Raw genomic sequence first — 144,179 nt, forward strand, 5'->3', positions numbered from 1 at the left:
AAACCATTGTGGGCACCCGTCCAAGTTGTATATTTGGACACCATTGCTTCATATCTTGAATGTATGATCTTTTGGTGTGTTTACCTTGACTCCTTGATGTAAGATAATGACAGTAACTCTTGTTAACCCTAGAAATGGGTTAAATATATATAGTAAGATGTATGACATAGGTATATAGATGTATAAAATATACGTAGATGTGATATGTAAATAAACACATGTAATTACAAAAAAACATGAAAATTAAAAATCATATATACAAAAGAAAGACATGAATATTTAAAAGAAGGGTCCTCCTCTAACAATGAAGAGTGTAACTTAAAAATAATATTTTTTTGATATGTCTATATATGTATGTATGTATGTACACATATACATACAGACATACATCCACTCTTATAGATACATACATACATATATGCATGTATAGGTATACACATACATACATAAATCTTATAGATACATATAAAAAATACTCATATAGAATACCTAGAAATTAAAAGTTAGACCATATAAATATATATGTATATGTTTGTGTGTGTATGGATGTTTATGCTAATGAATGTGTATCTTTGTATGTATTTGTGTGAGCATGCATGTGTGTGTATATATGTATGTACACATGTGATCCCATGATGGCATTTGACCCCGTATACTTTAGTTCACATTCTCTCCATATCTCTCTCTCTCTCTCTCTCTCTCTCTCTCTCTCTCTCTCATACACACACACACACTCACTCAAAGTGAAATCAATCTCTCTCTCTCTCTCTCTCTCTCTCTCACGCACACACAAACTCTCACAAACTAATATACTCTCTTTAAACTCTTTTGGGTGTGTGTGTGTGTGTGTGTGTGTGCATCACATACTTTACAATACACTCTCTTCAAACTCTTGTGGAATCGCTATGCAATATTCAAAGGCAACAAACATGCAAGGGCGCACACACACACATGTATCTACATGTGTGTGTATATGTATGTGTGCGTCACCATATTCAAGGGCACACACACATATGTGTGTGTATATGTATGTTGCTCATCTTGAAAATAGTCTCATCTCAAACTTTTGTAATATGTGTGTGCATCCATGTGTGATCTATGTGTTACATGTATGTACATGGGTGTGTGTGTCGGTGCATGTGTGTGCATCACATACTTTACAATAAACTCTCTTCAAACTCTTGTGGAATTTCTACGCAATATTCAAAGGCAAGAAACATGCAAGGGCACACACAAACACATGTATCTACATGTATGTGTGTGTGTGTGTGTGTGTGTGTGTGTGCATCACCATATTCAAGGGCACACACACATATGTATGTACTCTCTCTCTCTCTCTCTCTCTCTCTCTCTCTCTCTCTCTCTCTCTCTCTCTCTCTCTCTTCTATGTCATTGTGCATGTGCATCCATGTGTGATCTATGTGTTACATGTGTGTGTGTGTGTGTGTGTGCGCGCACGCGTGCATCACCATATTTTGCCAAAATACAAAAAAAAAACTTTTAACACATACTTTACAATATACTCTCTTCTAACTCTTGCAGAATCGGTACACAATATTCAAAGGTAACAAACATGCGGCTTATTTAAACCAAATCACTTGCGAGGCTATTCACACGAAATCATTTGCCATCACCTTTTTAATTCACACGAAATCATTTGCCATAGAATTTTCAATTCAAAGGTTGAGCCACAAAGTAGGTGGTATAGTGCAAAGCAAATACCATATATACTAAGCTTAAAAAAAATTAAAACTGTGTATATGTGAAGCCAACTCTCTCTCTTGCTTGCGCTATCTCTGTGTGTACACAACTTTGTCACCCCTCACGTTCTTTGTCCCTCATGTTTTGTCACCCCTCGCGTTCTTTCTCCATACCCTCTTCGCTCTCCCTTCCCCCCTCTCTCCGATCACCCTTTGCATCCTACTCTCTCTAGTCACCCTTTGCATCCCACTCTTTCCCTATTGTCCTTTGCCTCCCCCCCCCCCCCTCTCTCTCTCTCTCTCTCTCTCTCTCTCTCTCTCTCTCTCTCTCTCTCTCTCTCTCTCTCTCTCTCTCTCTCTCTCTCTCTCTCTCTCTCTCTCTCTCTCTCTCTCTCAGGTGGGGATCAACAGTAGGGGCGATCTACCCCAACGATTTCTACCCAGCAATGTCATCGAATGATGGGGATGAAAGTGATGACAAGCGCTAGGCCCTCATGTCCAAGACCGTCCACTCGAAATGCTCAAATATGTTTCTAAGAGGGGAGGGGAGGGAGGGGCTCGTGAACCTCATGCTGCATGAGGCTCATAGCTTGTGAGGTTGCTCCAATCTCACACACATGCTGAAAATTGGCATGCATGCCTAAGAGAGAGGGAGGGCCACCACTTATTATTGGGTGGCTACAATGAAGAGTGAGGGTGTGTTGCATGCTGCCTGAACTGAGCACCAACTTGCAAAGAGAGTGAGAGACGAAGAGGCAAAACTTGAGTTGAAGGCAGAGGAGGCACCAGCAAAACAAAAAGGCACATCAAGGCACCAAAGGGAGGCATAAGAAGGCGCCAAAGTGCACACACCACAGAAAAAGGAGGCAATTCCATTAACCATTCGCAACTAGGCTATGAACCAAAGAAGACATTGAATCAATCCTATAGAGGTGGGGTTGTGTTTGTCGAAGAGAAGAAATAGCTAGCTGGACATGGCATCTTCTCCAACTGGCTGCTGCTAGAGACGCCGCACTTACGAAGTGAGGGAGCAGCACGCAGCAGCAAGCGCTGGAGAGAGCGTAAACTCTCAACAGCAGCAGTCAACAAAAAAAACGTGTGACCTCATCAACAGGTAAAAATGACAACACTACCAGCAATCTTCAATGACACCATCAAGAAGACTGCATCACACATAGCAAACTGCAGTTAGCGCACCCTCAAGCACACGACACAGTTGGAGACTACATGCTCGTGAGCACAACATAGAGCAGAGAGCAGGCGATTGTAGACGTAAGAAATAGAGCAACGATAATGCTATTACAGAGCTTCACATGAGAAAAGGACATGAGATTAGGCTTATTGCTGTAGAGATAGAAGAGCAGCTTATCTTGAAGCAAGCCATTTGCCATCAGCCACACCCAAAGGATAAGGTTAAAAAACCTCCTTTTTATCATTTAAAAAAACATTAGTGTGAAGAGACTTGGATTAAGGTGTGTTCATATGGGTGTTGAAAGGATTGATTATATAAGCACATTAAATTGTGCTTCTTCAACATACATGATCTGTGCAAGAGTGCTTTCATCATCAAAATCTTCATCAACAAAAACCATCACCAAAAATGTTAAGCAACCTCCACCAAAAACCTTTATAAAAAACCACAACCACATGAGTATGCGAGCAATCTCTAAACTCACCGAAATTTATGACCAAGGAGGAGTACAACTACCAAGTGTGTGGATGTCCTTCCCTAGACAGAGTTCCAAAAGGATGTGTAAGCAGCCAAATGAGCATGCAAAATTCCCTCACTACCCAAGCCAACATTGTAAAGGCCACCAAATGAGTAGGCCAAAAATCATTTGAAATGATTTAACACTCGACCACCTGAGAGAGTAGCTAAAGGTGCACCTAGGGGAAGTGAAAAACAAACCACCTCCAAGTAACCTCTGAGCTAAAGGAGAGTGTCTAATCCAAACAAGAGCCTCTGAGTCACCCAGCCAAGTTAGAATTAAGGGGGGGGATGTGAAATTTGTAAATCTCACATCCAACCACCTTGAGTAGCCCAAAGCTTTGGCACCAAGGGGGGGTGTTGAGATATGTGGTGCCAAAGAGCACAAGGAAGAGGTAGAGGGAGTGTTACATGAACAAGAGAAGAAGCATGCACATTAGATATAGGAATAGACTAAGGGTCTAATATCAAAGGTTAACTTATATGGTCACTTGAAAAAAGTGAAGTCAATGGTGAAAAGGTGACACATGGAAAGCACAAGGTTGCACATGTAGTGAGAGCATTAATGAACACATGGTTGGCACTAGGGTGTACAAAAAGCATGGATTAGAGTCTTTTCCAAGACTATAAATATGGGTGTATGGAACTTGACTGTTGCAATGAGATTATGGAGTTTGTGCCTTAATCATTGTGTCATTGATTAATATTTATCTTAATCTAGTATTAGCATTTTCTTAGTTTTTCATTATGGATTTAACCACTTGCTATGAGCCACCCTAGCTTCATGTATTCTAACAATACTCTGGGTTTGGGGAAGAGGAGAAACCACCAACCAGATCTAGCACTAACATTGATATAGCCCGGGGATTTTTTGGTCTCTCCAAACCAACAATGATGAAGAAGCGCAATCTACGGGCATACGTCCGTCAACCAGCATTGGACTTGGTCCAAGGCAAGATGTGCCTATCCAAACTTCAAATTCAAGGCTATCAAACACTGGCACCCCCCGAATGAGAAGAGACATGGAAAGTGCGGCCATGATGACGGGTCAAGTATTCTTCTCGACCTCAAAGGAAGTAGAGCTAGATCTGAAAAGGATCGAGGTAGAATGGCAACTACGAGAGTTGAGCTTAAGTAAATAAGAGCTCGTTACTCAAAGGGCTAGAGCCGAACAAAAAGAGATGGGAAATGTAAACTTCCCCAATCACGGGGTAAAGAGCCAAAAATAGTCATGGAAAGAAGTGAGGGAGAAATCCCAAACTTAGAACCCATTAATGAAGAGCCTAGAGTGGAGGAAGGGTTTGTAACCCTAGAAGAAGAGGATAATCTACCAAGAGCGGCAGGCGAAGTGGAAGACTATATGTACACCAAAAAGGACATCGAGTAGATGATCAATCATCCTACGTTCCTCTACAAGACATGGAACTCTTAATTTTACAAAGGCATATAGAGGCAGCTAATGATGAGCCATTCCAAAGTGAAGTGGCAGGACCATCCCATAGACCGGAGATGCCTAGAAGAGCCAACACAGGAAGAGGATGAGGTCTAGGTAGGGGGGAGAAATTCCTCAAAGACCAAGGGTAGATCCAACCATCTATCTTAATGCAGCCACAAGGACGGATCTATTAAATATGGCCGCATAAATGGGCCAAGGAAGGGTCAGGGAACTAGGCACTACTCTAGAATCCTGACCCTCCCAAATGAAGCCACACATCATTTCCAAGCTCGTTCAAAAATTCTCTCAGGATGGGGATCCTATTCAACATGTAGATATTTTTGAATCCACATGCGAAACCTGCGGACCAGTCAATGATGTAATAATGATTCATGATTTCTCACTAACCCTAGAAGGGAAAGCGCATCAATGGTTCCGAAACTTCACACGAGTCAAGAATGTGTTTGTGCCCAGCTTTTCTAGAAGTGGCGACAGATGGAGTCCTGTGGCACAGTTACACATATCAAATAAAAGAAAATGGAGTCGATAAGAGACTTTGTATCTCGACTTAAGCACTTAAATTCAAGGTGCAAACTACGGGAAAGGCTAACTGACAATCAATTATTGCCTTGCTTCCGGAGAGGAGTTAGAGACCACAAGATGCATGATTATCTAGTATTAGCCCAACGGGCTACTCTAGATGCATGTTGCAAACTGGCAATTGAATATGAAGATAATATGTTGGAATTTCCACAACCTAAAGATGTCAAAATATCTTCGACAACAACGACTTCGCGTGTTTCGAGTCACCAAGAGATTGGAACTCGGAGCAAGCAAGTCGGAAACATGACTATGGAAGAGTTCAGTAATGCAATACTAGAGAAATTGAAGGTAAAGGAGGGAAGAGAAACATCTGGGCATGGGCATACCCATCTTTACCCCCATAGGGAATTGGTGTGGTGCTCTATGTGCAGATTGAATCACACTCCAACCGTATGTCCACAGTTAAGAGCAAGGCCACTACTTTATTGTGCACACTGTGTCAAATTAGGGAATCATGACACTTCCATGTGCATATATCCAAGGTTCCAAACAGTTGCACAACTGTTGGCACCTAGAGCTCCATTGGCCTTACTAGCACTACCTATGCAAATCACTGCAGCTGTAGGACAACCCAACTCTTCCTATTTACTAGGGAGATGTTTCGGGTGTAGGACACTTCACCTCTACCATCTCTTGTTCTACCACCACAGGCTAAAATCAACCAAGTATTGATTGAAGAGCCATCAAAAGATATTGATATGGTGCGTGAAGTAGAACTTAGTGGAGAGTACTATAAGGAAGTTGCGGAGATCATACCAAAATTCTATGTCCTATATAATAACACAGCTGTAGGACAACCCAACTCTTCCTATTTACTAGGGAGATGTTTCGGGTGTAGGACACTTCACCTCTACCACCACTTGTTCTACCACCACAGGCTAAAATCAACCAAGTATTGATTGAAGAGCCATCAAAAGATATTGATATGGTGCGTGAAGTAGAACTTAGTGGAGAGTACTATAAGGAAGTTGCGGAGATCACACCAAAATTCTATATCCTATATAATAACACACCAGTACTTGTGTTTTAAACCATGGTACACTGGAAGGGTAAGGACATAAACTCAAACATGAGAAGAGGACCGCTACAATGTTTTGGCTATGGTGGGCTGCATCAAATCGTTGAGTGTCCAAACAAGAATGTGGTTCATACACACCAACCCCAACAATTGACTGCTCCACCCAATGACATGCTAGTACTTACTTATACTAAATGTGGCATTGATCATTTGATCAAGGATTTTCCATACCGCGCAAGTGGTTCGACTTCCATTTCTAACCAAGCCACCGTTCGAACCATTAGTGTGCAGCCTGGAAATATCACGCCACTCAATGTCTTGACATGAGCCCAGGCCCAATTGGGAGACAAGGGGAAGAATCAAGCAAATGCAACCCCTTCCAGAACTAGAAATATCACGCCACTCAATGTCTTGACATGAGCCCAGACCCAATTGGGGGACAAGGGGAAGAATCAAGCAAATGCAACCCCTTCCAGAACTGGCCGGTGAAGAAGAATGAAAAAAGTGGGTAAGAGTGACACCAAGGTCACTATCCAAGATGGATCCAAAGAAGATACGATCAACACACCGAATCCACCCAATCGAGAGAAGAAGGGGATCAAGCAATCAACCAAAAAGAGCCTGACCTAGAGGTGTAAGGGGAAAGACCATCAACCCCTAAAGGAGTCGGGGAATACCCAAATGCTGAAGAGGAGATAAGGAAGCTTGAAGATGCCAAGGCCTTAGTAGAAGAATTTCAACGGCTTCATGAAGCCAAGTTAAGGGCTATACAATGTATCCAAGAAACGAGCCAACAAGGGAAAGAGAATTGGACGTACCTACTCCAATTCCACAAGAGACGGAAGAGGGATCTCAAGCAAACACAATGTCAAGAATGTTTGAGGAAGATGCCTAGGGTGAGTCCATCCATTCATTCCCTAGGGATGGATACAAGACACACACATGAAAAGAACTCTCAATTGCCAAAGAACTCAGAGACATAGGCAGCCTTGCGGCGGCTGTACTGTCCACTTCTATGCAAATGCCATTGGGACAACTGCTACGCACTTCACCAACATTATGGGAAGACATAAAGGAATGGGTAGAAGGTGGACTAAGGCCAACCGACACTACAGAGGATGTTCTATCACCTCTAGTAGAAGGCCGACACTACAGAGGATGTTCTGTCACCTCTAACAGAAAGAACCTTAAAACACACAAGGGAAAGAACAACCAAAGTCGTCAAGATACCAATTAGTCAATTGGGGTGTTATTACGAAAGTGAAAACACTAATTCTACAATCCCAATTCATCTCATAACATGTACCAGGCACTGGCTATCCTAGATGGTGGGGCAGGGGTTAGCATCATCACAAAACGGTGTTGGGAAAACCCAATCTAAAAAGAGCAAATCTAATCGTTAAAATGGCAGACGGAACATCTTTTAGGCCCATTGGGCTTTTGGAGAATGCGAAACTTAAACTCTTTACGTTTTTCTACCATCATACATTTGTAGTAATGGACTTTCTACACCAACCAGACTCATATGACATAATATTGGGGAGACCCTTCATGAGGGAATCTAAATTGGTGCACAATTGGGCATTAGATCATGTGTATGTGCTTAAAGATAGATCTGAGAACGTAGAGAGCACACCCCATGTAAGGGTAAGTGTTTGGTAATGATTCGGTCACAACTGAGCGGACCACATCCGTACAAATATGCCAGACCACGGTGGAAAATTCCAAAGAGGAAGAGGAAATAGAAATGTATGCATCACTTCCTCCTCCACATTTCAGTGAAAACTGGATGCATATGCTAGCTACCATAGATGTGATGCAACCCAAAGGGACCCAGTATGTGGAATCTGGAATTATTCCCACTACCTCTGTCTATATGGTCAATTGGCAAACCATTGATGAAGAATTAGAAGAGGAGGCCTCTAGCATAGAAGGGACTGGATCACAAGGTCGTACCACCGCCCAACACCTCAGAAGATGGCGAAAGTAGAAATGATATATTGCTCGATGAAATACCCTATACGAAGAAACCCCACGGATGCCCTGTGGGTGGTGGCTGAGATACCTCGAAGCCACTAAGGTACACGATGAGGTTTCTAAGGATTGGAGTGAGGAATTGAGTAAGATATCACTTGAGGGGAAACATAAGAAGAAAGTCATCCTTCAAGAACCAAAAACACCTAAGCTTACGAAAGGTGGGTGTTGAAAACAAAACAAAGCTTTGGCAGAAGCCAAGCGAGAGGCCAGGAAAGTCATGCCTAAAGTAAAAAGTGAGAATGAGGATAAACCAGCAGACTTGCTTTCAGTACCATACCACTTTAAAACCTACACTGTTGAGACGAACGAAAAGTGGTCCTCAACTAAGGGCAAAAAGGGTTAAGGAAGATGGGATGTCCTGGCCCTGCTGACGTCAAGGAAGTTGATAGTGCGGGACCAGGGGAGGAAGCCAAACTTGTTTATATTGCTAAGGACTTGACTTTGGTGGAAGAAAATAAGCTCCTTACTCTCGTCAAGGAGTTTAAGGATTTTTTTGCCTAGAACTATAGGGAGATGAAGGGTGTACCACCCGAGGTGGTGCAACATACGATCCCAATCATGGAAGGATCAAGGCCAACCAGGCAAAAACCATACCAAATGAATCCTAAATATGTGGCAATTGTAAAGGAGGAAATCGATAAACTCATTACTGCTGCGGATTTCATCTATGAGATAGAACATACGTAATAGTGCTAAAAAAGAATGGGAAAAGTGGCTGGTGAAGAAGCTAACAGCTTCTTGGATGGATTTTTAAGCTACAATCAGGTGTCTATAGCACCAAAAGGCCAGCATAAGATAGTTTTCAATACAATGTAGGGGACGTTTGCATACAAAGTCACGCCTTTCAGTCTCACTAATGCCCCATAAACATTCCAATGATTGATGTGCACAGTCTTCAAAGACTACTTGCAGAATTGGTTGGAGATATTCATTGATGATCTGTGTGCACACTCTCGATGGGCAGACCATCTGGCTTGCTTAAGGAAGGTGTTTGAGCAATGTCAATTATATCATATATCCCTAAACCCTTTAAAGTGCCAATTCTGGGTCAAACACAATGTGATATTGGGACACATTGTCTCAAAGAATGGTATATCCACGGATGACAGCAAGGTCAAGTTGATCTTAGAACTACCACCACCCACTAATTATAGAGGTGTGCAAAGATTTATGGGCCACGTTGGGTATTACTGATGCTTCATAATCTTCTATGTTGAAATCGCTAGGCCATTGTACAAGCTACTCATTGTCTTTGAATGGATTGAGGAATGCCAGGAAGCATATGATCAATTGAAGCACGCATTGGCTAGCGTGCCAATTCTAAGACCACCCAATTGAGATCTCATATTTCATGTGCATATCGATGCATCGAACTTTGCTATTGATAGCTTGGTGAGTTCAAATTGGACTATCCAGTCTGCTTCGCTAATCGTCAATTGAATGATGCCACTACCACAGAGCAAGAAGGGTTGGCCATGGTTTATGCAGTCAAGAAGTGACATTACCTATTGGCCAACAAACTTGTATTCTTCATGGACCATCAGACCTTGTTATATTTGGTGAACAAGCCTTGCACCATGGGAAGAATCACACGCTGGTTGCTATTACTATTGGAATTCGACTTTACAGTTACGGTAAGGAAGGGGACACAGCATGTGTTGGCCGATCATATGTCAAGAATTCCAAATGGGGAACCCGTAAACTGGTGTTGATGAGATGACCTCCCTGATGCTTGTTTGTTCAAACTAGACATGGTGCCCGAATGGAGCAAGGAGATATCATATTATCTAGCTTATGGTTTTTCGCAAGAAACACCCTTGAACAAAGATAAAATGCGGTGACTTATCAAGCTTTCTACACCTTATCAATTAATTTCAGGAGAAGTATATAAGCTAGGTAAGAATAATGTCCTAAGAAGATGCGTGAGAGAAGATGAGCTCGTTTTACGATGTTGGATGAAGCTCATTCAAGGATAGCAAGAGGACATTTTTCTAGAGAGATTACGGCTCACAAGGTACTTCAAGTAGGACTATGGTGGCCTACGTTGTTCGGGGACACCATAGAGTTTGTCAAAAGGTACGAGGAATGTCATCAATTTGCTATCCCACAAAAAAGGGAGATGATGCCACTCACCCCTGTTATTATAAGACAACCTTTCAAGAAATGGGGGATTCATTTTGTTGGACCCATTAGTCCAGCAGCACATCCATCATAAGCTTGATATATAATCGTGGCCACGAACTATTTCACCAAATGGACAGAAGCCAGAGCCTCGAAGCGAGCTGATGCACGAACAACAGCAAAATTCTTATATGAGCAAATTATCTCAAGATTCGACTGCCCATTAGAATTAGTTAGTGATTGCGGTTCACATTTCATTAATGAGGTGATTGATCATTTACTTGTCGGATTCTTAGTAGTCCACCGAAAATTATCACCTTATTATCCACAAACTAATGGTCAAGTAGAGAATACAAACAAAATTTTGTGTACTATCTTGACGAAAACCTTGGAAGCAAGTCTAACGGACTGGGAGCATAAGTTGATAGCAACTTTATGGGCATTCCGAACATCATATAAGGTAGCGACGGGATACACTCCCTTCTGTCTAGCTTATGGTGTTGAGGTAGTCATGCCTATGGAATACCTAGTTCTGAGCTTAAGGATTATAGTGCAAGAACATCTAACGGAGAATGCATTAGCTGAAAGGCTAATTGATTTAGAGAAGCTTGATTACACTAGACTAATTGCATTGCATGGACTCATGGTCAAAAAACTACGAAGAAAACATTGGTTTGACAAAAACTTAAAACAAAAAGAACTGGAAATGGGAGATCTTGTCCTCATGTATGGTGTAGGAAGCACCAAAAAAAAGAAACTCAAGTACAGAGGCCTAGGACCCTTGCGAGTGTCCAAGATCACACCTCAAGGGTCGTTTAGAATTGAGACAATTAAGGGCATGCAGATGGAGGGTTACGTCAATGGGAGGAAACTCAAAAAATATTTTGGACCACTGACCCAAGAGATGCTCTTCCAAGAACATCTCTTAAAACAACAAAAGTAGCTCGCAAAGCAAAAAATCTAGCAAGCTCAAGAAGAGGCTAAGGCAAGGGAAGCTAAAGCCAAACAGATACTCCAGAAGAGAATGTTGCACATGAACATGGCGTCACTAACTCTTCTAGATGAAGAGGAATTGAACATTGAGCCAGCACGACTTAGGGTGGGACTCTCTAGGCTAAATGTCATGCAACGAGCATTGCATTGATAGATACAGGATCAAGTCATAACCTGATCTCATATGAGACATGGGTAGCCTTAGATAAACTGCACCTTGAAACCACCAACGCACAAGTAGACAATGTGCTCTTGACAACTATGAAGTTGAGGGTGTTTTAAGTGTTAACATTTCCATCAAAAATAATTCCTTGGTTAGGAAGGTGTTTGTCAATACCTGCAGGTTCCATGGAACAGGAAATGATCCTAGGATGATCTTGGATTTGCACCAACAAATGTAATATCCAATGGGAGAAGAGGACAACACTGCTGAATGAGGGCGACAATGTCATATCCGTACCCTTATGGAGCCCGATAAACATAGGGAAGTAGGCCATGATTGAAGAGATAGAAACACCAAGCGCGGTGACATCAACTCATGAAGCCAAAAAGGTAGCAATTCTGCAATCTCTACGCAAAAAGCATCCCAAGTCACAAGGTACATAGCATTGGGTGCCTAAGGTTCAACTTAGAAACCATTTCCATAAGGAGGAGAAGGAGGTTAATAAGGAAACAACAAGAAGGGTTCAAAAGGGAGTCAAGGAACAGAAATGGTCTTCACAAGTAAGTTGGCAATACTCCAAACAAATCAACACTCCACAAGACATTCATAAGAAATGGGTCCGGAAGGATTTGCTAAAGGTACAAGGTTACTACTAAGGTAATACGACAATATGGGTGCCCAAACCTCACCTAGTGGTGGCCACCATTTGCAAACGCCTTCGAATACAAAGGAAATGGTAGTAAAGGCATGTGGAACCAACTCTCAACTAAAACCAATGCTCAAAATGCACAAACACTGGTGTGGAGGAAGAAGCCACCCCAACAAGATGGGTTAAATATAGCTAAAACAATACCAGTAACCCCCTCAATCAAGGAGCTGGACAAGGACCTTTAAGGGAGAAAAAAGAAGGTTTAACAAATGGACACTGATACAAGCCCTAATCCACAGGACTCAGTATAAAAACTATTCAGTTGGGTGGAGGGAAGAATCAAACACTCCCACACGGAGTTAAAACGCCTGCAACAACACCTACCCAATAGTGCCAAAGTGCCACCGTGGTTCCCATGGCAATAAAAAGATGAAGGTATCCATTAGTCACAAAATGGATACAAGGTAAAACTGGGTATCATTCACTCTTTTAAATGCATGTTTGAATGATTGAGCATGAAGAGAAATAGAAGGTATCAATCTTATACACACATGATCCGAAAAAGTTCACTCCGTGAACTGGTACAAAAAGGTTCATGCCATGAACCAATCTTAAAAGGTTCATGCCGTGAGCTGATCTAAAACAGTTCATGCCATGCACTGATCAAAAACAGTTCATGCCATGAACTGATCCAAAACAGTTCACACCATGAACTGATCCAAAACAGTTCACGTTGTGAACTAGTCCAAAGTGCTTCACGCCATGAAACGATTACTTTCTCTAGACCAATCATAGGACAACACATGGCTTTCTTCATTAAGTAAGGTAGCCGCCCAGTCCGACAGTTGTGCCATAAATCCAAAATTCTTTCCTTTTTTCATCATTTTACAATCGTCTTTCATATCGTGTGCTCAAACGTAATCGCGCCTTCTTTGCATTGTATCCCTCCTCGCTTCTTCAAACTCAAATCGACACTTATGTATTGAGGTGGAAGCTTGGGCCCTTCTTTGTTTTTTCTTTTCTTTTCATCGTTTCAAACTTTGATCATAATCAATTAAATGTCTCAGGCACACAAAATCTTTGCATACCGAACAAACATCTTGCATTTTCAACAAAGGATTTTTTTTTTCATTGTTGCTATGTCATCGATCATCCGTACACTAAACTCTGCTAGGCAATCTGATCCAATCATGGGTTAATCAAATATACCCAAAAAAACAAAACAAAACAAAATAAAACATAAATACTTCATGGCCAAACTTGTAGTCTCACGGAAATGGCAAAAACCTGCAGTCTCACGGAAATGGCCAAAAACTTGCACTCTCACGAAACTAAATCTCACGGAGTTTCATCTCACGGAAATCCATCTCACACAATTAACTCTCATGGATTTCCATCTCACGGATTTCCTTCTCACAGAAATCCATCTCACGGGTTTTCCCTTGTTCACGGGATTACCCCTCGCGACCTACACTTTCACGGTTTTAGCACCTGCACTTTCACGTTACATAATTTGACCAATTCAATATAGCAACTAACACACCTCATTTATTGCTCACACCACTAACACCCTTCTCATCACAATTAACCTTCTTACCATAAATTTTTTTTAAGGGAATAAAAGAAAAAAACAACAAGGGGTGATACATATCCCACCAAGAATGGCATATACCATGGCAGGATGGCACAGGTTCTCCCCGACAATATAGACACGAAGATTTGTGCCGAATACATAAAGACGTATGACAAAGCCACCAAGCGGGGTATAGTAAACCAAAGCCGATGGCACCACAGAACAAGTCCTGATCACAGAAGATCTAATTTGTAAAGCTCTCCAGCTCCCACCACTAGTCAAGATACACGCACATGCCTTTGACAAGATGCCTCTGGATGCTATGTTGAAGAAGAGCTCCTACAATCTAATGGAGTGGAATATGAGAACATCAGGGATGAAGCCACAGAGAAGGCCTACAGAGGGCGATGCCCTTAATCATGCAAGTGAAGCCAGTGGACCGATACAACAGGGTACCACTGAACAGAATCGCAAAGGTCCATGAAGAAAAGGAAGAGGATTAGGCATATTATACACACAGGGAGATGGAAAACTACCTCAAAGCCCATCAGTCAAAGATATGCAACCTGTACCTAATGACACATGTACTGAACCATGTGGCTCAGAGGACTCTTCAAGAACCAGAACCAGCAGAGCAAATGCAATTGGCACTCCTCCTAGAGTGTTAGGATCTTGTCACACAAAAGAAAATCAAAGTACCAAAATTGCACACAATAATCCAAGAATAAATATTCAACTCCAAACAAATAAGAGATTCAAACGTATTAAACATAGACATGGAATTAAACATGGAAGATAAACCATAGACATGGAATTAAACATGGAAGATAAACCATAGACTTGAAAACTATGCGCAAGTAAACATCACCATCAAAGAAGGATTGGGTTAAATCTCCCCCTCAAGCGTGCTGGCTCCTTGCACGACATGAGTATTTTTATCATGTATTATCAAAATAGCCCTTGAGCCAATCGTGAAGCTTTTGCCAAAAATAGGGCTCTTTTTACAAAAATAATCAATCCTTTTAAAGGATGTTCACACAGTGAAGCTCTAGCTCACACGCAATACACCCATGCACATCAAGGTGCATAAATATTCGAGTACAAATAAATGGCATGCGGCCAAACAAAAATAACGAAGTATAACTCATAAATGTCGAGGCCATGTAAACGCCCATGCACATGACAAAACCCGCGCGACATCTCGTTCGGTGACCCTTGTGCATGCAACACCTCGTTCGGTGACCCTTGCACACTCATGCTTGTGTGCGGCACCTCATTCGATGACCCTCGCACAAGTACGACGCCTCATTCGGCATCCTCGTACTCATCATCTATACTCAATAAGTCAACATGTTAGGTGAGGCAATCAAACACCAATATTAACAACACTAGCATGTGTACACATGGCATGAAAGATGAGTCATCGGAGTCGGAATGGTCTTTCCATACGCTATCTCAAACGATGCTTTCTTAGTGGCAGAGTGAGGAGTGTTATTGTAGGTAAATTGGAGAATATGTAAATATTTATCCCATTGCCTAGGCTGTGATGAAACATAGATTCTAAGAAGGTCTAGGATAGTGCTATTGGTCACTTCACTCTGGCCATTGGATTCGGGATGAAAAGTAGTAGAGAAATCTAATTTTGTGCCTAAATTATCAAACAGTGTTCTCCAAAAATAGCTACAAAATTTAGAATCTCTATCAGACACAATGACTTTAGGCAAATCATCTTATTCTGATTAGCAATACGCGAAAAACCAGTTATAAAGTCCATTGAAATCTGCTCCCATGGTTCATTGGGAATTGGGAGTGGCATATGTAATCCTTGAGTTTTCCCCTTATAGCTTTTAATCTTCTGGCAAGTAATGCATTTAGCCACAAACTTGGCTATATCTTTCTTCATAGATGGCCAATGAAAGTCTCGGGCATGGTCTGTAAAGTAGAGGATACTCCTCTATGCCCAGCATATGGGGGTTGGTGCAACTCCTCCATAACAGACTGTCTAAAAGGTCTCGTGATGCATAATCTCCTCTGAAAGAAGAGATACCCATCATGATAAGAGTAATCTGAGTGGGGAGTCCACCCATTATCTCTCATTTTGGTTTAAGTGTCTAAAAAGTTGAGGTCTTGGTCATAAGAGTCTTTCATAGCATCGAAAGTCGAGCTATCTACAATCGTTATGTGATGAACACTAGGCCGTCGACTAAGGGCATCAGTGACTACACTCTCTTTTCCACGCTGGTAGAGAATAGTAGGATTGAAACTTTGAATTCTTTGTCATAAGTGCTGTACTTGCACTCGAGGGGTCTGAGTTTCCTATTCTCAAATGCTATGGAGTGACCATCTTGCATTAATACTTCCCCTATGCCTGTACCAGTAGCATCAGTCACACAACAATAAAGAAAGGTCTAGAAAAGTCTGGTAATTGCAGAACTGGTGCTTTAGTGAGTGCTTCTTTTAAAGCATTAAAAGATTTTTCTTGTTTATCTGTCCACACATACTTGTTTGCTTTCTTTAAAAGAAAAGTCAGATAATGAGAAATGTAAGCAAAATTCTTCACAAAACGTCTAACTACACAAACCAAGAAATGATCGGAGTTCATGAATATCTTTGGATCTCGGCCAAGTCACTATAGTCTCTATCTTTTTGGGGTCCACACGAATACCATCAGCAGAAACAATGTAACCAAGGTATTCAATCTCTGTCTGAAAGAAAGAGCTCTTCTAAGGATTGAGATACAACTCATTCTCTTTTAAGAGATTAAACACTATCTCCAGATGTTTCTCATGCTCAGCAACACTCACTACATACAGGAATATCATCGAATAAAACTACCACAAAGTTTCGATATTTGAGGAAGATGCGGTTCATCATGCGGTTAAAAGTAGCCAGAGCATTAGTGAGTCCAAAGGGCATTATTAAGAACTCATAATAACCCGTTTGTGTCCTAAAAGCAGTCTTGTATATATCTTTCTCTACCATCCTCACTTGGTGGTATTCGGATTTCAGGTCTATTTTATTGAATACCTTTGCTCCTCGCAATATATCAAGAAGATCATCCACTCGAGGAATAGGATATCTATTTTTTACTGTGATTTTATTCAGGGCTCTATAGTCAATGCATAGATGGTAGGTTCCATTCTTCTTTTTGATTAGAAGAACTGGAGCTCCGTAGGGTGAACTACTAGGCCTGATCAATTTCCTCTCTAAAAGGTCTTCTATCTATCTCTGAATTTCTTTCTGCTGCTCGATCTGATTTACTCTATAAGGTGCCTTGCAGGGAGGTATACTAAAGTTACCCATAACCACGAGCTAGCAGCCATCCATGCCCAACAGGTACAAGAGCTCCAACATACATCCCTAGCCAAAGAAGAGGAGCTACAAAGCCAAATCTAGATGCTATCCTTAAGTCTGAAGGAAGTAGAAAGCAAGGATACCCACTTGCAACAAGAAAGAGAACAAACAAACAAGGCACATGCAGAGAAGGTGAGAGCCCTTAATGATACCATTAGCACCAATCAATTTGAGATGCAGAGAATGGTGGTTGCACACTAAGAGGCAATGGCGCAAGTTACCCAACAGTTAAAGATTGGCTGCCGAAAGACTTCAAAGAATCACATAAGCTCAGGGAAGGGAGGTTACTGCCAGACGTGCGCAAGAGGAAGCAACAAGGCGCTTTGAGGAGTTGGATGCTGCATGGATGGTCCGAGAAACAACCATATCAAACCTCCTCAACACTAATGACTCCCATATACAAGAATTGGAATGACAATTGGCCATATAGGACCGAAGTCAAAGACAAGAGCCTACAGATGAAATGTGCCTACTCCTTGAGCGAGCCTTGGAGATAGGACAATTTGCTAGTAACTCCTTGGGCCCCTCCTCAAACTCTTACTCTTTTTTTGTCTACACTAACCCTCTCATTGCTTCAATATGATATAAATCTGTTTGAGGACCTAAGCCTAGGTGAACTAACCCTCATTAAGCAAAATACTAAGCGTGATGCCGATCGCACTATAATTATGGAAATTTTACAGGGGATATAGTATTAACTAATCCACATGATATTTACTTTTACCCATTGCACCCTATTGTGCTAAACCTTCGTAGTTGGTGTTGGGTGCTCCAAAAACTCTGAAATCCTGAACAAAAGTGTCGAAAAATGAAAAATAAGACCTATTTTTTCCATATAATATTCCCGAAATACCGGCCAACTACGAGGTGGTAGCACAAAGTTATCAATGGATTATAAGCCATGGGTGCCTAGAAGTCTACAATACTCACCAGCACTTAAACTTGTGTGAATCTTCCTTATATCACCCTTTTGGTATTCTAAAACTATAATATAATATCTACAAACATTTAGAATCCATGTTAACCAATGTCCTCACACTTTTGATAAAACACATATCGAATATCCTAACATAAGTTATGAGGACATCACTGAGCTCCAAGATTTTATAAAACTCCACAAGCCTAACCATCGACTCCCCAACTTAGGCCATGGTCAGGAAGAGACGCCAACTTCATCATCTAACCCTACTTACCCCGTGTATTCTAGTGTAGCTTAGTAAACTATTTAATTCGTATCCTACGAACAAGTCTCAAGCCGATTGCATTTTTTCTACTTTCCCTTCTCAACATATAGAATTTCCCACTAACACTCTCGCCCCCGAGGGAGGTACCGGCACCAGACCCGTCTCCCCCATGGCAAACTCAGGAGGTACGCCATACTCTCCCCCAAGACAACATTGAAGCTTTTATTGATGATACTATTATGGAGTCTTTGTCTCGTCTGGTGCTTACAGAGTATGAAGGGTTCTTCATACGAGCTGGCAATCCACTACTAAAGCCAAAACTGATGTTCAAGGTGTGTTAATACAAATAACACCATTTGAGCCAACTCGAAGGATTCTACCAGAGGCCTACTCCAATGTCACACCAACAAAGCAATATTATGTACCATACCCTCTCCAAGCACCTCGCCCAGATTTAGAAGAACTGCTACCTTTGGTTAGGGAGGGCACCTTGTGGTCTAACGTGGCATGACATATCAAATTAGCCAATCCACAATTGGCTGACCTGCTAGAAATCAAAGTGGTAACATTTATGATCAGTTATTGCTTCCAAGAGGTGGAGGAAAGCTCACCCAGTCCACACAAGAGGGGGCTATGCAACAATTATCACAGATGATGCACACCCCAAGTTGAAAGATTTTGGAATATAACCAGATTGGAGAAAGGAATTCCTAATAATTCCAAAATACAACCATGTATATAAGTGTGCGCCACCAACTCAACGAGTTGATCCCTTGTACATGCCACTAAAGAGAAAATGGACACCTCTGGAATTTCAAGAGGCCAAGCAGCGAGATTCGCATGTCTATTATAACTTCCCAATCTTCATGCCACCTACATTTACAAACATAAGGGAACAAAGAAAACAGATGCTGACTTGGATACAAGCATGGCGCCATATCCCGGACCCAGCAATAGTGGCCAGTGTTAGATTCTTAAAATTGCTCGTGATTCTTATCGATCAACCCAAGGAACGATATGATGGGTATGAGGTCGAACAAGTGCAATTTGACATGAATCAAGGTCCATTTAACAGAGGCATGATGTTGTACTATCATTGCCTAAGGTGTCTACCTACCTACATGTGTCACATTCGAGGACATGGTCGACACCGGGTTCTGGAGATCGCACTTAACATTCAGAAGAACCCTCAAAAAGCTTCAATCTTGCCGAAACTTCTACCGTCATGAGTTCGGTGACATGTCTTTCGACCTCAGTAACATGTTTTGAGGACAAAACTTGCATCAGGTAGGGGGGATGTTAATCCCATATTGGATTAACAAGTATGCTCCTCCAATTGAGGACATTAATAATTGTCATATAAAGGCACTATAAAAGTTATACATTATGAGATATTGGCCATCCAAGGCCTTAGTTAAGTAAGTTTTGGGCGCCCAAGTGTGAATAAGAGCCAAATGTATATAAGGCATTTTCTTATAATGAATAGACACAATCCCCCTTTGTGCTATTGAGAGCTCTTCTTTGTGTGTCTTGAGAGAGAGCATTCTAGCACTTGTGCCTCCTCTATGCTTGTATGTTGCATGCTTGTGTTGGAGAGCGAGAGAGAGTGATCGCCTTATGCGATGGTGCGAGCAACTCTACGCTGACAGCATGGAGGTGGAGCTTAACAAGTGAGCTTGGAGGCCTCGAGGGACTCAAGTTCGAAGCATTGGTAATAAGTGCCCTATGATAGTTGTGTTCTATTGCTCTTCCCTTAGGTGAATGCATTGAGTTCCCTCTTGGAGGTGTGGTAGCCCATAAGAGAGAGAGAGAGAGAGAGAGCTCACCAGCCGTCTTAGCGTGGGGAGCGCGTCACCCATGGAGGAAATGCCTTCATAAACACATCAAGCATGTCCACTATGATGAAGAGAGAGAGAGAGAGAGAGAGAGAGAGAGAGAGAGAGAGAGAGAGAGAGAGAGAGAGGCATCTCTGATCCTCAAACTCCATGACCTTGCATAATGGCCCAAAACCCTCTCGGAAGAGGCAGTGATATCTCCCTCGGATCTCATAATAGACTGTACATCGTCAAATGTAGTGTTCCTCTGTCTCTACCTCTTGGTAGCATAGCTGACAAATGTCATCATCCACGATTTGATGCACATATCGCCCTGTCTCAATCTGCAGCCAGCTGGTGTGATGAAGTCCGGATGTGTCCAATGGCACAACATATCCTATGTGATAGTAGGTGCACATCCATGTACGCTGGGCAGGTGATTAAATCATCCGATGAGAGGTGTAGAAAATGGCTCTTGTAATGAGCCATTTTCGTGCCCAAGGGCTCAAGGGGACTAGTCCATGTCCTCTCTGTGTCCACTCTGATGATATCCATCCTGATCACGCAGTTTTGCTCTGAGTGGGTGAGATCCAAAAATGGACAATCCATAGACTGTACTGAAAGGGTGGTAGTGCCTGTATCCGCAAACCATGTAGGTCAAACCATGATCTCATCTGAGCATACCAACAATGAGTATCTCCATCCTTTGCCAACTGTATGGATGAGGTCAATGCCAATCGGGAGTACCTCTGCTGAGGGAGCTCCCAGAGCTGCTGTAAAAAGGTAACTGCCTAGAATAGGGCCTCGGTTACTACTGGTGGGGCACCCAGCTTAACCCGAACAATCTCATGTGGTACTGATGATTTGCTCTGAATCATGCAGGCAATCATCATAATCAGTGGTCTCTCCATTTGCCTCCATCCCTCATCTGTCCCTCTCTGAGATCTGTGATGTATACTGGGTCCCCAAATTGGAGCTCCGGATAGGAGGGTCGGTGTGACAAGCATATCAAATAGCCACAATTTGGTGCGTGGCTCCTGAAATTGTATGTATGCACACTGCCTCTCAAGTGCCCCCAAGGCTGCATGCCCTCGAGCGAATCTAGCTACTGCTGCCTCCTTCAGGGAGAAACGCAGTCCTGTGAAAGTAACTCCCAAGTAGACATATGACCTGACGTACTTTACTGGCTCCCCTCGAAAAGTGAACTAAGGCTCTGATCTCATCACCCATGCCTGTGTAGTGTTAAACACCATAACCTTGGTTTTCCCAAGGTTCACTATCAGATCTCTATCCACACAGAAAGCCTGTAATGCATCCACGTGTCTCTGTAATCCCTCCGGAGAGTCTGAGATTAGAACAATATCATCAACATATAACAAGATGGGTATCAACACCCTTGCCAGGCATGCCCCTCGGCCTCCCAATCTGTCTACATAATCAGAGACTGCATCAATGCACAGTCCAAAGAGGGTGGGCGATAGCGGGCATCCCTGCTTCACCCCTATCATGCTAGTCACCCTATCAGATAGTCCGCCTGGAGCTTCCGCCTGGAGCTCGGACTCTGCCTGTCACACAGACTCATACAAAGCATATATTCCCCACTGCATATCCTCGGGTACCTCAATGTCATGTAATCTGTGCATAAGCCTGGCACGTGGTATGGTATCGAAGGCTTTGTTGGAGTCCACAAAGCAGCAGTATATCCTTCTCTTCTGTGCCCTGCCCTCTTCACAATAAGTGCCCGAAGTGTCAGTATGTGATCCAAGGTAGTAAATCCTCTCCTGAAGCCAGCCTGTCCATGTGCTCGATGACCATGCCTCTCTGCCCATCGGCTCAGCTCCGACTCCAATATAGAGCCATATAATTTGGCCAAGTAAAGACCAATCATGATCATCCTATAGTTGCCTGGTACCATGGGGTCCCCACTCTTAAAGAGTGGTACAATGATATGCTCTTCCAGATTGTCGGGAAACCCTCACAAATGGCACTATTAAACACATGTACGATGAGCGGAGCCAAAGTGTCTCGTGCATATGAGAAGTGCTCTCCAACTAGCCCATCATGATCCTGTGCCTTTCCATTCTGTAACCTGTCTATCGCATCTAGCACCATCCATATAGTAAAAAAGGTGCTGCTAGCCGGTCTAGCTCCCAGTGGAGGGGGGTGGGGGGCCGTCCTGGTACATCATATAGCTCTCTAGCATAAGTATGCCATGTCTGAGGTGCAGTAATCGGAGTACCAGGCTGTCTCTCCTGAAACATCTTCCATGCCCTCTTGCTGTCCTTCCCCAGGAAGAGTTGGTAGATCTCCTCCTCTAGCTTAGCCAAATAGACTCGTTTCTTCCTCTGCACAAGGCGCCGAAAGATCATCCTGGCCTGTCTATGCGTGTGAGACCTAATGGCAATCTCACGCTGTAGCTGTGCTCGTGTCTCACGACACTCATCATCATACCAACTGTTCTGTGGGGCAGTGCTGCGGGGGTGGGTGGAAGGGATCATAGTGCAGGGAAATGCATATGAGGCGGATGCATGTAGAACTTCTATGTAGGAGATAGTTTGTGTGGGAGGAGATAGTGTGTGTTTTCATTAGTGTATGTGTACATGTGTGTGTGTGTGTGTGTGTGTGTGTGTGTGAGAGAGAGAGAGAGAGAGAGAGAGAGAGAGAGAGAGAGAGAGAGAGAGAGAGAGAGAGAGACGACAGATAATTTCTACGCAGGAGATAGTTTGTGTGGGAGGAGAGAGTGTGCGTTTAGATTAGTGTATGTGCGGTGTGTACATGTGTGTGTGTGTGTGTGTGTGTGTGTGAGAGAGAGAGAGAGAGAGAGAGAGAGAGAGAGAGAGAGAGAGAGAGAGAGTGTATATGCATGCATGTGCGTACATCTGCATCTATGTGTAGAATGTGCGAGAGAGAGAAAGAGTGAGATGGGGCAGACCTGGAGAGAGAGAGAGAGAGAGAGAGAGAGAGATGTAATGAGGGAGGGTGAAAAGAGAGAGAAAGAGAGTGAGAGATAGAGAATAAAAAGTATCTTTATGTATAAATAGTGTGCATGTGCATGTGTGTGTGTGTGTGAGAGAGAGAGAGAGAGAGAGAGAGAGAGAGAGAGAGAGAGAGATTACATGTAAGATGCATTTATTTGAGAGTGAGCACACCTCACCACTCATCCCTACCATTAAAATTTAATCTAAAATTTAATTAATTAAAATTATATATATGTGTGTAAATCTATTTAAGTGTGTGTGTGTGTGTGTGTGAGAGAGAGAGAGAGAGAGAGAGAGAGAGAGAGAGAGTTTCTATGTGAGAGAGAGTGCGTGAAGAGAGAGAGAGAGTGTGTGTGTGTGTGTGCATGAGAGAGAGAGAGAGAGAGAGAGAGAGAGAGAGTGAGAATTTCTATGTAGGAGATAGTTTGTGTGGGAGGAGATAGTGTGTGTTTTCATTAGTGTATGTGCGGTGTGTACATGTGTGTGTGTGTGTGTGTGAGAGAGAGAGAGAGAGAGAGAGACGACAGATAATTTCTACGTAGGAGATAGTTTGTGTGGGAGGAGAGAGTGTGCGTTTAGATTAGTGTATGTGCGGTGTATACATGTGTGTGTTTAGATTAGTGTATGTGCGGTGTATACATGTGTGTGTGTGTGTGTGTGTGTGTGTGAGAGAGAGAGAGAGAGAGAGAGAGAGAGAGAGTATATGCATGCATGTGCGTACATCTGCATCTATGTGTAGAGAATGTGCGAGAGAGAGAGCGAGTGAGATGGGGCAGACTTGGAGAGAGAGAGAGAGAGAGAGAGAGAGAGAGAGAGAGAGATGTAATGAGGGAGGGTGAAAAGAGAGAGAAAGAGAGTGAGAGATAGAGAATAAAAGTATCTTTTAGTGTATGTGCGGTGTTACATGTGTGTGTGTGTGTGTGAGAGAGAGAGAGAGATGTAATGAGGGAGGGTGAAAAGAGAGAGAGAGAGAGAGAGAGAGAGAGAGAGAGAGAGAGAGTGTAAGTGAGTGAGAGAGAGAGATTGAAAGAGAGAGAGAGAGAGAGAGAGAGAGCGCTTCTATGTGTGGGAGAGTGTAAGAAGAGAGAGGGAGTGTGTGTGTGTGTGAGAGAGAGAGATAGAGAGAGAGAGAGAGCAGGTGTGTATATGTGTGTGCATGTGTGAGAGAGAGAGAGAGAGAGAGAGAGAGAGAGAGAGTTTCAACATTTGAGAGTGTGCGTACGTGACAGAGAGAGGGAGAGGGCGTGTGTGTGTGTGAGAGAGAGCGAGAGAGAGAGAGGGATGGTTGTAGAGAAGGAATAGTTCTTTTCTGGAACCTTAGTCGGCTGCAGCAACGTGCGGGTGCAATACTAGTATTTTTTTAAACTAAACTTCGGGCATCTAACCACGATGAAATTGAGTGAAATGAGCACTCAAGATTGAAATATATTTAATGGAAATGCAAAAAAGACATTTTGGTGCCATAAATAAGATATATATACATATGCTAAGGATTCTTCGAGCAATTGAAGCATCCAACTACTCCTTACAGTTTCTCTCCAACGGCAACACGCTCTAATTCCTGCACCTTGTCGATTGGTGGGTGGGATGCAGACACCCAGCAAGCTTTGGGAAGTCACACAGGTTTTAGGAGACTCTGAGCCCACCAACTCCATTGGTAACCACTCGCTTGAACTTCCTTGTTTTGAAAAGCAGCCAAACTTCCTTGATTTGAAAAGCAGCCAAATAGTTGCCATTCTCATCATGCTTCTGGTTCTTGAAGTGGAGGTTTACGCGGCCACAATCCAGCCGAAGATCGCAAGCACACTCATAAGGTACCTACTCAGGTGCCTTGTGTAGCTCATTTCTCTGTTTGAAGACATGCATGATGTTTTTAAGAGGAAGTTGTTTCATGTGCATGCTTTTGTGTAATGCAATCATTATTTTCTTATTTCTGCTGCTAGTGCTGGATCATGGGATTTTATCTCCACCTACTTCGGGGTGTTGATTTCACATGCAAGTGGACATACTGGGATCATATTAAGGAAACAGATACAAAAATGGAAATAACGTCTGCAGAGTAGCTTCTGGAGAAGGGGATCATATTGATGGATCTGCAGGACCATAGGCCTCTTTAATCTGGTTCGCTTCACCATCATAGTAACATAAAAATGTGTTTTGTCCTGATGAAACACCACACGGCATGAAAAGTTGTGAAACGCCACGAAACCCCTTAGTCGAAACGGCGTTTTGCCCAATCCTCAATGTTAAGATTTTTTTTCACGGAAAACGGTCGCAAGGCAAAAACGAGGTCTATAGTCAACATGCTTCACCCACAGCCATGCCCTTAACACTTGGGATTGTTGGGTGGCTGTTTTAGCCCCCTTGAAGCTCATCTATGTCTGAGACAGCCTCAAATCAGAGATCTGAGTCATTGGCTGATTTGACTTCTGACACTCCCCAAACTGGTTATGGGCTTTTCTTTACTAACATTCTTTGTAGCCTTCTCTTGAATGCATAATGCAGTTCCATTGGAGGCCAGTAGGTGTCCCGTACCATGTCATGCTTGCCCTTCTGGTTTCCGGCTTGTCTATTCTCACAGGCCATGTGTCTCCAGGCTGCTGATACAGGGTGAGGGCTAGAAGAGGTTCAAGACATAAACCAGAACCCTGGATGTACTGCTCTATCTAGATCTGATTTATTGTTAACAAAATTTTCTTCGCTTTTTGGGTCTGCTAGGACCTGACAGTTTGCTCACCATGACAACATAGCTATGCAAAGAACTCCAACTTAGCTTTCAAGTTTGATTTTGTGATGTTGAAGTTATATTGTGTATGACATTGACTGCAGGAAGTTGAACTCATGTGCACCTTTGCTTTGCCTTGGTCATGTGAAACGAGTTCGGAAGAAAATTTCTGAAGGTGAGGAATCATTCTGTTGTCATATGCTCCATATTGCTGTTTAAACTCTTGATTGACGGTTGGTTTTGCCCTATATGACGTCTGTCTGCATCATTGTTGTTGCTGTGACCTGTCTAGTTCTATGAATAGGAATCATTCTGTTGTCATATGCTCCATATTGCCGTTTAAACTCTTGATTGACCGTCAGTTATGCCCTATATGAAGTCTGTCTGTGTCATTGTTGTTGGTGTGACCTGCCTGTCTGAATCTGCGTAGTTCTCTGAATTAAGAGCTTTACAAGTAGTTAGAATGCTGAATTCGACCATGCTGCTATAAAGATGCAAGTGTAGGAGGGCAAAAAATAAGACACATACGGAATGTTAAAAGTGTAGATGGGTTGCGAATGTATTTCCTTCATGTACCCAAAACTTTAGAAAATTTGGGCAAATCTTTGAGCTTTTGCATCTTATCTTGTAGTATGTAGTGTATTTTTGGCAAATTTATCTCTAAAACCCATAGTAAATGGAAATTTTAGGGTGATTTTCCTGTGAAAAGTTTCTCATAACCTAAAAATTTTAAAGACCCCTCTAAAATAGCCATTGGGCTATAAATAGCGCCTATTTGTTTCCCTGAAGTGTAGCTTTTGGTTAGCTTTCAGAACTAAGGTAGCCTTTTGGCCTAGAAAAGACGGCCAAGTTGGCTGCAATCCACAATCTAACTCCTACCTATGCACGGCGCACGCTTCACATGTCAGTGAGTGTCAAACTTAGGGCTGCAAATTTGACAGTCTTGACACCTTAACCACTTGGGCAATTGCCTGACCAGTCTAGACTTTGTAGCCTTTTGGCCATTACAATAGGTAGAAGAAGCACATCAGAGGGAGGGGCTTAAGTGGACAGAAAATGCTAGTATTCAGGGCAGTCCAGTGGACAGCTGATTGCAGCCTTCATTACACATCAGTTCAGGGTTTGAGAAGGGGGTTGCAAAGTGCAGCCCATAAAAACAGACCACTGGCGTTTCACAGGCGGCCTGCAGTACCATTAATGCAGTCTTCATGGTGGCCATACGTGCGTACATAGGAGGGAGAGCATATCAGTTTCATATATTTGGGTATAAGCAGCTTCCCTACCCGAGCCAATTCGCTACACCTACCCTTCTCCCATCCCGCAAGGATGAAACCTTCACCAGGTCCTTGGACAAAAGGGTGTGTTTGTTTTTCATTCCCACAAGTACACGTGCTTGTCCAGATCCATCTATAGGTATAGGTGTTTTTCTAGCCAAGGGCAAGTTTAGGTATTTGCGAACAAAGTCAAGATCAAGTCATGGAGTCTTATTGGGTAGAGCTCCAACGGGAAGCCGAGGAGCATGTAGAGTTTCATAGAAAAGCATTTGAAGACATAGGTAGACGAAGGAAACAACTCCAAAAAGAGCACCGAATCAGGTGTCTAAAAGCGATAGAGGAGTTACTAGTCGTGATGGCCGCGTTCATGAGATCAAGTACAAAAGTGGAAGCAGTTGTGCTGAAGCCAAAGGCAGTGGACAAGAGTGCCACAGTTGAAGACCAAGGGCAGCTTTTTGAGGTCGACCATGGAGCATACAGGTCGAGTTGTGCAAAGCTACTGTCAATGCCTGAATTGGTCTCTCTGATGTCATCACATTCGAGGAGGAGGTGGCAACACCTGAGGTTTGTGCGGAAGCCTTTGTGGCCAGATCATCACTCAATGGAAAACACAGCACTCCCACTGGATGCTTGATGCACAAACAACTGGATAAAAAACGCAAGAGAGAAAGCAGTGACCTAACCTACTCAAAATCTTATTCATATACTTGTCTGTTACAATGCCATGTTGGAAGCTTAGCTTCCCTTGAAAAAGGTCACTTGTACTCCTACCTATGACCCAAGTCCCAAGTGGGAAGTTGAATGAATGACATAAAGACCTTGGCCCTCTTTATATAGCCCCTTGCAAATCTGGCCGACTGGACCCAAACTGGCCGACCAGCACATTCTTGGCGTATTCCTCATGTCGGGTTGCTGCGTGGTCCACGCCTTCTCTTGGTCCCATTATGTCCTACTGCCTGTCCAAATCAGTGCGGAAGCATGTCCACGTGGCATGCATGTGACATCCCCCCTTGCTAAACTTGATGACGGGGATCCAACCTACCTCTTTGGATGACTGTCATCATCCCTTATTCCCTGCCGTGTCTCCTCACAGTCATCCTTGGACATCTGGCAACTTGACTTGACTTGGAAACATTGCTATCCTCCGCGATTGCTCCACTTGAAGAACCTGCATCCTGATCCACTGAGTCCCGTTGCCTTCATTCCTTGTCCCTTGAACACGGGGTCTTGGTGTCCTTCCCTGAGGCTGATCACTGGCATCTTCGCTCCCCCCTTCGATGACTACCATCCCTTGGAACTAGTATTCCTATGGGTTCACTGGTATGCCATTTGGCACCCACCCATGGACCGCCTTTTCTCTATGGCTTTGCTGAACACCGACCATCTTCCTTTGGAGATCTACCCTTAGCTGTGTTCCTTGCCTCGGACTGTGCACCTTCTCTTGGGACTGCTCTTGGAGCACTGGAAATCCTGCTGAGTGCTAGCGCTCTGATACCAATGTCACATGCGGAAGCCTCTGTGGCCAGATCATCACTCAATGGAAAACGTAGCACTCCCACTGGATGCTTGATGCACAAACAACTGGATAAAAAACGCAAGAGAGAAAGCAGTGACCTAACCTACTCAAAATCTTATTCATATACTTGTCTGTTACAATGCTATGTTGGAAGCTTAGCTTCCCTTGAAAAAGGTCACTTGTACTTCTACCTATGACGCAAGTCCCAAGTGGGAACTTGAATGAATGACATAAAGACCTTGGCCCTCTTTATATAGCCCCTTGCAAATCTGGCCTACTGGACCCAAACTGGCCGACCAGCATTTAATGCTGTCGACCAGGACATTCTTGGCGTATTCCTCCTGTCGGGTTGCTGCCTGGTCCATGCCTTCTCTTGGTCCCACTCAGCCCTAGAAGGTGTCTGATTATGTCTTACTGCCTGTCCAAATCAGTGCGGAAGCATGTCCACGTGGCATGCACGTGATAGTTCGGGCACTTCTCTTCGAATTCATTGAGGAGGAGGTTGAGATGAGTGTTTCAGCTGTTCCCAAGGTTTCCGTGGAGTCTACCATGCGAGCAAGGCATCCAGAGGCAAAGGGACCAGATCTAGTGCCTGCAATTTCCGAGGAGTCCGTAGCGGAGCAAAGCATCGAGAGGCAAAGGGACCAGATCTAGTGCCTGCAATTTCCGAGGAGTCAGTAGCGGAGACATCATGTTGGAGGTTGAGCCCACACTTGGATCGACAGTGTGGAGCAAAGGCGCATCATGTGCGCTCAACCAAGCAACATGAAACACATTATGCATGGTCCAACTCGAAGGTAACTTCAACTTCATGGACACCTCGTTGATCTTCTTTAGAGTGGGAAAAGGTTTGAAACTTTGAAATGGTAACTTTGGGGACGGCTTGCCCACCTATGTCAACCTTTGTTTCATAATCCTGAGATAAACCCAATCCCCTTCCGAGAATTTCACATCCCTTTTGTCCTTGTTGGTCTGCCGAGAATGGGCCTCGTGCGCTTTGGCCAACTTGTCTTTCGCAGACTCCACAATCTCTTGGTAAGTCTCCATTATGTGGTTAGCGTTGGGCACTGAACAAAAAGAGTAGCTTGAACCAATGGCAAAAATCGTTCCCACTTACGCTGCTGAGCATGGACATAGCACTTCAGCACGTCGAACGCCAATTGATTGCTGATCTCTGTTTGGCCATTTGTATGTGGGTGCAATGCATTGAAAACATTCAACTACGTACCAAAATTATTAAACAATGTCCTCCAAAAATCACTGGTAAACTTTGTTAAACACTGCATGTTACACTTGTCTGCAGTGAGATTTGTCACAAAAGCCATAGAGATATCTTGGAAAGGGCCATTGGGAATTGGCAATGGTTGTAACAAACCTGCTTTCTTCCCATGCGACACTTTCACCTTTTGACAAATAGGACAGTGTTGCACATACGTGAACATGTCCCGACTCGTTCTGGACCAGTGAAATTGCCTCTTGATTTCCTTCAATGTTAAGTTCATGCCCCCTATGGCCACCAATGATGGCGTCATGGGCGTCATGGAGAATCGTTGCTCTAAATTGATTCAAGACAGAAGAGTTGTCTTTTGTAGAAGAGCCAACCATCCCGTATCAAGAAACGACATGGTCTTGTGGCCAACGCATGTTCTCATTGAGCACCAAATTCTTACTTGTACTTCACTTCGTCTAGTCTTGCACTAGTGAGCTCCATCCGTGTGGATTGGATGAGGGACATTGGGTTGGCCTTGGGTGGAAGATAACCAATCATGCCACCGAATTGTTGGAAAATCTCCCTCAAGTGGTGTTACCGATCACTCCTTTGCGCCCTTGGCATCGTTTGAAGTCTGGCAAAGTCTGATGATCCTTGCGGACCTCAAAATCGTGTCCATATAGAAAATGTTTCCAATGCTTTAGGACATGAATCATGGCTAGGAGTTCTCGATCATAGACTGAGTAATTCCTCTTTGCAAGAATCAGCTTACAAGACATGTAAGCTATTGGATTACCATTTTGCTGTAACACAGCTCCAATGGTAATGTTACTCACATCGGTGATTACTTTGAATGGATCATCCCATGAGGCAAGTGCTAAACAAGGGGCTTCCGATAAAGCAACCTTAAGGTCCTTTGAAAGCTTGCAGTCTGCAGGGGGTTATTCCGATGTGCTGCCTACGGGTCTCTACACCCTTGAGAAGATCTATGAGAGCTGATGAGAGGTTGGTAAGCTTGTCGATGTGGGCGAAATATGCCTAGCAAATCCCCACAAACGAGCGTACATCGTACACCGTTTGTGGAATCTTCCAATTTAGGATTTTTGCCACTTTGGCGGGATCTAATCGAATGCCTTCGACATTAATGATGTATCTAAGGTAATGAACCTCGAACAAATAAAACTCAGATATCTTTTCATTGACATAAAGCTCGTTGCTTTCCAACAACTTCATCACTTTTTCGATGTCACTGTCGCATTGCTCGATTGTAGCTGAAAAAACTAGTATGTCATTGAAACCGGCCTTTAGTAGAAACCAAAGTGCGGTAGTCTAACAGCCGCCCAAACACAGCTGTAAATCAGCAAAGTGAAAAGATAAAAGGGAGCTAGAGTGCTTCTACATAAAAACCACAACACCTGTTGGCCCCAAAGCTTGGCGCCCCTTTCGGTATTTCTTTATTCACATTCAAGGAAGAAATAAAACTGTGTACAACATGGCCAAACATGGCTTTTACACATGCATGTCCAAACTGCCAGTCCCCTGGCCCTCTCAGCATAGAGGCTTCACACAGCCCTGTGCTCAAAACACCACACTGTACTTCACCTCTAATCTGCCAAGAAGGTACATCCACGAGGCCCTGAAAACGCAGCCAATTGGCCCATGCACATTGCCATAAAATAGCCCACGAACCCTTCCAAAAACATGCTAGAATTGCTCCTGTTTCTGCCCTCTTAGGCTGCAAATCCCTCCTCTCACAAGGGACCAAGAATAACACTCCCGAACAGCCCACGAGCCGGAAGAAAGAGGAAAAGAGAAAATGCGTGAGAAGCCGAGAGAGAGAGAGAGTCCTGCCCCGCCTGCAGACCTGGCCGCTGGCCTGTTCAGCCCTCCGTTTCCTACAGCCCAGCCGCCAGCCCTTCCATGGGTGAAAGCTCCTCCGCGTGCAGCAGCAGCAAACGACTCCAGCCAGAGAGAGAAAGGGAGAGAAACCTGTCGGCTGTGCCTCCTGTCCTGCTGTCCTGCAGTCTTGGCCGCTGACTTGTTGCACAGAGGGAGAGCTGTTGAGTTGTGCGCTGCCTGCAGACTGTCCGCCCTACGCTTTTCATGTGCAGTCCAGACCTGTCGGTTCTCCATAGCCCAGTGCAGTCCAGTAGTCGCGAGAGAGAGAGAGAGAGAGAGAGAGAGAGAGAGAGAGAGAGAGAGAAACCTCAGTGTGGAGCTACTTTTTCCAAAAGAAGCTCCCCCCCCCCCCCCCCCCCCCCCCCCCCCCTCCCCAAAATAATGTAGCCCCTCCCAAAAGAGCCACGATCCACAAAAAAAGGTTCTTTTATTTTTTAAAAAAAGTTTTTAAATCCTTTGTCCCCTCCAACCCTTTGTTCCCATGGGTTTGTGAAAAGGACCTTATTAATTCCTAATGTCACCCTTGCCCCAAGTGTGAACATTCAATAAATGTCTTGCACGCTTGTGTCCTGCATACTGACCACCATGCCCACATGTTCGGATACGCTTGTACAAATTCACAGGGTCGTGACATACCCCCCTCTTGAAAAATGGCAAGCGTCCTCGATTGCATCCTGGTGATACAATAAGACATCCAAGCGGAACCACACTGATAACAAAAGCTGCCTATACAACAAAATATTAGCCTTGTGATCCAACTGAAAGTGAAAAGTACAATATGGCAAGATTAGCGTCCCAATATCTCTCAGCCATACATATGTAGCAACATTCACTACAAACCAATGGTGTAGTAATAGTCCAAGTTGTATACCACTGTGAACCATACATAACCACAACATCCAATGTGACTAGTACACATATATCATAGAAGTCCCATAAGCAGATGTACTATCAGCTGTCAGTACCTTCGGGTGAGACAAAAGCTGCACCAAGCCACCTCTAGATGACATCCGAGCCTGTTTGTATCAAGGGAGTGGAGGTACTACTCCCCTTTTGAGCATCAGGAAATGCTCCAGACCCATGCTCTGCTGAACCTGAATGAGCCGCTCCAACTTGAAGGCATCAAGGTAAAGCTGCAATTCTTGAGGTGAATCTGCCAAGTCACCCTCATCCATCCACTTCGCATCCATCGGTGAATAGTTCTTGAACTTCACAAGATATTGACGAGAAACTTTACTTCTTACCTTTCTTTCCTTGTGTGCTAGTATTTGCTCGGGAATAAGAACCTCATTAAGTTTCTCCACTTCCGGCTGAGCCTCATTTGATACATCCTCAGGCACATCCCCTCGGAAAGGTCTAAGTAGACTCACATGAAATGCATTGTGAATCCTCCAGTGATCTGGTAGCTTCAAATGATAGGCTACCTCACCGATCTTTTCCATTACCTGAAAAGGTCCATTGTAGCGCATGCTCAACTTAGGGAATAAGTGCTCTTTACCCTCCCGCTTTTTGAGCTTGGCTTTCTCAAAACGCGAAAGAACCCAGTCACCCACTACAAACTCTAATGCACGCCGCACACTTGTTGCTTTCTTTTGCTTTTGTTGAGTTCTTTGGAGTGCCAACCTAACTCTCCTGTAAGGTTCATCCATGTTCTCCACATACTGGTCAGCCTAAAAGATCTTATCCTTTGTGTGCAAAATGGGTGGTACCTTCTTCCCTCCTTCCACAATCTCAAAAGGCGCCTTGCCCGTCGAGGTATGGACGGTGTTGCTATAAGCGAACTCCACCAAAGAAAGATACTTTTCCCATTGTTGCTTGTGCTCTGACACATAGCACTTGAGAAGATCTAACATTGTGGAATTAGCCTCTTCTGACTACCCATCTGTCTGTGGATGAAAACTTGAGAGTTGTACCCATGTTGTCAAACAACCCTCTCCAAAATAAACTCGTCATCCGTGGGTCATGGTCACTAATGATAGACGAAGACATTCCATGATACTTGAAGACGTTCGCCACATGAAAAACGTCACTATGTGATCTACTTCGATCTTCTTACGCACGGGAATGAAATGTGCTTGTTTACTGAACCTGCATATGATAGTCCAAATGCCATCATTCCCTGTTTGTGTTCCTCGGAAGATCAAATATAAAATCAAGGGCAATGCTCTCCCATGGTCTATTTGGAATAGGTAAAGGCTGAAGTAACCATGGTGTCTTGTGACGGTCAAACTTCACTTTCTGGCATGTGATGCATTGCCTAACAAAAGCATCAACATCACGTTTCAAGGTCGGCCAATAAAAGAAAGCCTCAACTGCCTTTGCCGTTGTTGGAAGGTTGGCGATTTTGAGCGTGTGATCTATGGCTAGAAGGTGCCTTGGATTATCCCATAAGTGGAAGCATGGGAAGTTGAAGAGCCATATATAGGCTAGAGTGGCACCTCCGGCTGGTGTTTTGGGAGGCAGCTCACCGGGAGATGGGAGCCCGATGGAGGGATGCTGTAGTGCCCGTTGGGGGTGTTTGTGGTGCTCGATGGTGATGCGTCTCCTACATGCGTTAGTCTTCCGCTGCGCATTTTGACATGGTATCAGAGCCTGGGCGTGTGGTCCTGGGTGGCTCAGGCGTGTGTGGTCCTGGGTGACCCCCTCGCGCCTCGGTGGCTTGCAAAGCTCGAATCAAGGGAGGGTGTTGGAAGGTTGGCGATTTCGAGCGTGTGATCTATGGCTAGAAGGTACCTTGGATTATCCCATAAGTGGAAGCATGGGAAGTTGAAGAGCCATATATAGGCTAGAGTGGCACCTTGTCATAGTCATCTCCTCCGGCCGGTGTTTTGGGAGGCAGCTCACCGGGAGATGGGAGCCCGGTGGAGGGATGCTGTAGTGCTCGTTGGGGGTGCTCGTGGTGCTCGATGGTGATGCGTCTCCTACGTGCGTTAGTCTTCCGCTGCGCATTCTGACAGCCGTGGCCTCAATGATGTGTCCACAAACGCTTGATGAGGCCGGAAAATCCTGGCCATCATCCCGTTAAAGGTGGCGGGAGCGTTTGTCAAGCCAAAGGGCATGACCAAGAACTCATATAGCCCAAAGGTGGTCCAAAATGCGGTCTTATGCACATCGTCGGGTGTAATGTGGATTTGGTGATACCCGCTTTTCAAGTCTATCCAACTAAAGACCGTGGAGCTCTGTAAGCGGTCCAAAATGTCATCGATCCTCGGAATAGGGAATCGATTCTTGATGGTGTTCTTGTTTAGCACCCTGTAATCTATGCACATGCGCCAAGAACCATCTTTCTTTTGCACCAAGAGCACAGGTGAGCAAAAAGCCAAGGAGCTTGGCTGAATTAGCTCCTTTTTCAACAACTCCTGTACGTGGCTCGTGATTTCCTCTTGTTGGGCTGCACTAACACGGTATGGCTGTCTATTTGGTGGGGTACTTCCCTTTAAAGAGGAAGCTCTCTTGGCAATGACTCGGAAAACCAATCTTGGTACTTACGTAGGAAATCGGTCTTGTCTTTATCTAACATAGACAAATTAGATTGAGGTTCATCATCTTTTGTATCCTTAATAAAAACCAAGTATGCGGAAAGATGCTTTTTCAGTACTGATGAAATGGCTGAGGTCGATACACGGATTTCCCTTTAAGCTTTACATCCAAAATATGCTCTTTCTCTCTATGAGTCAAAGTAATCTTCATATTGTATGTATCCACCATCTCATGTACCCTATGGCACCATGGCATACCCAACAAAACATCACCCCTATCAAGTGGCATGATATAAAACTCCTCATTGTCCACATAACCATGCACATGAAGCCTCAGCTTCCCAATGATAGGGGTAACGGGTTCTGCATATCCAGGACAAGCGTGCACGAAGCCTCAGCTTCCCAATGATAGGGGTAACGGGTTCTGCATACCCAGGACAAGCCATATTAGCCTCATACATAAGTCCCATCTCCTCTGCACGGATCCCCAATTTGCAAGCCAAATCTGGTGAGATAAAGTTGGCTCTAGTACCTGTGTCAAAGAAAATCAAAGCGGTCTGATCTCTAACTTTGCCGCATGCTCTGCACAACTCAGTCTCCTCACCACCTGGCTGTTCCCTAGCAAGATCAGGAACTAATCCTGTAGAAGGCTTTGCTTTCTTAGTCTTGGGATCCCCTTTAGTGTCAGAGTCCTTGTTGGACTTACGCTTGGGACAATTGAAAGACGTATGTTCCTCTTCGGTACAGAAAAAACATTTCTTGGCATCCAATAAAGCCTGCTTCTCCTCAGGAGTTCTCTTAGGCATTGGTAACATTTTACGCCGCTTCTCGGTAACCACTGTTGCATCCCGAGATGCATGCCTTGACTTCTCGGTTTTCTTGCCAGTGTTGCCAGTGCTTTTGCTGCCCTTAAATCCAATTGAAACCCCAGTGAATAACGCATTTGCCGTCATGGCATTCTCTATCATTTGCGACATATTTGTTACTCGGGTCTTAATGCAATAGTCACGCACTTCCTTGGCAACCCACAATAATACTTCTCAACCTGCTCAGACAGTGGCACTGCACGATAAGAAGTAATATAATTTCAAGATTCTCACACTTCGATGCATCCAACTTATGCCACGCTGTCATTACATCCACCTCAAATGTAGATGTGAGCCACACGGAAGAGAACACTTGTTTAAATTGTACTCAAGTAGATGGTGCTATGTCCTGCAAGAGAAGAGTGGACCACCACTGTAATGCATTGCCCTTGAGAAAAGTCATGACTTTTCTCACTTTCGAGGACTCAGTGTAATTGCCACCAGAAAAAGCAGCATCAAACTGATGTAAAAAGGTAAGAGCCTTGAGCTTGTCTTTTGCCCCACTGAATGTGTCAAAATTTCACTGCAGCTCCCCCTTCCTTATAATCCTTAGCCTTACCCATAGGTGTTAGATTATCGTAAGGAAGATGCATACCGGGCTGCATGCCCCCATACATGTTTCCTTGCATTCCGGGCTGCATGCCCCCATACATATTTCCTTGCATTCCGGGCTGCATACCACCATACATGTTGCCTTGCATACTAGATTGAAAACTAGCACCAAAATTCCCTTGCATTCCCATGTCTCCTTGAGGATAACCCCCAGTCATGGATTGGAACACGGAACCACCGCCAAAATAGCTTGGATGCAAAGATTGCTGTGGAATAGGTGGCTGCCTGAAAAAGGAATTATGTGGGTTAGCACCATAAGTGTTCTGCATGTTGGAAAACTATCCATAAATAGGATCCTGTGGGATAGCACTATTGTTGCCTTGAGGCGGGTTCCTAGAACGCACCTTCTTCTTCTTCTTCCTAGGCTTAGAAGGGGCCCTCATAAATTCAGCAAACTTCTCACTTTGCATGAGCTGCATGAGCACATCCACTACCCCTGCCAATCGGGCTTTGAATTGGGCATCCTCTTCCTCTTTACTTGGCATCTCTTCTGGCTGCGTTACATCCTCATAACGTGCATCTGCTATTGCCTGTTCTCCTGCAAGTACATCCTCAGATTCGGTCCTCTCGGGAGTGGTCTCCTGCTCTTCCTCTTCATCATAGTCATAGTCATCCTCTTGATCAGACATCCTGCTGAAATTTTCAGCAACGACTTTCCTCGAGACAACCACGAGCTCACCCCCTTGGGAAAGTTGGTGATGGTCCCGACAACGGAACCTTGAAACCGGCCTTTAGTAGAAACCAAAGTGCAGTAGTCTAACAATCGCCCAAACACAGCTGTAAATCAGCAAAGTGAAAAGATAAAAGGGAGCTAGAGTGCTCCTACACAAAAACCACGACACCTGTTGGCCCCAAAGCTGGGCACCCCTTTCAGTATTTCTTTATTCACATTGAAGGAAGAGTTAAACTGTGTACAACATGGCCAAACTTGGAACAAAGAGTTAAACTGTGTACAACATGGCCAAACATGGCTTTTACATATGCATGTCCAAACTGCCAGTCCCCTGGTCCTCTCAGCATAGAGGCTTCACACAGCCCTGTGCTCAAAACACCACACTGTACTTCACCTCTAATCTGCCAAGAAGGTACATCCATGGGGCCCTGAAAACGTAGCCAATTGGCCCATGCACATTGCCATAAAATAGCCCACGAACCCTTCCAAAAACATGCTAGAATTGCTCCTGTTTCTGCCCTCTTAGACTGCAAATCAAAGGACCAAGGATAACACTCCCGAACAGCCCACGAGCCAGAAGAAAGAGGAAAAGAGAATGCGTGAGAAGCCTTCCTGCAGTTCTGCTATGCACCTCTTGCAGCCAGCCCGCATGCATCCAAGCAAAAGAGAGAAAGCGTGCTCGGTCTAGCCCCGCCTCCTTGCAAGAGAGAGAGAGAGAGAGAAGGCGGTTCAGCTCGCCGACCTGTTGTTGAAAGGAAGAGCCTTGTGTGTGCTTCTACCCGACTCTTAACAAGATAGAGAGAGAGAGAGACAGTCTTGCCTGCCTGCAGACTTGGCCGTCGACCTGTTCAGCCCTCCGTTTCCTGCAGCCCAACTGCCAGCCCTTCCATGGGTGAATTGTTGGGGTAAAGGCGTTATGCCCACCCTTATAGTGTGTACAAGCCCATAAGTTATAGTACATAGTACACTTAGTACTTTTAATGTACTAAGTGCACTATGTGTACTAGTGCAATATACATGTGTGATAGGGGAGTCACACACTCATGCCTCATGAGTTGACTTATCCCCACAACTCTCTCTCTCTCTCTCCTTTGCTTCTCTGTGTGTGTCTCCCACAAGTGTAACCCTAATTCAGTTTTCTCCCCATCAACTGGTATCAGAGCCTTTGAGTACAAGCAGAGTCTCCAGTCAAGCCAGAAACGACCAACAGGTTGGGCGCAGCCTGTGTGTGAAGAGGCGCAGCACCAGTCGATGATGCAGCTTACGTAGGCTTGCAGCAAGGGGCCTGGACACATAAAGCGTAAAGATACGCAGGCGACAAGCGCATTTGATCGGCTGGTCCACAAAACGAGCGAAGAAGTGCTGGGCGTAGATGCGCTAGGTGAAAGCAGGCTTGAGCGTGGAGGCGAGCGAGTGGCGAAGGCAGCAGCGGCGCCCTCAACTGACGTGCAAACGTGGCGTGAACGAAAGCAGCATCACTACCCCCCTTGCGTGTAGCGCCAGCGCTAGGCGGCAGCAGCAAGTAGCCTACGCTGCCCAACAGGCCAGCCCAAGTTGCGTGTAGCGCCAGCGCTAGGCGAAGCTAGCCAAGCGATGACGTAGAAGGCGAACCCAGGCGGACAGCCATTTTCTGCGTTTTTTTTTTTTCATACGAAGGCGTGTCAGGCGCCACCCGACTCGTCGACTGCAAGTGTAGGCGCCTGGTCGTATGTAGCGCTGCTACTCGGTGAAGAGGCCAGAAGCGAAGCTGGTATCTCTTGAAGCCCTTCAGCAGAGGTGAAACCAGCCGTCCTCCCTACCTGCACAGCTGCAGGATCATCAGCATCTGCATCAATACAGCACCAGCATATTCATCACGCCCCCCCTCTCCTGCAACAGAAATCAACCTGCAAATCAGAAAAAATCAGAAATTTCAGAGGTATTTGCCTCTAATTTTTTGCGAATTTCTTATCAATTTAATCAATTGAGCAGGTACAGGTGCCCAATTGCTCAATTTTTGAGCAAAATTAGCAAAATTGGGTGACATTGGTCACAATCAGGATCAATTTGCAGGAAATTGGTCACAATCAGGTTCAATTTGCAGGAAATTGGATGTCGAAATTTGGGGCTTTTGATGTAATTGTGCAATTAAGCACTCATACATGCTGTATGATGTGAAAAATCGCACATTTGGGCAAAATTGCAGCAAATTGCAGTGCAAATCAAGGGGCTTTTGTGCCGATTGAGTTGATTTGCATGCAGGCAATCGCATTTGATGCTGTGGATAATGTGTTGATGCCTTACAAGCACTCAATGTGCCTGTAAATCAAGGGGCTTTCATGTATTTGATGTATATGTGGCCAGGGGGAAGCATCGTGAACACTCTGGATGCCTTCATGTGCGTCAATGTACCATGTATGATCAGCAATTGATCTCAAATCAAGGGGCTTTTCAAGTTTGTATGCTTGTTGAGCTTGGCAAAGCAGCAGGCAAGACATTTATGCCTTGAATCCTCAAAAATCAGCTTGCAGTCAAGGGGCTTTTGCCCAATTTCTGTTCGGGACTGTTGTATGCAGTATACAGGACTGTAAAAGTCTGATTTTCACTCATTTGGACAGCCAGGAGAGCATTTATTGCTATTGTACCTGCTGGTACAGATTTGGCACACCTTTGTGCATGTTTTGGCATGGCTGTACACTGTTTTGAGTGACCAAAAGGTTCAATTTCAGTTGCTGTACTTGCCGGGACAGGTTTGGTACATTACAGGTGAGCACTTGGTACTGCTGTACAGTACTTTGGAAGGGCAAAAGAGCACATTTAAGGTGCTGTCCAAAATCTGCAGCAACCAGATTTTGGTGTTTTCATCACATAAAGTGGGAGAAAAGTTGCATTCTTGCTTCCGCAGTGGGAGATAAAGCTTGGGAGAACATTTGTGAGCACTTTGTGTGCTCTGGGTGCAGTGTTTGCACATCTTGGGTGCAGTGTTTGCACATTTTGCAGGGAGTCAGGCATTGACAGGTTGCATTTTGCTATGGCAACCACAGGTGAGAGCTCTTCATTGCTTCACATCAAGAAGCTTGAAGGCTCGCATAATTATGATATTTGGCAAACCCAGTGCTACAATGTGTTGCTCCAGAAAAAGCAGCACAAGCCTATCAAAGAAAGGGGTGTAATGCCCGCTTCTCTTACTGCTGAAGAGTGGGAAGATATGGATGAGCTGGCAAGATCTACTATCATGTTGTCTGTGTCAGACTCATTACTTTTCAGCATTCGTGAAGAGAAGACAGCTTGGGAAATGTGGCAGAGATTGCAGGACTTGTATGCCCAACAAAGTGCCTCAAGCAAAGTGTATTGGTTGAAGAAACTCATAGGTCTTCAGATGAAGGAAGGGGCGTCTATGACAGCCCATCTAAATGAGTTTAATGGTATTGTCAGCCAGGTCATTAATCAAAAGTTGGCAATGGACGATGAGTTCAAAGCCACTTTTTTGTTATGCACTTTGCCAGAGAGTTGGGACACATTTAGGACAGCCACTAGCAATTCGCATGCTATGCTGTCATATGCAGATGTTGAGGGTGCTCTTCTTCAAGAAGAGATGAACAGGAAAAACAACTCTGTTGGAAAGTCCAATGCAATGAATGCACGTGGGAGATCCCAGCAAAGGGGAAAAAGCCAAGAAAGGGGAAGGAGCAAGTCTCGCTCCAAAAAGGATTTGGAATGCCATTATTGTGGCAAGAAGGGACACATCAAAAAGCAATGCTACAAATGGAAAAATGATCAAAAAGAAAAGGGAAAAGGCAAAGACAAAGAGAAGGATGAAGCCAAAGATGTAAAGCCAAAGGGCAAAAGTGGAGTCAAGATCGAAGAAATCAATGTGTCACATGCAGGTGGCAGTGAGGATGAGGTCCTCTTTACGTCTTCACTTGATGCCCATTCACTTCTTACAGGTGGTCATGGTATGCACTCATGGATCATTGATTCAGGTGCCTCCTTTCATGTCACAGGTTGCAGAGACTTGTTTGTCAAGTACACTGCTGGCAATGAAGGAGTGGTTTATTTGGGTGATAACCATGCATGCAAAATTCTTGGCAGAGGTGATGTGAGGCTTGTATTTTCAGATGGCTCACAGCTTATGCTCCATGATGTCAGGCATGTGCCTGAGATCAAGAAGAATCTGCTTTCTACTGGACAGCTTGATGATGCTGATTATGTTACCACATTTGGTAGTGGAAAGTGGAAAATTAGTAAGGGCTCACTGGTTGTTGCCAGAGGCTCTAAGGTGGACACTCTTTACTTCATGCATGCAGGTGTTTGTCACCATGCTAATGTAAATGCAACCGAGCTGCCGGAAATCTCTATGTGGCATAGCCGGTTGGGACACATGAGTGTCAAGGGAATGGAGCAATTGTCTCGTTTGGGTTACTTGCCTTCTCTAAAGTTTTCAAGTTTTCAGTTTTGTGAGCATTGTATATATGGTAGGCAACTACAGTGCCCCCACAAGAAAGCTCTTGGACAGAAAGATGCTCAGTTAGAGCTTGTGCATACAGATGTATGTGAGATGCCTCAGCTTTCTTTGGGAGGGGCAAAATACTTTGTGTCTTTTATAGATGATGCCACACGTAAGGTGTGGGTTTATCCTCTTCGTTTGAAGAGTGATACATTCTCAGTGTTTCAGAAGTTTGTTGCTCTTGTTGAGAATCAAACTGGTAAAACACTGAAGGCTTTGCGTTCCGACAATGGTGGAGAGTATACGTCCAAACAGTTTCAGGACTTTTGTGATGCTAAAGGCATCAAGAGGGAGCTCTCTACTCCTTATGATCCTCCACAAAACGGGACAGCAGAGAGGATGAACAGGACCATACAGGAGAAGGTCCGTTCTATGTTGTCACATGCTGCATTACCTCATGGTTTTTGGGCTGAAGCTGTTATGACAGCCGTTCACCTTATAAATAGGTCACCTAACACGAGGCTTGGTGGGAAAGTGCCAGAAGAAGTATGGACAGGGAAGCCTCCGTCATACAAGCACTTGAGAGTGTTTGGTTGCGTTGCGTACGTGCACATACGCAGGGAAATGCGCACCAAACTTGATCCTAAGTCTCACAAATGCATATTCCTAGGATATGGTGACAGAGGTGAAATGGGGTATAGACTTTGGGATCCCATGAATAGAAAGATCATACGCAGCAATGATGTCATTTTTGATGAAACATGCATGTATAAGGAGCCTGCAAGGCAACAGGAGCCTGGCAGAGTCATCTTTGATGATGATGGACATCATGGACAACAACAAAGGGCTGTAAATCAGCCATTACAGCAGGAAAACCAGCCCTTAAATGGTGCTGAAAATGGTCCAAATGGACAGCCAGAGATGGCAGAAGATATCCCTATGGATATACCACAGTTGGAGGAGATACCGGGGATGATTTTTCAGCCTTATGGCATGGAACAGGAGCCACCAATGGGTGATATGCAGGCTGGACAGCAACCTGCAAATGATGGTCATTGGGTACGGAGGTCCACAAGACCCTCCAGAGCCCCTGACAGGTTTGTTCCAGGGGTTGACTATTTGATGCTTACTGACTGTGGGGAGCCCTCATGTTATAAAGAGGCTTTACAGAGGGCAGACAAAGCTCTATGGGAGCGTGCCATGAAGTCAGAGATGGATTCTCTGCATAAAAATGAAACATGGAAGTTGGTGCATTTGCCTGCAGGCAAGAAGGTTTTGCCATGCAAGTGGGTTTACAGGCTCAAAGTTGCACCAGATGCAAAGCCAAGATACAAAGCCAGGTTAGTGGCTAAGGGCTTCAAGCAGGAATATGGTGTGGACTTTGAGGAGATCTTCTCTCCAGTGGTCAAAATGACCACACTTAGAGCTGTGTTAGCTTTGGTTGCGCATGATGATCTGGACTTGATTCAGATGGATGTGAAGAGTGCTTTTCTTCACGGTGATCTCCATGAGGAGATATATATGCAGCAGCCAGAGGGTTATGCAGTAAGTGGAAAGGAGAAGCTTGTATGCAAGCTGAAAAAGAGTCTTTATGGGCTCAAACAGGCACCAAGGGAATGGTATCATAAATTTGATACATTCATGAAATCTCAGAAATTCAGGAGAAGTGACATAGATCACTGCTTGTACACCAAGAAAGCTTTGGATGGCAGTCTATTGATTCTCATTTTGTATGTTGATGATATGTTGATTGCCGGGAAATCTCGTAAAGAGATGGATGCCTTGAAGCAGAGGCTGCATCAGACCTTTGATATGAAGGATTTGGGTGATGCAAATCACATCTTGGGTATGCGGATACTTCGGGACAGAAATCAGCATGTGTTGTATTTGTCTCAGAAGGAATACATTGGCAAAGTCTTGCAGAGGTTCAATATGGACGGGGGGAAGAAAGCTAGTACTCCTTTGCCTCCATATGCGAAACTCAGTGCTATGGACAGCCCACAGTCAGATAGAGACAGGGCTGATATGGCCAAGATTCCGTATGCTTCAGCTTGTGGCAGTCTCATGTATGCCATGGTTGCTACTAGGCCGGACATTGCATTTGCAGTGGGAGTGGTTTCTAGATACATGGCCAACCCTGGCAAGAAGCATTGGGAAGCAGTGAAAGGTGTCATGAGATACCTGAAGGGCACACAGGATATGTGCATTTGCTTTGGCAAACAGGATGCATTAGTGCATGGTTACACGGATTCGGATTATGCCGGTCATCCAGATAACCGGAAGTCTACTACCGGTTATGTATTTACATTCACAGGAGGTGCTGTGTCATGGATATCCAGGATGCAGAAGTGAACTGCCTTATCTACTACAGAGGCCGAGTATATTGCAGCCACAGAGGCTTGCAAGGAGGCATTATGACTATCTCGGTTAGTGGTTGATTTGGGCTATACAGGGGATATTCCATTGTTGCATTGTGACAGTCAGAGTGCCATCCAGTTGGCAAAGAACCCTGTTTTTCATGCAAAGACGAAGCATGTGGATGTGAAGTATCACTTCATCAGAGAGGTGATAGAGAACAAGCAAATTCAGCTTATTAAGATTCACACGGATGACAACCCGACTGATCTGTTGACGAAGAGTTTGCCTCCGGAGCGGTTTGCTCATTGCAGACACTTGATGGGCATTGGATGAGGCCAGTTTCAGCCTTGATATGGCCTTGTATATTATCATGTACATGCTGATTTTTTTTTCTTTTCCTTTACTTAAGGGCACTTTGCCTTTAAGTGGGAGGTTGTTGGGGTAAAGGCGTTATGCCCACCCTTATAGTGTGTACAAGCCCATAAGTTATAGTACATAGTACACTTAGTACTTTTAATGTACTAAGTGCACTATGTGTACTAGTGCAATATACATGTGTGATAGGGGAGTCACACACTCATGCCTCATGAGTTGACTTATCCCCACAACTCTCTCTCTCTCTCTCTCCTTTGCTTCTCTGTGTGTGTCTCCCACAAGTGTAACCCTAATTCAGTTTTCTCCCCATCATGAATGCTCCTCCGCGTGTAGCAGTAGCTGACGAGAGAGAGAGAGAGAGAGAGAGAGAGAGAGAGAGAGAGAGAGAGAGAGAGAGAGAGAGAGAGAGAGAGAGAGAAAGAAAGAAAGATTTTATTAACGTCTTCCAAAAGACCGAACTCGGCCTATGAGACAAATCGGAGTACCTGTATGGGGTATCCTCTGTCATCCCAACAAAATGAAAAAGCACTGAATAAAAAAAAGCTGAATGTGGGTGTGGAGGGGATGGAGCTCTACTACTAGGAGAATGCAAAGCTATATGCATGGAGTATACAATCATGATATGCAACCTAGCTAGCTCCATCCTGTACCATACTGGGGGTATAAAATGGTATACATCAGTGAAGGGGGTGTCCACAGCTCCCTGAAGAACATGCCTGGGTGTGCTCTGAAGCGAGCCAGTCGCTCCGCACCCTCTCTGTGAAACTGAGCTCTGATCTCTGTCATCTCTCTCTGGTATAGGCGTGGTGTTCGAAAGCCAGGTGTCCTCTGTCTCCTGCGGGCTCTAAGTGTCTCTGCTCTCTGGAGAGTAATTCCCTACCGTGTAGGGGCTGGGAGGGGTATGGATCTCTGAAAAAATGTAGTAATCTGTGTCTGCCGCCCCCCCTCTGGAGCTGTCTGAGCCTGTAATAATGTCTCTCTGTGGCGCTGTATGTCTAGAATGTATCTCCCTAGTATGCGCTGGTCTGCTGCCTCAAAGATCTGGCGTAGGGAATGTGGCTCTCTGAATAAAATGGGATATCTCTCTCTGATGGCTGTATATGCTCTGCATCTGCATACATAATGCTCCTCACTCTCCACCTCCTCTCTGCACAATCTGCATACCCTCTCCTCTCGGGGGATCCGTGCTGCTCTGCCAGTCTCAATCTCCAATCGGTGTGATGAAACTCTGAGCTGACCAATAGCCACTCGGGAGCCGTGTGGTAAAAAGCCCTCCATGTATCTAGGCCTCTCTATAAATCCATCATCAGTGATACTCATGAAGTGATCTCTGTAGTATAGCATCTTCGGTGGAAGAGGCTGTGTAGGTGATATCCATGTCTCTCGTGTATAGAGCTGCCATAGATCCTGTCTCAATACTCTGTTCCTCTCACTATGAGAGAGACGGATATGTGGTGCATCCCTGTCATACTGGAATGGTGGTAGATGATCCATGTCTAGGCCATGCTGTGAGAACCAATGTGTGACCTGTGCATACCATGATCCTCTGTCTCCTGCCTCAGCCAACTGTCTAGATGCCTGAAAAGCTCTGTATGATAATCTGTCCTGTGGCATCTCTCTGAATCTGTCTAGCAGGCATATAGTCTGAAATATGGCCTCTACCATCATAGGAGGCGCAGCAAACTCTGCTCGGATAATGTCATGAGGTACTGACGGTTTGCTGCGTATCATGCGTGCCATCATGAGGGCCTGTGGTCTCTCTATCTGTGTCCACCAATGGGTAGCAAGGCCTGGTGCCCATACTGCTGCTCCATACATCAATGCCGGTGTGACTAATGTGTCAAATAGCCACCCCTTCATCCGGGGCTCCTGAAAATGCGCCTGGTGGCACTGTCTCTCTAGCATAGCCAATGCTGCATATCCCCGTGTCAATCTAGCTCTGAGAGAGAGAGAGAGAGAGAGAGAGAGAGAGAGAGAGAGAGAGAGAGAGAGCTTGTCCTGCTGGTCCGCCCTACGCTTTTCATGTGGAGTCCAGACCTGCCGGTTTTCCATAGCCTAGCCCACGTGCAGTCCAGCAGTCGCCAAAGAGAGAGAAACCTCAGCGTGCAGTTGACTTCTTCCAAAAGAAGCGCCCCCCCCCCCCCCCTCTCCCTCCAAAAATAACGTAGCCCCTCCCAAAGGGCCACGATCCACAAAAAAAAGGTTCTTAAAAAAAAAAGGTTTTAAATCCTTTGTCTCCTTCAACCCTTTGTCCCCATGGGTTTGTGAAAAGGACCTTATTAATTCCTAATGTCACCCTTGCCACAAGTGTGAACATTCAATAAATGTCCTGCATACTAACCACCATGCCCACATGTTCGGATACGCTTGTACAAATTCACAGGGTTGTGACAGTCATCCAAGAAAATGAAGACAGACTTTCTGATCAAGTCCTTGAACAAACGCATCATTATGCAATTGAATGTTGCTACGGCGTTTGTCAGATTGAAGGACATGACCACAAACTCGTAATGGCCCATTTGGTGCGGATGGCCGTCTTCGCAGCGGGATGTCCCCTTCAACAACCCGTACTTGATGGTATCCACGTTTTAGGTCAAGCTTCGAAAACACCTTGGCTTCATTCAGCCTCTCTTTTTAGGATATAATCAATCCAAGGCATCAAGAACTTACTCTTAACTGTTAGCTTGTTCAGAGCACGATAATCCACAGAATTTGGAAGATCTATCCTTTTTCTTGACAAAAAGGATGTGTGTGGTGCAAAAAGAGACAGTGGAACGTATGAATCCTGATTGCAACAATTCTTGGAGTTGGCGGTCCGATTTCGATTCCATAGCCTTGTGCAACGATACGGAAACTTACTGAGGGGATTCGAGTCCCGGAGGAGATCAATTTTGTGATTCTCCAGTCTAGATGGGGGGAGCTTAGGAGGGAGATTGTCCTGAAGAAAAATCTTTAGGAATCGGTCATGTAGGGCTCGGTACTTCTTTGAAGCACTAGTAACTGTGTGAGTGGTGTGAACATAGATCAACGCACTCTGTGTGCCTTTCCTCAGTTCTCGTTTAGCCGTCATGTGGTTGATGAGAGGAAAGTTAGAGATGCTTGGTTCACACTTGATGATGACCGGAGCCTTGGACACGTTCCGAAAAACCCGAAAAGTGTGATATTTCTAGTCAATATCGGGGTGAAATTTGTGAAACCATCGAATCCCTAAGATTATGTTTGCCTCCTATAATAGGCACAACCATGAAATCTTGCACAAATTTTGTGACTTGGATGACTAACTTAGCACCATGAGCCTCAGACTTAATACTCGTGGTCATTCTTGTGCAAAATCCCTCAACCTGTTTGTCTACCGAAGTTAGTGGGAAGCGGGCCTGTCGAGCAGCCTGTTCAGTGATCACATCCTCCGTATTGTCGCTGTCAAAAAGGACGACAACTCTTTGGCCACCTATGTAACCAAAGGTCTTGCGCAACTCATTGTGCTCATTCTCTTGGTCATGGGTGCCCTTCTGCTTATCTTCGAGCTCTTGGCTAAAAATGGTGCCAATCGTGGGATTCGAAGAACTAGAGGCATCCTGGGTGCTCTGTGTGGGAGTGGGGTTATCACTGACGTGGTCGAGGTTGGTCGTGTGGTTTGGACAGGCTAGAAGTATGCCCTATTGTATGACAATAAAAGCGTCGCCCCTCCTCCTTGCATTGACCGCAAATAAACCATCCACTATGTGTGGAGGAGACGTTTTCACTATGTGTGTGGGAGACGTTTTCCCGCGTGCAAAGTGCCGAGATGAAGTACAACGATGGAAAGCCCAAGACTTACTAGCCCCAGCCCTAACACTTTTCCTTGGAACACGTAGATGCAGCCATGTAAAAGAGATGGAGAGAAGAGGGTGTAGATCTCTGCATCTGTTCCACTTTGTCCCCTTGTCCTTCATACCCTGTCCTTGAACACTTACTTGGTCTTCTTATCTGAAGTATTGAGTCTGGCATCTTTACTCCACCCATTGGAAGATAATCATCCCTTGGAAGTGTTTTCCTGAAAGCTTTTTGTGGATGCCTCCAAGGGCATCCGGCTCATAGTGTTAGACATCATCTCCTTGCTGCTAGCTTCCTGTTTGGTGTCCTATTTTAGCCTCTAGGGTTGACCATGTTAGCTAGAGGGGCTGGTCACCCCTCACATATTTTTCCCATATTTTATCCCCACTTTACGGAGTCTTGGGCACTTTTTCCCTAGTCGTGAGCTGGTCGGTTGCCTACATCTGGGCATATATATAGCTGGCCATACCCTCACTCTTTTTCATTGCTTAGCATTGTTTGCTGCGGTCCCTCACATACGAGGTCCTCTCCCCTCTTGCTCGGGACATGTATTCTTGGTTGATGATATTGAGAGCAGGTCCCTTCATCCTCTTGAAGACTTGTCGTGAAGGATCGCAACAAATCGAAGATTTCAACACTTCCATCGCGAAGGCTTTCGTTGTCATCGACTCTACTTGCAATTGGTAAGCTTTGATGCTTAAATATGGAAGCAAGTAGCAGGAGGGAGGAACTGGACTCCATGATCACATACCGTGTGTAGTGTTCTCTTGTCCTACGTGCTCTCTTGGAGATTGTTGTTACCATGTATTGGTGGAACAATAGAGAGCAGATGGAAGGGAACATGGGCACTTGAGAGGGTAGTGCGAGTAGTTGCAAGTCTACACCGACAACCACATTGTTTGCAATATTGTATTCATATGCACTGGTATGGAAATCTGGTGAGAAATGCCCATAACACTATGTACTTGATTCTCCCAAGATCAATATACTTTATTTGAGGTGGCCGTTCTGGCTCATTGTGCGTCTCTTGTCAATTTAGCAAATTACTTCTTGTATTGAGCATGTTGTCCATTAAATCTTGGTGTATTTAAGTGTATTGATTAGCATTGTGTTCAACCAAGTTACACATCACATCCAGTGAGTGGGGCCACCAAAAAGCTCTTGTGATGAGGTAAATCTGTACGTGAGTACGGAGTTTACCTAGCACGGGTGTCACATTCACCCCTTTGCCCTCGAAGGCTGCATTTGCATTCATTTGCATACCCTTGTCTTCCACATTAAGACCTATGGTGGTAGCCATCTATATAGAGATAAAGTTGTTTGTGGAGGCATCATCAAACAAAAAACAAGGCAGGCTGATGCTTCAGCTGCTCCCATGCTTTACATAGCACTTTGCTATTGGGCAGCTTCCCCGTATTCACGCACCATATTATCCTTAGTCTTTTCCACATTAGCCTCTAGTATTCTTGGGATTCTTTGGGCACTTTGCAACCATGTGCTCTTTGCTTCCACATATAAGACATTTCCCATCACGCATGTAAGCCTCTTTTTGCTTTTGGATTGGGCAAAATTCAGGTGATTAGTCCCTCGCTTCTGTCCTGAGCCATGCTTTGCATCTCGGGCATCCTTGGGCACATTTTTTGGTGGCTGTCCACTCTTTTTCTGGTCAGAACCATCCTGTTGTTTGCCCTTATTATTACCTGAAAATGGCATGTTTGTAAAGGGTCTCTGAGACCAATCGGTGATACAATACTGCCATGGAAATACTAAGCCGTGGAAAGAAGAGAATTGAAAGAAAAAACAACTGCTGCCAATGCCTGTGGTATGAGTGCATGCCATTGTGTGGGGGAGAGCCTTGCAAACGATCAGCTGATGGTGATACCGTCCTTGGCCAGTACAGGTTGGATGGCTGAAAGGATGGTATCATCGGCAGAGAGCATCCTTGATCTGCATCTGGCGGGTGGAGGTCAGTGATGCTTGGGGGTTGGGGCGGGTGGGGAGGTAGAGAGAGAAAGAGAAGCTGGTGGAAGAATTGCAAAAACACCAAAGTGGATAAGTCGATTGAAATAGCGAAGGCCCAAAAAAACACCATCATCCAGGAGGAGACACAGTCACTAGGCAGGTAGAGATGCTGTTGCTGCTCCACGGCCTGCTATTGGGAAGCTCCACCGTTGCTAGGAAGAAGTGCTGTTGCTGGCCTGCACTGCTGTGTGCTGCTGCTACTCTGTTGCTGTGCAAGCTGCTTAGCTTTCGGATAAGAAGTTGAGCTTGGATTCAAATGTCAGGTCCCTTAAAGGAAGTTGCTGGCTTTTATTAATCAAGCACCTAAATTGTGCACATGAACCAAACACTTATCGAACATAGAAATCCAACACACTGATCTATTAGTGCATGATACATTTTCAAAAAACAACTAAAATTTTGGTTGGTTTGATAACTCTAAATTTCAAGTTGTATTTCAATACTGGTTTTAATAATTGTATTTTATTTTACAGATGGAGTTGAACTCTCTATCATTTTGTGCCTTGTACCTTGTGGTGATGTTGAATGGTCTTCAAGCAAAGTGCTGCCTGAGGTTTCTGAGCTAGTAGAGGAGTATGCGTTGCAGCCTTTTGTTGCAACAGTTAAGTTCAGTCTTTGCCTGTTATGGAAAATTCAGATTTATAAGACTTAACAAATAAGGACAGGTAAGTTCAGTCTGCCTGTTATGGATAGTCTGGAAATAAGGGAAAAATCAGATTCATAAGACTTAACAAACAAGAACAGGAAGACTGGAACTCCTTTAACACATGTTCTTCAGAAGACTGTTGTATATTTCCGAGAGTACAGACTGATTAATGCTTAATTATTTTGGGCTTATTAGGTTTACGCTTTTAATCCTCCATGATCATTGACCATCTAGTTCTCCAGGTTTTCCATGTGTTGAGGCTAGCTTCAAGAGTGACTCCTTCATTTGGCTGAGTCTGATATGTTTAGAAAAATGATCTCTGTGGTGTGCTTGTTGCTGAAGTAAATCAAAATCTCAGGGGGCTTGTTTATTAACATAGGATTTAATATCTTTTATATGCTATAGCATTGTCATGAATAGACATAATTTATTCTCTTCAAAAGATCTAAATATCGCCTAGCATGGGATACCCCGCCAGTTTTTATTGTATATATGGCAACTTAGCTCACTGACAATGTGTGCATACAATAGCACTGATGAAAAATCCATATGAAAAATGAGTTAAGTGGCTTCATCAGCTTCTATGCTAGTGGCATGACAAGAGTTATTGAATTGCTTGATACTGCTTACATTTTTTTCCCCAAACATTCCAGGTCTCACAACACGAAGCATGCTCCCGTGAGGAGTGGGAGGAACAATGCTGGCTCTGGCCTACTTCATATCATCCAAATGCTGCCAAGTATGCAAAATTTGTGCTCCCATTCAACTGTGTTTAGAGGTTTTGAGTGGTCAACTGTCATACAAATTACCCAAGAACCTTTGTACAATTGGTCCTGACTCCTCGCCCCCCCCTCCTTGTCTTTGTTGAGGTGCTGTGCTTAATTTATTTCGATTTAGATTGAATGCGTTCTTCTTATCATGTGAGGAGTGTAGCTTATTTGGGACTAGTCTCAGACATAGAAAGAAAGGCTGAATGTGGCCCATGATAGGTATGTCTTTCTCAAAGGTCACTCGGTCTTCAGCGGCTGTTTTTCTTCTTCTGGTGTTTCAATCGTATTATCATCCATCAAGGTGACATAGAATGCTATGTAGTGCATAATAATCATTCACAATTTGGGGTTCAACTTCTTGTCCAACTAGTAAGAGTACTTGCCTAGGGGCAAAAGCAACTTGCCTTTATGATCTTTCCTCTCTTTATCAGGGAACAATAACTCTCTTGAATGGTGCCCTTTTGAGAATGGAATCTCTGTGAATCCATTAGACTAGAGTAGCCTGTACCAATGTACATGTTTTTTGAAGGAATGATTAATTGGATGCAGCTCGCGTCAAGTTGTTGTAGATTTTCAAAATGAGGAACTGGAAATTATATGCGAATTTATGAGAGCTGCTATCAGGCAGTCACAGCTTGCTGCAAAAGCTGGTCAGGTACTTATGCAAGTGTTTCTTGGTGAATTTGTAATTTTCAAGAGTAAAACCCCTTACTGGTTAGTGCAGCAGGAATACAAGATGAGGCATTAGAATGTTTATTGAACACACAAGATTGGGTGATATCTGTTTCGTATATTTTGAAGTGTACAGAGTGCCAATTTTCCAGGTGGCTGGGCTTGTGAGGGCACATGCTAACTTGCATTCTAGGAACCTCAGCTAACAATCCATAAAGTCACAAATGTACAGGAGACTAAGCAATGTATTACTAGCAATTTGTGCGACATGTGAGTTGATCAATCATTTGTACTTGAACACTGTGTCAGGTGTATGAGGATTGTTGCGCATTGTGAAATATACTGAATCCCATGCATTTCTCACTATACCACCTGTATTGTGGGTGGAGCTCTCAAGATGTTCATTGATGGGATTGATTGTGTAGGGGAAAGTCCGGTGGTGGCCTTGTGCTAGATTGGGTGAGCCTGCGCCATGCGGGTCTCAATGTCCAGTCTAGGTCTGGCAATCTATTAGAGAAGAGGTTTACTACATGTGGATCCAGGTTTCAGCTAAAGAGAGTGTGATTTTAGGTGAGGATTAGGGGTGGGGGTGGTATTGGGTAACCATGACAGGTTTTCCAGAAGAATAGTTGTGATTACATGTATGGTGACCTTATGTATTTTCGAGTCAAAATTTTGATGAAAGATTTGGCGACCTTGTCCATAACCGCATTCACTTTATTTTTCTTGCTTTTTAACAGCCTACCAATGGTGCAGTCATAGTTGATCCTGTAGTGGGACTCGTCGTTTCAGCTGGTCATGATGAGACAGGTGGATGGATTAATGCAACATGTAGTTTGAACAAACCGGAACAGGTAACACTTGTTCATCTAACTGCTAAGTTTGCCTTCTTTTAAGTTGCAAAATTATCTGTAATGTCCCTAATTTATATTGTTCTAAAAAGCTGACAAGGAGACCAGTTTGGCAATGTTGTTGTGCAAAGATGAATTGCTTGTTGTTGATTACAGAGACAAGTAGATGGTGATGGCCATACCAGAGATGAGGGTATCAACCAGATAAGTGAGCGCCAAGGGAGTTGTTGTTGGCATCCACTGAGGCATGCTGTAATGGTGGCTATTGAGAGGGCAGCAGAAAAGAGCATATCTCTAAAGGGGGAAAACAAATTGCATTTTGTAGATTGCAGCAGGGTGAACTCAAAACGGTTGCGAACGAGTGAACTAAACGTGAGTCTCCCTCATCTCAACCCTCCAGTAGATTGTTCAGTTTGGTAGTGAACTGTATAATTTAGTCTATGTATAAGTCTCAACTCCAGTTGAGGGTTTAGTTTGGTAGTGAATGGTATAATTTAGTCCATGTATGAGTCTCTTAAATTTCCCTATTGAGTATTTAATAACAGATCTTAGAAAGCATTCTTAGGAAATATCCATATTGCAGTATGCTATGGGAAAAGTGCAGCCACTAGGCAGCATTTGGCCAGCTGAGCATTTGGTATGTAGCTTCATTGTAGTGTTTCTTGAGATCATGTGTAGGGGGTGTGTAACATACCCATATGCCTCATTATGCATCTATGTTCAATGGCTTTAGGAGGGACACTGCCAAATCAGGGTTATTTGCTAGGGTTCACGACCATGACAATGAACTATGTATTATTTGTACATAGCTCGGTGCTGGTCTTCTCTTCTAGAGGTGTCACCTTGCCACACATCATTGCTTACATAAGATCCTTTTAAGGGGCTGTTCCCACACAAAGAACTTACACACACTAGCAGTTGTTCACACTCGCATTCGATCTGCTTTATTAAAAGCCTAAGCGTACACACACTAGAGTGCTAGTTTACACCCCCCCAACCTACCCCCACCCCAAAAAAAAGGCGACATTCCCTTTCTCTTATGTCTTCTTTTCTTTCATACTACTCTATCTTTTGTACACTTTTGCCATTTCTTTCTTCACTTGCTCTTGGCCTTAGGCCCAAGATCCTCCCCTGGTTACCATTTTTCACTGCCCATAGGCAAATTTTATTTGCCCGTAGGCGATGCCGCCGAGGAAGCACCTTGTGGGGTTTTGAACCCAAGACCTCCTGGTCCTAGGCAAACATCTTCACCACTTGGGCTATCACCTCATTGGCTCACCAACCCTTGTAATGACATGCTGAACTTCTAATATTGTGCTAGCCTTATTTGTGTAGTCTTGTACTTAAAACTCAAGCTTTCAAGTTATGATTTATCATTGAAGGGTTTAATTCTTTTAAGTTTGTTTCTTAGGATAATATGGAGAAGCCAAGCAATGTGACACAATATCTTTGCACCGGATTTGATGTATATATTACACGTGAACCATGTTCCATGTAATCTCTCCATCTTTGAACAATTACCTCGCCTGCTTTCAATTTTATCAACACTTTTTAGTATGTAGTATTACAAGAACCCTAGTCAAGCTTGGTTGTATATGTTGTGTGTGCATATGTGCAGGAAGAGAGAGACAGAGAGAGAAAAGAAAGAAAGTAATATTAACATCTACAAAAGACCCCAAGGGTCTATGAGACCATAAGTGATACGATGACACCATGGACCATGGAAAAAGTAATTGAGAGAAGGAAAAACGACCATCACTTATGGTCTATGAGACCATAAGTGATTCAATAATACCATGGATATACTGAGCTATGGAAAACGTAACTGAAAGAAAACGACTATCACTACTAGTGTATACAGATGTGATATCGGCGGTGAACCTGTACCGGGGAATATACGGATCAACTAATAATGATGCCCTCCTCAGTCTATACAGATCTGATGGCCGAGAGAATATCTAGTTTTTATGATGGAAGCATGTCATGGCATTCGAAGAACTCCCCTGTCATTTGTTGCATACTGTGCATATCCGATCCTCATGTGGGGTATCATCAACTCTGCCACTCTTGACTTTTAAGGCAGGGAGAAGACACTCTAAGTTGGCCAATTGTGAGTCATGTATACGAGATAATATAGGCAAGATTCTCCATGTGCGACACACGTACTGCTCGTTACCTATCTCACATACGTAAACCTAGTTGTTTCAATTAATTGCTATCTCCACAATTAATCCCAATATGAAACGTTGATAGGCACAAACACAACATACACATCACTTGTTACACTATGATGAGAATATCATTTATAGTTGCAAAAAAACGTTTTTTTTTTGAAAAATTAAAAAACATGTACGTTTCAAAACGTCCGAGATTTTGGGATGCATTTTTTCAGGTAGTTTTTTTTAATTAAAAAATTTACCCTCACATTTTGTAAAACTTACGTTGAATTGAGCTTGATTGTACTGCCGCCTTCTTCTTTGTCCCCGTCTGTGTCCCATTTGGTCCTGCCTGCCCCTTCTGCTCTCGCCTTGCCCCCCCACGCACTGCTTCCGCCTCTGTCCCCCACCCACTGCTCCCGCTTGCCCCTTCTGATCTCGCCTTGCTCCCCCACCCTTTGCTCCCGCCTCTGTCCCCCACCCTCTGCTTTCGCGTTTGTCCCCCGTGCTGCTCCCGCCTCTGCCCCCCACCCTCTGCTCCCGTCTCTGTCCCATCTGCTCTCGGTTTCCCCTTTTGCTCCTGCCTTTGCCCCATATGCTCCTGACTCCTAAAATGGGACGAACTCCTGATCCGGTGAATGCACCATGTAGAGGGATGGAGATGTAATTATTGTGGTGACATTTACACACGGAAGGCTACCTGTAATAAAGCCCACTTTTGCTCCCGCCTTTGCCTCATCTGCTCCTGAGTCCTAAAACGACAAAGTGCTGGAAAAGTTGCATGAGGGCAGTGACCTGCATCGGCTATGAGTAGGAGGGACCTTCATACGAGGCCTTGCATACCCGCGAGCTTAGGAGAGAGTGTGTGTAGGTAGAGGAGGACATACAACCACTTAGAGCTAATGGGAGAAATATGGGTGCACACTTCTATGTGATGGATGGTTAGATGTACGTAAAAGAAGTGTGTATAACATTTTGGTATCCTCTTGCAAGAGCACTATGCTCTTAAAGGCTGTTGATCCCTCTTTGCCAGGTACAATGGTGACAGGGGAGTTTATTTGGAGACACTTGCGCGAGGCTGTGATGGAGATAGGCCTAGAGAACATACTGCAGGTTATTATAGATAATGGCTCTAATTGTGTTAGTACGGGCCGTATGTTGTGTGAGAAGCTTCGAAAAATTGTTTGGACTCCTTGTGCATCACATAGCTTGGATTTGTTGATGGAGGATGTGGGGAAGATGTTGTGGGTTGCCAAAGTGTTGGCCACTTTAAAGTTTATTGTCAAATTTGTGACAAAGAGACCAAAGATACTGAACATCTTTAGAGTAGAGAGCGAGCTGTAGCTCCAAAAACACTCCACTAGATTTGCTTATATGTTTATTCTAGTTGACAGGGCACTACAAGTTCAGGCTGGACTCTTGCGCATAGTTGTTTCACGTGCATGGTTTGAGATAAACGAGGTGAAAGAAAGAAGGGGCAAATATGTGAAATTTGAAACTATTATCATGGGAGAGGAAGCCTTTTGGAAGAAGGCTGAAGTGTTGGTGAGGATTCTATAGCCATTCTACAGTGTCTTACGCATCACCGATATGGAGGGCAACACACTTGGCTTATTGTATGAGTACATGGACAAGATCGGTGAATGCATTAACAAGGCACAAGGCTTGGAAGAAGAGGAGTAAGTACATTATTGCATTGAACATTCACCCTTATCTTTGTAATTTTGACTTGTAAGTTGTAGCACTTATGCATAACTTGGATATTGAATTTCAATGTTTTATGTATAATGTTTCAACCGTCAATTAGGGTTACGGGTCTTTGCAATGGATGGCTCACTCGATGGGATTGGTTTCATAGACAAATTCATGCTGTCGTTGCACACATCTTTCATCCTTTATGGAGAGATGATAAGCAATTCTTATGTGAGGGGTTGGAGGATGGCCGGAGGGAGTACATCGATGATTTGATTGGTGGAGATGTGCAACAGTTGAAGATACTAGAGCAGGAGCGCCTACACTTTGAGAATGGCATAGAAAAAAACACTTCGGGTCCCCCACTGCTCGCCTACGAGAGTGCCAACTTGAGCTTGTGTCATGGTGGGAGAAATATGGCGTTGGTGCTTCCCATCTGGTAGGAACTTTGTGGCTAAAGTGGAGTTTTAGTGAATTTTCCTGAACTTCTTGAATCTTCATTTATTATAGAAGCTTTTAAGATTTTCTCATTCTTGAATGGTAGAGAAGCATTGCCATGAGAGTTCTCTCACAGGGCTGCAGCTCGGGTTCTTGTAAGAGAAACTGGAGTACTTGGGCTCTCTTCCATACAAAGAAGAGGAACATATTATCTACCGCTTAGTTGGAGCATTTGGTGTGTTGCCACTGTAACCTTTGTCTTCTTGAGGAGAAAGGCAATCCCATTGAGCCTCACCAGGTGAATGTCGACTTGATTGACATTGAGAAGGTGAAGGAAATTCTGAAGATCCCACCAGATGAGTGAGACAGTTATGCTATGCGCTACGAGGAGACCATGCAGCCGATTTGCACCATGCGGAGCCGTTTGAGAGTTAGAGATCGAGTTCAGGCCACCACCAGTTCATCAGTAGCGAGATCTAGTGCTCGAGCTGGCACCATTCGGAGTGCTGTCGCATAGATAGAGGAGGTAGATCTGGATAATTCGGATGATTCATCTACTTACACTACAGATTTAGAGGCTGTGACATCTGATGTTGAGATGGATGTGTAGACTCTAAAGTATCAGTCTTGAGTCTTGACATTATTTTTATTTTGTTTGTACTTGGCACTTGTGTTATGTGTAGTGTTTTTGTATGGCTGCTGCATGTGATGCAGTATCCTCGTACTACATAGTTTTTTGAGTTTTTGAGCATTTGCCACTTGGTTGGTCTTGGCCCTTGCCACTTGGGCCTTGCAAGTTGTCCCAGACTTCAGTTTGATGTATCATTTTGATTCGACTTTGAGCATGGATTGTGGATTTTATTACCTGTTGTCTCTTAGCTCTAGCCTATACCGTCGTGATTGTTCTTTAGTTATCATTCTTATGGTTTTTAAAGTTTACAATGTACATGAATTATTAAAATGTTGAATGATCATTGGTAAATCAATATTAAAGTTAATGTTGAATGGCATCGCCGCCACTAGACTCATCGCCGCCACCATGTGAATATATTATCATTAGGCTTCAAATTGTTGACACTTGAGTTTTATGCGCAAGTTTAACTTTTATACATGAAATCTGTGGTTCCTAGGTTGAAAAACTATATATGTAGGCCATAATTATAACTAAAAAAATTAATGAATAAAAAGCTTATTTTAAAAACTTTTCCAAAATAAAAAAATGTTTTTAAAAGTATAAAACTTGTATAATACTTCCCGTTTTTAAACGTATGGCAACTATAATCATTTTAGACATCATCTAGCATGGTGTGTATTATCACTTGTTACACTTCAATTAGCATGACACATCATTGGCATAAACCCGTGTGCAGTTGTCTAGTGTAGTCCACTTGTTTTACTTCACTACACAGTTGTCAAGCATGGCACTACTTGTTACACCTCAACAACATACACCCGTTAAGCATGGTCTCAAGCTATACCAATAACACTAGGAAACTAGCATTTAATGCGGAGTCACCCACGATACCAAGTCACTAGCATGGCACGCTAGCGTCCGGGCATTCCCATTTAGCTAAAGGGTGGACATTATGTAACAGGGTAGCAATGAGGGATCCATTTGCTGGCTGTTCCAAGAGCTAGAGGGACAAGAGAGCAAGCAAAAATGCAAGTTCTTGGACTGGTTTTGCTGAAAATCCACTTTCCTTATGCACACAAGAAGTTGGTGCCTACTTGAGAGAGAGAAATGAAATGAAATGAAATGTTATATTAACGTCTTCGAAAGGCCATAATGACCTATGAGACCAAAAAGTTACATCATGGTGGATCTGATACAATGTCTGGATAAAAAACCAGAAAATGAAAAATAAAGATGATACTACTGGCACCTAGAAAATGAAACTGGAACTGGAAGGTAAAGAGAGAGAGAGAGAGAGAGAGAGAGAGAGAGAGAGAGAGTGAGTGAGAGTTGAGGTTTCCAAACTCATAAAGGCTGGCCATTGGTCCGCCTCATCATAGACCACACCTCTCCCAAAAAGTGGGAGGATGCTCGTCCACACAATTTGGGTGCCTGTTTATTAGCCTAACCGACCGGAGTGCCCAAACTCACTTGTAAGCTGTCTGTCCATACTTTAATGAAGTGTGAATGAAAGTCTCTTGTAACTTGTCTGTCCACACTTAAATGAGGTGTGGACCTGCAAAACAGAAAATTTAGCCATAACTCTTACATAGAGGTTCGAGGCACGCCTACCATCTTTCTACAGCCCAAAAGTTAGGTTAGAATACAGATTCATGCGCACGGTTCGCGGGTGGGCTTCCCTTGCCCGTAAACTAGACACAGATCTTGCAGGCAGTAAAACATTTCACGCAAAAGCAGTTCCAAGCATGCTAGTATGCCATGCATAAGAATGTATTGGTAAATCTTCCTTTCATTTAGCTTGTAGTAGGCTGTCATTCCGGGTGTAGATATTACATCCCTAGGCCAACCAAAATACCTTAATCTGGACATGGGCGCGGACGAAAATCCCCAGCCTCTCATACCTACAGGCCCTTGGTGTAGACTTTAGTCCCCTACCATGAGGTGCCAGTTCACATGACCCTTGGTGTAGACATAAGTCCCTTGCCATGAGGTGTCATGTCCACACTATGGAGCCTGTCCCTTTCATAGGTTGGGAAGTGTAGAGAATGCCCAACTAGCGACAAAGGGGGAGGGAGGGGTGGCGGCTTGTGGCCGACACTCTCTTAGGAGTGTATCTCTATATTTGTGAAGCTTCGATAGGAAGAGTCCCAAGCAGCGCTGGTCGAAGAAGGCCATGATTTTGGATAATGGGCGAAAACCCTCATAGAAGACAGTGGACCTCCCGCGGATCTCATAGTACACTAGGTAGTGACAGGTACAATACTCCTCTGTCTCGACACCTATGTGCTAATATGTGGAGATCCTCTCCTCTGGAGGTCTCCATATGAGCCGCCCTGGCTCCACTGTAGATACTCGTAGCTGGCCAATTGCGACCTGCATGGCATGTGACATGTGAATACCTAGGTAGCCTGGTTGCTGGATGAAGTCATCCCCACTGTTGAGGACATGATCTTTGTAGAAGTGCATCTTTAGGGGAGCTTTGAAGGTGCAATCCATGTGCTGTTTATGTGGAGGCTAAGAAGGTCGAACCGAATAATCCGGTTGGCATCCCCATGGGAGATTTGGAGAAAAGGCAAGTCCAAGCTATTCTGAAAAGGTGGGAGGTGGTCCATTTGGAGCCTGTGTCCTGAAAACTAGGTGGAAACTCAGACGTACCATGCTCGAGTGTCACCCTCATGCACGAGTTGTTGAGAGGACTCTAGCGCAAGCCTTGGGCAACTGTGGGGACTCATCGGGACTCATCGTGCTGATGCGGTAGGTGACTCTGAAAAAGTGTGTCCACCACCATCGGTGTCACGTGCACGTCTGTGCCATGGCTAATCTCCAGCAGGAACATCATAATCCCTGATTAGGACAGCAGTTAGGACTTAAGTTAGAGCATCAGCAGTAGCATAATTACCATCAATATTAGCCTCATCATCATCATCATCATCACCACCATCAGCGGCCTCATCATCATCATCATCCACAACATCAATATCATCAGCATAAGCATGAAGAAGGGGCATGTGAACCCTGTCGGCAGCAAGCAGATCCTTGTCAGCAGCCAGCAGGTACTCATGTAGCTGGTGGACAGGTGCTAAGCAATGGGCAGTAGGTGTGGGCAAGCTCAGGAAGGTAAAACACACCATTTATTTAGTATATTTCATGTATATTTTTGTCCATGCAACAGGTCGACAGCCTTAGTAACTGGTTGACCTGCTCCTCCTTGCATATATATAAGCACAAGTCATAAATCATTTCCAGCAAGTCATTCCATCATTCATTCAGTATAGAGGTTATTAGTAGAAGAGTATGTAGGGCCAGAGGTCAAAGGGGGCTGACCAAGGGCCTTAGCCATGTACATTCAGTAAGCAACCTTTGTACAATATTAAATACAAGAAAAACCCTGACACCAATCACTCTCGTCTTCTCTCTCCTCTGTCTTAATCATGTTTATTCAACATCTTGTTCTTAATCAAGCTTAGGCCTTTGGATGACTACATCAAGGCTTCCGCTATGCAACAACTGGGCCGTCGCAAACTCTGCTTGAATGATTGCATGTGGGACCGATTGTCAAATCCCCACGGATCCCCTCGTGATCGATCTTGGTTCGAAACTCGAATCCTGCAAACAAACAAACAAACAAACAAGCAAGGGAGTGCAGGCCTGACTCACCTCCCAACCATGACAGCCGTGGGCAAGCCCACAGTCTTGGCTGTCCCCACCGAGCCACGAGCTGAGCTTACTAGGATGACGTACCGACCAATCTCCTCCTCGCGACATCCCATACCGCCACGAAGCTACCCTCGCGGGCCTCCAGACTGCTGTCGGCCTCGGCTGCATAAAGCAGGTGCACGTCTGCACTAGATCTAGGCTCCAAGTCCATAGAGCTCTCACAAACTCGCGAGACTCTCTATAATACAATAACTAACCTTGGCCACCCTTTTATAGGCTCTTGGCCGGTCATCGAGCGTCCACACTTGGGTGCCCACCCGTCCATACTTGGGTGCCCGCCCGTTAGTATTTCCCTAACTCAGCTCATCAATCAGCCTGCCTAGTTCCAAGCTTCCCCAAGCCTTGAAACTAGTCTTGCATGCGTATAGCACACGGTAGATACACATTGTGCACGTGACATACTCCCCTTCCTCTAAGAGCTCACTCCTGAGCTCACTAAAAAGCTAGGGTAATCTCTCTGAAGAGTAGTCAATGTCTCCCATGTAGCGTCCTCCTCAACACGATCCTTCCACTTGATCTTGTATTCCGTGGTAAGCGTATGACGCAATCTTCGTTCACGAAATCTAAGAATCTTTTCAAGTTCGTGCGGAACAAATGTCATGTCCTGGATCTATAATTTCTTTGAGGAGTAACTAAGTGATCTGCTCCACCCAGTACTTCCTTAAGTCTTCTGACATGAAATACAGGATGAACTTTCACATGAGAAGGCAAATCCAATTCATATGCAACTGAACCAATCCGTCGTGTAACACGAAATGGTCCACAGTATCTAGGGATAATTTCGGAGATCTACCTGTCCGTAAAGTCTCGAAAACTTTCGGAACTCGCAAATACACCATCGTTCCTTCAGAGAACTCTCTAGGTGAACGATGTCTATTAGAATAAAACCTGTCTCGGTCTTGAGCACTTCTAATAGATTCCTTCGCAACTTGTAACATTTCCTGCATATCTTGCAAAAAATTACGTGCTGCATCATGCTGAAGTCCTGAGAATCCTACTGTAACAAGTGATCTTGGTTGAAAACCATACATAAGCATGAAAGGACTAAACCCTGTACTCGTATGCTTAGTACTGTTATATGCAAATTCTAACATAGGAAGATAATCCTCCCATGAACTCTGTCTTTTGGATACATATGCCCGAAGCATATCCTCCAAAATCTGATTCACTCTTTCAGTCTGGCCATCAGATTGAGGATGATCACAGGAACTCAAATTCAAAGTTGTTTCCAACTTCTCAAAAACAAGTTTCCAAAAATCACTCGTAAACTTAGAGTCCCTGTCACTGACTATGTCCTGCGGTAACCCGTACAGTCTAAACAATTGCTCGATAAACTGTCGAGCTAATTGCGTAGTTGTAATAGTCTTCCGGGTTGGTAAAAATCTAGCCATTTTTGTCAAGCGATCTACCACAACCCAAATAGAATCGTGGCCTTGATGTGTTCTTGGCAATCCAGTAATAAAATCCATGGAAATACTTTCCCATTTATTACTTGGGATTTGCAAAGATTGCAACAACCCAGCCTGTCTAAAGCGTTCAGCTTTATTTGCCTGACAAATTTTTGTCATCCTAACACTTGGATTAATCCTATTGGCCCGTTGGAACCTTATTTCGACCTTAATCCAAAAATTTCTGAAAATGTGGATCCTTAGGCTAAGGCCTTTAATACACATATTTAATTAATTCCTAATGCACATTGGAAAGTTCTTTTTGAACTTTTGTTTCAAGGGAATTTAGCTTATATATTAGGAGCAACTTTGTATCTAAAAATATCTCAATTCTGATTTACCTCTCTCTATAATATTTTCTCTCTTTAGATCACAACAAGGGAAAACAATATTTTTTTGCATTTTGAAATAGGGGATGATTACAGGGGATGATTATAGGGGATTGAGGTAAAAACTTATACACCATTCAGGGCTGTTGAGGAATCTTACATTCTCTCCCACTTGAAAACTCTATTTGTTGCCTCACCATCAGCTAAAAACTGAATAACATTCTGTGGGCCAACTTTCTCAATACCTTGGGCCCACTCTTCCACAAGCTGATCTGCAGTTTTTCCCGTCCCAAAAGCATCATGTGAGAAAATGAATTGCATTCTTCCTCGAGAATAAGCAACCATGCCATGAATGGACCTTTTTCGAGTGTCACTCCAATCATCTGCAATAAGCATTCTTTGCCCAACTTTAGCTAGTTGGGCAATGTTGGAACGACAATCCCAGGAAAGGGAAAAGATTTACCAACAAGAATGTGAAGACCAAGATCGCCAAAGGAAACAACGTGAAGAAGAAACAAGGCAAGAAAGGGAACAACATGAAGAAGCAAGGCAAACAAGAAAAGACGACAAAAGAAGTGAAGAAGAGTATTGGAAAGAAATAAAGAAGATTTTCGCGATGATGAGTCACAGTACTCTAGTGGAAGCAAGTGTGGTAAAGATCAAGGAAGAGGACAAAAGTACCATAGTAGAAGACCAAGGACAAAGGGATACCAAAGAGGCACTAGAAACTGTGTCGGATCCGTAGGTCGAGTTCAACCAAGAGGTACAATGTTCGAGCTTGCAGCGCCACAAACAAGTCCAGACTTCATGTGATTTCCTGTGATCATCATAGTCATCGTGGAGGTGACAATTCGCAAGGTTCCCATAATTATCTCCGAATCCATTGACGAGGAGGCAATCCCCTGGACCATTTCAATAAAATATGGGGACCTAGCAACATTGAATGCTACATGATCATGATAAAAGAACCTTGCAACAGCTGCATGTACCCTCTCTTTCTTGCGGGGATCCCAAGCTGCTCCCAAGGTTTGCTGCTTGTCGGAGCTTGCACCCATAGGCTACGAATCCTGGGAAAATGCAAAGCTCCCAAGTCCTCCATACTATTGTCCAAGTGTACATCTTTCCCATGTCTACTGAAGTAAGATGCATCAATTGCCGGTTTGTTTCGTGCACATGCTTTCTCCTCTTCACTTGGGTACTTTGCCAAAAGCTCTCTACACATTTCGAGTGTTGTCCTTAGGCATTTGTTCACTTGTGCTTTTTCATTGTTTACATGGCATAGATGTGCTCTCACACGGTTTGCTCTTCTTGACTTCTCTTTGTTACATTATTGCTTGCATTTCCATCGTGTTGCACCTCCCTTCGATGAATACCGTTCTAGCCTTTCAACCTTGTCCCACCAAGTAGCATTCGAAGCCGATCGCTTTGAGCCCGAGGAAGCCATGATTTTTGCAAATTCGGGCAACAAGTTGAATAGACTTTCAAAGTTATCTATGAGAGAGAGAGCGTGAGAGAAATAAATCCTTTTTTTGTCTACTGTATAATTGGGAGAGAGTCGAGAGTCGAGAGAGAATAATGAGTTTTAAATTTTGCTATTTGCTGCAAACTGTGACATATGTAATTTTTAAAAGACCAAAAGTTTCAAAGTTCAAACTGAGAAAGAGAGAGAGAGAAGAGAGAGAAAAGCTTGCTGCCTTGCCTTGTAAGTTGTCACTGTTGGACTGTCGAAACTTGACACACTCTGTCCATTGTGAACAGCACATGCCTATAGGTTGCAGGCTGGTACACGTGTCACGGGCATAGGGCCGGGGCGACTAGCTGCAGCAGCTAGGCTGGACCAGCTGGTACACACAGGGGCGACAGCAGTACGCACAGGCGACAGGTGAAATGGAAACGCAAAAGTACAGGGCGACGGGCAACAGGAAGGTACGGTACTTTTGGCCTATTTTTTTTTAAAATCACACGTCATCCGTTCCACGTGGGGAAACGGCAGCCCACCGCTTCATTTGTGCGTTCCCCCGTCGATCTTGGCATTCCCCGGCCGTTCCACATGTCGTCCGTTCCCTCGCAACGTTCCGCTCATTCCTTGCATGTTGGCCATAGGGGAACGCGTTCCACCATTCCCGCGGGGGGGGGGGGGGGGGGGGAGGGGGAGGGGGGGGGGGGGGGAACGGTGTTCCCCTGCTACTATGTGTGTGGTACCTTCTGGTGTCCTATGTAGTACGAAAGGGAGACACATTTTATACTGTGGATCCTTGTGATTGTAGGCTCTGTCCATTGTGAACAGCACATGCCTATAGGTTGCAGGCTGGTACACGTGTCACATGCAGAGGGCCGGGGCGACTAGCTGCAGCAACTAGGCTGGACCGGTTGGTACACACGGGGGCGACAGCAGTACGCGCAGGCGATAGGCGAAATGGGAACGCAAAAGTACAGGGCGACGGGCAACGGGAGGTACGGTACTTTTGGCCTATTTTTTAAAAATATCACACGTCATCCGTTCCACGTGGGGGAACAGCAGCCCACCGTTCCATTTGTGTGTTCCCCTGTCGATCTTGGCGTTCCCCGGCCGTTCCACCTGTCGTCCGTTCCCTCGCAACGTTCCGCTCGTTCCTTGCATGTTGGCCATAGGGGAACGCGTTCCACCATTCCCCGCCGCGGGCGCGGCGGGGGGGGGGGGGGGGGAAACGGTGTTCCCCTACTACTGTGTGTGTGGTACCTTCTCGTGTCCTGTGTAGTACGAAAGGGAGACACATATTTTATACTGTGGATCCTTGTGATTGTGGGCTACTTCGTGGATATCAGGGGATGATAAGAGGGTTGTTTGTTAGAATGGAACTGGATATCTAGATTTTGGCCAGCATGTTTATCATGGTTATCAAGATTGACATGGGCAATCCTTCTTACACTTTTCAATTCAAGGATAACTTCGATTACTCTCGATAATTTATCTATAATTTTGCTAGTTACCAACCTCACAACTATCCATGAAGAAATTTCATTAGGGTTGTCGCTTCAATCACAATCCGCGTTTGTCATAGCTGAGTGCTAATGACTAGTTGTGTAGTGACTATTCATAGTTGTTGTTACTTTCCTGTACGATCATTGATCTTCCCTGTTTTGACACTAATGAATAGGGAGTCTTGGTTTTACAATCTGGTCCCCAGGTCTTATCTGTTGTACAAAGCGATAATGGAGCCATATAATGTAGTGCACGGTACTGTTTGAGTTACTTTTTGAGCATCCTTTGATAGAGGTTATGGCTTTACGATGGGGTTTCAATGGGGCTCCAGGTATGCTAGTAATTTTGTGACTCACATGAGTCCAAGCCACGAGGAGCATAAGTCTTGACTATGATCAAGACCGATTCATGTATGTGATTTGATACACTGATGTGATTTCTCTATGGTCACATGAGATAGCTTTACAATTATCCACATGTGGAGGATGGGTCTCTATCTAATTGATTTTCCTTGAGGTGTACTGCTTTTATTGGTATTTGTCTAGTTATTCTGAAGTGTGCAAGTTAAGGTTCAACTCAATAGATATCCCTCTCCGAGATCGGAGAGCCAGGAATGAACCATGTGATGTGGTTGGTTCAATGAGTATACCAAGTGTTGTACGGTAGATGAGGATGATGTCTTTACGACATGGTGACCCTTATCTTATTTCCAAAGATACCTATGGCTCACATGTATGTTTAGCCCAGGTTTACAACAAGTGTTGGATGGTCTTTCAATTCACAGATCAGTACATTTGTTATATGGCTTCTCATGGGACATTCTCTACTTAGCCTTGTCTCTGTGTTTCTGGACGAGAGATGATATAGCTTTGGTATGTGAGAAGACGTTCTTTAATAGAACCTGGTTATCCAAGGATTTTGGATCTACTAGATGGGGCATGTACATTGGGGTGGGCGGATACAAAGGGTGCAAAAGGGGTGAATTTCCTTGGTATGATTGGAAACTTCGTTATGCAGGGATTTACTCTCTCTTACCTGGAGCAATGTTATTCTGTTTTGAGTAATATTTGGGATTTTCTAGGATTCTCCTCCTCTTATTTGGACAATTGTTCATGGGTCCTTTGATTGGAATGGCGAGCTATTAGTGCTCTTCAGAGATTCCCGAGTAGGACTTAGTTGTGGTAGCAGTACTCAGAGATTGGTTAGCCATCTATGCTTGGTGCCAGACCCCAATGAGTACTACGAGCATAGTGTTCGTTGGGATATTGACATAGTTTGTCATTTTTTGAGTGTTAAGCACTTCTGGTAGTCCAAGATTGGAGTACTTAGGAAATGTTGTATTGGCAAATTGATGTGAGGGTCTAACTTGAAAGTGGTCGACATTCAAGTAGGAGTCTTGGTTGTCTCAAGACAAGATCTGTGAAGGAATTGATCACTCTAACATGAATTCATAGGTATATATGGCGTATATCTTGGTGGTATGGGACGTTAGGATATGCTACATACATATAGGATTTTCGGATGCATCCATATTCATGTTTGGGTGTTAGTTGACTGAAGGTGAGAAGCGTTGATTTTGAATCAATTATAGGGAAGAGGGAAAAAAGGATTGGGAACTGCAGATGATTGGAGTGTTGTTCGGATTGATTGCATCTATGATTGGATCTATGGAGAAACTCTTTGTTTCGTGAGTGGCATCTGAGTGGTGTTGGGAAACTAGTTGGGTTACCAATGGATATTGAGACGCGCATATATTCTACAGAGATCCATACATACTCAGAGATTGTATCACTGATGGTATTTCAGTGGATTTCATGGATAGATTTATTCTTCTATGAAGGGTTAGTTTGTGTGCCAGATATTGCTAGCAATTTAAATATTCGGCGGCTGGTGAGTGATGAATTTGTAAAACGTATATGGGGCATATCCTGGTAGCATGGGATGGTAGGGTCTACGTCATGTGCGGTTTACGGGTTTTTGGTGAGGTAGATGTTATAACCTCCGATGTGATCCAGAACTCGTGATTGTTCGATGGTAAAACTATTGTTTTACATGCCTTTGTTCGTGAGGTATGAACTTTTATCCTGTAATGTGGCAAATATACGGTTATTGGATTTATTATCCAAGATTGTGTGCTAGAGTGCTAACTAGTGGGGTTATACTAGTTCAACCCAGTCCTGATAACACTCTGATGTTGTTTGGCATCTGGATTACCTTGACACATTGGTTGGGTAAAACTTGAAGTTTCTAGGTACTTCAAACAGTCAAGATTAACTAGGTTGAATTCCTACTCATTATGATTGTTCTCAGTCTATCAGGCAGTAGAGAGAATATACCATATTTTGGTGGAATGTTGTATGCATTCGGCACCAGGAGACCATATGATTTGGACAAATTTGCCTACGATGATGCTAAGCATAGGACTCCTAGCGACAACTAGGTTATGGTTAGTGTGGGTTTTGACAGCCTAGGTTTCCCTGAGAATTTAGAACTTGAAGGCGTAACTCTAGGGGCAGGTAGCCTTGGAAAAGGGGGGATGTCTTGTAGTCATTGCATGGATTTGCATTTACAGATATTGACTTGCACTAGAGGGTTCTTATCGACGGTGTTCTGGTTTGGACATAGTCTTGATGTCTTATATCAACGTTGTTCTGGTTTGAACACAATCTCAATGTCTCATATCCATAGTTGCAAAAAAACGCGTTTTACTGAAAATTTAAAAAAAAAGTGTACGTTTCAAAACGTCCCAGTTTTTGGGATGCATTTTTTTAGGCGGATTTTTTTCATTAAAAAAATTGCCCTCACGTTTTGTAAAACCCACGCTGCTTGAATTGTGCTACTGCCTTCTTCTCTGACCCCACCTCTTCCGATTTGCTCCTGCCTCTACCCCACACCCTTTGCTCCCTCTTCCCCGCACCCTTTGCTCCCTCTACCCCGCACCCTCTGCTCCCGCCTCTCCCCCATTCTGCTTCCACCTCTGTCCCCCACCCTCTGCTCCCACTTCTGTCCCATCTCCTCCTACTACTCTAAAGTGTCGTCTTGAGTCTCGACATTATGGCTGTTGTATGTGATACAACATCTTGCTACTTCGTAGTTTTTTGAGTTTTTGAGCACTTGTCACTTGCTTGGTCTTGGCCCTTGTCACTTGGACCTTGTAGGTTGGCCCAGACTTCAATTTAATATATCATTTTGATTCGACTTTGATCATGGATGGTGGATTATGTCACCTGTTGTCTCTTAGCTATAGTCTCTACCGTCTTGATTGTTCTTTAGTTATTATTCTTTCGGTTGTTAAAGGTTATAATATACATAAATGGTTAATGTTGAATGGACATTGGTAAATCAATATTAAAGTTAATGTTGAATGGCATTGCCACCACCTGACCCATGGGAGCCTGGGGCCGTGTGAATGTATCATCATTATAATTTAATGAATTATGATAGCCATAGGCTTCAAATTGTCTTGAGTACCTGCAGTAACCAGTAGTAGCTTGCCTGCTGTCTGGATGCTGGTCGCCTGCGCCGCCTGCAACAGATGAGGCGCCTGCTCTCAGCTGAACCCGTCTGAACACAGTCTAGCGTTGCCTGCTCCAAAACTGTCCGTACACTGTACGGTAGTCGTACAGTGTTGTACGGCCTGTACCAGAACCAGCATCCACCTGTGACAGTCGCCTGCTACAGCAGATATACTCGCAGCCAACTGTGCGCAGCTAGTTCCAGAAGAGAGTACTTGCAGCAGCCTGTCCGTACAGGGCTGTACGGCTGGTTTGCACAAAGAAAAACAGCAACCAGAAAACCTATAGCAGCCGACGTGCTCTTCTCCTCTTGCTTTCCACGCTTCCCAACAAGGGCACGTTTGTTCCACGATTCTTTTTCCCAAAAAGAAGAGAGAGAGAGAGGAGAGAGAAACACACACTCCAAAAGTGGAGTTGCCCCCTCTCCATAATAATCCTAGGGCCCCCCACTTTAATTGTTATTAAAGTTCCCTAGTGGCCACTAAGGCCTAGGGGCAACTTTAATAAAACATTAAAATACTAATGTTCTAGTTCCCCCCTTCATACCTAGGGATGTCCACACATCTTTAACTCTGTCCGGGCACCCCCCATGTGAATCATTCAATATTCTGACTCAGCAACCACCATGCCCACACTTGTGCTATTCCATTTTCACAGGGCCATGACATACCCCCCTTTTGAAAAATGGCAAGCGTCCTCGATTGCATTTTGGTAATACAGCAAAATATCCAAAGTGAAATATACAATATGGCAAGATCAGCGTCCCAATCTCTCTAAGCCATGCACATGTATCAACATCATTCACTGCAAAACAATGGCGTAGTAATAGTCCAAGTTGTATACCACTGTGAACCATACATATCCACAAAATCCCATGTGACTAGTACACATATATCATAGAAGTCCCATAAACAGATGTACTGTCAGCTTCGGTACCTTCGGGTGAGATAAAAACTGCACCAAGCGACCTCTAGATGTCATCTGAGCCTGTCTTTATCAAGGGAGTGGAGGTGCTACCTCCCTCTTGAGCATCAGGTAATGCTCTAGACCCATGCTCTGCTGAACCTGAATGATCCACAACAAGAGTTGGCTCTAACTCAAAGGCATCGAGTGTGAGTGTGAGAGACGGTGTGGAGCACACGAAGAAACAGAACAAAACGTGTGGAGGCAAGGAGCAAAACGATGGAGCTCAAATAATGAAGATAAGATTGTTACAAAACTTAGGGCATATAATAGCCCTAACTGGTGCCCGTTTCACATAACGGTAAGTTGGGCGCCTTATTGGGCGCGGGGAAAAAACCTCACTTAAAGTGAGTAAAAAGTGCCCGGCCGGTCCTAATACATTGGCCACTGCCCATAATAATGTCAGGACATTATTTCTAACACCCCCCTGCAGTGCCAATGTGGGTACAAGGCATGATGTCAATCACCAAAAGGAAGTAAGCCTAAAGCTTTGCGGAAAGCTTCAAACTTTTCTCGAGGTAAAGCTTTGGTGAAAATGTCTACGACATTGTCATGTGTTGGACAATAGATCATGCTGATCTCCCCTGCATGAAGTCTTTCTCTGACATAATGATAATGTATCTCTATGTGTTTCGTTCGTGCATGAAACACAGGATTCCGTGCTACTGCAATAGCACTCTGACTGTCAGTGAGAATCGGAGTAGGCTCCTCCAATAAAGGATGAAGATCTGCCAAGAGTCTGCGTAGCCAAACACATTCCACTGTCGTTGTGAAAGCTGCCCTGTACTCAGCCTCACAAGACGAGGTAGCTACTGTAGATTGTTTCTTGCTCAACCATGAAATGCATGAGTGTCCCAAAAAGAAACAATTACCACTGGTAGACTGCCTTGTGTCGAAGTCACCAGCCCAATCTGAATCACTGTATGCATGTAAATGCAAGTCACCCCCCCTGGGAAACATCAAGCCATAAGACTTGGTGCCTTGCAAGTAACGAAACACACGCTTTACAGCTTGCCAATGAAGCATCCGTGGGCTGTGCATATATCTGCTCACCTTGGATACTGCATACTGAATATCCGGTCTGGTGTTGCACAAGTAAATCAGGCACCCAACAGCCTGACAATAGAGAATAGCATCAAAAGATTCACTGCCATCATGTACTGTAAGTTTCAGCCCTGGTTCCATAGGAGTGGAAATAGGCTTACAATCTTGAAATTTGAATCTTTCCAACAGTCTCTGTACATACTTCGACTGTAACATAAAGATACCCTTCTCACTTTGTATGAACTGTATGCCCAAGTAATAGTGCAACATACCCATATCTGACATCTCAAAAGCAGATTTGAGTTCGGACTTAAAATCTGAAATTTTATCCGCATCAGTACCTGTGAGCAGCATATCATCTACATAAAGAATGATTATCAAAATATCCCCCCCATCTCTCTTGATGTAGAGGGTGCTTTCAGTTGGACTGTTGGTGAACCCCTGGCTAGTCAAAAATGCGTCAATCTTTGCATACCAGGCGCGCGGTGCTTGTTTTAAGCCATACAAAGCTTTTCTCAACTTGCACACCTTGTGCTCTTCACCAGACATAGCAAAACCAAGAGGTTGTATCACATAAACCTCTTCCTCAAGATCACCATTTAAAAAGGCTGTTTTTATGTCCAACTGATGTACAAACCAGCCATAATGTGCAGCCATAGCAACAACAACACGGATGGTGGTCATCCGAGAAGTGGGGGCAAAAGTTTCTTCATAATCTATGCCCTTTTTCTGAGCATAGCCCTTAGCAACCAGCCTTGCTTTGTACCTGTCAATGGTACCATCTGGTTTGCGTTTAACCTTATAAACCCACTTTGTACCAATTGCCTTCTTGCCAGGAGGCAAATCCACCAAATCCCATGTATGATTCTTAACAATAGAATCCAATTCAGCTTGCATGGCCTGCATCCAATGCTGATTTTCACTTGCATCTTCAAAACTCTCAGGTTCCTCTTCATCCATAATAGAACTCACCCAAGCTGACTCTGAAAAATGAGAGCTTTCAGCCTCACGTGTACTCCTACGTGTCCTACCTGGTAATGGAGCAGCAAGTCTACTCTCTTGAAGAGTCTGTATAGCCCAACGAGGAATGGTTCTAGCTTCTTGCAAAGCTGTCCTCTCTTGTACAACAATATCCTCTTCTGCTTGCTGTATGTTAGGCTCAGCCTGGGGCTGATTTAAAGCATCAAACACACGAGGTGGTGGCTGCAAATTCTGAAATTCAGCCGGTATATCAGCTGTGGTTCCTATGCCAATGGGTATCAACCCTTCAAATACATCAAAAGACTCCTGAGGTTGCTGAAATTTAAATTCAGCAATGGGTTGTGCTGAATTCTCTGCAAAAACAACATCTCTGCTCACAAAAATCCTGCGTGTGACAGGATTATAGAGACGGTACCCTTTACTTTGACTGCTGTAGCCAACAAATATGCACTTTATGGCTTTATCATCAAGCTTCCCACGAAGCTCCTGTGGTACATGTGCATAAGCCAAGCAACCAAACACACGAAAATAATCAACACTAGGTTTCCGATCAAACCAAGCTTCATAGGGTGTAACAGATCTGAGTGCCTTTGTAGGGCACCTGTTCAACACATGAGTGGCACACATAAGAGCTTCCACCCAAAACTTATGTGGCAATCCCTTTGCTTTCAGCATACACCTGGCCATCTCCATGAGTGACCTATTCTTTCGTTCGGCCACACCATTCTGCTGAGGTGTATATGGTGTAGTACACTGGTGTACTATGCCCTTTTCTAAACAAAAAGCATCAAATACTTTAGATAAGTATTCCCCCCCTCTGTCAGTTCTGAGAGTCTGCACTTTTTGTCCTGTTGCATTTTCAACCATGTTGACATAATGTCGGAAATGCATAAAGACATCAGATTTGTTCTTCAAAGCATACACCCAGGCATATCTGGAAAAGTCATCAATAAAAGTAACAAAATACCAATGACCTCCCAAGGATTGTGTCCTCATTGGACCACATACATCACTGTGAATGAGCTGCAATTTGCGGACAGCTCTAACAACTCTATCCTTTTTGAAAGCCTGACGATGCATCTTTCCCAAAATACATCCCTCACACACATGTCTAGGAGGAGTCTCTAAATTAGGTAGAGCATCTACCATTTTCAGCTTCTGAAGTGTCATGAGACTGCCATAATTTACATGCCCAAACCTGGCATGCCATAACTCTGCATCCTGCATAGCAGATGTAAAGGTAGAAACAACACATGCACTATGCCTCTCATAAGGATCAAGACGGTACAAACCGCGACATAAGGTCCCTGTAGCAACCAAAGCAAAGTCACTTTCCCTGTCACGGACCATACATTTAGTATCCTCAAAGGAAACAACCAGCCCTCTCTTTGCAAAAGAAGACACTGAGAGAAGATTCTTCTTTATCCCAGGCACATACAATACATCCTGAAGGAGAAATTCTGAGCCATTAATGGCTGTAAGCATAACATCCCCTGTGCCCTGAACTGGATAAGAAGCATTATTTGCACACGTAACCTTTCTGCCACATGAAGAAGGTACCATCTTGCCAAACAAATCCTTTCTGGACGTGATGTGCCTTGAGGCACCACTGTCAAAGAACCATACATCACCACTTTCACTCACACTGAGTGAATGAACCTCATTTGAGGGATCATAGCTGCAAGTAAAGAAGCACCAATCCTCTCTTTCTTCTTTTCCTTGGCTATCCTCTTAGGACATTCATGAATATAGTGACCTGTTTTCTTGCAGTAATGGCACTTACCCTTCTTTTTAGGTTTCTGTGCATCATCCTTCTCTTTACTAGATGGCTGTCCTGATTCTGACTTAGGCTTATATGCACCAGATTTTCCTTTGCCCTTGTTCTTGGCAAAGAGTGCTTGCTCACCACTTCTTTGCATGACATTTTTCCGAGTCTGCTCTTCCTGCAGCAAAAGTCCAACCAAATCCTGAAAGGATAGAGGGACTGGATTACCCCTCATGGACAAGTGAAGAGATGTATGAAAACCCAAATAAGAGCTCGGTAAAGAGTTAAGTGTAGTGGTGACCATCTCAGCATCAGAAATGATTTCATCAATATTCAAGAGCTGTTCTCTCAAATCCTGAATCTTCGTAAGATGATCCTGCATAGAATCACCCTCATCCATGCACAAGTGTGATAGTTCCCGCTTCAAAAAGGCAACTCTAGCCTCATTGCGAGCCTGATACATGTGCTCCAAAGTATCCCATGCAGCCTGAGATGTCCTGCATGAACGGATATGCGGAATAATGGACCTCTTAACTGAAAGTGCAATCAAAGAGAGTGCCTGAGCATCCCTGGAATCCCACCTAGTTTGTTCCTGTGTAGGTGCCTGAGGAGCTGGTGGTACAACCTGCTGCCTGCCATGTTGTGGAGGGGTAGCTGGGGCCACATGCATAGGCCTTGCCTCAGCTCCACTTACATAATTCCACAAATTCTTTGCAACTAGCAGATTCCTGATCATAAAGCTCCACAGGGAATAGTTGGTTCCATCCAACTTATCTTCCTGGGCTAAAAACCCAAACACATCAGCGGTGTTCTGTGCCATGAGAGCAAACTGTAACCTGCAAAAGAGACTGACTGCACAAGAGTCCACAAATATTGCTCGAGACTGTCTGTTTCACACAGATAGACAGCACAGCAACAAAAGCCCCAAATTTCTGGTGGCTCAAATTTCTCTGATTCCCACAAAAAACCTGTGGGAGCTGTCACAGATTGTGCAGCAACACAAAAACAGCAAAAGCCCCAAATTTCTGACTTGATTTGCTGACAAAATTCACAGTTAAGCTCCAAAATTCAGCAGGTAGACTCACCCGAGTTGCTGCTGCAGATTGCTGAGGTAAGAACTGATGCAGAAGACGGTACAGAAGGCTGTACGGACAGCAAACAGCAACCAGCAGGTGCTGTACAGAACTGTACGGATAGAAAACAGCAGATAGGGCTGTACGACTGCTGTACGGCTGCTGTACTATCAGAAAACAGCACCAAAACTGGTCGTACAGACCTGTACGAACAGAAAAACAGCAACCAGCAGCCACACGTGCTGCACAGATGCTGTACGGCCTGTAGAAAAACGACCAGCACTGCTTTTTGCACCAGAACAGTGCCCGAGACACACAGAAAGCAGTCGCCCAGGTCTGTAGAAGGAGGGCGACGTGTTTTTCAGCACCAGAAGCAGGCGACCAGCACAATAGACCTGTTTCTTCGCGACGAAAGTGCTTCACCAGCAGTAGGGAAGGCAGGAGCAGAAACAACAACCTGCTCTGATACCAATTGTGAGTGTGAGAGACGGTGTGGAGCACACGAAGAAACAGAACAAAACGTGTGGAGGCAAGGAGCAAAACGATGGAGCTCAAATAATGAAGATAAGATTGTTACAAAACTTAGGGCATATAATAGCCCTAACTGGTGCCCGTTTCACATAACGGTAAGTTGGGCGCCTTATTGGGCGCGGGGAAAAAACCTCACTTAAAGTGAGTAAAAAGTGCCCGGCCGGTCCTAATACATTGGCCACTGCCCATAATAATGTCAGGACATTATTTCTAACATCGAGATAAAGCTGCAAAACCTGAGGTGAATTTGTTAAGTCACCTTCCTCCATCCACTTCGCATCCATCGGTGAATAGTTCTTGAACTTCACCCAAGATAGCGACGGGAAACTTTACCTCGTATCTTCCCTTCTTTATGTGTCAATATCTGCTCTGGAATCAGAACCTCATCAAGTTCCTCAACTTCCGGCTGAGCCTCATCTGATACATCCTCAGGCACATCCCCACGGAAAGGTCTAAGAAGACTCACGTGAAAAGCATTGTGAATCCTCTAGTGATCTGGTAGCTTCAAGCGATAGGCTACCTCACCAATCTTTTCCAATACCTGAAAAGGCCCATAATAACGCATGCTCAATTTAGGGAATAAGCGCTCTTTACCCTTCATCTTCTTGAGTCTAGCCTTTTCAAAGTGCACAAGAACCCAATCACCCAATGCAAACTGTAAATCACGTCTGTGACGGACTGCGGCTTTCTTTTGCTTCTGCTGAGTTTTCTGGAGTGCCAACTTAACCCTCCGATAAGCTTCATCCAAACTTTCCACATACTGATCAGCCTCAAAGATCTTATCCTTTGTATGCAAAATGGGTGGTACCTTCTTTCCTCCTTCCACAATCTCAAAAGGCGCCTTGCTTGTCGAGGTATGTACAGTGTTGTTATATGCAAACTCCACCAAAGGAAGATATTTTTCCCATTGTTGCTTGTGCTCTGACACATAACACTTGAGAAGATCCAACACTGTAGAGTTAGCCTCTTCTGACTGACCATCTGTGTGTGGATGAAATGACGATAAAAACTTGAGAGTTGTACCCATGTTGTCAAACAACCCTCTCTAGAACAAACTCGTCATCCGTGGATCACGGTCACTAATGATAGACGTAGGCAAGCCATGATACTTGAAGATGTTCGCCATGAACAACTTCACCATATGATCCACTTTGATTGTCTTACGCACGGGAATACATTGTGCCTGCTTACTGAACCTGCATATGATAGTCCAGATGCCATCATTTCCCGTTTGTGTCCATAGAAGATCAAATATAAAATCCATGGCAATGCTCTCCCAAGGTCTATCTGGAATAGGTAAAGGCTGTAATAACCCTGGTGTCTTCTGACGGTCAAACTTTACCTTCTGACATACGATGCATTGCCTCACAAAGGCATCAACATCTCTTCTCAAGGTTGGCCAATAAAAGAAAGTCTCCACTGCTTTGACCGTGGCGTCAATACTCCTATGACCTGCATACGGTGGAGCATGACTTTCAATCCTAACCTTGAGTCGCAATGGCCTGGTAACACACAGTCTGCCATGCATCAATAAAAACCATCTCTGAGAGTATAGTGCTCATGCCGGTGACCCTCAGACATCTGATCATACAACCTTTCAAAGTCCTCATCATGGGCATACTGCTCTTTCATTTCATCAAGCTCATGATGATAAGCAAAGGTTTCACATGGATGAATGTAAGCCCATTTCTACTCCGGTAGAACCAGGTGTACGGCTTACTATGCATGATATTGGAGAGCCTTTTGAGGCCGGCATTTACAGCTAGGCAGTGGGATGCCTCATTTACTTGTGTAACACAAGGCCAGACATATCTTTTGGGGTGTCTTTGTTGAGCAAATTCATGCACAGCCCAGGCACAAAGCATTGGCAAGCAGTCAAACGCATTTTTCGTTATCTAAAGGGTACCCTGGATCTTGGTTTGTTCTATCCCAGGGGGGGCAGCTTGCAGCTTTATGCATACAGTGATTCAGATTGGGTTGGTGATTATGATACCAGGCAATCCACCAGTGGGAATTGTTTTTTTCTTGGCAGCTCATGCATATCTTGGTTGAGTAAAAAGCAACCCACTATTGCTACATCTACTTGTGAGGCTGAGTACTGTGTGGGAGAAGGAAGAATTAGGGTTAGGTTAGAGTATTCATGTGGGAGACATACTCAGGGAAGAACAAGGGAGAGAGAGAGAGAGAGTTGTGGGGATAAGTCAACTCATAATGATATGAGTGTGTGACTCCCCTATCACACATGTATATTGCACTAGTATACATAGTGCACTTAGTACATTAAAAGTACTAAGTGTACTATGTACTATAACTTATGGGCTTGTACACACTATAAGGGTGGGCATTATGCCTTTACGCCAACAAGCTCCCACTTAAAGGCAAAGTGCCCTTAAGTAAAGGAAAAGAAAAAAAATCAGCATGTACATGATAATATACAAGGCCATATCAAGGCTGAAACTGGCCTCATCCAATGCCCATCAAGTGTCTGCAATGAGCCAAACGCTCCGGAGGCAAACTCTTTGTCAACAGATCAGCCGGGTTGTCATCTGTATGAATCTTAACAAGCTGAATTTGCTTGTTCTCTATCACCTCTATGATGAAGTGATACTTCACATCCACATGCTTCGTCTTTGCATGAAAAACAGGGTTCTTTGCCAACTGAATGGCACTCTGACTGTCACAATGCAACAATGGAATATCCCCTGTATAGCCCAAATCAACCACTAACCGAGATAGCCATAATGCCTCCTTGCAAGCCTCTGTGGCTGCAATATACTCGGCCTCTGTAGTAGATAAGGCTGTGCACTTCTGCATCCTGGATATCCATGACACAGCACCTCCTGTGAATGTAAACACATAACCGGTAGTAGACTTCCGGTTATCTGGATGACTGGCATAATCCGAATCCGTGTAACCATGCACTAATGCATCCTGTTTGCCAAAGCAAATGCACATATCCTGTGTGCCCTTCAGGTATCTCATGACACCTTTCACTGCTTCCCAATGCTTCTTGCCAGGGTTGGCCATGTATCTAGAAACCACTCCCACTGCAAACGCAATGTCCGGCCTAGTAGCAACCATGGCATACATGAGACTGCCACAAGCTGAAGCATACGGAATCTTGGCCATATCAGCCCTGTCTCTATCTGACTGTGGGCTGTCCATAGCACTGAGTTTCACATATGGAGGCAAAGGAGTACTAGTGAAGGATTATCACCAGTCCCCACAAAAGGTGAATATCAGCATGGAACTGAGCCGGTAGTTTGACTATCCACCCCTATCCACACCCTCTACCATGTCCCTTTAAACCTCCATATCAGCTATTGACCCGCGAGGATAGTCTTCCTCATGGTTGTCACACCAAAATGGAGCCGTTCCGCCATGGGTAAGAGAGAAAAATTGGAGAATGAAGGCTGCTATCACAAGATAACCTATTTGACTGACTCTGGCATTTCGCATTTAAATAGAGAAACCGATGCGTTCACGGGAGAAAAGATGAGAGAATCCTTCAAAAAAATGTGGCCCCCAAATTTGCATCAGCCCCATGTGGCTGCTTTTTTTTCTACTGCCCACTTTGCTGAGACTCACGTGTACCTCCTCCTGTCATCGCCATTTGTGCGTGTAGCTGCACAAGGTCTGCTGGCCGGCTGGGCTGTCCACGTGGCACCCTGTTCGGCAGCTGTACCAGCCTGTATGGCCTATACATATCTATGTCCAGCCCTGGCCATGCATCCACAGCCACCTTGCTTGGCACCTCATGCATTCCACGCATGTATTCCCATCGGCAACTCCCAAGCACATGACCCACAACTACAAAAGCGCACTACATACAGCCCATGCATAAAACGTGCCCGACCTGTTGCTACAACACTTAAACAAGAAGAAAACGTGCTCTAGTTAGTTTTTTTGCGTTTAAGGTTTCCTCATACACACATGCATACTACACTCTCTCTCTTTCTCTCTCTCCCTCTCTTACTATGAGATACGGGGGAGATTCCACTGCCTCTTCCGAGAGGGATTCGGACCACTCACACGGGTGATATAGTTTTGAGGATCAGAGGTGCTTGGGCATGTACTTGATGGAGTTCAGATGACATAGGGTTTTAGTGTTGAGGCAGCATGTTGAGAGACAGCCCCGGCTCCGACAGGACACCTCACATAGAGCCATCACAGATTTCTTTGTGGTACACATTGGAATCCATTGCCCATGATAGTTCCTCTACTACGACATTAAAGCCCACCACCCATACCCACGCTCCAAAGGAGTTCTTAGTGAGAGAGCTCGATCCATTCTGCGAGCCAGATGTCCTCAACCTAGAGTATCAGGACCCTCCACCACATAGAGACAGATTCGTGAGGTTCTCCGCCGACATGACACACTCCCATCACAGAGGCCTGACATTCACTCCACCATCAAATCGGTTCTGGCTGAGGCGGGTATCGTCATTAGCGGATCACAACATATCTCACTCTACACAGGATCATCTGTTGATCACATGTACTGTCAGATGTTTTCATTTACTTTTTCTTTTAGTTTCCATGGCTCACTCAGTATATCCATGGTACCATTGTATTACTTTTGGTCTCATAGGCCCTTGGGGTCTTCCATAGATGTTAATATAACTTTCTTTCTTTCTCTCACCTAGAATCCACAAGGTTCCATCATGCAAGCAACCATGAAAAAACACTTACTTCTTCCTTGCAAATCAAACATAGATATGGCGACCGAGAGAAATATCCGAGTCCAACGCAAACTTGAAAAGGAATAGAAAGACACGCTCTTGCTTCTGCATATAGGATTTCTGTGATACCAACCGGAAGATCCACAAGGATCTCCCTAAACACAAACAACGAGATTAGTACCAAGTAGAAGGGGTGCAGGCTAGCTCACTACCCAACTGTAGATTCCATCCGGAATCGCCCTTGAGCTGGAGGCTAGGGCTCCAATCCCAAGAATCATGCCAGGCAGCGTTGGTATACCACCAACGCCTGGCTACTGAGGCCTTCAACATGACCATCCATGATTTGTCGAATCCAATCATGTTCTCGACAGTAATCCTGGTCCATCACAAACCACAGAGTGAATAATTATGTGTGAACAATAATAACCCAAGTCTCACTTATATAGTGGTTACTAGTGTTATAAATAATTGTCCGGTCATAAATAGCTAGTATACTTGGTATTATTAACCATGACCCTTAGCTGCTTGTGCCAGCTTGCTTTCCGTGATCCTAGGGCTCCCCTTACCTTGTCGGATCAGGTCACTAATCCCGAGGATTAGAATTAGGTATGCAACACTCCCTGTGATCCCGTGGGGCATATCGTGAAGAATCCGAGATGAAATAGCATACTGCCACATAGATGCATCTCGAGGTTGTAAATATCTCCATGAGAAATACTCGTTCTTGAAAAAAACTAGAAAAGAAACTAGCTACCTATGTTGGAACATGTGTCAATGAATACAATATATGTAGCCATGTGGCTGATAAGATGCTAGTGCATATAATGGGGTCATCCAATGATAGCATCCTTCTCCACAATAGAGCGTAAGGAGGTGAGCTCCCTATTGTGATGGGCCTCTCCATGTCATCGAAGGATATCTTGGATTTGTAGCTGGCGAGTGGAGAGCTGAGGCCCTTGGGGACAAGGACGTCTGGCTTTTAGAGGGGATCACTCTCTATTGAGAAATGTGGGTTCGGATTGTGTGGAGAGAACAAGGGGACCATTTGGATTGGGAAAAGGGTTACCTGGCCAAGTATCTTGAAGATTTTTGGGAGTACTGGGAGTGTCCTAGTTAAGGGGGTTGGTTTATTTTTGAAGAGGAACTCTTGTGATAAATTCACTGATAATTACTTTTGTTCGATATGTCGTCATATCTCATGTGTACTTGGAAATCTTGCCATTGAAGCCCTCAATGCTTGTACTGGCAAGAACTCCATGTTCATACAAAATTATCAAGGGGGGTGGGCCCATTCCAACCCCCCTTGAAGCCCTCAATGCTTGTACTGGCAAGAATTCCATGTTAATACAAAATTATCAAGGGGGGTGGGCCCATTCCAACCCTAGTGTTTCCTACTTTCATTTTCAGTTTTTGTGATTTTGTGGTTTAATCATTTTGTTTCCAAGAAAAGATCCTTCATTAGTCACAAAAGAAAAACATTTGCAAACGAGGACTACTCAAATGCGGTGTGAGATAAAAATAAGAGCAGGACCTCTCTCCGGAGTCCGGTTAGTTGCTCTCAAAGGGAATCTACGTGGTGGGGGGGAGGGAGGGAACGCACGGGGGTCTGGAATGCCATGATGGGTGCTCCAAGCCACCCATAGTGAGGAAAGGGCCTTGGGTTCTTCTGTGGAGAAAGGCTGCACGCTTTTGCTGCATCCTGTCAGAATCGCCAGTGAGGTGCTCCCCTCTCCCTTGATGATGGCTGTCCATGTGTGTCAAATAGTCTCCCTGAGGGGAACAGTTAGCCTTGTGGCATCTGGCACGCCAAATGTGCCAGGAAGAAATGCTAATGATGAGCCCCCAGCACTGGCATACCCAAGTCTCTCAGGTCCACTGGGATGCTGGTACGGGTGGGGCTGGGATGGCTGTGATCCATGAGTGTGAGCTGGAGGGCCAAGCTAGTGCCATCCTCATAGTGCACCTCTCCAGCCTCAGTCACCCAGGCCAGTGCCCCCCCGTGTGAGGAAACGGAGGGTTTTGGCCTTGGAAGTGAATTGACAGAAGATCTGCTGCCAATCTGCTGTGCCTGTGGACAGTTCCAAAGGCAGTGTCTCTGCCCTCAGATAATCCACAGAACTCGATCTGCGTCTTATGTGGATGAGCCTACTAGACAAAGGCCAATGGGACCTTCTGTAATACAATACCAAATAATGCACTCGACTCCAGAAGAGATCTACCAGGACTGGAAATCTGTCCAGTGTTATCTGAGATTCTCTGCATCCGGAGCTCTATTGGGTCGATTTCTTAGAGGACTGTGGAAGTCATATGCACCCATCTAGTAGACTTCCGAGGATTGGAGTTCCTAGGAGAATATCTCCTGATTGGGAAAACTCCACTATGTCTGCAATGAAAGAAAAGAGAGAGATCTATTAATGTCTACTTAGGATATTAATAAATCTACCTAAGACGCAAAGGATCTGAGATTTATTTATTAATGTCTACTTAAGACCCGAAGTGCCTCAGACAAAAAGGTGTTACAAAAGTTCCATGTGTGAACTAAAGATCATAAACATGGAAGACTCGAATGTCAGGCTGTGGCTGGTTGGTCAATCCTCATTCTCTTGTGAGCTGTGCTGGTTGGTCTTGTCAGAAATGGGGTGCTTTCGAGACAAAAAGACGTTTGGTGAGGGAGAAAACAAGGTGACAGGTTATTTTGATTTTTATTGTGGAATGCTGTTTGGCCCTAATTTTAGGTCAGTCTCCTCTTATCTCCCAACTGGAGATAGAATTAGGCACTAACTAAGGCATGCCTAGCATGCAACGTTGTGTACTTGAAGCTTTTTGTTCCACAAATCTAACTGTTAGCATTCGTTGCTTCACATTTTGAAGGTGTGCCATGGCACTGCTACATCAAAGAGTACGCAGAGTCTTTTATGGCATTTCAAATCCTAGAGTTGGAGCTTTGGGTGGTTCACACAAACTGCATGGGAGGCCGGGGCTAAATCATCATTACCTGGTTTTCCAGGTCGCTCTGAGTGAGGGAGATTTACTGTAAACTAATCTCTCATCTTTAAAACTCATTATTCTTAGTATCATTCCTTTTTTGGGAGTACGTTTTTTCTTCTGCCAACAATATTATGCGACACATGATGTCTTAGCAGGCATGTTAATGGACAGATCATTGCCATCACAAAGAAGATTGAATATGCAAATTTGTTGTAATGCTTCTTAGTAACATGATGATGAATAAACTCTGGTATTTTATTTGAGTCAAATCATGTAGCTGATCTAAACTAAATCGGATCAACTACTAACGATGGTTTGTTTTACTCCACTACCTATCAATCTAGCCAGAAAGAAAGACATTTTAGCCTCACAATTGCTTTGTACATTAGATATCTTTGGATATATTTCTACATAATGGAAGTAAGATGATGCAGATTACTTTCATCACAACAAAGTAGTTGGCTTCGCAGTTGTTACACGTTTCATTTCTGAGGATGTCGATTTATAGGATTTAAAGTATCTCCTCAGCTAGAAGATTTGTTGGCTGATTTCCTTGTGTAGATCTTGACATGGGGAGGGAATATGTATATGGGGGATGACACTCTCTCTCTCTCTCTCTCTCTCTCTCTCATGTGTGCATGCACTCATTGTAGCTTGCACGTGTGCATGCTACAACTAGAAGATTTGTTGGCTGATTTCCTTGTGTAGATCTTGACATGGGGAGGGAATATGTATAGGGGGGATGACTCCCTCTCTCTCTCTCTCTCTCTCTCTCTCTCTCTCTCTCTCGTGTGTGCATGCACTTATTGTAGCTTGCACGTGTTTATTGGCTCTTCCGTAATGGTAGGTCTAAGGTAGTCTAGTAATAGATTGCAAGGCATGGAGTTGTTGGCATGGTGGATGTGTGAAGGATGGTGGAAGATGGTTATGGTGTTCAGAAATAAGCTCCAATAGGAGTATGTGAACATTGTGTATGAAAAAGTTGTATGGTTTGAAATTGTCACGTGTGTAAGCATGATTGGTGATGATAACAGTATGACCAGGATTAGGTAAAATTGATGCAAGCAGTGATTTCTCTTGGAGCTCAAGGCATTCCCTCTCATTGGAAAGCTACGGTTCTAAAAAAGGCCTCTTTGAAACTTAATGGAATCCCATTTAAGTACTATATGCTCTAATGGTAGCTCTTTATCTTCAAGTGGCTTAATTTCTCTCCATGAGTTTTATCGAGATTTCGGGATTTTTTTAATGTAGATATATGTTCTAATAATTTTGTGTTTACATGCAAAAAGTTCTATTTAGAATGTCTTTCGAAAAAAAAGTTAACTCTTTTGCTTAAGCGTACGAAATTAACTCTCTCCTCTCAAGAGGAGGTTGCAAAACAGTAAGATTTTGGTAAATCTTTTGGTTTCAAGGCGAGCAATAAGTTATCATTCTATATGCTATTTGAAAGTTCAATAAAGAAGCTTAGATTTGTAGCTGCCTTTAGTAATGCTTTTTTAACACTGAGCAAAATGGTTAAGTAATTGCTTTAAAGCCATTTTGTTGAGTGTTCATGGGCTTTGGAGGAATTTACTTTAGAGAGAAGGATGTGCCTATAGATTGTAGTTGGATCTTAAAAGATTCATTGGGAGTGATTCTCGTGTTAAATTCTTAAACTCTTCTCGTAGACTCACTAAGAAGTCTTCTCCTTAGAACTTTTGGTTTCACTACTTTGTATACTAAATTAGATTTAAACGACTTGTGTGTGGTAGAATTAAATCTCTGATTTTTGAAGTCTTTGATTATAAACTAGAGCACAATAAATACAAAGCTTTGTCGATAGAAAAATCAACTCTCTTTATTTTGATTTTTGTTGGTTGAAAACAAAAGCCAAGACACAGCGAAGAATAAAGAAAGATATACTAAGATTCTAGACCAAGATGATATTATGTTTAGGTTATATTTTTTCCTAGACAACCTCTATATAACCTTGGCAATGCCTTATTTAAACAAGCCATGGGTATTCCTATGGATATTAATTGCGTTGTTTTTCTTGCCACTATCTTTTTACATATGAATTTGATTTTATAGAACACCTAGTCTATGTTGATACGTGTCTTATCTTCTTCACAAACTTTGTCAATTGAGATGTTTTGTTGATGATCTTTTTGTTTCCAATATTCATGATTTCCAAGACTATTGTGAAGAATAACTGTTGTTCTTTTTTGGACCTTAAGATTTCTCAATCTTGTGTTGGTATAGATGTAGATATATATGATAATAAACATTTACAATTCGAGTATTCCAACTTAAATATCATACGAATACCTTACTTCACTTCTAATAAATTAACTAAATATGGTATTGTATCTTCTCACTTATTCAAATTGTCTCGTATTTGTTCAAACAAGTCTACTTTTTAAAAAAAAAATGGTGACTACTAGAAGGGTTCAAACAAGTCTACTTCTACTGCTCAAGCTTGCCAACTCATCAATTTACTTATGTAAAAGGATTATTGCTTTAAGAAGGTTTTAAGCAAAGTTTGTTGTTTTTTGAATTAAGGAGATATATCTTTGATGTTTTTGCTTTTGGGATGTTTAAGATTATAAGTAATAAGTTTCACAAAATATGGGAAGCTTAAAAGCCCATTTTTTGTTTAGACCATTTTAGCTATTATTTATCATTGCTTCTAGTCTTGCTTAATCATTGCTTTAATAGGGAAGTGATTATTTTGCTAGTCTAGTTGTATGTGCTAACCTTCATCATGGCCGAATTAGCCCTTCACCTCCGGAGAAGTGATAGAAACTCACCTCGTTGGTCTTTGTATACAAATTGTATCCTCTTAACTAGGACAAACTTTTTATATGTATACCTGCACCTACTCTTGGGCACTGCTGACGTGAGTAAGGATGTTGTAGCACCTAGTCCATGCTATGCATGATGGAGTTGATGATCTTATACTTCATGATTGGACAATCTTTGAGATAAAGTTTGCCCTTTTTGTATTCTCGTCTTTGCTTATTTTATTTTAGTGAATTGGTCATTTAAAGTTTGTTTTGTTGCTACTTAGTCATTCAATATTCGCTTAGCATGTTTGTTAGAAATTCTTTTGTTGTGGTTCAATAAAAAATTTGTGTGTGTGTGTGTGTGTGTGAGAGAGAGAGAGAGAGAGAGAGAGAGAGAGAGAGAGAGAGATTTAGTTTATGTATTTATCTAGTTTTGCTAGGTTTTTTTAAATTATTATTTCTTCTCAGGTATTTTACATTAAGCGTTCCTATTTTGTTTTGTTTCTTTTCTTTCTTTTAAAATTATTCGTAAGTTCAAATTCATTTGGCCTTATGATGGTTTATATTTACTATATTGTCTTCTATTCTTATTAAGTTTGACTAATATCAACAGATTCTATCATAACATGATGTTAGTGGCTACTAGGTCAAGATGATGATTTCTCCTAGATCAAATTTGCAAGATAAGGTGGATTAGAGTTCAGCCTCTTCTCTCCTTATATATATATATATATAAATATATATATATACAGATATATATATATACGTATATATATACAGATATATACAGATATATACATACATATATACATATACATATACATACATATATATATATACATATATACATATACATATATATATATATACATATACATATATATATACATACATACATACATATATATATACATATACATATATACATACATACATACATACATACATACATACATACATACATACATACATACATATATATATATATATATATATATATATATATATATATATAGAGAGAGAGAGAGAGAGAGAGAGAGAGAGAGAGAGAGAGAGAGAGAGAGAGAGAGAGAGAGAGAGAGAGAGAGAGAGAGAGAGATTCTTATTGCAAAGAGCTGCCATGCATTGATGTAGGTGTTGTGTTGTCTTTTGTTTGACAATCATCTCCTACTCTTATAGATCCGACACAGAGGGCTCTCTAGTGGCTCTTTCCCTCACTTGTAGGTGTACATGGCTGCTTCTCTTCAGGTGATTGCTCCACTTGATTTCTATCTCAAGATCATGCAGCATCTACAACCCGTGTCAGCTTCCATGGTAGACAAAGTAGTGAGTGTATGAGTGATGCACTTGTATGTGCATGCATGTGAGTTGTCCTATAAAAGGGGGTGTTAAGACATAAGATCCAATAGAAGCATGAGTGTGTGAGCACACCATTTTGTGTGAAAAAGTTGAGTAATTTGAGAGTTTGTGAAGTGTGGAAAAGTGAGGGATAGATGATAGAGTGCGACTAGGATACATGAGATTGATGCAAGTAATTATGTTGAGTTGAACCTTTGTGGCTATATATGTTGTACTTAGCCTAGCCTTTAGTAGGTTTGGTGTGATTTTGAGTTTTTTATCTTGCCTTTGCTTAATCCTCTTATTATTATCATTAGTGGATTCTTACACTTGCTTTGGTCCTCTCCAGTCCCTATGTTTTTGACAAATGGTGGATGTGGGAATACTAGCCATGGATAGCACAAGTTGTGGTTTATTTTTTAATCATAGAATTATCTTTAAGCAAACATCAAGAAGAGAATGCAATGTGAGATTTAATCCCTTCCAAATCAACATATGAATTATTATAGATATGCATAGTTAATTTTATTACATAAGTGAATGTTTGTCAGCATATGATAATATCATAGATACAAATAGGTTAATTTTATTACATAGTTTTGTCAAGGCAAGCTAAATATTATCTTGTAGATTAAGTACAAGATTTAGATTTAAATTAGCATGCAAAGCTATAAGAAGTAAACTAGTATAACACTTATTATACACTTCAACTATCCTACAAGTTCAAGCTAGCCTCTTAACATAGTGTGTCATGTTACCTTTAGAGCCTTGCGTCTAAGATCTAGTGTCTCAATAGAGATATTATAGCACGAATTACACATATATAGTTACTTGTTTCTTTTTAGTATAATGTTATTGCACTAATTAAACATCTCTAGATTCAATAGGGGAGAGAGAGAGAGAGAGAGAGAGAGAGAGAGAGAGAGAGAGAGAGAGAGATGGTGGGTGTGTATGTGTGCATATAGAGAGAGAATATGAAAAAATTCCACGTAGGATGGTTGATCATCCTATAGTTATTTTTGAGAAAATGCCCATTATATCTAAAAAAACAAAACCTTGCCACATGGCAACCATTCTGTGTGGCAAGTTCTATATATATTTTGTTCCAATATGTATTTTTCTCTTTTCTTTTTTTTATTTATTCCTTCATTCATACATACTCTCTCTCTCTCTCTCTCTCTCTCTCTCTCTCTCTCTCTCTCTCTCTCTCTCTCTCTACACACACACACACACGCGCACACGCAAACACACGCACACACACACACACACACCACACACACACACACACACACACACACACAGAGCCTATGTAAGGGGGTGTGTTCATAACAATCTTGAAAAAAAAAGAGTAGTTAGATGTGACCTTATCATGGACACATCAAGTAATTAGTGGATCCATTTAAAGGTCAATTTTCTTAGAATTTTTTTCAATGTACATCATGTAGGATATGGACTATTTGACATAGGATGATACCATGACATATGCTATATAAATATATGAGAGCATGTGCATGATTTGATGTAGTTAGTTCTGAACATCTTCGTTATCATGCCAGTTGATGTGTATCCACATGTATGGGCATTAGATTTGTGCATTTAGTGATTTGTAGTTATTTAGGCTACTTGGAATACATGTAGGACATGCATACTTGGGACATTAATCTTGCAAAACATAATGTGACATAACAATATGATGCAACATGTTAGGAGGTTTATATATCTAGCATGAGTATGGATGTTAGTGTGGTGTAGCAAAATTCACACTCACACAATGAGAATAAGATATGGATTGATCCACATTGTACAAAAGAGATGGAAAGAACAAAGCTCTCTCTCATTCAGAGTTTTTAGAAAAAATGATGTCTTTCTTCAACAATGCATTCTTGAAATGTTTACTTGAATGGTGTACTACAAGAATGGTGATACTTCTTTATGAAAGAAGAGATTATGGAATGACTTGATGAAAGAAAAAGGGAATATGGGTGCTCAACCAAGGGTCTACCTTGCCAAGACAATTTTCATGGGGCCTTCATTGAAGAGCCGCAAAAGAGAATTCCCGGTGTGGGTTTGCTAGCACTCCTTCTGATCCATCACTTCGTTGTTGCACTAGGGAGCTCCAAGGGCTAATAGTTCACTCAAGCAAGAGGTGGAAACATGAAAGAGTCCTACACGTAGCTCACTCAAGCAAGAGGTGGAAAAGAAGAAACTCATACAATGAGGAAGCCCAAATCATACCACCCATGTAAGCATCTATCAAGCTAGAGCATTGATCAAAATAAATGCATGAAAGAGAGTGAGCTTTGGGTCCTTAAGGTATCACTTTCTACCCATTTGAATGTAGGCTCACAACCCATCAATCCAAGGATGGAGCTGATGATCCGCCTTCTCTTTTTTGCATGTTATGGTTCAAGAGGTAGATCTTGGTAGTGTCATAGGGAGTGTGAGTTCAGGTCCCATAAGTTTGGAGGGTATGTCAACTAGCTACTGCTCATGCACCAGGAGCGAGAGACTTGGATCATTTTGAGGTGTAAACTACTACTCATCATATGTTTCTAGAGGCTACTCATTTAGGCCTAGAATGTCCTATGGCTATTCTAGCATGAGGGGATGGTTGATCACTCTATTGACTTGATCACTTAATGGACTAGGCTTAGGAAGGTGGACTCAAAAGTGGTAGCCCCATGGGTCAATCAAGATAGAAGAAGATGGGGGTTGGTAGTAAGATGGGAGTTGAGAAGAAGAAGAAGTGATGGGGGATTGGTGGGCTAAGATGGTGAGGTCTGAGGGAGCAGGAGGGGGAGGAGGAAGAGGGCCTTGCCCAGTTGGTGATGAGGAGGATTGATCTTTGTGGCGATGTCTTAATTTTCCCCTTGTTCCTCGTATTGCTTTTGGTCTTCATCTTCAATACTTCCTTGATTTTATCTTCACTGCAAGCCTTAATGTTGCAATGATGCTTCTTTTAATATGTTTTTTGAAACATATTGAATGTATGAATGAGGCAAAGCAAGCCAGTGTTTTAGGCCTCTAAATCCACTTGAAAAGGTTAGCTACGAGGTCTTGAGACATTCATTGTGGGATTCTTGTGCATTAGAGCTAGATGGAGTCCCATTAAATAAATCTATAATGTCAAGCAAGACAAGGGAAAAACAATGCAGGATTTATATTGCTAGAACCAAGGATATCCACATGAGACGTAGTCCCCACCATGAGAGACGAGATGTCTTATCGCTCATTGATTGATCTCATCATGACCATCTCTATAGGTCTAAACATTACATCTTTTATGAGTGTTTCCTGCAAGCCAGTAGACCTAGTAGACAATGCGCAAGATTAGGATGATGTAGTCGTCCACCCAAACCAAGAGATAGGGGATGCATATGTTAACCCATTTTGGGTTTAACAAGAGTTCCCACTTAGTTCTATATAAAATAGGAAAGGAAGAGAGACCAAAAGCATGTATGATCAATCTATGAAGCAACGATGTTCAAATCTACAACTTGGATGGGTGCTCGAAAATGGTATGGACATATACTTATGGCGATCCCACTCCAAGAGCATGTGGTGGAATGGATTCTTTGTGAATGTAATTCACACATGTATTATGAGATTAAGCATGCATTGTATAAGCAACATGCCACTTATGAGCCTTGGGCACCTGATCGACAAATAAATTAAGTGTATGTGAACACTAATGGCATATAAGTCACTTTCTCGCATAATACAAGATACTCTCCCATTGTGCAATTGAGTCTTGCTTTGCTAACCCTCTTGCTAATTACCTTCACTAATGCATTTTAGTGAGAGTGTATGAGAAATTTAAGGTGAGATGAGGGACGAGGACTTGTATTCCAATGTATGGTATGACAATAGGAGGAGAGATTGATAGAAACTGCTACCCAAGGAGGTGTGGAGCTCTTGAAGTGGTGTGCTTGAGCTCGGTGATTGGAAAGATTTCCATGATGGTTATAGCTTAGTAAGGTAATCTCTTGTGAATGTGTTTCTGCGAGAGGTAAATAGGCTCCTAGAAATGGTCCGATAGAATACTTATGGCGATCCCAGTCCAAGAGCATGTGGCAAAAAGTTAGAATGGATTCCATGTGAATATACTTCATGTATGTATTATGAGATTAAGAATTGTATAAGCAAAAAGACACTTATATGCCTTGGGTCCGTGATCGACCATAATTTATGTGTGTCTGAACACTTATGGCCTTGTAGCTCTTGCTAACCCTCTTGCTAATTACCTTCTCTAATGCGTGCTAGTGAGTGTGAGTGATTTGAGATGAGAGGAGGGATTTGAACATGAACCCATAGTCTAAAGTGATGGTATAACAACGCTCGTAGGGTATGGTGAGACGGGAACTGCTTCCTAAGGAGGTGTGGAGCTCTTGAAGCGGTGTGCTCGACTCAGCCAATCGAAAATATCCCAACGATGGCAATTGTAACTTGCAAAGGTAATCTCTTGTGAATGTGTTTTTAGGAGAGGCTGTTGGACCCCTTGCTATTGAGGAGCAATTGTTTGACTTTTTTTGTTGTTTGTTCTCTAAATCTACACATAACCCATTGCCCATTCTCTTAAGTAATGTATTTAAGATGCTTGGTAGCTTCATTTTTTGTTTGATTTGTTATTTTGATTACTTGTATAATAGTTTTTAGTGTACATATAGCATGTATATAATAGTATATGAATTGCATCATTTGCATCAAAATATGCATTAGAACGCATATTGATTTTTTGCTCTGTTTAACATAGAGCTTAATTTTCACTCCTTAGATGAGTTTTTGTTGTAAAATCTAGAGTGTTAGCATAGACCTTAGGTAGCTTAATCTATTTAAAAAACCACCAAAAACTCTTGATTTTCATTATGTCCTTTAATAGACTGGTTTTTTGATAAAGGAGGTGATTAATAATTTTCAAGAATTAAAAAATAAAAAAATAAAATTTTCATGTCCAATTTGATCATATAGATAGTCAAAATTGATGTTTTTGAGTGTGTTTTGATACATAAAAACATCCAATTATTCTATCAATTTGATGATTTTTTCTCTTTTTTTCTCATTGCACACAAGAGGAAAGAGCAATAAATCAAACAATAATTAATCATAGATTAGTAAATTGATTACACCTTAAACCATGCACATAGTTTAGCAATTATATAAGATGTGCTTGGTTATGTTAATTAGTTCATAATTAAAGATTAATGTGATCCCAAGGATTAGCCACAAAGGAAGAAATTAGTAAGGGATATAATCCTTGATTAATTCTTAAGCATAATTTTCTATAACTCATTAGAGTTAATTAAAGTGAGATTAGTTGGTTTGAATCTTTTCTCTTTTGTAATGCATTTAAGGTATGTGTAAGAGGGTGTAAGAGGCCTTCAACACATGTTGTGTAAGGGGTAAAGGCCAAAAAAGGAAGAATATGTCATAAGCTTTAAAGAGGGGTGTAAGAGGGTGTCATAAAGTGTTATTTTGTCTCCCACTTGCCTTTTTGGGTAAAATCTTTTTTGCCTACTCATTTGAAATGAAAACCACCCTATCCACAGATCTGAATCTGATTCCAAAAACCACTATAAAAGCTAGGGAAGAGAAATAATGATTTTATGTCTCTAGAATTCATGTATGAGTTTCTCTCTCTAAAAATTTAATTCATGTCGAGAGATAATCATGCTTAATATGTGTGTGTGTGTGTGTGTGTGTGTGTGTGTGTGTGTGTGTGTATCTATGCATGTGTATGTGTGTGTGTGTGTGTGTATGTATGTATGTATGTATCTATGCATGTGTGTGTGTATGTGTATGTATGTATGTATGTATATATGTATGTATGTGAATATGTGTGTATATGTATGTATATATATATGTATGTATGTATATATGTATGCATATATATATGTGTGTGTGTGTGTGTGTTTGTGTGTGTGTGTGTGTGTGTGTGTGTGTGTGTGTGTGTGTGTGTGTGTGTGTGTGTGTGTGTGTGTGTGCAACACGACGAGGTGGAGGTCCAATATTTGTAGTTAGGAGGAGATGAGTTGGTCCACTTCCTTTGTAGCTACCGCTATTTGAGGTTCAGTTGTATCCTCTCATCACAGTCAACTACTCTTGGATGCCCACATCCTCCGCATTTTGCAAGTCCTCCATGAGCCATTATTCTTTGTCATGGTTGAACCTTTACTTATTGCCAAGATGTAACTCACATGGCTTGGGAATCGAGTGGATACCCTCTCTTAGGTAGAGTATTTTGAGAACTTCCTGAAGATAGAACCTCAAATCTCTTAATTCATTCTCCCACCATTAGGCTTTATGCATACTATACAATTGATAATTAATTTATAGTTATTTTCTTTATCTTAATAGAGAAAATTAAAATGGAAGGAATAGAGAAGGAGATTGATTGAATGAGTGAGAGGTATGGGAGCAGGAGAGAAAGAGAGGTGGAAATAGTTGGAGATGAGACCGCGAGAGGGAGAGAGGGGCTAGAGATTGAGAGAGAGTGTGAAGGAGACTAAGATAGAGAATCCCAGAGGGAGACAAAAGTATGTGATTGGTGAGGGGAGGTTGGTTGGTTGGTAAGGGGTTTGTTAGCAAGAGAGTGTTAGTGTGCAGTAGTGAGGATCGAGAGAGAGGAGGTGAATACTGGCAAGGGTGGTGAGGAACTATGCATGAGCGAAGCAAGGAGAGTGAGGAGATGATTAATGAATGAGTAGGGGATAACTCTGAGGGAACATAGGTGAGGGTGGCGAGAGTGGTGAGTAGAGGCAATGAGGGAGTTGAAAGGGGAGTGAGCGTAGGAGATAGGGAGAGCAAGTGGGATCCCAACTTGGGATTCACCAAAGGGAAGGGAGGCTATGAGAACAGACATCACGAGGGGTGGTGAGAGGGTGGCTAGACAAGGGGGTCCCTACAAGATGTGCTAGAAGACAATGGGGCATACACACACACACACACACACACACACACACACACATATGTGTGTGTGTGTGTATGTACTATGTATGTATACATACATTCATGCTGACACGCATGAAAAACCAGAGAAATTCATGCTGGAAGAAAGTTGTGAAAATCACTTAGTGATTGGAGGGGTTGTCTTGCTAAGGCTCGAAAATCTTATCTTGAAAATCTCATTCTAAAAAGTTGGAAAACAATTAGAGTAAAAAACCAAAGTTTTTTATGGTCGTGACTATCTCCTAGATTTTGACGCACTTTCTTAAGAAAATCATGTTGAAAGAATTTTATATTTTGGGTTGGGAAGATGATAAAATGATAGAGGCTAACTGTAAAGTCCTTTGGAAGTGATTTTAAACTCAAAAATTGAAAAGAAAATTAGGCATGAAAAATTTGAGTTTTCCACAGCCATTACTCCCTCCTAGATATTCACACGTGTATTGCTTGAGAAAACCATGTCGAATAAATTTCATATTTTGGGATTGGGAAGGTTATTAAATAATAGAGGCTAAATGTTAAAATCTTATGGAAGTGATTTTGAATACTTTTTATAAAAAAATCAAACTAGAGTACTGTTTAGGTTTGCTTAGGCTAGACACAAGGTTTTATATAATAAAACCTTGAAAAATTATTTTGAGCTAGGAATTTAGAACTCTTAAAATTTTGCACTATTTTCACCAATAGTATGTGCACCCTATCATGCACATGAGTCATTTAGACTCATGTGCATGGTGCTTTAACCAAATAAGGATCTACATATGACCCAAGGGAGTTATGTAATCTCGTATGCATAGAAATTTCCAAGCTCATGGAAAAATATGATGGATCTATCAATACCGTTTAATCCATACAAGTGTTTGAGCAACGACGTGAAGCATTTGTTGGAAATCTGGATTGCCCTACCAAGGTGCATGCACTAAATCTATGCTTAGTGGGAAAGGTTAGCAGATGGTTTATCACGTTGATACCTATGATTAAGGTAAATTTCAAAACTCTGAAGACTACCTTTATCTATGGATTCTCTAAACAAGGTCATAAGTGGAGTGCAACAACAAAACTCTACGGGATAGATTAGAGACCCTAGGAAGCCATACGAGATTATATCTTATGCAAGAAACCCTGAACTCACAATGTAAGGATGGGGATAAACTCAATGATACACAAACGAAGCGATGTTTCCTTATAGGATTAAAGAAAAAAAACTTTGCATAATTTGATCATAGTATCAAATCCACATTCTTTTGATCAATGTTGCAAAGAAGTAATTTGTCTGGATGATAACATGATGGAAGATACCATTGACATGAGCTCTTCCTCGTCTAAACTAGTGAAAGCAAGGAGTAACGAGACATTGATCTTTGAGATGTCCATTGTAGAATTCTATAATGCCTTACTTGAAAGCTTTGAAAGTCAATACAAGAAAGAGGATGAACTAGATTTTTAACAACCCTTACAACCTATTGTGGACCTATTGTGTTGTGCACATTGCGGGCACTACCATCCCAATTCACATTACATGTACACCAAGACCATCTTTCCATATTGCAATCCTTGTAAGGCTTTTGGTCATGATATCTCACAATGTATGCATTCACGTTCAAACAAGTACATAATAATCACCTTAAAACCAAGTACATAATAATCACCTTAAAACCAAGAAGCCTCATGCACACATCTAGTCTATTTGACTCAAATGGAAACAAAAACTAGGGATAGAAATGAGAGCTTCTATTGTTGTGGACCACACAAAGTTGTAGACTACCCAATGTGGAGTGCACCTACCTACCGAAGAACACTCTACACAAGGGGTAGAGGAGAATGTATCGAAACAAAAGCCAATCACAACCTTCTAAAACCAAGAAAGCTGAAGTTGCATAAATTGAAGAGGTTATGACTAAATATCAAGATGAGGGAAAGAGGCTTGAAGAAAACATAAAAGCACGGGAGGTAAAAGTGACATAATGCACGAGAATTGGGACCAAGGACCCGATGCATGTGAACATTGCTACAAGTTCTTAAAAGAAGATTCGTTCTCATTGCATGGGAAAGAAAAATGGGAACTTACTAGTGATCCAAGAAATGAGATATAATACCTCATCTAGGGCAATTGAAAGTGAAATCAAAGCACTGAGATGACCCACCACCCCAAGATAAGAACAAGAGCCTTAGCAAACAACACTCTCAAGAGATCATGCTCAAATTGGTCGAAGTGTTGATTGGGTCACCAATTGACATTGAAACACATCTTGTTAAACGTGAAAGAACTCCGTAAAATCAAGAAGGAGAGGAGACATTGTGTACCAAAACCAATCCATTAAGCCATAATGAGGATAATATTTAAACCCAGATAAGATTCATGCAAAGAGTTAACTTGGGTGATATTAATCATATCACTCCTTTTCTTTCATATTCTCAATATCAAGTTGCCTTTTGAGGAAGGAAATCATTGCATCATTTTTAGCATGATACATAACTACTAGAGTATTCCAAGCAAGCATGCATGTTTTATGTGAATGTGCGAAACAATAGATCGTTTGGCTGACGAGGCAATCACTACCAAAGCTTGAGCATCTTGTGAATCCCATCTTCTTTGATCAGTAGTAGTTTGAGGAACTTATTGGTTCTACTCGCCCTGACCGACCATAAAACTCCAAAGGGAGTAATTTGACCCATCGAATTTATCCTCTTTGGAAAGAGCACTAAACAAATAATTTGCAGAGTTGTTGTGGCTGTATGTGACTGCTCGTGAATTTGAGAAGGGAAGATGCAAAAAATAATCTTGAGTTGAAATCTTAGATACTTTTAAAATAATCTATAAATTAATTAAAATTAGCAGTAGAATTGAAAAATCCAAGAAAGTAGAGCGGACGATCCGAGAAGCAAAATCGAGGTCGATCCGAAAAGCTAGACTCGGAGGATCCTTTAAAGTAGAATCGGATGATTCCAAAAAGGTAGAGTCGGTTGATCCAAGAAGTAGAATCGCCAAAGGAGAATCACAAAGATAGAATTGTTGGAGTAGGATCACTAAAACGTTGAATCGATGAAAAGAGGGGTTGCTAGAAATAGTGAAATTGACAAAAAAGTAGAATCACTGAAAAGTGGAATCGCCAAGAAAGTGAAGTAGAATCGCCAAAGAAGAATCACAAAGATAGAATTGTCGGAGTAGGATCACCAAAACGTTGAATCGATGAAAAGAGGAGTTGCTAGAAATAGTGAAATTGACAAAAAAGTAGAATCACTAAAAAGTGGAATCGCCAAAAAAGTGGAATCCCAAAGGAAACTTGTGGGAGTAGAATTGTAGGAATTGTAGTGATTCTAGAAAGTGGACTTGACGACGAGCGATCAAAGAATGGAATTAGTTGATCTAAGAAAGCAACGATTCAAGAGTTGTATATCGGTCGATTACAAAACCTATAAATGATTCGAGATAAAAACAATCCAAGAATCGGGCGATTCTATCCACCATGTGTCAGCACACCTAGTGAGGCAGTGGAAAGTGGGATCGGGTCATTTTGAAGAAACGATCCACTGGAAGCGAATCAATCCAATTGTGAGAAAATCTAAAAATTACAGTTGTCTTGAATCGCTTGGTTGTAGCTTGAATCCCTTGTACAAATCGATTGTATGGGAGATGATTCTTGAAGTATAAGTGCTAATACAAGGTATGAAGAGCCTTCTTCACTAATTATATAGAGAGAGAGAGCTTCAATGGAAATCTTGAATACCACTATTAGAAGCTTCAACTTGAACTAAAACTAAAACTATAGAAGCCAATTGAAACAAGCTATTGAAAACTTGAACACAAGCTATGGAAGCTTATACACAGTCAAGAAGAAAACCAGAAAGCAAGTTATGGAAAAAATTTGCTCTGATATCAACTATTGGATGTTGCAGAGAATGGAGAGTCACACTCACACACATACAATGCTCTAAGACAAGAACACAAGGGTGTAGAGTGTGAGGGAGATTGTTAAGCTCAAAGGAGAGAGATAAAAGCTATAAATGAGTAAGCAAGCCTAAACTTAAATGAGGTTACTTATATACTAACTAACCCTAAGGTGCTCATTCACACCTGGATGACCATGGAAAAAAATCCAGTGGGACGAAAATGCCCATGGCATAAGTGCATGACCTCACAGTAGTGCAGTACTACTACATATCTAATAGCTAGTAGCTTCTCTTCTAGGTTAGCTCTCATTGGGAAACAATCAGCACTCTATGAGGGCCTAGGCATCTAAAAGGCTAAAGGAGCTTGCCTTGGTGCATTGATATCTCTGAATCTTCAATCCCCATATGCTGTTTGCATTCGGGTGGGTGTGTATAGCATCAAATGTCTAGGTTGGGCCACATGGTGTTCCCCCCTTGGTGTTGGGCTTCCAACCATTGAGCCTAGGTACTCAACATAGGGAATTAGGGTGTGTTGGTTCATCTATAATTGGCTCTATCTCGACTAGCCTCCTAGGAGTAGTTCCTGGTGGAGCCAGTTTTGAGAAGGTAACACTAGAGGCAAAATCTCCATGTCCCTATAAGGATTCCTAACAACAATCGGGTTCTTACTTGGGTAAGCTACGCCGCTGGGAGGTGGCATTGGTAAATCTAATGGATGTGAAGGTGTGCCGGAAATGCTGGCACTCTAGTCATCCTCATCATTCTCATGGGTGTGGTAGCAGTTGGTTGATTCATGATTTTAGTATCTTTTGCAATACTCACTCTATTGGTTCTCTCTCTTTGAGGACTAGGCATTCATGGGTTGTGTGGTTGCTTCTATAAACATCACACCACTGATTCTCTCTCGCTAAGGGTTGGGCATTCATGGGCTGTGTGGTTGCTTCTATAAACAACACACCACTGATTCTCTCTCGCTAAGGGCTGGGCATTCAGGGGTTGTTTGTGTGGTTTTGCTTCTACAAACAGCAAACCACATCAATTCTCATCTAGAAACTAAATTAGAATGGCCCAACTCTCTTGGTCTAGCTTTGCTCTTTGAGTACTCCTTGAAGTCCTTTGATTACATCATTCGCTATATGTCTCAACACTCTTGGGTGCCTTGGGCTTCTCTCATGGGGTGCACTAATAAGAAACCCTATGTATCACGTGCGTTCAATGGATATTTAAAAAACCTCTTAACTATAAATTTTTCATGAATAAAATGACCCCTTTTTCTTTATGGACTTACGGGTTTTTTTCCCTCCCAAAATCAATTAAAAAACCCCTTCTGTAAATGTATTTCTGTAAACTTACCTTAAAATTTTAAATTAAAAAACCTCTTTATTTGAACTCACGTGCTATGCTTACATATTTTTAGGTGAACCCCCCGAGGGCCTTCTTTGAATCTTGGCTTTGGACGCTGGGCTTTGTCTTGGTCACTAACTCTGATAATAGGCTCTCTATGGTTAGGATGCCGGTAAAATTATCATCAAAGTATATGACATTCAAGCAACATTGCACTATCAATGTTCGATGTCTTTTGGTATATAGCACATTATGTAATTGATTACTCCTGAACATCAAAATTAGCATGGTTTGGATCGATTTTTCCTCAATTGGACACCTGTTGTTCAAATTCTTGAGGTGGTTAATACACTATCTCACCATTCTGTTCAAGCTATTTGAATTAGTAAAAAGTTGAGTTATTGAGCCATGCTTGATACCAATCTTAGAGCATCATGTTATGAATGCTAGATCGAAGTCTTCCATGGTTTCTCTTTGGGAATCTTCTAGCAATTGAAACCAAACCAGTATTCTCTAAAGTTAAGCAGAAAGCATCTATCTTAGTTCGAGGTTCAGTCACCCTTTATGTGGTACATATCTGTTTGAATGCAACTTAGATGTGGTTGTAGGGATCTCCCATTCCATCTAACTTTGAAATCAGCTTGGCTATGAGAGAGCGTCTTATCGTAGGATGACCATATTTCGCTTTCTCCCTTAATCCCTTGGTTGATCTGATTAATACCAGAATGACATCAATGTTCTTTTTGTTTCTGGGGTTATGTGAGTTTTGAAATTGGTCTTTATCGATTCTATAACTAGCTCAAGAGCCATGTGTATGGGTTCCATTCCGGGAGGTATGTGTGTATAGGATGGTCCCACATATCTATAAGATGGTGCCCCAAAAGATGCTTCTCTTGGTTGTTCACGGGGTATAAAGCCTGAATGCATCATCGAGTATCCATGTATCGATGTTTCATGAGCAGTTTCGTATGCTTCAGGCTCTATTGTCTTGGTTCTTAACTCACGTGGTTCCCTTATAGGTTGGACATGTATGAGAGATTGGCACATATGACGCTTGTTCGTTTACATCCACACGTGCTATGAGTGATGCAGACCTATGGTATGCTTGCTTTGGTGACTTGAATTTTAGCAGTTTGTTGCATTTAAAAGGAATGAAACGATGTCAAAGTTGCCATAGCTTGAGGCCCCTATCAAACATGTATGTGAGGGGTGCATTTCGAGCAAGATGCCATGAGCATCATTCTCAAAAGATGGATTACTAAGGGTTGTCCAAAAATTAGAACTTATACATTGTGATGTATGCTCGATGTACGTAGTCCTATGAGGACAGTGTCAAAATAGGATCTCCTCAAGATGGCGTAGAGTGTGAGTGCCACATTTCTACTGGTGTAAATCTACTTCTGCATGGTGCAGGAGTACTAGTCTAGCTTCATACTACAATTGGGACTTACACACTTTCTATATAGTGCATTATTGAACATTCATGTAGGAGAGGATGAGACCACTAAAATAAAGGGTTCAAAGGAGAGGATGAGACTATTAAAATAAAGGGTTCAAAGGAGACGAGAAGTTTATTAGTCCCGCCACCCATTTCAGTGCTCTCCTAACTCGTTTTGAATAAATTCCTCACCCAGTGAGTCTTCATACCCTTGTTTCAAGAGACAAAATGTGCTCAATCATAACATGAATGGCATGTATTTGAATAATCTTCGTGGTGTCAAGCAAGAGATAGAGAAGGAAGTGAAATCATGCAAGGAAGAAGGCAAGAGATGAAGAGTAGAGAGCTCAAAGATTAAGTTCACAATGGGAAATGTGTATTGCATGATCTTACAAAGTTGTCTTATATACAAGGAGCATTTTCACACTATGATTGGCCACAACTTAAAATAATTCTCCATTTCACTAGATTAGGTCCACTAGCTCTTTTCTAATGATACAACATAGACCATTGAGTTCCTCATTACCATGTAAGCTCAGAGTTAGGTTGGTTTATGAGTTACAACACCGTATTACAAAAGATACAATTGAATTACAAAAAGATGGCATGAGTGCCTTACAAAAGGTCATAAGCAATGTTAACATTAAAAATTTTGTTCTTTTAAATCACACTTAGGAATTTGTGGATAGTTTAAAAGGCAAGATTATTGAGATCATGTGGATAATAACATTTTGGTTTAGTAATTCAAAATAGTCATTTATCTCCACCCACTTTGTTGCCCTTTGGACAATTACAAGGCATGGCTAATAAAAAATGCTTTGCGCAAGTGAAACGTTTTGCCTTTCAAGGGAGGTTTGCTACCACAAGGTTGAGCACAATCCAAATGGCCTTTGGTGCCTTAAAACATTGATGCAAAGATGGGTAGTGCTTCACATGGATGTGAGAGGGTATGTGACTTTTGAGGACTTAGTCCTCAAACGAAAAAACGAATTTTACATGGATGTGAATGTTAGAAGTCATCTCTTGTCTGGATTTATATACCAGGGCCTTTGTTGTGGGTGTGCCCGCCCTTATGAGGTGTTTTCCCATTTTTCCTACTCTCCGTATTTTTCCCATTTTTTTGAGGCTTGGGAGGGCTACGAGAGGGTGCCAAGAGCAGTACAGTGCTGGCCGACTAGGTGTTTATCAGTCGTGGGCACTCTTGCTGCTGGTCGACTGGTTTTGATCAGTTTTGGGCACCAGATTGCTGGCCGACTGCATTTATGCAGTCGTGGACCTTTTTATCAGTCGTGGGCTTTTCCTTATGCTGGCCAACTGCCCTCTAGGGGGGTATATATAGGTCCTCAGTCCCCATACCTCATTTGTATCATTCCTCGGGATCTTCTTGTGTATATAGAGCAAAGTTACACGCCTACATCTCTCTCTCTCTTGTGCTATTTTTCTGCTTGCGTTTTTTGCTTTTGCTCTTGTGTTCAAATGGATCACAAGTAGGAAAGTATACCACAAGAGTTCATGGTCTCCATTTTGGAGGACTTAGTCCTCAAACTCAAAAAGGCATTTTACGAGGTCAATCATAACCTTGATGGACATGGATCACAAGTAGGAAAGTATACCACTTACAAACAAAACTATATAGAAAGAGCTACTGGGTAATCTCCCTCACACACTCGGCCAAATATTAGTGTTTTGATGGTTATATTGAGCAAGTTCTAATAAGCTTCGAGAGATCCATAGAATGCAAGATCGTGATGCTCAAGTACATCAAAGGTAATTTGGAGTATGGCATTGCTTATACTTTGTGCATGACCCTTGGTGGGTATTGAGGCTTACATGGGGGGGGGGTGATCTAGACATCACATGTTCAATCATGACACATTATTGTTACGAGTACAAAGATGCTTGTTTTGCATGTCGCAAGGCAATGCGTCTTGGTGGATTCTAGAGGACATTGAATAGTGCAAAAGTAGTCAACAATGTTGCAATATGATAACCATTACAAACAACCTATTGTTTCATGCTCGCATGAAAATAATTTAGTATTGCTTATGCATGAGTTGATCATGGATGGTAAGATCAAGTTGGTTCTCTTCTTGACATGAGATGTATTCACCAAGGCTCTTTAGCAAGGATCAATTGCAACAATATTTTTATCGACTCTATATCAGGCCTTGGCTATCCTGGCCCTTGGAGTACTTCAACACTTGTGAACAATGAAATTGCTTTGACCCTTTGCTACCTATGCTTTTATAGGACTCAAGGATGTGTGTGCGCTTTTGCCGCACAGGTCGTAGCTGGGGACTTGCCGGACACTGTATGCGAGCCACGAATGGCTGCAAGCATACAACCAGGAAAGGAAGCTCAAACAGAATGCCAAAGGGTGTGTCACTCACCGCTTTCAATAATTTTAAACTCCTGTTAATTTGCTACACTAGCTCATTCATGTGACCCTTAAACTAAGTTCTCATAGCAACATCCATTGTGGTCTAACATGCTTGAATTTATACACTTTATATCTTTTGAATTCCAGCATACTTTCACTCTTTTCCCTGTTTTGCAGACGGTCAACCACAACCACCCTAAATATTCTGAGTCATGGGCCGGGCTTGTCGGCACCATATGTTAAGAATGAAGGGATTGGGTGATCGCCGATGAGAGGCGCACCTTGAATATTAGTAGTATAATTGTTAGGATCGACCGGCCATGTATGGGCGCCCAAGTGTGAACGGCCAAGTCACCTATAAGAGCCAAATGTAACCCTAAAATCCTCATTCTCATGTGTTGTGAATACAAGAGTGCTCTTGCCTTATCTCTTTGGTTTCCTTCTCCTGCGTGTGTGAGAGAGAGAGAGAGAGTGAGAGAGCGATCGAGCACTGTGTAGCGGCACGGCGACGGAGAGGCGGTAGAGCGGCGACGGCGGCTCCTCCTTCACGGCTGCGACGCGGGAATCCTTCAAGGCGGCGGTTAAGAGTAAGCAAGTTGTCAAAGGTTAATCAAGATTTATAACTGGCCTATGTCAAGGAAAATGACCAATCTTAATAAATAAACAGATGACCACACTGTGTCTACTCTAAGAACAAGTTAATACCACAAGCCTAGGGACACTAGAAACATCAGAGTTACAGGAGCTTTTTGCCTCTTTTTTTTTAAATTAATGCACGTGACAATTTTTACACACAATGGCGACCTTCCTAAGGCAAAACTAACATCGATCCTGGTACCATGTTTAACATAAGGCATTATCTAGGAATCTATTAGCTTACTTTAGGCAAGGCTACCCCCTACCAACCAAGGCATCGGTCTGGAGTAGAATACTCCTCGCCTACTAAGTATCAATAAGGCGATAGGCCAACATTAAAGCACATCATAGACTTGTATTGCCATTTATTGTAGGCTTTTTTTTTAAATCTATTTCTTTTTTATCTTCGCTCCTGAACTATAATTTGTCTTGCATCCTTTCGACAAAGGGGTAATAGCTATGTCCTAGAGGTCAACACACACATGGCCAGGTGTCAAACATTAAGATGGTTTGACCCTAGACCTAAGACAATCGTATTCCAAGGTTAACTAAAGACGTCATGCTGCCTAGGAATATTTCCAATAAAGTTAAGCTCATTAATGATTTACACTAGCATGCAAGCAACTTCAAAAACTAAGTAGTACATTGACGATTTCCATGTGGTCATGCATTATAGTTTATGCAATTGATTGAACAGTAAAAATGAAAGAGAGTGGGTATGGAAGAATTACACTTGTAATTGGAGATCTCCTTGATTTGACGAGACAGCTTGCAATCTGATGTAGATATATTTTGATGAACGTTGCGGCAATCTCAGGACTTGAAAGCGAACCCACCTCAACTTTTCAACCTGTACAATCAACTAACAAGCACTATACCTCGAGAGGCACATCAGTGTGAAAATTTCAAGACTTGTTTAAGGAAATCTAAACTAGAAAAAACTTGGAAACGCTAACCTACCTACCAGTCACCATACTACTACTGAGGATACGGTAAGAGGATGTTGTAGAGTCCTGGCTCTAGCCCTAAGGCTAAGCCTCTATCCGCATCATCCAAACAAATAAAGTCAACCTCAGTAGTGCCATGAGTTTCATCCGTCCATTCATCATTGTCAGATATTTCCTTTTCATTTTCCCATCCATATAAACTCATCAAGAATGTAACCATACGAGGATAGTCATCTTGTGGAAAAGGAAAGCATTGGGCTATCAAGGATATTTCCTCTACGGAGTAGGGGTCAGTCATGGTCAATAGGCGAATTAGCCATTCTAATTCCTCAATATTTTCCTCTCTGGCTAGTACATCTATATGATCCCATTCAGTTTCAATTACAGGATAGCACATGTGGAATATCTGAGAAAGGTACAGATGATACCTCTCACCAAAGGTAGGAGTGGATGAAGTGTATGATGATCGGGCATCTGCCATATCTGCAACACAGATATAGCATCAGTAGGTTTATGACAGGTCAATCTAGTTCTTGATTGTATACGGATATTTCTCTTGTTTTTGTGCTCTTGCTCTTTTTACTATTTTTTGTTTTTCTTTTCTTTGTTTTTTTTTTAAAAAAAATGTATGAAGCTATATATATACATCCCCTTGAATTTGGCAATTACATGGTCAGGGGAGAAGGTTAAGGAGGAAGCATTAGAATGTCGAGCGTGAGTACATGCTCCCCCTTTCCTTGGGTAGATCATATTATTTGCAATGATGTTGCAGCCTCTTGGAACCAATTTGTCCAGCGGGTCATAGGTTGTGATGTGGGCAGATAGCTTTTTATGACCCTTGTGGCCACATCCAATTGCAGAGATGGTAGTGTACGCTCCCATTGACGAATGGAGGAAATGGTTTCCGATGATACTATTACAACGAGAGACGTAGACTCATCGATTTTTTGTTGGGTGTTGGCAAGAGTAGGTGTAGAGCATGTAGAAACTTCTATATCAGTGTGTGCCTGGCATGAGGAGCTAGAAGCTTCATGTGGCTCCCCCCTTCCTGAGCTAGGTGGTAATGATCGATATCGTTTGGGAATCCAAACTAACTCTGGAAGAAGTGGTGTGGAGCACTCTGTTACCTTTCCCTTACCATGATCTTGAATTATCGCGTTGGGGTGGCCACAATTGGTTTGCAAGGTTTTACAGGTGATGTAGAGGGATTCAGCTTATGTTTGGGGACCCAAATCTAGTCATTTCCCTCGTAGTACCCTTGGGCTACTAATAATTTTTTAGGGATCCATCGCGATGTTACATTGCCCTTTCTCGGGTGGGTAGCTGCTTTCCTTTTACGAGGCTTCTTGGTGGCTGAACGAGATTGAGTAGGGGAAGTAGCTGTTAACGAAGCTTTGGGGACCCATTTGTATGTACTCTTTGGCATAGTAAGCGAAGCTTTAGGGACCACCTTGCCTGTTTCCACTCTTGGCGTTGAAGCGTTAGAGGGGTGGCCAACAATCAAAGATGGTTTTGCCACTGGACTTTGTGATTTTTCGTTATCTAATATTTGAGTGGATGACTTAGGTGCGGGATTTTGAGCGGTCAGACCTAGTGTTGGTTCTTGCGTTGTGACTTGTCTGGTTGCCCAATCGATATTGCACTTGGTGGCCATCATCCATTTGCGCCCTAAGATTACAGTCCCTTCCATGGTGCCAGCAGGCATAACCAAAAAGCTTTGAATTATGGTTCCCTTGTCATAAGCGACCGGAGTGTGCAGAATTCCTGAGACAGGGGTTTTCTTCTTGTTGATTCCTTGAACTTGGATAGAACTCTTGGATAAAGGTGGTTTTCCCAGTTGACACCACACGCCATATGATAGCAAATTGTGTTGTGCTCCTGTATCCAATAATGCATTATACAGCACCTCCCCGTAAGGACTCTGTAACTCAATTGGGTATCTTAGAGGTGGGTCAGATTCCAGTGAATCCTCGTCTGTCTCCTCGAAAAATGCTTGTGTAATCCCCAAGTTGGCTTCTCGTTGTCGCCTAGCACGCTGTTGACGTTCTTTGGCTTCGACTCTCGCTTGTATCTTTTTAAGCTCAACTTGTTCTTTAGCTGCCTTCTTTTGATGGATTGCATGTAACTCCTCCTGGCTCAGGGGGTCATAGTATCTTTTGAATTTACTCCCATTAAGGAATCCAATGGTTTCAACTCCATCGAGAGTCTCCACTCTAATGGTACCTTGCGGGGTAATTTCACATACTCTATATTTGAGCTTCTTCTTTTCATTACGCACTCCATACATCAGGACTTTATCCCCAACCTTGATGTCCTTGTCCTTTAGATGGCGATCAAACCATTTTTTCCTTCTATCCTTCTCCACAAGGGCATTGTACACAGCCAATTGTCTTTCTTCGTTTAGCCGCTCAAGGATATACAGACGCTCTGCTAAGGGATTACCATCCCAACCCTCTTGAGTTGCAACACGAAGACTAGGAATGACAAATTCCCACGGCATGACTGCTTCTTGGCCATATACCATTTTGAATGGTGTGCAATTAATAGCCACTTTGTACGCAGTACGATAGGCCCATAAAGCTGTCGTAAGCTTTAGATCCCAATCCATGCGATGAGCTTCAACTATCTTTGTCAAAATAGAGATTAAAGTCTTGTTGGTACTCTCGGCTTGGCCATCCGCTTGCGGATAGTAAGGAGTAGATTTATGATGGGAAATCATGAAATTTGTTGTGAGCTCCTTAATCACTTCATTTATAAAATGCGTACCATTGTCGCTCACCAGTTCAAAAGGACAACCGAATCGTGTGATTATATTTTCAAAGAGGAACTTGGCTGTTGTCCTTGCATCTACCTTACGTGTCGCCTTCGCTTCAGCCCATTTGGTCATATAGTCAGTGGCCACAATAATATAGCGAGATTGTGTGTTTCGGGCCGCTGGGCTAATTGGACCTACAAAGTCTAAACCCCACTTTTCAAATGGTTGGTTTACTTTGATTGGATGTAGGGGCATCTGATCTTTCCTCTGGGGTTTCTTATATCGTTGGCATTCATTGCAACCCTTCACAAAGAGTGATGCATCTTGGAACATAGTGGGCCACCAATACCCTGATTGTAAGATCTTTCGCGCAGTTAAGTCTCCTGAGAAGTGACCACCGGCTACGCCCATATGTGCCTCTTGCAAAATGTATAGATACTCATCCTCTCGGGCACAACGCCTAAGAACGTCATCCTTTCCTCTTTTATAAAGAGTCCCAGCTATCAGGCAATAGGGTTCGCATTCTTTGATTAGCTTTCGAGCTAGATCTTTACGAAGCTCCTTGGGTGGAAAGCCATTAACCAAAAAGTTTACAATCTTCTCACTCCATTCAAGCATTGTCTCCACCATGAACAGGGAAGTGTCCGGTAAGTCATCATCAACCCCCGTAGGAGCTTCACCATTAGGTATGCGAGACAAATGATCTGCCATAACATGTTTTTTGCCAGGTCTCACAACAATAGTGAAATCAAACTCAAGAAGAATCAATAGCCATCGTGTGATTCTTCCTGTGGAGCATGGTTTGTTTACCAGATACAACAATGCTTGATGATCCACATAGAAAACAAACTTGGTGGCAAGGAGGTAATAACGAAATTTCCTTACCGCATATATCATTGCCAACCCTTCTCGCTCCGTAGTGGTGTAGTTCATCTCAGCATCGTTCAACTGGCGACTAGCAAAGCTAATGGGGTAGTCTAGCTTGTGTTCTCCAGGTTGAGTCAACACACACCCAATAGCAAAGTTTGATGCATCAATATGCACATGGAAGAGTAAATCCCAGTTAGGCATTCTCAATATTGGAGCACTTGCCAAGGCCTTCTTTAATAGCTCATAGGCACGATCACATTCTTCGGTCCAAATAAACTCGATGAGAAGCTTATACAATGGTCGAGCTATCTCGGCGAAGAAGAGAATAAACCTTCGATAATAACCAACGTGGCCCATAAAGCGTTGGACTCCCTTGTAGTTGGTGGGTGGGGGTAATTCCAGAATGACCTTGATTTTACTCTCGTCAGTGGAAATCCCATTTTTGGACAGTGTATGCCCTAAGATAACTCCGTGTTTAACCCAGAATTGGCATTTGAAAGGATTCAAGGAGATGCGATATAATCTACACCTTTCAAATATTTTTCGTAAACACATCAAGTGCTCATCCCAAGAGGAATGAACACAAAGATCGTCTAAGAAAGCTTCACAGAAGTCCCTTAGATATTCCTTAAAGGCCGTGTTTATCAATCGTTGGAATGTTGCAGGTGCATTGGTCAAGCCAAAAGCCATGACGCGAAAGGCAAACACTCCAAACTCCATGATAAATGCTGTTTTAGCTTGGTCCTCGTCTGCAATTGTGATCTGATTGTAATCTGAGTACCCATCTAAAAAGCTATATGCCTCCTTGCCTGCCACTCTTTCAAGCACATGTTCAGAATATGGCAAGGGGTAATGATCCCTTCTGGTGGCCGCATTAACCTTTTTGAGATCAACGCACACTCTGAGTTTTCCATTCTTCTTTGGTACGGTGACTATCGGAGAAACCCATTCTGAGTGCTCAATAGGGTATATGAATCCACATTTTACAAGCTTTGCAATTTCCTCTTGTACAATCTTTGCGTACTTAGGATTCATTGGGTAGGGACGTTGCTGGACTGGTTTAGCAGTGCTAATCATTGGAATCGTGTGTTGCACCACCGAGGGTGGAACACCCTTCATATCATGATATGTCCAAGCAAATATGTCCTTGAATTCTTTAAGAAGCTTCGTAAGTGCAGCTTCTTCCGCCTTGGTGAGGTCTTGAGCAATAAAAACTGGTTTAGACTCCTCACCCAGATCTGCTAAGTCTATCTCCTTGACTACCGCAGGGCCATCGTAGACACCGCTACTCCCATTGCGTTCGTTGGGATTTTGTGTAGACTACTTTACGTTCCCCTGTGGTGAATGATTTGAAATGCTCGAGTGCGGGGTGTAAGTCTACTGGTTCTTGTTGTGCCCGATTTTTTCTTTTAATTCTGCCTCCTTTTGTTGTTGAGCCAACTCTTGGTTTTGCCGCCTTCTTGTAGTACGACATAGTTTTGGCTTCTCTTCGATTTCTAATTGGGCGACGTCATGAGGTTGCGGAATACACCACATGACACTTTGGAGGTATTGTCCCCAATTATCCGCTATCTTCCGATGAGCATCAATGGCTCCTACATAACTAAGCCATTCTGCAGTGGATCGCTTCTTGTTTATTGCAGTTCGTACATTAGCTCGATAGCGTTGGCGCTTATGTCTCGTTTTCTTCTTACCAAGTTTTTGATTTTTGTTTCTATCAGATTCGAACTCACTTGGTCGATCTTCACTTTTGGATGAACTGCAGGAGGTCACTGTCCTAGGCCTTGAGCACCTTGCTTCCACATTTGGGTGAATATTTGATTCATTTTCCCCATCAGGCTCAGGGTCAATTTCTTGTTGAGATTCATACTCAGAGTTGCATTGGTCAGAGTCTTCGCTACTTTCAGTGTCGGTGGAGTTTGCCACGTTCTCGCCATCAGGAGTTAAGTGCATAACACCTATCATGTTTATTGGCACTAACGGTGGCATACTTTGCCCCTCAGGTGTTACCCAACTTGTGCCTCTATTTTCCCATGTGTCTATGGTTGCCGCTAGGTGTACCCAATCCACGTTATCCGACTCAGTCATACCCGGTAGGACATCCATGTAAGGAGAATCCTTCCCATCATCAGTCTCTTTTTTGCATGTATAGCAATACCTTAATGGGGCGGAATGAACAGTGGTATCCGATCGATTATCGATGATAACCTTGCTTCCTAAAGGATGTGCACGACCATTCTCAAGATCAACTCGAATGACAGAGTCCTGGAATTGTAGGTAGACATGGTTTTTCGACCAGTCATGTACCATTTGTGCTTCCCTCATGAAAGGACGTCCTAAGATCATTTGATATGACATAGGATGCTTGGAGAAATCCGTTACAATGAAGGTATGTTTTACCTTGTATCCTAGGACCTTGATCTTAAGGTCCCTTAACATTCCAATAGGTTTAGCTATGGTTCCGTTTGCCATCTTAACCACTATGTTTGTGACTTCAAGGTGAGGTCTTCCCATAGATTCCCCACAGTTTTTAGTCACAATGCTCACGCCAGCACCACCATCAAGGATTCCCTTTAGAGTTAATCCCTTGGTAGTAATGGGGAGGGTGGCATTAGATTCGTCACCTTCAAAGTACTGTCCCAACTTGTTCACAGGTATTTCCACGACCGAATCTTCATCAAAGTTGGGTTGTAGATCCCAATGCTCCCCTTCATCTTGAAGCGTGTCGGGTCTATCCATATTTGCAAATTGTGGTAACCCCGCCTTTAGTTCTCCATTGAGAAATGCCCGAAGAGCTAAGAATAGCTCAGGATCTCCGTATAATTTGGATATGATCGTGGTTCTGATCTCAGAGGACATGAAATCCATTAGCTTGGACACATTCAACGGTACTTTTCGAGACATCGCCCCTTGACTAGGGACTAGTGAAGATGGAATCACTTCCTCTTCGATGGGGTCAGGCATTCCCTCACTAAACATTCTTTCCAGCAAGAAGGGTGTTTGCCCACTTCCGGATGTCCTATCCTCACTTTCTTCCCGAATGATACTCGGTATAGCTAACGGTTTATGGTTCCGGTGAGACTGAACTTGCGTAGGAAACACTGTGTCTGAAATTTTGACTTTTCTCGGGTTTGGCTCTAGTTCTCTTTGTGTTTCTTCCACCAAACCCCTTAAGTGTTGTACTTGTTCAATCTCCTCAATTGGGTTTGGGTAAGTTCCAATCTTTTTCTTGAGGGTTTTTGGCCCACGTGGCTTGTCTTGGGGAGTCTCAGTCAGTTTGGGTGGTCGAGAGGGCATTAACTGACTTGGTTGTGGGGCCGAGGAAGTTTCCTTCTGTTTTTCCTTATTTATGTACTCGCTTGATTCTCCTTCATTGAGCTCCCGTGTGGGTTCCTCCCTTAAGGTAGTGGCTTTGGTCCCCATGGTTTCTATTGAATCAGAATCGTCTTCAGGATCATTCATATACACGGGGTCGTCTCCTGTCCCTATGTTAGTCTTTGAACTGGGCTTGGAGCTCGTGGCATTAAGCGATCTCTTTCGCCGTGTTTTCTTTTTCTTTGCCTGAGCGATTGATGCAGTATCCCTCTCTTCAAGAATGTAGTTTTGATTTTGAAGCATTGACCGTGTAACTACATTCGCGGGTACAACAGGTGTGGTTCTTCGTGCTTGGTTGGTGACCTCAACCAAATTCAATGGCGTAATCTTGGGTGCATTAGGATTATGTGGACATTGAGCGATCAAATGATCTATGCCACAACGATTACATGTAAGTACCGGCATTCCCGATGTGCTCGCTTGATTTGGTTGCATCTGAGTAGAGATCTTCTGTAGCCTATTAGGGCACTCTGCTACACGATGTGGTCCACCACACTCGTAGCATTGAAGAGGTGGTCTCCTCGCCAAGGTATTAAGGTTTTGCCCCCTTGTGGCGAGAGCAGCCGCTTGATATACAGGCTTGACTTGCCCGAAATGATCCTCCATGTAGTACTGGGGAATCATTTCAAACGTATCAATCCCGTATGGAGCAGTAGGGTCTATCTCCTCTTCATAATCCCCACATGCACTATGTGACTCACAACCCATCTGGTTTATTGGGGTAATCCTTGGGGATGTGGAGGTTGTGGTCCTAGCACTGGCGGTGGTAACGGCACAGACTGGACTGCATTCGGATTCCTTGGAACTATGTGCTGTGACGGTTGCTCGATAGGTTGTGCAGGCATTAGCGCGGGTACTTGAGGTGTGCTTGACCAAGCTAGTGGTGCCTGGTTTGCCAACATTCGCTTAAGTGTTAGGCAATCTTTAGATTGATGGCCATACTTACCACATGCATTGCAATTCCCATTGAATTTGACTCTGAATGTGGGACATTCACTCGTGCTATGTGGTCCTAAGCACACCGAACACCATTGTTGCTCTCTCCTTGGGTACATATGGCTATTCTGAGGAGCTCGATTACCCCTAAAGTATTCTTGGAGAGCCTTAGTAAGGTCGGTCACAGACATTTCAGATATCTTGGGCTCCTTGGCAATAGGTTTTACCGTCATTGGCTCGTGCCCAGATACTTGCGAACTAACGGATTTTGTTTCTGAAGACACCTTTTTACCTGCAATCATCAAGTTGTCTTCTAACTGGATTGCATTGGCAGTGACTGCTTCCCACGTTGTAAGACCTCTAATGACTAGGCCATTGTAAATGTCCTCGTGGCGCAATCCTCGGATGAATCTATCGAGGAGTTGGTTGTTATTGAAGCATTCATCGGGAGTGCAGCGAGAATTTAGATGCTTCAATCGACTTATAAAGTCTCTCACTGACTCCCCTTCCTCGCGTTCAGCTTTTTGGAGTTGAGATGCTACTCCCCAAAGCACACCCTCACGTATGTATTCTTTCAAGAACAATCTCTTGAGAGTGGGGTAGTGAGTGCGCTCTTCAACCCTTAAGGTTCGATACCAATCTCCGGCCTTCCCACTCAAGGTTAAGCCTAAGGCTTTACACTTATGCAGCTCATTGTGCTCTTCCAAGGAATCACACACGTGTTCAAAGACTTCAATGTGCTTCCTAAAATCCTCGTTACCACTGAAGTTTTGAGTGAGCTTAGCCACTTGTACTGCCTTGCTTCTAGGTTCTCTCTCAGGCATACCCCGCATGTTTTCCGCAATAGATCGTCCAATCGTCTGAGCAAACGCTGCGAGATCACCTAGGTGGGTAGGCATAGCTGGTGGAGGCACTTCTGGGATAGCCTGGCTGATAGGAGTTGGCGTTGGTCTGAGTATGTTAGCAAATGACGTAGGATATGATATGTAGCTAGGCCTAGCTCCTCTTGGATAAGGGTTGTGATAAGGCGGTCTTGGAGCATACGCCATTGGCATACTAGGAGGCGTAGGAGCCACATGAGCATGAGTAGCAATAGGTACATAAGGCCGATAGGCACTACCATGCACTGTTGTAGGTACTGTTCCACTAGGTAGTGGTGTCGTACTAACTACAGTGGTAACAGGTGCGCTTTCTGTCATGCTCATCATTGGGGTAGGCATTGTGGATTCCCTAATGGAAAGTTGAGCCAAGGTTGGAAAACTAAAGTTACTGCTCGTGGGCTCAACCTGCATTGAGACTCCAGGCGAAACAACATACGAAGGGTCTATGGGACTCACCGAGGGAGTCTCCAATTGTGATAGGGTTGGTTGTTTGGCCTTGCCCGTATCCAAAAACCTCATAGGGCCAGTGGAAACTAGGTTCACTCCCCTATTTTGCCTCTCAATTTGGATAATCCTATGAATAACCTCACATATCATTTGCTGTTGCTCTTCTAGATTAGTGGCACTAGATGTAGATCGTAGGACTTCTAACCAACCCACATGGTATGTGTAACCCGTGTATAGGTCCGTTAGAGTCTCTGTGTGTAGATCATAATCCCAATTTTCATTGAGAAATATCCCATCCAGACTTGGTGTGCCAAACGGTTCTCTTGAAGTGGACGCAAAGTCACTTCTTATGGGTTGGCTTCTAGGGACCTCTACTTTAGGAAGAGCATCGGAAGTTGGTAGCTCAGTAGGGCCCTCATTAAACGAAGTGGGTAGAATATCCACATGGACACTCTTTGGGAGGGTAGGGTCTACATAAGATGTGAATGGTGAATCTACTACCCCTCCTTCTTCATTTACTTCGCTTGTCGCATGCTCAGAGCGTGTAGCTCTACTAAAGGTCTCTATTAGACGACTAAACATGCTAGATCCAGGTTGTGGGGCCCACACTGGCATGTTTTGGCTTGTCTCCTCAGGGTTCTTGGTAGGGTATCCTTCCATGGCTTCTGAGTCAGAAGATGAGTCACTATCCACTATTCGTGGATCTTGGGTCGCACTCCCTTGGGTTCCAGCCGAAGGCCAAGATGCTAACGTGGAGGGATGGTGTGAGCCTGCGTAGACTGAAACACTTTCTAGTGGCTCAGACTCCAGCACCCGACCAGAGCGTAGATGCATGTGACGTGGGTACCCTACGTGCGTTGGTAACTACCCTTGAAACTCACACAAGTGGTTTCTTAGGTGTTTCGCACCCCGTTTTTACTTGTTTTTGTATTGTTTTTAACCCGTTTTTGATCCCCTTACTTACGGTCGAACTTGGACTAGGGCATATGATAGCTCGAAATGAGCGTATCGTTCAAAGAGTCCTAGTGTGCTTTACAGCACCGTGTTCGCCTATCTAGAGCTCCTGTAGTCCTCAAAACAGTCTGTTTCCCTTGGGGGGAAGGGGCAAAAGCCTATTTGCTTGTGGAGGAAAGGGTGAGGGCTTTATCCCACATACTCACTTTACTCCTTGGGGAGTGGGCTACATATAGGGCACAACTTTCCATAAGCTCTCACTTGAAAGAAAGCTATGGAGGCTCACTCTCCTATATATATATATCAGAAGACCGAGGCTGGGGCCGGGGCCGGGGCCGTGGGTCGTAGGTCGTGGGGGGTTTTTTCTTTTCAAAAATTTTTTCTCCAATTAGAAAATCTTTCCTCTCCACACGTTCGGTTCTTTCTTTGAAAATAAAATTTAATTTTTTCTTTTTTATTTTTTATAATTTTTATAATTTTTTTTATTTTCTGTTTTTTTTTGTGAGATAAGTTTTCTGGGGTTTCCTTAGGGTTCAGCCTTGGCCGCGGCGCAGTTCGCACACACAGCACAGATCTGGGGATTCAGAAATCCCTCACACGCAGAAACCAGATAACAGAACGCACGCCCACACGCAGAGCGAAAATATAACAAAAGAAACAGAAATGCAACACAGAAACACCTTAACAACAAACACACAGTCGCTTTCCTACAGTGTAGATTAAACTTCACGCAACAACCGAGCTGCAAACTGGAGCTTGGTGCATGGCAACTCCCCGGCAGCGGCGCCAAAAATGTGCGCTTTTGCCGCACAGGTCGTAGCTGGGGACTTGCCGGACACCGTATGCGAGCCACGAATGGCTGCAAGCATACAACCAGGGAAGGAAGCTCAAACAGAATGCCAAAGGGTGTGTCACTCACCGCTCAACCGCCGCCTTGAAGGATTCCCGCGTCGCAGCAGTGAAGGAGGAGCCGCCATCGCCGCTCTACCACCTCTCCGCCGTCGTGCCGCTACACAGTGCTCGATCGCTCTCTCACTCTCTCTCTCTCTCTCTCACACGTAGGAGAAGGAAACCAAAGAGATAAGGCAAGAGCACTCTTGTATTCACAACACATGAGAATGAGGATTTTAGGGTTACATTTGGCTCTTATAGGTGACTTGGCCGTTCACACTTGGGCGCCCATACATGGCCGGTCGATCCTAACCCTTATCCTACTAATATTCAAGGTGCGCCTCTCATCGGCAATCACCCAATCCCTTCATCCTTAACATATGGTGCCGACAAGCGCGGCCCATGACTCAGAATATTTAAATTAATGACGTAAAACATAATACATCTCAATGTCCGCCATGGGTTAACAATGTGGGTCGGTTTGTTAAATTGTTTGTCGGCCTATTGATAAAGCTCCATGACCTGAATTTATCACCATAAAGGGACGCCTTTCACTCACCAAGATTGCTGGCCGACTGTTGTCCGGGCCCCTAAGGATTGGTTGATTGAGGCACTAGCCCTTTACATGGGTTGGTCAATTGAGGCACTAGCCTCTATGAGCTGGCCAACTGTGGCACTAGCCTGTATGGGCTGGTTGACTGAGGCTTGGCCCTTCCATAGGTTGGCCCAATTGCACCCCATGGCCTTTATGGGCCCAAACATTGGTCCATGGGCTGCCCAAAGAAAGCCCAAGCATAGGGCCCACATAGACATAGTCTATGGCCTTGCACTTTCTACTTCTACATGCACCTATATGCAACTTTAGTGCCCTTGAATTTGGCTAGAAGCCTATAAATTCCAAAGCAAGGCAAGGACTGGCACTGTTCCATGTACGAGACTTGCACACTTGACCATGACCGTGTACAAGACTTATACACATGACCCTGGATGCTTAAGAGTGTAACCCTAACTGACTCATCCCAGACTAGGGCTCACAAGGGGCAAGTTACCACTCCAGGTCCTGCACCTGCTGTATAGATATGTCCACATGGCACCCAAGTGCGGGATGCATGTAACATCCCCTTTTGCTTAACTCAACGAAAGTTGCATATCCTCACGAACACGTCACTAAAGACACCATCTTTTGAAATCAACTTAAAACCAAAGAGAATTTTGTTCTTCCTTTCTCTTGGGTAAGCAATGTGGCATAATGCTACACAAAATGTTTTCTAACATGGTCCCATCCTTTTGCTTTCTCCCACCGTGTAGATGAAACTTTCTGCCCCAAGCACGACACTAGGGTTAATATTAAACCTTATAACTTCGAATCAAAAAATATGCGCTCTATTATTGAAAAAAAAACGCGTTGCTGGGAGAGGCGAAGCTCTCTGATGCGCATGTTGCATTGCGTGAGCAGAGAAAGCGTAACTGCACGTTTTACTTGGATGTGCTGAGGGGGACACAGTGCACAAATGAAACGAGCCAGACTTCAAAGAGAAGAAAGCGCTGCACTGGATTTTAAGCTTTTGTCTTGTTGAGTCCTCCGCTTCGTTTTTTGCTGCTGTGAGAACTGGAGAAGAACGTGAAGCTCTACCACAAGGCCATGACAGAATGGTGTCCCACTTACAAGCAAAACCTGCTCTGATATCACTGTTTGAATACAAAGGGTGCTTCGGAATCACTCTCATGAAGATAGAGAAGACCCAAAGCACTACTCCATATTCCTATTTGCGTAGAGATGAATATACACACAGGTGAGCCCAAATTGGCTTTATAAAAATAGCTTTAACTTCTATATCTGCATATAGCATAATATGGACTGTGGTACCTAAGATGTCTACCCCGTCCCCACCACCATGACCCATGAAGTCAGCCACCTCATCGATGTATAGCCCAAATAGTGTAGGAGAGAGTGGGCATCCTTGCTTCACACCTATGGTGCTAGCAATAACATCAGATAGCCCCCCGGGGCATCGTATACGCCCGAAGACCTGCTCATATAAAGCATCAAACCATCTCTGATGGGATCCCCAATGACTGTAGGCACTGAAAGAGTCTCTCGTGGCACCGTGTCAAATGCTTTGCGGAAATCCACAAAGCAGCGGTATAATCTCTTCTTCCGCGCCCTAGCATGGTCAATCAGACATCTCAGAGTAAATATATGGTCAATAGTGGAGAAAGCTCGTCAGAATCCAGCCTGCCCTGGTGCTCGCAGTCCCTCCTCCTTTGCATATGAGCTCAACTCTGCCTCGAGCACTGCGCCATAAAGTTTGGCCAATGTATGACCAATCATGATAGTCCTGTAGTTGCTGGGGTCTAGCATGTCTCCCGCTTTGTGGAGAGGCACGATGGTGTGCATAGTCCACTCAACTGGTAGGCCCTCCACTAGTGTCCTATTAAAGAGGTGAGCAACAAAGGGTCCCAGTGTGTCAACTGCATAAATAAGATGCTCACTCTGTATACCTGTGTGGTCAACCGATCTCCCATGCTGTAACCGGCGGATAGCTCTCTCTACCATCGAGGCGGTAAAGAAAGTAGAGGTGGTAGGGCGGGATTCCCGTGTGGCTGTGGTATGTGCGGCTGCTGAGGGATATGGTAGAGGCTCTTTGCATATGTGTGCCATGTGTGTGGATCCTCAATCGGGGTACGAGGGCGAGGCTCTCTCATCCTGCGCCATGCAGTGGCTGCATCTTTGCTCATGAGTAGGTGGTATACATCCCAGTACTGTGCCTCCTCATATGCACGCCTCTTACGGCGTGTGAGGATCCTCATCTGTCGGCTCGCATGTCTCTGTGTTATGGTCTCTAGTGCTCTCTGGGCACGGAGGTGTCTATATAGCTCTCTGCACTCATCATCATACCATCGATTCTGGGGCATGCTCCCACATCTATCTGTATGTGCAATGTGTTTATGATGGGGGGAGCTGCGGGTGGCAACCGTATGTAGTAGAGATGACAGCTGGGTGGTGAGTGTGTCTAGAGGTGACAAGGGATCCATCTGGAATAGCCCATCATATACATGATACTCATATATGTCTGCCAAGTCATGGGTGAAGTAGAAGGTTGTATGCGATGCCTGTGTGGGCTGTGTGGATGCTGGTGTGGAGCTCGCCAGTGACAGTAAGAGGTACATGTGATCCGCACTAGTAGGACAGGGGGGATGGTGAAAGATGCCACCGCCTGTGTGGTCTCCATGGACCCCATGATGTAGTCCACTGTGCTACCCCCTGATCGTGGAAAGCATGTTAGTGCTCCTGATTCCTGCCACTGTCTCATTCCGTTATAAATAATGAGATGGTGTCGCGCTCCCAGCTCAAGTAAGTGATGACCATATCTGGTGTTATCCGGCCCCATGTCCTCTGACACCCTGCGCTCTCGTGTCCTCCACCTCTAGTGTGTGCATCACCTCGGGGTGCTCGAAATCATAAATGTCGCACTGTCCGCTCTCTGTCCATGCATTGAAGTCCCCCATAAGGAGGACTTTCCCCAGGTTGGAGTAGCGTATGATCTCATCTGAAAGGGCTGCATATGCTGACTCTCCCAATGGCCCTTTGTCCTCCTCCTCACCTCTACTCTCATTCTCTGCTGTCATGGCATATCTCGATCCTCTAGGAGAGAAGTAGCATAGAGCAAAGTATAACACCCTATCTGCTGAGAGCTGCAGTCTAACCCACATGTATCTAGCCTCCTGGTCACGTGCTGCTACCTATAGGCGCTCCTGTAGCCCTCGCTTGAAGAGTACCGCTATACCTCCAGATCCTCTCGATGTGCTCTGCCGTGTGGTCCGCCTGTATGTAAACTCCCATTGATAGCCCTCTACTTTGAGTAGCCCCCTCTGGGCTCTGGTGCGTCTCTGTAAGTAGTATGATGTCCCGTCCCTCCATGACCTCCTCCATCCTCCCAAGATGTGTCCAAAGTTCTCCATTGCAGTTCCAAACTGCTATGTGTATCTGTGAATCTGGATCCTCCATAGCCGATGTCCCATAGACTGCCTGGCGCTAACTAATCGGTGGCCTTGCCATCGATGATGACATGGCCATCGTGATAGAATGCTCTCTTGTCCTCTTTCCGGGCCTGTAGGACTCTCGGCATGCTTGTTTTCCTGTGTTCTATCTGCATCCTTGTAAGGTCGTCATCCAAATAGATGGGATCTCCCTGTAATCCTCATAGAATCACCCTCTTTCTCATGAAGGTGACCCTCTCCGTCTCTCCTGCAAACTGTAGGATGAGGGCTCGCTTGCGTGTTGAGTCTTTCCCGGCTCTCCATTGTTTGGTGAAGGGGAGAGGGTCCTCTTCCCTATAGCCGAGCTTTCATGCATAGAAGCTGTCCATCTTTCTCGGGAGTGGAGTCGGGTGTCTCGGCTATACCTGTGACTCGAATGTTGAGGCGACGGGCATGCCTATCTTCTCCTCCTCAATGGTGGTGTGAATGATTTGGTGTTCTTCCCTTTGAGTCTCCTCCCTCACTTCTTTACGGAGAGGTGAACAGTGAAGCGAACAGCGAAGAGAGAGAGAGAGAGAGAGAGACAGAGAGGGGTAAAATTTTAAATCCAATCTGTATGAAAGCAGTTATATAGGCTCCCAAGGGAGGTGCTTGCTACATATAGTGTTGCTCCCACAGGAGGTGCTTGGGCAAAGCAGCTCTAACATTATTCCACCTGAAGTGCACTATGATAAGAGGAGCATCTGCAAATGATCCTGAGCAGATGAGCCCGAGGCTTAACCATGATCACCCCAACATGCATCTCAATGTTCCAATTCATCTAGGGGACTAATCCCACTGTAGGGAGGAGAGAGGGCCCAATTGACCCCGAAGCCTTGAGGGTGGATACCCTTTTGTTCCATCATGCAGAGTTCTCTTAGAAATTGGCATCATGGCACTCCAAACCAGGGTCTTTTCTAACTAGCCAGACCTAATTCAAAAGACCTGACAGGTTCCCTCTCATAGTCCCATCCAAAATACTACATCAAACCTAAGTTTTTACCTTTGGCGTTGCTGTTGAAAAACTCATGCTCAGGAAAAACATACTACAGATTTATTATCTCTGTGGTATTTAGTCAACCACTAAGGGTTTTAAAAATCTGGGCATTCTCCACCATTTCAATACATGTCATATGGCTAGCTTGAGGTGTTACTGTAAAGCAAATGAATATTATAGACACTGTTTGGCTCGAGGACTCAACGTGCATAAGCAATCATCTCTATTCGGAAATAAATTGCTTCAAATGCCAAGATTCACCAGGTTCTGTCTCTCAGCAAATCAACCAGCACCTTTGAAACCACAAAACCCCCGCTGTGTCCATTCTAGTGCTTATAAAATCCTTTCCTGTGGTGCTGTACCTTACACTTGACTCGAATGACTTTAATGCCATTACAGTTTCCCATGACAACAATGACACACCAGATAATCCAGCCCCACCCATAAGAATAACAGCGTGGTGGAGGCTTTAATTGGCATGCTCATAGCGCAGTCTCTTTCGTTCCCTCTCTTGCCAGTCTCTCGTTTTCTGGCCCCGATGGTGGTCAACTTCAGTTTCAACTCTGCGCTGGATTTGAGAAACGTGATAATGGTCCCTGGCATGGGGAAACCGATGCTTGTCCTCTGGAGAACAATCCATGGGGCCCATCTCCAGGTCTCCTTCCAAAATTTCGTCCTCGTTACTGAGCTCCGTTTTGGTGAATTCCAAATCACCACCTTCCACATGGGAATAATGATGATACCGGTTCCTGTAATATGCATGCACAGCAGAAGAATTCTCAGACTGGCCATCTTTGTGTCCATTTTCCATTCCCCTTTCCAGTAGTTCTTCTTCATCAGTGAGCTCCAATTTAGACCTTGTCCCTCCACCTTCTGCTTTGAACTTCCTCCTCTTGGCTACTGCTGTTTTCAGCTTGTCAATGTTCACCTGCTCAAAGTCAGTCCACGGTGTTTTTTTGTCGCCCTGATAATGCAGCTGCTGACTTGGTTCCAGTTCTATCCTTGCCTTTGTTTCCACTGCTGACCTCTTTTCTGCAACCTGGGGTGTACCAGGAGGTATTGCACTCGCTGCCCTCCTGTCATGGTTCACGGCAGCACTGGTGGCACTGGGATCAATGGAGGAAGAGGCAGGCAGTTCCCTATTTTGCTCATATAATTCTAGCATTTGGTTGCTCACTTCTGCCAAACATGAAGAAATAATTACGATGAGAAAGATTCTAGTGATCAGCATCAACCAATTAAGTTAACAATACAAGTGTTCTCACATTAATAAGAGATTATTGAAAAGAATGGTTTTCAGTTCAGTCAGCGAAGCCAAGATCTCACCTTCTAACTGTCGAGGGGTAACATCAAACTCCTGCCACCAAGGCTTTTTCTCATTGGAGGGAAGCTTAACCTTGAGAAACTTTGCAGCAAGAAAGATAGCGCCAGCAGCGATATGATGAGCCTTAAATTGCAAGCACAGTGAAGTGCGCAGCCTGGACAGTACTAGTTCTAATAAGTTCCTTCTTGTAGATGCCCATCATTTAGTAAACTAAAAACTTGTATTCTGAAAATGCTGAGAGCAAAAAACATCACGAGCATACCCATCATTTACAAAATTCCAAGCAACTTGAGCCAGAGCATTTTGTGCAACTTTAAGCTTCTTAATAGCAGCAACAAGAGGCTTGTAAGGGTGATAAATGTTGAGATCAAAGCCTAAAGTTGTAAGGACTAGACGCTCCCCTAGAAGCACAAGCTCTTTTTCTTGTTCATAAACTTCCTGGTAAAAGGTGTAAATTTTGAATATGTGAAAAAAACCAAGACAGGATACAAGCCAAGCCAATCAACTCTGAATAAAAAAGCTATAATTTCATGATAATCACAAAAATCTCATTACTACTTACATTGACCACTTTTTCTCACCTTCACTTTTATCCGTTGTACAAGCTCTGGATCTTTCTTGTGCCTAATTTCATAAGCAAGAGAAATCGCGTTTTGGAGCAATTTTGGAGTCTCCTCAACTTTTCCAGCCAAGAACATACAAACAGTTGCAATGACCTGCCAACAAAGACTTTCAGTGACAGCTAAGGGATGCATCAAATTCCCCTAACATTTCACGCACATAATCTAAACAAGAGTCTTCAAGTAGAACGATTCACATATTTTACCTTACGCCTTTAAGATAGAAACTCTTATGGACGAACAAAAATCTACTGCCGCCCTTGATTATTCTTGGAAGACCTATTGCTGGCCTATTTTCAAGTGAGGAAAGACCAAAAACGTTTCCCAAGCATCTCCCTTTGGAATGTTGATTTGAAGGGCATTAGAGCTTAGAAATTATAAGTGCCCAACCTATAAAGATCAGAATTTTATTTCCTTTTATTTGTAATAGTCATGCCTTGGGAGGGTGGGCTGTATGTAAGATCCAAGAAAAGTTACTAGGAGCCAAGATGGGAAGCACCCCCTCAAAAAAAAAAAAAAAAGGACCACCACAAAGGAAAAATAATCTGAATTGCTTGAGTTGTGTTGCCTTGAGCAGTCTGGTTAATGTACAATATATCTCACAAATCCCGCCATGTTCAGCCCTGATTTAGCCCTATTTGTGGTCACCGTCTTCCCTCAATGAAAATCACTCTTTGCCCCAATTCTGCATAACAATACCACACGCTTCTTGCCATCAAATTGAAGGGAGCATTTGGGTGATCATAGCCTTCATGAAGTGAAGATTTGTGAAGAGAGAACCACTGAAGTTTAAAGCTTCATCAAAGAAGAGCTCGAAGATTGAAGACTCCGCTAGTGTTGCCACCTACGGCCATTCAAGACTTGCGATGTGCAGAAAATAGAGAGAGAGAACGAAAGAAAGAAAGTCATATTAACGTCCACGGAATGCCTTGAAGGCATATGGGACCAAAAACCGGTACCTCACAGTCATTACAATCCACTTCGGGGTGCACTTAGGCATCTGGATGGGAAAAGGTCCGAAGCTTCTGAATGACAACTTTGGACATCGCTTGCCCACTTGTTTCAACCTTTGCTTCATGATCCGAAGATAAACCTAATCACCTTCCGAAAACTTTATATCCCTTCGGTCTTTGTTGGCCTGTCGAGTGTAGGCCTCCTGCGCTTTAGCCAACCTGTCTTTTACTGACTCCAAAATCTCTTGGTAAGACTCCGTCAATCTGTTCGCTTCAAGTACTGAAGACGAGGTCCTGGTCAATAGCGACTGGAATGGTCTCCCAAACGCTGCTTCATATGGAGTCCTGCCAATAGCTGAAGAAAAAGAATCATTCAAAACAGCTTGAACGAAAGGCAAATATGATTCCCACTTACCTTGTTGATCATGGACATAACACTTCAACGCATCAAAGACCAACTGGTTGTAGATTTTTGTCTAGCCATCCGTCTGTGGGCTGAAATGCACTGGAAAAATTCAATTTAGTACCAAAGTTATCAAACAATGCCCTTCAAACATGACTGGTAAATTTGGCATCTTGGTCTGACACTATGGTTCTAGGGATCCCGCCAATCAGGTACCAATGTCGAATGAACAAATGGGCAACATCTTCGACACTCACATTGGCCCTGCATGGATTAAGCATAATAAATTTACTAAATCTATCAACTATAGTCAAGCACTGAGTATTACGCTTACTTGGACTGGGAGGAGGATTCGTGACAAAATCCATCAAAATATCTGGGAAAGGTCCCTCAAGAATTGGTAAGAGTTGTAACAATCCTATCTTCTTTCCACACAAAGCTTTCATCTTTTGACAAATATCACACTGTTGCACATACACAAACACATCTTGTCTCATCTTTGGCTAATAGTATTGCCGTTCTAACTTCTCCAAAGTCGAATTCATACCTCTATGACCACCAATAATGACGTCGTGGGCGTCATGGAGGAGAGCTACCCTAAACGACTTCATGACACACAGTCGGCCTTTGTAGAAAAGCCAACCATCACGTATCAAAAAGTGGCATGGTCCTATGGCTTCCAATGCCTGTTCCCACTGTGTACCGAATTCCTCGCTTCATGTCGTCTAGTCCCGTATCAACAAGGTCGAGTCTAATGGTCTGAATAAAAGTCACCTATTCCTTCTGGCTCAAAGCATCGGCCACTAGATTGGCCTTTTCTGGAAGATACTCAATCATTCCACCAAATTGTTGGAATATCTGGCTCTAGCGGTACTGTCGGTCACTCCACTGTGCACTTGGCATTGTCTGAATCCAACGTAATGCGTGATGGTCAGTGTGAACCTCAAAGTCACGACCATAAAGAAAATGTTTCCAATGTTTCAAGACCTGAATAACTACGAGGAGTTCCCGATCGTAGACCGAATAATTCTTTTTCGCGAGCAGTAACTTACGAGACATGTAAGGAACTAGATGGCCATTTGGTTGTAATACACCTCCAATTGCGATGCTACTCGCATTGGTCGGCTCGTCCCATGAGGTAAGCGCTAGACAAGGCGCTTCTGACAAAGCCACCTTGAGGTTCTTAAATGTCTCCAACGCTCGTGGAGTTATTCGAATCCGCTACCTTTTAGTCTTGACACCCTTTAGCAGATTGGTGAGATCCGTCGAGAGGTTAGAAAACTTGTCTATGTGGGTGAAGTATGCTTGGCATATACCCACAAAGGATCTGATGTCATAAGTAGTCTGTGGTACTTCCTAATTGATAATCTCGACCACCTTGGCCGGATCAAGTCGAATGTCTTCTACACTAATTATATATCCAAGGTAATGAACCTCGAACAAATAAAATTCCAACTTCTTCTCATTGACGTAGAGCTCGTTGCTTTCCAACAACTTTAGGACTTTCTCCACATCAATGTCATGCTACTCAACCGTAGCTAAAAATACCAGTATGTCGTCTAGAAATATGAACACACACTTTTCAATCAATTCCCGGAGCACCTGCATCATCATGCGGTTGAATGTGGCTGGGACGTTCGTCAAGCCAAAAGGCATTACCACAAATTCATAGTGGGCCTGTTCCGTACGGAAAGCTATCTTGGGGATGTTCCCCTTAACAATCCTCACCTAGTGGTACCCAGTCTTCAAATCAAGTTTCGAGAATACCTTAGCCCCATTCAGCCTCTCGAGAATATAGTCTATTCGAGGCATCGGGAATCTACTTTAGATAGTCAGCTTATTGAGTGCACGATAATCGACACACAATCGAGAAGACCCATCTTTCTTCTTGACCAATAGGATCGGTGCTGCAAATGGTGGCACACTGGGGCAGATGAAGCCGGATTGCAACAATTCTTGGAGTTGGCGGTCCAACACCGATTCCATTGTCTTGGAAAGGTGATATGGAAACTTGCTCGGGGGTTTCGAGCCTGGGAGGAGGTCGATCTTGTGGTCCTTCGGTCTGGACGGGGGACCTAGGGAGGGAGATTGTCCTGAAGAAAAATCTTATGGAACTTTTCATGGAGAGCCAAATACTTCTCGGAAGCACTGGCCACTATCTAGGTAGTTTGGATGTAAATCATCACACAATGTGCACCTTTCTTGATTGCTCGTTTAGCCTACAAGTGGCTTATGAGCGGAAAGTTCGAGATTCCTGGCTCACACTTAATGGTCACTCGGGCGTTGGACACATTCCAGCTAATCTGGAAAGTGTGCTTGTCCCACTTGACATCAGTAAGGAACTTGTGAAACCACTGAATACCCAAGATTATGTCTGCTCCTACAAGAGGGACAACCATAAAATCACGCACAAACTCTGTGCGGTGAATGACTAATTTAGCACCTAGAGCTTCACACTTGACGCTTGTGTCATGCCTGTGCTACAACAATCAACTTGCTTATTCACCGAAGTCAGGACGACACGGGCACGCCGAGCGGCCTGTTCTGTGACCACGTCCTCTGTGCTGCCGCTGTCAAACAAGATGACGACTCTCTGGCCACCTATGTAGCCAAAGGTCTTGAGCAATTCGTTGGGCTCATACTCCTAGTCATGGGCGCCCTTCTGCTTATCTTCAAGCTCTCGGCGGCTAATGATTGCTCCAACCGAAGTATTGGGATCCAAAGAACTAGGGACAGCCATTGGGGTCTGTGGGAGTTGGGCTCACCACTGAAGCCTTTGAGGCTGAGGCGGCGATCTTTGGACCGGTAGTCTTTTTAGGACACTCCCGAGAAGTGTCCTTTTGTATGAAAAAAGAAACACCTATCCTTCTCCTTGTACTAAGCGATCTCCTCAGCACTCAACTTGCCATCGGTCTTGCCTGCCTCCGCTTTCTGGTCTGGAGTAAGCTTGGGCGCATTGGTCAAGTTCTTGGAGCCAAACGCTCCCGTGCTCTATCCTGGGGAAGATCCCGTCTAGTTCTGGCCTTTTCTCCCCGAGGTGTTAGCCTTGGGAGTAGCCGGCTGCGAAATCTTGGGCTTTCCTCCATTATGCTTCATTTTATCACTTTGCGCAAGCAAGAGTGCGTCTTCAAAGGTGGCTGGCCTAGACATATGCACCTCCCACTGGATTTGTGTGTCAAGGCCATAAAGGAATTGCCCTTTCTTGTCCGTATCAGATAATCCCAACTGCAAACATAAGTTTGAAATTTTATTGGCAAACTAAAGGACTGGTTGTGCGTGCTGACGCGCTCCCCTAAACTCGTCTTTGAGTCGCTCAAGGTAATGGGACGATAGAAACCGCTACATAAGGTCGCGGACAAAGTCGAGTTTACCATTGTGCTTACTGAAATTCATTTTCTCGGGAAAATTAAGCCGCTGGTGTCAGTCTTGCGTCCAAAGCCGCAAGGTATCATTCATGTTCCACGCGTCGCATGGCGTCGTCTTCACGTTGTCGAATCTCCAATGCACGCATTTGCAACTCAAGCATTGAACTCCGCTTCGGTCGTGACCCTTCAAAGAGGTCCTTGTGTAGAGGATCTGGAATCTGGGAAACAAAAGGAGAGGGAGGAGGAGAAAGAAAACGTGGAGCTGGAGAACGGGTGCGCTCTTCCAGACCCAGTATCTACGCCTTCTGCTCTTCCAACTTGGTGCTTTGGTCTGCGATTGCTCGCATCATCTATTGGAACATCTCTTGTACACTCATGCCTGATGCCCTAGCTAGACTACCTAGTGCACTTCAGTCCCAAGGTCCTTGGTCTCTCTCGTCGTCGTAGCTCGCCATGGCAGGAAAATGCACCTCCTTTCCGAAGCGCAGTCTAACCATCCACTATGTGTGTGGGAGACTTTTGGAGACTGAAACCAACCGTCTTTCAAGGGATAGGAGTCACTCCGAAAGGGGTGGTCCACTGGAGTTTGAAAACCAACCACACGAGCGAGAAAAAATTTATGGTTTCTTGCTGAATCTTTACACTTGAAGTAGGCTTCGATACCACTGTAACATGCGGAAGCTTCGGGGGAGATCGGTAACTTCAATGCTCAGAAATTAGCAAAAGTTTCACGACAAGAATAACGCACAAAACTAAATATAGATGTGCAAAAAATAGAGAGAGAGAGAGAGAGAGAGAGAGAGAGAGAGAGAGAGAGAGAGGGAGGGAGGGAGGGAGAAGAGGACACAATATTGGGTCTCGAATACCCTCTGTAGGGCCCCCACCATGAATGATGTATTTGCTTTTATTAGAACAATGCAAAATCTGAAATAAAAGACTAAACCTGAACCTAAACCTTCTTGATTGAGATAGATCTCTGCCCTTCAATCCTTCACCCTTGCGTTAGCTTCTCCCTTGGCTATCCTGGCCCTTGAGTAGCTGCAACACCTTGTGAATTATGAGATAGATGGATTGAATTTATGCCTTGGGGTTTGTATACCCCTTTCTAGACCTGGTCGGCTGGTTACTTTTTCTCTCCACGTCTTGCTACAATTTTATGCTAATAAAGTTATCTTGTCACACCTAAAAAGGCTGGCCCTTTTGATCTAGCCTGGCCGCCCTGTGGGCTGCTATCCAGGCCTGTGCAAGCTGCCTGGCAGCTCTTGGGCACTGGCCGACTGGCTGCTGGGCAGCCCCTTTGGCCTGGCTGCCTAGCTGGGCTGGCCCAAAGGTCCTGTCGGCTGCCTGGCCAGGCCCCTTGGATTGGCCGACAACATGCCCAACCCATACTAGGGCTGGTGGGCAAGGCGGCCTGGGGCCTTCTCGGCCCCCTTGGGATGACTCATAGTCTTCCACATGCCCATACTTAATGCAAACCTACATCTACACAGTCGTCTGACATTTGGTCGCAGACCAAACACACAGAGCAACTGACATCATTCCAGAGGGAGACTCACAACGCGGACTGACATTGTTTCATGTGCAGGACAATGCACACCTGACCTCGGACGCATGGAGTAGAACCCTAGCTGACTCGTCCTGGACTGGGCTCACATGGGACCAGTTTTCCACTCCAGGTCCTCGTCATTTTGCCATGTCAGAGTCGGATCTTTTTCATTAGACCATTTATGCTTGTGGTGAAGTTCACTCTAAAGGACTCCACCGTTGGTGATGCAAAAACTGTAATCTTCTTGGCATCAGTAAGGACCATAGAGTCAAAATACGAACGTAATTTATAAAGCCATTGTTCAAGGGTATGCTTATTGTGTTGTCCTCCATAAGAATCGGGGGGTTTAATTGCCAACTTCTTTGTTTTACTAGCTTGCAAAAGACGATAAAGAGTCTTAAGATCATCACCTACTATCTTTGGAAAAATGATGTCTACATTTTCTGGTAATAATGTTGTAGTGTACAGAACTGGTATGAGAATAGTGATCCATCTTGTACAGAACTGGTATGAGAATAGTGATTCATCTGCAACTGTTGGATCTAAGAAGCTAGTGTGGCCACGGACTCTTGAAGCTGCTAATGCATCAGCTGCAAAGCCTATTGCCAGTCGACTGGAGTCGAACTGCCACACTGGTTGGAGAGGTCATCCATAGTAGTAGGCTGAGATGAAGACTCCGAATGTTTGGGTTCTAGAGATTGTGTTTGTTGATGCCTTTGGGTCCTATGCAGAGGGCAAGAGCACGACTGGTAGGAGAGAGAGACAGTGATGGTGACAAGCAAGATAATCACTACATTAAACAAAGAATTAATTAGGGATTAAAGGGAAGTACACAAGAGTCGTGGAAAAGCATCCATCTATTATAATAATATACTCTTTTTATAGAAGAGACTCCCCTTGACAAATGTGAAGCATATGTTGCCACCACATATGCCATATGCCAAACATGATGCTAAGTGTCTCTAATAGATCTCACTTTGCCACATCACTACTTACATAATATCATATCCTTCTAAGAGATTGTTCCCACACAAAAGAACTCACATACTAGCAGTTGTTCACACACATTGGAAACTCTTATTTTAAAACCTAAGCTTATACATAATACAGTGCTAGTTTAAACAACCACCTAGCACTTCATTATTCCCACAGTAATCCAGTAATCCCCATTAATATTTAACATGGGTTGCTCATTTTTTTCCCCCTTTGATGGTGTGGCCTTTGATAAGGCTAAGGTTTATAAGTCTTAATGTTTAAAAACATAACTTAAATTTTTTGTTTGTACTAAGTGAGAAGTCGTGGCTTTTTGTAAACGAAAGGTGGCCAATTTAGCATGGAGAGGGTGATTTGTACCAACCGATGACATGGAGGGGTAGAGAGGGAGCCAATCAGTACTCTGGTAAGGCCAATAGTGCTCGGGTATTAGTATTGCATTTCATCAGTTTTTTTTTATAGTCAAAGGGCTACGGGCTACTATCTAATTGGGGGAAATGGTAGACTTAGGCAAAATTGGGAAAAGGGGGTAAAATTGACGGGGGCATTCTCTCCCTTTCTTCCACACAAACCCTGCTAAATCTGATTTTAGAATTAGGACTGGCTGATCTTTTAGGGTTAGGGTTTTTTGATTTTAGGGTTAGGCTTTGGATGTGGGCATACTACAGGTTGAAGCTTGTTTTGCTCTCATACGATTGTTGAGCTTTTAGCTTAATTAAACATTATTAAACATAATTAAAGATCTTAGTGTCACAATTGTGACTAACTCTCTTAATCTCTCCCTAATTACTCCTTAATCCCTCATTAACTGTAAAGACACCTGTGAAGGGTCACACCCTTGCACATGGGTCACTATCAAAGGACGTGTCTATTCATTAAAGACACACCCCTAAGTCCTAAGGACATAACCATTGATTCAAGAGCCACACCCCTTCACAGGGATGTGCCTCTTCAGTTGTACCTTTTCGGCCTCTATTTAAGAAAGGACCCCGTCTCAATGCAATCACTCAGTCTTTTCCTATAGCATTTGTCTTATGTTCATTAATTAAGTCTTAATCATGTTAATTGAGCTATAAAAGCTTTACTGCCCTGTGACATGCCCAAATCCTAACCCTAACCCTAAAATCAGCCCTAACCCTAACCCAAAATCAAGCAGCCCAAACCCTAAAATTGGGTGTAGCAAGTATTGAATGGAAGAGCAGGAGAGAATGCCCCATCAAATTTAGCCCCAAACTCCCAATTTTTGCTGATTAATGTCGGGCCAACCCTTTGCAAAAAACTCTTGAACAAAGGCAAGATAGTATGCAACCTCTCAATACGAAGGCTTACCTCTTCAGCCAGCACGCTTTCATGGACAAGCACCCCTCCATGGAGTAGTCGCATCCCTTCGTGGAGTTTCCGGCTGCGCGTTGAGAAGTGCACGCCGATTTGCTTTTTTTAATTTAAAAAAAAACACACATAATACCCACTCTCAAAGGTTGGGTCTAAGGTTCTAAGTGCCACGTATTCAAGCAAAAAAAAAAAAAAAACACCTTTACAGGCTCCCTCACGAACCAGTGCCAATTGCCACATTCGTGCAGTTTTCAGCCTTCGCGTGCACACGATTTCAATGTGTGCCAGCCTGCAGCCGCCTCCCTTCTCCACAGCTTCAGCCCGCCTCAACCTCTTGGACGTGTGCTTCCTGCTGTCCATTACCTTTGCTTGGACCAGCCGCTTCCCGTTGCAGATTTACGTATGATTTCCGGCTACCATCTCCTTGGTGCTTCTTCTAGAAGCTACAGCAACAATATTATTTATGGCAATCTTCTTCAGGTGTGATTTTTCCATTTTCTTGGGCATTAAAATCTCACATAATGTGGAGCATTAGAATATTGAAAACCCGTCACTTCATTCTTTTGCGTGCTCTCCACTCATCAAGGGCCAATATCACTTTTTACGGGTTTAAGAGCGCCTCCCAAATCACGTGGACACACATTACCCTCTTCTCCGACGGCTTATGGCGGAGGAAACCTATGAATTCAATTATTTACAGGATACACCCTCACAGTCCATAGTGCCCTCTCCTACCCTCCACCGATCTCTGCCCTGTTCCAGTGAGTATGCCCCCCTCTTTACAGCCCACTCATTATCGTGTTCAGATAGCCACACCAACTTCTCACCTCCGAGAGTTCGATGTGTGGGTGATCCATGTTCGTACTTCTGCACAGGATCTGAATCATTACTGTTTTATGCTCAGGCGTCATCCTTATCTGGGCGCTATCCTTCCTGAGAGTAGCATCATTTTTCATGAATATTGCACCTATTCTGAGAACGTTTACCCATCTTCGTTCATGGTGTGGCCTTCTACACCAGATTATACACCTTTGACACCAATAGCTTCCCCCACCCCTGTACCTTCTTCTCCGGTAGTAGACTCTCGTGCAAGCCCAGTCGCAGAGGATCGCCCTCATTATATTGGATGGTCCATAGCCGCTTCACCAGCACGTAGCCTCTCCTCACGGGATTTCAAGATGCCGCACCCTCCAACCGATGGTTATTACTAGAGCCCAGCGGCATCATCAACAGCAAAAACCCCCAGAGTCTCATCACCCTACAGCCTCTACATCAACATCTTCTCTCATGGCTGAACCTATTGACATACTGGCTCCTCCAGAACGGAGGCAAGCTTTGCAGCAACTTCAATAGCAGTTCCAACGACAACACCAGGAGTCCATGGCATCCTTGGCTTCACAGATCCAATAGCTCCACACAGATCGCCACTCCCACACGAGTTCCGTACCAGCAGTAGATGTTTCAGCAACAATACCAGCAGACGAAGACGTCATTCCTTCCGAGGTAGAAGGTGACGACTTCAACACTATCGTGACAAATTGGATTTCCAAGTCATGTCTATGGCACATTATGATATGATTCTTGGTCAAGAATGGTTGTATCAATCTAATCCCCTGATCAGTTTCCGGAACCATTCCATACAATTTGCTCAAAATGATACACGCTTGTAGCACTCGAAGGCATCCGAGACCAACCCTCTACACCAACCCTTTCAGCTCTTCAAGCAAAACGGTGGGTCTGCAAGAGTGGTTGTTCCTCAGCACTTTTAATAGTCTATTCAGTCAATGATTCTCCCGAGGACATGGATACGAAGATGATGTACCTCAAGCAACCTTTCTTTGCTCTATACTTGGATCTTTTTCCTCAGGAGCTTCCTGCGGTTCTCCCACCTCGGTGACCAGTCGGCCATGCTATTGATCTCCTTCCTGGCAGTACTCCACCTACTCGTGCTCCATATCGAGTTTCTTTTACGGAATCTCAGGAGCTACAGCGACTACTAACTGAACTTTTGGAGAAACGACATATTCGACCAAGCAAAAGCCCTTTTGGAGCTCCAGTACTCTTAGTGAAAAAGAAGGATAAGTCTATGAAATCATTCTTTCCAAAGCTTCGTCCAAGATATTATGGACCCTTTCGTATTATTAAGGAGAACTCATCTCTCAGTTATAAGTTGGAATTACCGCCTTCTTGGGGTAGAATTCTTCCAACTTTCCATATTTCTTGGCTCAAGAAGTTTGTGGACGGTGATTTTTCAGTTTTAGATGTTTAGGATTATGTTCCAGAAATTGAAGATGAACACATACTCTTAATTCTAGAGACAATTCTTGATGTCAGACAGAAAGAAACACAACATAAGCTCACTACAGAATTTTTGGTTAAATGGAGAGATCTTTATGATTCTGACTCTACTTGGCAAAGTGATGAAGACTTTCAGGAATATCCAGAAGTTTTTCGGGAATTCTTTCAAAGACAACCATCGCTTCTTAGCCAGAGTCTTATTTTAAGTGGGAGGGAATGTCACGATTGTGACTAACTCTCTTAGTCTCTCCCTAATTACTCTTTAATCTCTCATTAACTGTAAAGACACCTGTGAAGGGTCACACCCTTGCACATGGGTCACTATCAAAGGACGTGTCTATTCATTAAAGACACACCCCTAAGTCCTAAGGACATAACCATTGATTCAAGAGCCACACCCTTTCACGGGGATGTGCCTCTTTAGTTGTACCTTTTCAGCCTCTATTTAAGAAAGGCCCCCGTCTCAATGCAATCACTCAGTCTTTTCCTGTAGCATTTGTCTTATGTTCATTAATTAAGCCTTAATCATGTTAATTAAGCTATAAAAGTTTTACACTTAGTACTTAAATGCTTGAGTAAAAATGAGGCAAGAGCTGAAATCTGTGTTGTTTGCATTGAGATACAAGGCTTTCTTGAATAGGGCCTGAAAAGTTACAAATGAAAAGGCACATAGTGATGTCTTTTGAACGAGACATGTCTCTTCATAGGTGACCCATGTGACAAGGTATGACTCTTCACTAGCGTCCTTAAAGTTAATGAGGGATTAATGAGAGATTAGGAGTGTCACAATCATGACACCTCTGCTTGTCGCCACCTCAGATACAGAACCGGCTTCTGCCCCTCTGCGGATCTAGCTGTGCCCCCTTGTTTCAAGGCTCACCTCCACCCTGTTTTGTCCCTGTTTCACCCCTTTAAGCATATCTGATTTGCTGGCTGCCATCGTCCATTCTGCCACCTGCTGCCCAGCCAGGACCACTGGCTGCCACCTTTGAACCACCTGTGCATGACCACTCTCAGTCCCTACCTTTGTTCTATTTGCTGCTGCTATCTAGATCCTGGAAAGACCTAGTTTACCCTCTTGTCTTGATCATATTCAAGACCTTGTGAAAACATACATTCCCATGTGGATCTGATACTTGGTTCGCTTCTGTCAAGATTGGTAGCCAAGTGGAGATAATAGTCTTTAGGCTCAAATGGAGTGGTACCGGTGGAGCTCAAGGGAGGCCCAACACCTTGAGGTTTGGCTCTTGGAGAAGACCCAGATAACTTGGCCATGCTTACTCCTTGTGATGTGTTTCATATTGGAAAGAAAATAAACTTTATAAGTTGTGATTTGGAAGTCTTGTAACTTTAGCAAAATACCTTGACCTAGATATTGATGTTCTCTATTACGTCTCCCTATACTACTCTATTGTCACTATCATCTCTTGCTAGCACTTTTCTAATCACCTTGTCGAAGTCCACCACTTAAAAGTTCCCAATCTTTTGTCTCACCAAAAGTTCCTAGAGGAAAGAAAGGAGGATCATACAGAAGAACTCCCAGGTTTTTCATTCACAAGATTTTTTTTCACATGTACATGTACCTTGAAGCAAGTTCATTTGAATTGTTGCAAGATAACAAGCAATGATGACCATTTAAAATATTATAAGTATCCTAATAGGACTTATGAACAAAAGAAGGTATGTACAACTAGCAGAATCAATGTCGTCATAAGTAGACAGAATTGCCAGTATGTCTAAGTATTCATGTCCTCGAGAAAGAGCATAATACACAGACTGTATAGATGTTGGTTAAGCATTTGCTCATTGTACTCACATGGGTTCAAGCAAAAAGCCATACAAGTTAAATGCTGTCGTTTTACCTCCCAAAAAGCTGCCTCAATAAATTTTAGATTAAGTGTTTTTGCTCATATGGTTCCAGGGCATGGCAATGCAGTCAACAAACTCTATGAACGTGTGCACATGGCTTTCTCATTTCAAAAAACACATCTAACACATAGATGTGTTAAGGGAGACCTGTGTAATGTACAGTGCCGACCATATCATCACACTTTGGGTGCACATTTCAAAAGAGATAGTAAGGAAATGACACCACAACCAATGACTACTAGAAGTCTAGCACCATAATAATTAGCTCAATTTTTTTGTCTCAATATTAGAGGTCCAAAAAGCTGATCCTTGTGGCCCAATTTCCACTATGCATAATTCAAAGCTTCATGAGTTGAATATTAGTTCCTATATTCCCTCATGCTTCATGGCAATCACTCACAAGAAAGCGTGTTGAACTTGATGAGCAAAAAAATTACAAACCTAAGAACCATACAGATTAAATGTCTCTCCATCTCAATGGAACATAAAACAATACTAGAAATATCATGTAATGCTTGAGCTGTGTGAAACTCACATATCTATCATTCTTCGCATGGGATTGTCGTAGAAAGAACCGATGACAAAAAACAATTGCTGTAGCTATTGTGACTTGTGGCCTGAACTCAACGACCAAAAAAAAAAAGAATGTAAATCAATCTCAATCTCTCTCTCTCTCTCTCTCTCTCTCTCTCTCTCTCTCATGTATACTCTCATAAAGGAGGAGGACAGAGGATGAGCACCATTGGTCGTACCGACCTCTCATTGTACATGCACTATGCAGGTTTTTTTATGATCTTCAGTTCACATATGGATCTTATGTAACACTTTTTTTTTGGTCTCACAGATAAATTGGGTCTTTTCTCTCTCTCTCTCTCTCTCTCTCTCTCTCTCTCTCTCTCTCTCTTTGCTGTACCAACAAAGTTTATCCCTCCCATCCTTCAGCTCTTCAAGCAATCCATTCTAAAATGTCTTGTTTTCCCACACTAAAAACACATTGAGTTTATTCAATTGCTTTCTCAATTATTTCCTTGGTTGTATCAGTATTTGGGTAGATTACGCTTCCCTCGTCGTACTGAATTCATTGTATCAACATTATGTTTGCATTCCTGGGCACCAACATCCGAAGACAAGGCAAACAAGAGAATTCAATGACCACAAATCACCAGTCAAATAAACAATCTTGCTAACCAAGGGTCTTCACAGGTACCCCCCCTATTCTAGACACTCCTGTCAATCAAGGGTCTTCACAGAGATACATCCACCATGTTCTCAGCCCTACAGCCAGCCCAAAACTCCTGTAAACCAGAATTTGCAGCCCTGTAAAGAAGTCAACCAGCCCTGAGGAAAGCCTGGATGAAGTTGACCAGCACACTGTAGCCTGCCTGTAGTCAATAGCTCAGTCTGTTGCATGTTTGGGACAAGTCGACCAGCTTTCTGCTCTCCCCTCCGAAGGTGCTTGGGTCCAAAATCCAAAATCAGCCCAGAACCTCCACTTTTAGCAACTCCTGCCTGCCACATCCTTATAACAAGCTACTTTGCCTTTTATGGTTGCCGGTCTGAGAAACAATAGTGACATTCCCTCCTTTTTTTTCCTTGGGAAATAGATCCTTCTATTAGTTATATGAAAAACCAGCCAACAGGCTGAAGTACATGCTCAAACCCTCAAGAGAGGGAAAAAGGCATTCCCTCTTATTAAAAACCAGCCAACAGGCTGAAGTACGTGCTCAAATCATTTGAAAAACCATGAAGTACACGCTCATAACATCAATGTTCTGAAGCCTGTTGCCTGGTTTTTCATATAACTAATAGAAGGATCTATTTAAAATTGAGGGTTCTGAGTATGTACTTCAGCCTGTTGGCTGGTTTTTCATATAACCAATAGAAGGATCTATTTCTCCGGAAAAAAAAGGGGGAACGTCACTATTGTTTCGCAGACCCCTTGCTGGACAGTGAGGATGCGCTTCATTGGTATGCAAGGACCAAATCAACAACAAACCTTTGACGTGACTGAAAAATAAAGGGCAAAATCAACCCTAAAATCCCCTTTCTGATTTTAGGGCACAATCAGAACCCTTGATAAAACATGGATCATCGAGCTATGTAAGAAGACGAACTATGGCTACGAAGGGAGGAAGACTCACACTTTGAGGCGCATGCCAAGGTCTTGGAGGAAGGTGCAGTAGGACTTCCGAAGGTATGCCTCCTTGGAGGCGTCGATGCCGTCGTGGCGGGAAGGGGAGGAGCTCTCGATGTGGGCGCGTGGGAAGAACCACTGGGAACTGGAGTGGTCGGCCTCCTCAAGGGATGCCCTCCCCTGCCACGAATCTCCTTCCTCTTCCAGAAGCTCCGCCATCATACGATCCTTCTCGTCTGCTCTCGCCTTGTCTACTTGCGGAGACGCAGTTGTTGATGCAGAGAGAGAGAGAGAGAGAGAGAGAGGGGGGAAGAAGGTGTTACGATCAAAATTTACCTGTGTTGAAGCAGAAGAGAGCGCTTGAACACGAGTGGAAAGAAACAGGAGAGAATCTTCTCTTGGTCAAGACATTTAACATATATTACCATTTAATTTTGATTCTAAAATATTAAAATGTGAAATGTTGGTGTTGACATAAAGCTGTGAGCGGAAAGCTGTTGCTAAACCGTATGAGAGACTAGAGCGCCTCAAGCTATGTTCCTGCCATCACTGATCAAACCTCGGGTTCTTTGGGCGATCGACGCCAGTACAACATGTAATCCCTTCAGCAAGTTGTTGCATCGGAACTCAAGACCAGAACGCAAAAGAAAGCCACCGATGCTCCCTCGCCAAGAAGGCGTCTCAATCAAAGGTTGCGCTTTCCATGGATCGAAACTCAAGGCCAGAAACCAAAAGAAAGCCACCGATGCAGGCTCGTCCCCCGCCAAGAAGGTGTTTCAATCGAAGGTTGCGCTTTCCATGGATCGGGTCTGTGCGGAATTCAAGAAAACCAATGACTGCGGGGCCTTCGTCGTCTTCATGGGTTCCTACAGATAACTAATTCCAACACTGGTTCGCCTCAACCTTCCAGGTTAAGGTCCTTCTTCAAAAGTTTCACTTCATGGGTAAGGAATTCTATCAGGTTCTCGTAGAAAACCTGCACAAAGGGACTTCCTCTGCAGAGCTCCCAAGCTACAGTGGGGGCTCCCATGGTGCCCTTCGTTTGACCCGGAGCAAATCCTGCTCCATCAGTGCCATGTCTGGGTGTCCCTTCATTGACCTAACGTATTTCCTCTGGCCTGAGATCAAAACTATCACCGGTGTGCTCGGTAAGGTGCTCTCTACCGGAATGAAGGCCACGTTTGCATCCTATGGGACATGAGGAATGAAACCCCGGAAGGGCTTGAACTATCCACAGCGGAAGGGATCGAGCCGTCAAGAGCCATTAAATTCGGCCTTTTCCCAGATTCCCAAATGCAGGGAATCAGGTCACTTTGCCTAGGAGTGTCCCTATCAGTCTGAGGGTGGAGGGATCCCCAATGTCACCATTCACGACACCCAAAAAGAGAGTGGAAACAGCCTCAAAGCCTAGACATTCTCCCCACTTCAAAAGAAGGAGGTATCTCTTTGGACTCCCCTGGCACTTGAACCTTCGAGGAAATGAGTCTACTCCTCAGATTGAGAACACACAAGAGGTTCCTCCCCTTAAGACAAATCCCAAACCACCCGTTCACCCTTGTCACCCCCCTCTCCCTTTGTTCAAAAGGTATGGAACTATCAAATAAGCTCTCTCTCTCTCTCCTCTGGAGAATATTGATAAGGATCATGAGTCTGCAGAAGGAAGAGCCCCTCAATGAGGTCATTTCCTGAAGACATGCACAGAAACACATGTAATGTACTTTCACGGAATGTAAGGGGACTTTAATCCCCTAGCAACAGAAGAGAATGCATTTACCTCTGGAACATGCATAATCTTGACTTTCAATGCTTGCACGAATAAAAAACGGGTGCCCCGCACTCAACAAGGTTGGGGCCTCTGGCTTTGTTAATACCCCTACTGATGGGAGTGGAGGCTCAACTGTGTGGGCAGAAATGGGAAGTCTTGCAGGTATGCAAGGACCCGAGAGGAGGTCAGGTTATAATGCATGCAAGGCAAAACGGGCTTGAATTGTTTGTATGCAGTGTGTATGCCCCCAGGAGCATGCTAGACTCTGGAAAAACATTCAGAATGTGATGGGCAATGGAGGTGCTCTGATTATGGGTGATTTCAACATGGTGGAAGATGTGTGGACATAACATATATCCCAAAAGGGCATGGGAACAATGGAGGCAGATGCATGGCCAAGACTAAAGACTATTAGTTGATGCTAAAGATGTGGCCACAAGAGAAAGATGCGAACTGGAAAGCTGCACATCTAGACCAATGTTATATATCAAAAGGAGCATGCTGGATAAATTAGACTTTGCATGCAAGGCTGATGTACAACATGGTTGAATATGATCATGGTATTAGAAGGGCATGGCTGTGTGCTCGCAGCAAGGGAGGCACCCCAATAGAGGTTTACATAATGTATGCAAAGCTGATGTGCAACATGGTAAGGGAAGGCTGAATAATATGTTCATGGCATTGAAAGGGCATGGATGTGTGCTTGCAGCACAAGAGAGGCATTCCAATAGAGGTTTGCATGATGTATGCATAAGGTTTGCATAATGTATGCAAACCTTATGCATGATGTTTGCATAAGGTTTGCATAATGTATGCCTCTATCTTCACTAATGAGTTTGGAAGAGATGAAGCCATAAAAAGAAGAGAAGGGTTGTCCGCAGAGTTGGCAGAGTCAAAAGTGTATTGCTAGAAACTCTAGCAGCCCAGGACCCTCAAGATGGAATTGTCACAAGACATTCAATGATGTGGAAGACTTCCTCATGACCGTGGACAAGAGGAGAGATGTAGAGGAGGTGAACGTGGGTCAAATCAAGCTTATCCCGACAAAGAGATCGAACATGCTCCAGGTGACTGTTGAATATTGCGTACAAGATCCTGGAAAAATCTCTTGCACTGAGAGTAAAATTTCTGACAAAGCTCTTAATTCTGAACCAGTTTGGCTCGTGCATGGGAGGATTATCCCTGCAACAATTATGAATATGTCATATGGCATAGACTATGCACTGTCTAGGAATGAGGAATATATGCTCCTAAATCTCTAGATTTGGACAAAGCCTACAACAGAGTTAAATATAGCAGAGTTAGTTCTGGTAGTCCTTCAGTACGTGGGATTTGGTGAGAGATCTTGTGGTATGGTCAACACTCTCTTGACTAATGCATATGTAGCAGTACTGTTAATGGTGCTAGTGAGATCTATTAAGCTAGTGCGACAGGGCTGACCCTTAGCCCCTCTATGATTTATTGTGGTCATTGGGCTGCCCCTTAGCCCCTCTATGGTGCTAGTGAGATCTATTAAGCTAGTGCAACAGGGCTGCCCCTTAGCCCCTCTATGATTTATTGTGGTCATTGGACCCCTACTGGTTAGCATCATATATTTCCAAGAGATGGGAATTGTGAGAAACTATGGTTCCCTGGATGGCCAAGGGCAATTGGCAAACCAATTGTTGATGACAATGACAGTAGTGTAGTCAAAGGGAAACATTGATGCTTTCGTGGAGCTGCTTAAAGAATTATGCCTGTTTTTTGGCCCCAAGAATAGCAGTCACAAAGCTAAAGCTATCCTCATGACTGCTGTGGAGTAGCAAATACTCATTCAAGTGGTATGCACACCGGCAAGCCCTGGCTCCTTGGCTGCCCAATAGGAGTTGACATAACAACAAAGCAAAGATGTGAATGATTTTTGCAGAGGTTGACCAAGAAGTTGAGCCATTGGAACACTCTGCAACTGTCAGGGCACATCACAATCATCAAAACATGTATTATCAGCAACAGTGGTGTTTGTAGCAACTATGTGTAGCATTTGGTACAACTTTGTCGGCCAAAGTTGAGAAACTCCTCAGAGACTTTCTCTAAAAGGGATGGTACTCCATCTCATGGGAGCAAGCCACAAGGCCCAAAGACTAGGGTGGTCTGGGGATTCCCAACCTATATGTTTCCGAGACTTTCTCTAAAAGGGATGGTACTTTCATCTCATGGGAGCAAGCCACAAGCCCCAAAGACTAGGGTGGTCTGGGGATTCCCAAGCTATATGTTAAAGCAACAGGTCTTGCATCCAAATGGATAATATCAGCTTGGGAAATCTGGATATGCTTGGTGCATTATCATAAGAGACATGATTGAGACTATTGGAAGAATGACTGGGAAGTGGGTTGGCCGGTCCTGGAGGGACACTTTTTAGTGGGATCAAATGTAAGATTAAGCACGTTCCCTTTGTGTCGGCACTGGTAGGATGCTAGCAGACACAATGCTTGAGAATGTTCAATGGAAGGGCCAAAGAGCCCTAGCCGCAGGCCTTAGATTTGAAGCCCAAAATGGGCTTCAGATGAAATCTATTAATTTACCAAAGGTTGCAACATTGAAACCCTGTTAATACACCAAAGCTTCAAAATGAACCCTGTTAATACACCAGGTGTAGCAGTGAGCACTGAGTAGGCTCCTCGTTACCAACCTCCCAGCCTCCCACACAGTGAGGACTCAGGACTCTGGCCCTTCTCTCAAGTCTCTTCCCCATTATCGTTCTTCTCTGTCCTGTGGCCCTGTGGATCTAGTAAGGGCCCCTTGATTCTTGAACCTTCCTTGCTTCGCTGTTTCCAACCCCCTGGGCACTCGGCGCTTGCAACCCGTTGTGTATATATGATATGATTGTGCCTATACTCCTATATTGTAAGAAACTCCTTGCGCCATTTGGGCCAAATGCCAAAATCGTTTAGCTTCGGGTAGGCCTTATCATCTGTCTCTATGTTCACATAGCCATCTCGTGTTTCTCAAGTCGAATCTCAAGCAAATCTTGTAAGTGCGGATTTGCTAGGTTGATACTAATGGCCACATTTTCCCACAAAGTTCCTTCTCCTACCATTGGAGCTCTTCCCACTCCACCAACATAGGTGCCCTTATTGGTGGATACCACATGTACGAGAGTATGTGTGGAGTTACACTATAAGCATCGGGGTTGGGTTAAAGGGTGTCACTTGCCTCAATACCTTGAGAAAAAATTTAAGTCACAACAGTGGGTTCCCAATCCTGATAAGATCTTCATATTTTGTTATAGTGAGTTGCCCCAAAACATCTTGATTAGTATAATTTTCAAGAAAAACAGCAGTTTGTGGTGTTACCTC

The 144,179-nt window shown here is 43.5% G+C and overlaps 2 protein-coding genes across 6 annotated transcripts; one reads left to right on the forward strand and one right to left on the reverse strand.

The window, feature by feature from the left end:
• Window positions 1-24,757: 24,757 nt before the first annotated feature.
• EMB2820 (Cytidine/deoxycytidylate deaminase family protein) lies at window positions 24,758-84,859 on the forward strand. Of its 4 annotated transcripts, none has more exons than XM_086821213.1 (10): window positions 24,758-24,987; window positions 25,093-25,144; window positions 26,160-26,230; window positions 51,052-51,179; window positions 51,878-51,963; window positions 52,544-52,649; window positions 53,407-53,520; window positions 53,674-53,889; window positions 54,929-55,011; window positions 84,319-84,859. In XM_086821213.1, the coding sequence occupies exons 1-10, from the start codon at window positions 24,918-24,920 to the stop codon at window positions 84,482-84,484; spliced, it is 1,092 nt and encodes a 363-aa protein (XP_086677339.1). In that variant the 5' UTR covers window positions 24,758-24,917; the 3' UTR covers window positions 84,485-84,859. The 4 variants fall into 4 exon arrangements, with proteins under 4 accessions (XP_086677339.1, XP_086677341.1, XP_086677342.1 ...); XM_086821215.1 differs by lacking the exon at window positions 84,319-84,859 and adding an exon at window positions 65,690-65,835; XM_086821216.1 differs by lacking the exon at window positions 54,929-55,011.
• Window positions 84,860-122,277: 37,418 nt separating this feature from the next.
• Window positions 122,278-142,867, reverse strand: LOC147623153 (cyclin-T1-3-like). Of its 2 annotated transcripts, XM_086821217.1 has the most exons (7): window positions 139,505-142,867; window positions 139,087-139,415; window positions 137,481-137,562; window positions 124,148-124,282; window positions 123,829-124,004; window positions 123,569-123,720; window positions 122,278-123,421 (listed from the first exon to the last, which is right to left on the reverse strand). In XM_086821217.1, exons 1-7 carry the CDS (start codon window positions 139,505-139,507, stop codon window positions 122,712-122,714), a joined length of 1,587 nt encoding a protein of 528 aa, XP_086677343.1. In that variant the 5' UTR covers window positions 139,508-142,867; the 3' UTR covers window positions 122,278-122,711. The 2 variants fall into 2 exon arrangements, with proteins under 2 accessions (XP_086677343.1, XP_086677344.1); XM_086821218.1 differs by lacking the exon at window positions 139,505-142,867 and having other exon boundaries at window positions 139,087-139,467.
• Between the last annotated feature and the right edge of the window lie 1,312 nt (window positions 142,868-144,179).

The sequence above is a fragment of the Cibotium barometz genome, chromosome 27 (genome assembly GCF_041138505.1).
Source record: "Cibotium barometz isolate CiBa-2024 chromosome 27, ASM4113850v1, whole genome shotgun sequence".
NCBI classification, from domain to species: Eukaryota; Viridiplantae; Streptophyta; class Polypodiopsida; order Cyatheales; family Cibotiaceae; genus Cibotium; species Cibotium barometz.

Coding starts and splice junctions, on each gene's coding strand:
- EMB2820 (XM_086821213.1), top strand. CDS start 24,918: ATGCAGACACCCAGCAAGCTTTGGGAAGTCACACAGGTTTTAGGAGAC. Junction 26,231..51,051: donor TCGGAAGAAAATTTCTGAAG/GTGAGGAATCAT, acceptor TTTATTTTACAG/ATGGAGTTGAACTCTCTATC. Junction 55,012..84,318: donor ACACGTGAACCATGTTCCAT/GTAATCTCTCCA, acceptor CACATTTTGAAG/GTGTGCCATGGCACTGCTAC.
- LOC147623153 (XM_086821217.1), bottom strand. Junction 123,721..123,828: donor TGGAATTTTGTAAATGATGG/GTATGCTCGTGA, acceptor AGTACTGTCCAG/GCTGCGCACTTCACTGTGCT. Junction 123,422..123,568: donor TACCCCTCGACAGTTAGAAG/GTGAGATCTTGG, acceptor CATGTTTGGCAG/AAGTGAGCAACCAAATGCTA.